Consider the following 107,712-nt stretch of genomic DNA (forward strand, 5'->3'; position numbering starts at 1 on the left):
AGACCTGGGTTCCAAGCCAGCCTAGGCAGGAAAAGCTGTGAAATTCTTGCCTACAATCAACTACCAAAAAGCTGGAAGTGCAGCTGTGGCTTATGAGCATCAGCCTGGAGGGGAAAAAAAAAAGGATCTGAGGGACAACACCCAGACCAGACCAAGTCCAGTGCCCTAGTATCCAAAGCAACAACAAAACAGCTTTACTGAGGATAGTTTTACATGCTCACCCTTTGCTCTTTCAGACTGCATAAACACCCCATATGACTCAAAAGCTCCCCATTAGATAGAAAGCAAATATTGGCCAAATTAATGAATTAATGAAGAAAATATAGTAACAAAAGGACATAAGTAGCATGCAGTACAAGCACAAGGTTGTGTAGCCTTCCTGCGGGATCCCGTTAAGACTGGCCTTCACTCTCCATTCCCCTTGACCTTCAGGCCTTGGCAACCACTAAGCTTCCTCCCGTTGCCATGGCCTCCCAGCAGCTACAGCAGCACACAGCATACAATGGAAACGTCCAGGTTTTAGCTGAAATCTCCAAGGGCCCAGAGTCTAACAGGTGCAAAATACATTTAAATGAAGATCACAGAAAAAGACTGGAAAAAAAAATCCAAAGCTGTTAAAGTTTTAATACGAAAAAGAAGGAAAACAAATATTAGAATCACACCAAAACACTATTTCCTGTTCGTTACATCATCACTTTAGTAAGAAGCCCAAATATTTTTCTTAATTTTGTTTTTTAAAGTTTCACCTGTGATTTCTATTTATTTTTTTAATTTCTTAGTGGCTGCCCTTAAACTTCTCACTACACTATGTAGCCCAGGCCAGGCTACTCTTCAACTCACAATCCTACTTCTGTCTCTCAAGTACGGGGACCACAGGTGTGTTGCTGTCCCACCCAGCATCTATTATACTAACTTTGAAGCGAAAACTCGGCATATCCAACTATCAGGTAATTCCCAATAAATATGGTACCCTTGGAGGCCTCAGTCTGAAACTAGTCAAGGCAAAAAAATAGCCTAGGGGTCAGGAACATAGCCTAGTGGTAAGAATGCTTGGCTAGCATGCACCACGCCCTGGGTTTGATTCCCCAGTACCACATACTAAGAAAAAGCCAGAAGTGTGCTGTGACTCAAGTGGTAGAACACTGACCTTGAGCAAAGAGTGTACAATGACAGTGCCCAGGTCCTGAGTTCAAGCTTCAGGACTGGCAAAAAATAAATAACCTAAGGTGGAGGAATAAACCACCACCTGTTTTAAAGATATTTACTGCATATTAATATTAATGTTATTTAATCCCCTTGTGAATCCTCATTTTACAGATGAGGGAGTTGATAGGTTATTCTGTGAACAGGACCAGCAAAACTCAATTAGGAGGAAAAGCATCCTGTGAATAAGTGTTTTGTTTGTCTCCTATGGGGTAATTCAGGGTGAAATTTTGGTCTGGGTAGCTAGGCTTCTTGTTCTTAGAGCACATGTGAAGCTACATAGTTCCGATTTTCTTTCTAAAGAGTTTACTTTTCCACAGGGACACACTTGGCCCCACAAATTAGAACCTACTTCAAAGCTGTTTCCTGTCTGAACTAAAAATTGTGGCCTAGCTGTACCCTCAGGAGGTATAGGCAAGAGGATTTCGATAACCAGGCCAGGTTTGGGTGTATAGCAAGTTTGAGGTGAGTCTGAGCTACTTAGGGAGATCTTGGTAAAAAAAAAACAAAACGACCCATTGTTTCATGGAACTGATAAGGACCTGGCAGAATTACTTTCTCCTTCTAAAAGTCAATACAGGTTTTTCACTGAAGTTAGGCCTCCATAGAAATTAGGCAAGGTATCTTTTTTACAAGTAGGCAAAAGGCATTGGGGGAAAAATATAAGGTTTTGTTGTCTAAGTTTTTATTTGCTTCTGTCTAAAAACAAGACTGGAGCAGAAAAATGTAGGGGGAAAAGGTTAACATTCGTACAGATCTAGCAGAATGAGCCATGGTGATAAATCCATGAATACATTATCGGAAGGAAGATGGCTTCTCTGTTAGAAGGTATGAGATTGTAAAAATAGAGCTACATTTCATCTAGATCAAAATCCCCTTAGAAATATAAAATTACCATGACTTCAACCAGGGGAACTACCAGGAGATTATGTTGTTGGGTTAAATTAATGGGTTCATTAACGATTGGCAGTTCAAACCTCGCTCTTCATCTACCCAGTGCTGTCTCCTGTGTGGTATAATCTTTGCTGTTTGATATTTTCACCTAATGATAGATACTACAGTTGGTGCTTGGAGTCAGATAGAAATACACATATTTTAAAGTAATATGAGAGTAATGTAAGCATTTTTTATTTAGTTCATAGAAAGACAAATAGAATCATTAAATAGAGCTGTCTGTGGCTCTTTGGCTCCATCTTGCAGTTAGTAAGAGGAGGTGAGCACAGTGGATTCCTCAAAGTTGAAGGCTGCATATGAGAAAAAGGAAGGAAAAAGGCACGAGTCCAGTGCTGGTGGCTAACACCTACAATCTTAGCTATTCAGGAGGCTAAGGTCTGAGAACTGCTGTTTAAAACCACTCCAAGCAGGAAAGTCTGTGAGACTCTAATCTCCCATTAACCAGCAGAAAACTGGAAGTGGAGCTGTGGCTCAAATGGTAAAACACTAGCGTTGATCAAAACCAACATCAACAAAACAAACGAAAACCCAGGGACAGCACTCAGGCCCTGAATTTGAGCCCCAGGACTAGCACTGTTCCCTACCTCCCCCACTAATAAGACAGGCGCCTACCTGGTTTCTAAGAGTGGTAGGTTCTAATCCCAGTTGTCCACTCATTAGCTTTGTGGTCTTCCATGGCTGTTTCAGCCTCTCTGGGCCTTTGCTCCTGCATCTATAGAACGAATTGCTCCAGATCAATGTCTGACAAAGTCTATTTCCTGCACTCACAGTTTCTCATGAACTGTGATGCTCTCATTTAAAAGGTGTGTTGTAGGGGAGTTGAAGGTAATTTTATAAATCCGGTTCACTGGGCCTGAACACCAGTGAGGGATTCTGGTCTCAGGGACGTAGTTGTGGGACATGCAGCAGCTTAGCAAGATCACCGAGGACCGCCTGCTCTGTCCACGTTCTGTGCCATCCCACTGGCAACCACTCAGCTCTCTTGATGGGGCAAAGTGGTGGCACCGGTTATCAGTTGCAGTTTCTCTGTGTGTGCACAGTTTTATGTTCTTCTATGGCATGTCTTTCTGAGTACATGTGAAACTTTTTTTTAAAGCCCATTTATTTTGTAATTTCAATTGCAGTTTTAACATTTTAGGGGAAGGACAGTGTGTATGTGCAAGTGTGTATGCATGCACTTATTCATGTGTGTATGTGTGTGAGCAAACACCACTACAGGCCACAACGCTCACATGACTGCAGTGAGGGACGAGCAAATATGGAGAGTGAACAGTTTTGGAATGCAGTTCAAATGCATAAGATGCGTAAGGAACCTCAAAGCCCGTGGTCAGTAGATTAGGAGGGCCGGCAGAAGGGAAGAGAAAGCAATAGAATTAGTCTGAGAAAATATCTATGTCTGAAATACCATAGTGCAATCCTTGGTGTAACTAGTATGCATATACATTGAAAAACAAGACAGGCAAGTGAAATCAATTTTGTCGTGTGAGGCGGTGGGGGGGACAAACTCCAGGGGAGGGGGTTGGGATAAAGAAGAGGGTAAGGGGCCTGGAGCGTGGTCTAGTGGTAGAGTGCTTGCCTAACAAACACGAAGACCCAGGTTCTATCCCTCAGTGCCACATACCCAGAAAAAGCCAGTGGTGGTGCTCAAGTGGTACAGCAGTAACCTTCAGGAAAACCCAAGGACAGTGCTCAGGCCCTGAGTCCTGACTGGCAAAAAAAGAAGAGGAGGAGGAGGAGGAAGAGGAGGAGGAGGAGGAGGGTAAATGATGAATATGGTTTATTTACATGTGTGAAACCTGTGGAAATGGTTTTAAGGAGGGGGGTGGGATGAGGAGGATGGGGGAAGGGAAGGTGATTGAGACACACATGGACACATGTGGACATGTGTACAGCTAATGTCTGCTGACAAAAATGGATACATATGCTATTTGAGAATTAGTTTGTTCAGATCCAAACAATGAAAGCTTGCTGTAAATAAGGAAACTGATAGAAGAAAATCAAGATGCATCCCAAGTCACTTTCACATGCACAAAACCTGAAGCACAACTGGGGTGACACTCTAGAAATACAGATTTTTATTGTTTTTTTTTTTATTTAAGAACTCAAGAAACCATTCACCAGTTAGTCTTGTGTACATATTTTTGTCATGGAATAAATAGCTGGTATAAAAACGTTCTCCCATAACCCTTGTGCTTTTGAAAGGACACCTCAGACACGGCGACAGTGGCCTCCCTCGATCTCAGTCCTGTGTAGACTGTGGGCCAGGGCCTTCCTCTCCATCCTTCATTGTGGGGTATTCATTTGGTTCCACACCAACACTGGGCATCACCTTTTTTTGTGTGCTGACCCTGGGATTAGAACTCAGAGCCTCTCTCAATCAGATGTTATTTGACCACACCTCCAGTGTGGTGGATTTTGCTGGTTGGTTAAAGATGAAACTCCCAGCAGCATTTTGTTGGTTGGCTGAAGATGAAACACAAACTTTTCTGCCCAGGCCAGGTTCAAATCTCCATCTTCCAAGTCTCCAATTCCTTAGTAGCTGGCTTTACAACAGGCGCCACCAGTACCTGCATTGCTTTCTCAGAGTCCAACTTGGTAGTCATTTCGTAGGATCTGTCTGGAAACTCCTTTTCACCCCAAACTTCTTTCATGACCAGAAGGGAAAAAAATACATTTTTGCCAGTCCTGGGATTTGAACCCAGGGCCTGAGCACTGTCCTTGGGCTTTCTCAAGGCTAGAGCTCTACCACTGGAGCCTCAGTACCACTTCTGGCACTATGTATGTGGTACCAGGGAATGGAACCCAGGTCTTCATGCATGCTAGCTAGACAAGCACTCTACTACTAGGCCACACTCCCAGCCCTTTGTTTTTTCTTTAGTTCCACTCCAGCCACTTATCTAAGACCCTCTGCTGTCTGGGAGATGAAGACAGCTGGTCACTCAGGCTTGGCTTAGGCTGCATGCTCAGGACTGCCAGGGATGTGATCTCTCTCTCTCCCTCTCTCTCTCTCTCTGTTTCCTTCTCTTCCTCCCCCCTCCCATTTTCCTATGAGCTTTCTGTGTATGCTCTGGTCTCCAGGATGCTGCCTTGGCCCCGGTGTCGCCCGCAGGCCTACCTCCACAAGCAGGTGGCTACACCACGCTGGCTGGTCCCCGGGCCGGCTTCCCCTCCAGGCGCAGGAGCCGTGCGGTCCCCTTCCCATCCGTCTTGGCTTTGGAGCACCACCGGGAGAGGTGGCCCAGGCAGCCCCGGGGCCAGGACACTGAAAAGCAAACAGCACCAAGTGTGGAGGGCTCTAAACACCACCGACACGCGTGCCCCGTCCCCACCCCTTCACTGGTCATGGTGCTGGCAGGCCCCTCTCGGAACATGGAGTCTGAAAGTCCTCCACTTGTATGAACAGTCTGTGTCCTTACACCTGAGGCTAAAACAATCTCGGTTACATAAGCAGCATGCAAACGAATCTGAAAATTGGGAGACAGTTCTGCAGAAAACGCCACATTGCCTTCAGCAAAATTAAATGCCACAAAATAACGATGGCTCAAGTGGTAGAACCCTTGCCTAGCAAGTGCAAGGCCCTGAGTTTAAACCCCAGAAAAAGCACAAAAATGTCATAGGGTTTATGGACAGACCACTCAAAAAGACAATGAAGAGACTTTCAAAGGCTAGAAACAGCTGGAGAGAGTATCTATCTACATATCTATCTCATCTGTATTGGACCTTGCATCAGCTGGCCTTGCTTGCTTGGCTGGTGTCTCTGTTCTGGCTTTTTTCTGGTTCATTGCAGATGGAACTTCATTGAGTTGTCTTTCTGGTCTGAACTCACACAAGCCCCTCTAGATCCCAGATTCCAGGGCAGCTAGGGTTACAGCCACCAGCCCAGGTGCCTGACGACAGGGAAACCAGTGGAATCAAGCAGCTAAGTTACTCCAAGCATCGAGAATATTGACATAAAATGGGAGAAAAGAAAACATTTCTACTTAGAGACTTTTCTGCCTCCTGAATGCGAATCACACACACACTGGGAGAGCAGCTCACCCTGGTAGCTGAGATCTGAGGACCAATGTTCAAAGGCAGCCTGAGCAGGAAAATCTGGAAGGCTCTTATCCCTAATTAACCAGCAAAAAGCCAGAAGTGAAGCTGTCGCTAAACCGGTAGAGCGCCAGTCTTGAGTGGAAAAACTCAGTGATAGCTTCCAGGCCCTGAGTTCAAATCCCAGTACCAGCACATGTGTGCTTGAAAAATAACCGTGAAGCAACTCAAAAGACCTGAAATATTTCTACTTGAGTGAAAAGCTTCACATTCATTTACTTCATACAAATTTATCCTTTTTTTTTTGTGCCAAGTCCCATGGCCTTAGGATCTTGGGATACAGTAAAAAAAATCTAATGATTCATTGCTGGAAGAAATACTGTGCTCAGTAAACCAAAATATCTCCGACCACAGGTCTGCAGATGGACTTACGTTGGTCATTTTTCTCTTGAGAAGATGTTTCTTCATTGTGGGACCTGGATCTGTAACTTTCTAGGGTGTGCTCTGAAATTTCATTTTCTGCAAGAAAAGCAAGTGCAACCAGTCATCTCTGGTGCCACAAATGTCATGTATGTACATGAAGCTGGGTTGAAATACCTTGGCTCCCCACTCACCCCTCTTCCAGACCACGTGGGCTTTCCGCAGCTTCAGAATGAAGAGCTGGACGATGACAAAGAGGATGAAGATGAGCAGAGACACAAGGCTAAGGAGCAGGATCCCGCTTTTCCTCCGTATCACCCCTGCAAGCGGTGTGTCTGCCTCTGTAAGGAGAACGAGGGGATTTCAGGAGGTTGCCATTCTTGAGAGTATATGCAGCACACATCCTAGCTCTCCCAGCTAGCTAAAGAGGGCAGGAGGCTGCTCCTCAGAGCTCCTTCTCTGGAAATGAGATAGACACAGAAACAAGTGAATGAAAGATCTTGGCAGAAAAACTTGAAAAGGCTATTTTTCTAATGACAGACAGGAAAGCAGTTATTTTTTCATTGCTAGAGAATACATAAAAGTATATTGAATTATGAGTATTAAATTATAGTCAGGACATCCAAGTTAGCCATGCTTTTTTTTTTTTTTGCAAAGTTTAGTTATAGTAGTAAAATAAATGGTCAAGGAGTTTGGAAAATACCCACATAAAATGAAAAATCAGTGGTCTCGACTTGGTTCAATACTAATGTGAAGGCATTTGAGGATAGACCACATGAGCTTAAACCTATTTTTTGCTGGGTACTGTGGATCAAAGCCAGCTCAGGCAGAAAAGTGTGTGAGATCCCATCTCCAAAGTGACCAGTCAAATGCAGGCAGAAGGCAAGACTCAAGTAGCAGAACACCAGCTGAGGAAACAAGCTGAGGGAGTAGTTTTCTCCATGTGGAAAGAAACACTAATAAAGGCAAACAGAAGCAAGAGACAGGATGTCAAATTCTAGAACCACAGTATCCACACGGGAGGGGGCGGGCGTCTGTCCGCAGCAGGGGAGCAACAGCACTGACAAAGGGGCTTGAGAGAGAGGAACCAGAACTCCGTGGCTCCAGGCGCTTTCAGCACATGTGTGTGTGGATGAAGACAGTCCAGAGACCTGTGGTTCTGCGATGCTTTGTGGGAGCTTTGTGGGGGAAGGAGCTCTTGTTTTGAGCAGTGTTAGGTTGGACAGGTGGCAGAACAGTCTGCTAGTGAGAAGTAGAAAGTGGAATGAGGATGTTCTTATGCTCACAAGAATGTCCTGGGACCCTCAAGGCATTCTGGAATGGCGGCTGGAACCATGTAGGGACAAAAGAAATAGAGAAAGAGTGAAATAGAGAAGGGGAGGGAGGGAAGGAAAAGGAGGGTGAAAGAGAAAGAGGGAAGGAGGGAGGGAGAAAAAAAGGAAGGAAGAGGGGAGGGAAGGAGGGAGGGAGGGGGATAAGGCAGTGAAATCTGAAGTACATTCTCATTTAAAAAGCCAGGGGAGGACGTGTAATTAGCTAATGGATATAGAGAAGCAGTGGTTACAGAAAAATAACAGGGCCGGGCAAAGTAAGTCAAGGGGAGCAGGGGGGGAAAGAAAGCCAAGAAGGGACAAGGGGCAATTAACCAGTCACGCCAGAAAACACAGAAAGACCAAGACAAACCAGGGCTGAGAAAGGCCATTGGTTTTTATGGACTAAGAAGCTATCATGTCAAGTGTTTGATTTAATTTCAGCAGGTGACACTCACCAGCCATCACGCTGGAAGCCTGGGTGTGTTGCTCTTCCTTTTCCTGAGCAGGCTGTGGCGTAGTGGAATTTTCCATCACAGAAACTAAAGTGAAAGGAAATGAGATGTCACATGCAGGTGACTCATGGGTCACCACTGGTCACACCCCAAACTCTGGTGGCCAGACAGTTGCCAGCCGGTGGTGCTGTGAGGTGGGGCTCTTAGGAGTTCAGTCTGAGATGCCTGAGGCTCATGCGTGTGAGGAGGCTGAGATCTGAGGATCATGGTTTGAAGCCAGCCGGGACAGTAAAGTCTGAAAGACTAATCTCCAAACCCATCCCAAAAGCCCGAAGTGGAGCTGCGTCTCAAGTGGTAGAGTCCCAGTCTTGAGTGGGAAAAGCTAAGGGACAATGCCCAGGCCCCAAGTTCAAGCCCTAGTACCAAGCAGGCTTGGTCCTGGGAGTGGAAAGCAGGGCACTGACCGGTATCCGTGGTGAGATGGGGTGCACGCGAGGAGAGGGGGTTGGCCTCCAGGTCGTCTGCTGCTGTCTCTCCATCAGCACCTGGGACAGGGGAAGACAGAATCCTGCCATGGGGAGGGGCAGAAGGCAGGTGCGTGTGGCTGTGCACACAAAGGCTGTGCAGGAAGCTCCTGCTGGATCTGGAATCTGCGTCCCGCTGGCCACCATCTGCCAGCTGGTCTGCCGTACAGGCTCAGCAGGCTGCCCCTTTCCGGATCCATCCACCCTGCCTGTCCACCCATGGATCTGCATACCTGCCTCCCTGTCTGTCCATCAGGTGGCTGTAGAGCCAGCCTCAGGCTGGGCTGAGTCTGAGTGAGTTGGATCAGAGGCCCAACTCACCTGACCTCCAGTTTTAACTCTGTGAGATGGAGGTGCGCATGGCACTGTCTTCTCTGGGTTTGCTTTGGTGAGCATGAATGAGGTGATTCACGTCATGTTTGGCATAATGCACGCTGGGTCACTCAGCACGGTGCTTACCGTGTGTCACATGTCACGGCAGGGGACAGGGGCAGCTGTACTTGCCACACCCCCTTTAATTCAAGGTTTTGCTTAACTAATGAAATAAAGCCTAGTTTACTCATTGAGCAGGCGGATTTTGAAAAGTACAAGAGACTATGTCTGAATTGTGTGCAAGAGCCCTGAGGCAAGGAGGGAGGCTGGCAGACGTTGGCAGAGGCTCACATGGTTCTCCTTGGATGGGCTCGAGGTGCATGCTGTGTGTCGCAGCCCCTCACCGTTCATGAGTGCGCATGTGCAGGGCTCTGCAGGCTAAAGTTACATGTATACATTAGGCACAGTCAGGGAAGAACAGGAAGAGGTGCTGGTAAAATTTTAACAATATAAAAGTCAAAGTTACCTGGGTTCCAGCGGCTCATGCAGGTAACCCTGGCTGTTCAGGAGGCTGAGATCTGAGTGGACTATCCCAGACACTGGGGAGACTTGAAACTGCCCCGCCCCCCAGCAAGAGTCATCAACACTCAGAGGGCCAAGCTAGGAGCCATTTTCATAGCAGCACAGCGGCTGCTCTCAGCCTTCAGTGGGCTGAGCTTTTAGAGGTAAACGCCACACGCAGGTGATCCTAACTACACGCAGGCGGCTGTCACTGAATGATGTCACCTGACGATGTCCACAGTCAATAACCACAAGGATGGAGCCACACGCAGGTGGTGGAGCAGGTTAAGCATTTTTACAAAAACAAATGCAATTTGCTAAGTCTGACAGGTTATTTCACTGAGGATCGTGGTCTGATGCCAGCCCAGGCAGCAACGCCTGTCAGACTCATCGCCAACTAGTCACGGAAAAAGCCAGAAGGGGAGCTATGGCTCAAGTAAGTGGTAGAGTGCTAGCCTCGAGCAAAAGGTACCCAGGGATAGTGCCCAGGCCATGAGTTCAAGGACTGGCCAAAGAAAAAAAAAAGTAAAAGTGGGCTGGGAGGTTGGTCTAGTGGGAGAGTGCTTGCCTAGAATGCACAAAGATCAGGGTTCGATTCCTTGGGACCACATACATAGAAAAGCCAGAAGTGGTGTTGTGGCTCAAATGGTAGAACTCTAGCCTTGAGAAAGCCCAAGGACAGTGCTCAGGCCCTGAGCTCAAGGCCCATGACTGGGAACAAAAAACAAAAAACAAAGCAACAACAACAAAAACGTTGTGTGAATGTGGTCTTCTGTAATAACCTGGCAGGCTTAGCTGCCAAACTGTTCTGTAAAACTGCTTAACCTGCCTGACCACCTGACCTGGGAGTGGTTACGAGCACCTGCGGGTGGTTACGAGCACCTGTGGGCATCGTAAGGCGACGTCACACAGCGCCTTCCATTGTGGGTGGTGGTCTCTTTAAAAGCCCAGCCCCTGAGGGTCAGGGCTGTTCTCTATCAGCCCTGTCACACTGCTGTCACACTGACTCCTAGCTCGGTTCATGGAGTGCTGGTGACTATGCTTCAGGGTCCCCAAAATGGCTGGAACATAACAGTCTCCAGATCTTTGTCTCTGTGTCTGTACTATAGTTGCCTTTCTTCTTGCTGAAACCCCAAAAAGTGAAACCCTGGGTGGAGGAGCCCTCTCTGCAGCCTGTGGGGCTGAATGCAGCGGGGTGGAGATCAGGGCGAAGGGTGTGCTTAGCCAGTGCTCTGTCCTGGGTCTGATCTCAAGTACCAAAATCTAAACGGGGTGAGGGAAACCCCAGATATTATTTTTGAAAATGTAAAGGCTGGTGACCACAGAATGGCCAGAGAAAGATGAAGAAAGAGGAAGGGCTGGTGGTAACGGAAAAAGGGGAAAACCTCAAAAGTAAATCACATAGAAGGGCAGAATGGGGGAATATTGAGAGCACCTGCAAAAATCCTCATCGCTAGATGGTCTTCTAACACCTCGTTCATAGGACTCAGATAATTACACGTTTATGTACAAACCAGTTATATGCATTTAAACTAATTACATATATTTAAAACTAGCTTTTGCACATACTTCCATTTATCTTCCCAACCAGCTGCTAAGCAGTTGTGTGTAGACCGTAGGTTCCTCTGCCTGCACGGATGCCAGCCACCCCGAGACTCATCTCGCTTGGGTCAGAATGGGGCTCATGAGCACACAATCCATGTTAAGTGGTGTGTGTGTGCTAAAATTGGGAGATTTGAGAACTGTTGCTCCATTTTGTAAAAATCCCAGCCGCAGGATGGTAAAAAGGACATAGAAATTTCTCACTTGAGAGTAATTGCGATGACAGCAGATTCCGTGGCTCCTCCCTTCTCTTCCCTGCAAGTGGCAGGCCCCTCCCCTGCTCTTGGCCCCCTACCTTCTGGTTGCCCCACAGAGTGTAGACACAGAGGGGTCAGGGTTTCGACTTGTAAATGTGTGTCATAGCACCCACAGAAAATGAAACATTTACAGCAGGTAATTGAACACAATTTTTTGCACACTAAAAGAAAGGTAATAAACACTGCACAGCCGAGCGGTGGTGATAGAGCAGACAGGTGTCTTAACTTACTACTAGACCTGACAGAGATCTACAGCCACAAAAGAGGCGGGTGTTTGCAACATCGCTACTTCTCAGCACTGTTGAAAAGTAAACAATAACAACAAAACCCCATTTCCTGAATGTTAAGCTGGTTAGGGTGGTGCAGGCCTGTAATTCCAGCACTGAGGTGAGAGGATTGAGAGTTCAAGGACAGCCTAGGTGATGGAATGGGACTTGGTTCCCTCTCACTTTTTTTTTTTTGGAGACAAATCAAATGAAGGAAACGCTCCTACCTAGCTGGGATTACAGGTGTGAGTTTGAACTCGGGGCTTGGGAGCTGTCCCTGAGCTTTCTCATTCTGCCACTTTGAGCCTCAGTGCCACGTCTGGCTTCCTGGTGGTTAACTGGAGATAAGACTTTCTTGCGCAGGCTGGCTTTGAACCATGATCCATGGATATCAGCCTCCTGAGCAGTTAGGGTTACAGGCCTGAGCCACAGGCGGGGGGGGGGGGGGCGTCTGTCTTTAGTATGCATCTGTCTCGTTGCTCTCACCCTCTGTGTGTCCCGCGCTCCTGTCCCTCCAGTGAAGGCAGAGGCCTGGTATGGTAGGGCTTCACCAAGCAGAGAGACATTACAAGGCACACCAGCCTTTGGGGCCTTGCATCTTCTACTAATGGCAGTTTCTTAACAAACTACTTTTGGTTGGTTGAGAAAGGCTCCTATGGAAGGCAGTGCCAGGGCCCTGGCGAGGGTCTCTGTGCCCACTCACCCTTCTCAGGGGTCTCTTCCCACAGGTTATTCCATTTGATAAAGGAAGGCTTGCAGCTAATGTCTGTCATCCATCCTTTCTGCTAAGATAACTAACTCACTGGTAGTCGGGCATCTGCTTTACACCAGAAACTCTTTGGGAAACGATGAAGCTCTCACAACTCTACTTATTAGGCCCATGGTTCACGCAGCTTCTTAAGGGATCCATCTGGACTTGAAGAGTTATTTGTAGCTTTTAAATTCTAGCTTGGGCTTTGGGGGGAATCTTCAAAACAGTCACAACAAAGTAAGTCTAAAGAAGATTCATGTCTAATGTGATTGCATGAGTTCATTTTTTGGGGGATAAGGGCTTAAAATAATATTGACACGTTGAGATTTATTTCAGTTAACATGATTTTCTGGAGGGTGGTATGCTTGGTTTGATATCCTCCAAACTAGAACTGTTTCCAGTCAAGTGATGCTGGTTGGCAGTCTTCACCTGAAAGAAAGCCTGGCACCGGGCTGCGGGCATTCTTCTAGGCCTCACTCCCAACTGGCTGCTTTTGGCCCCTGGCCTCTACCATAGCAGGAATGAGCTATGAAGGAAAACTTGCCTAATGGTAATCACACCCTGAAGGACTTTGCCCACTTCACTTGATTTTATTTGATAGTGCAAGATTAAGGTCCCTTAAACATAGAGAAAATGACTAAGTCTTACCCCAGTCTTCAAACCGGAAGGGTGTGACCAGCTGCCTCCCTCGAAGCCCCTCGTGTCGGACGATGCAGCTTACTTGGGAGCTTTTGTCTGCAGTGTGGATGAGAAGCGTGCTGGTAGTGTTACACTTCCCTCCTGGGCCAAATTCATGGTAGGTTCTACCTATGGAACAATGCACAGAGGGCTGGGAGTTTGGCCTAGTGGTAGAGTGCTTGCCTAGCATGCATGAAGACCCAGGTTTGATTCCTTGGCACCACATACATAGAAAAACTGGTCGTGGTGCTGTGGCTCAAGTGGTAGAGCTCTAGCTTTGAGAAAGCTCAGGGACAGTGCTCAGGCCCTGAGTTCAAGCCCCAGGACTGGGGGGAGCTGGCTCCTATAGTGACCCAGGCCTTCGATGTCCTGGTAGATAATAGTTTTCTAAGCGAGCTTTGACCTCAGTCAGTGGCCTCTCCTATGTTAGATGTGGCCACAGAAGCAAGTGGTTGAAGAAATCCTTTGTTACTGGGACAAAATTCAAAGCTTGTAGTGGACCCACAAGATGAGGGCTTATATTAATATCCATATAACCTAGGCCAGGAGCTTGCTCAGGATAAGTTAAAGGAGTCTTTCGTATTATTTATGTATTTTTAGTGCTAGTATTGGGTTTGAACTCAGAGCCTGGGTACTGTGTCTTAGCTTTTTCACTCAAGACTGTGCTTTGCCACTTGAGCCACAGCTCCATTTCTGGGTTTTTGATGATTAATTGAAGATAAAAGCCTATGGACTTTCCTGCCTCAGCTGGCTTCAAACTGTGATCCTCAGATCCCGGCCTCCCGAGTCGCTAGGTTTACAGGTGTGAGCCACCTGCTTTTGGCGTAGGAGTCTCATTTTTAAAGTAGAATTGGAGCTGGGGTAGAAGTCGGGCATAGATCTTTCTTTCTACAACTCCATTTGGCGTCCATTTTTCAACTCTACATGGCCCCTTGCAGTTCTTAAAGAGTCAGTAGCTATGGAAGGCATGCCCGTTGAAATGGAGGCAAACATGTAAGTTGTTCCAAACAAAAGCTCAGACGGAATCTTCTTCCCACCACATTTGAAATGTGTCCACATGAGTGCGACATATTACTACATCATCCAAGGGCAATCTCACCTGTTCCCTTACAGCCTCTGACTTGCCATGACTCAGTTTACAACGATGTGACAGTGTATTCATACAAATGTCTTTCACATGCAGTACAAAGCTCAATCCATTACATAAAACAGCATGTGTGTGCACACATACACACACACACACACACACTCATCTCATTATAAGGGTTTGCTCAACTGTAGGCTAGTATAAATCTTTGTAGCATATTTAAGGGAAGTGAGGCTGTCTGGATATTTACTACACTAGGTATATAAAATACACGATAAGCAAGATCTTTTCTATTTTTGGTAAGTTCATTGGAATGTCGCACACAGTGTATACAATCATACATTAAATGTGTTTTCAATTTTATCTGAAAAAGCTCCTATCCAGGTGTAGCAACGTTACCACGGTCATTAGCTGCAATTATCCTTTCAATATTAGAAAGAATATTGATGGTTTGTCTGATGATTTCTCTGCAGAAGGCCTATGCCATTTGGTGATGCTTTGGGCATTTGGTCACCAGAGGGCACCAGAAGACTTAAAAAATAATCCCTTGGCACTGTAAGGAAGAGAAACCAAGAACCATTTTCCCGACCTACCGTAGATTTCCAAGCGGTTTCCTAGCAGCCAGGTGATCTGTGGAGGGGGCTTGCTGGCCTTGGTGGAGCACCTGAGCACCAGGTGTGAGTCTCCATTTGACTGTCTGGTAACGGATGCTTCCACGGTTGGCTTCAAGGGAGTTGCTAGAAGAAAAGTATTTATTATTATTATTATTATTATCTGGGCTGGGCTGCACATCTCAGCAAAGCACAGCATACCTAGGCTCTGTGACAGACATCATCCAATGAGTGGGCCAGAATCCTGTGATGCCGATGATTTCTATTCACTTGCAAAGATACTCTGGCTGAAGTCAGAAGGGCTATGACTGGGGTAGGACCAGTCCTTGCAATTCCTGAACAGTCTTCAACAACAGTTTTGAATGTGGCACATATGGCAACTCTGATTGGTACAGGGCTAGAATTAAGGGAGAAACCCGACTATCAGTCCCCTTTTGCTGCCAGCTAGTTGTGAGAACATCGGGAAACCCCGTGTTCTTGGTATACACAGGCCGTCCTCAGCATGGAGGAGTGGGTAAAAGAGTTGCCACTCTCAGATCTAGACTTTTAAGTCTGACTCACCTCAAAGTAACAAAGTCCTTCCCTAATACCAAAGATGTATGAGTGGCCCATTGGTCCTTTCTCCCCCTTCGTCTTGGAAGAATGTCTTCTGTACCATCCCTTTCTTCACACAGCCTGTAACCACACTTCACCCAGCCACGTGCTTCCAAGATACTGGAAACATTTCTACTAGCTTCACAATTGACTAGCTGTATTGCTTTGGCAACACAATAAAAAAGGCAAAGGCCCTTCTCGGAGCCAGTCGTCTGGTGCTATACTCAGTCCCTGAACTACTAAAGATCATATTAGGATTCTGGGTGGAGCTTAGTGTGGGGTCTGTGTTCAGTGGCCTAAGCCCTGGGTTCAATCTTCAGCAACACACAGACACACACACACACATACAGATTATGTGTTGCGGGGCACTGGTGGCTCACGCTTGTAATCCCAGCTATGTGGGAGGCAGAGTTTTGAGGATCACTGTTCAAAGCCAGCCTGGGTGGGAGAATCTGAGATTTTTATCTCCAATTAACTAGCAAATAGCTGGATGTTGAGCTGTGTCTCAAGTGATAGAGAGCCAATCCTGAATGGAAAAAGCCAAGGGACAGTGCCCAGGCCCTCAGTTGAAGCCCCAATACAGGCACAAACAAGCAAACGAGGTCTCGGGTTGAGTGTTGTGGTAGAGACAGGCAATGGAATGTTCAAAGAGCCCAGGAGACAGCCAGCCAGGCCAAGACAGGATGGCAATGACCAAGCAGACAGACGGGACGGGCCCAGGCAAGGTCACCTTGGTTCTCAGAGCCACTCATCTCGGTGACTTTCCCCTCATGGCTTCAGTGGCATTGCAGTGTCAGGCAATTAAAAAACAATCATGCAATTATGTCTTTTAGTGATCAATAAAAAGCCATTTTAATTGATCTATTCTGCCACAAAAAAAGCAAAACAAGACATTAAGATGTAAGCTGGACATGACTGACCGGTTACTGACTGGAACAAGTCCCAGAGGACAGGAGACTGTTGATCTGAGACTGTTACTCAGAGCCTACACCACTTTGTTTCACCTCCCACAGGACATGGGCAGTGTGGGGGCGGTGAGGGTGGGTGGGCGCTGGTCAGAGGTTCCTCTAGCCTAGCGTGTGCGGTCACAGACTTTCATCTCCAATTCAACACCAAAAAGCCAGAAGTAGAGCTGTGGCTCCGGGGCAATGTCAGCCTCAAGTTGAGAAAGCTGAAGGACAGGGCCTAGGGCCTGTATTCCAGCCCTAGCACACACACACACACACACACACACACACACACACACACGCACGCACTTTTTCCCTTATTTTCTTGGGAAGAAAAACTTACCTGCTGCCAAGGCATCAGAGCTCGCCACATAGAATGCTCCGTTCTGTTTGCTTCCCATAAAAGATGGGAGAGAAAACCCCCAGAAATCACCTCACGATAGGTAACATTTTTGAACTCGGTGCTGCTGACCGCAGGGCTCCCGCCCAAGGCCACCTTGCTGGAATACCTACCAAGCACCAGCACCTTCACATTCCGTGTGCTCACGGTGTGGCCGTAGCGCAAGCAGGCGTACACGCCCTCATCCTTCAGGCTGGCATGGGGCACTCGGATGGAGAGCTGCGTGGCCGAGCGATGGAGAAGCTGGTATCTGGAGTTTTTCAAGGCTGTAGGAGAGGGAGGTCAGATGGTGAGGAGGAGAGGTGTCGCGAGTGCAGGCTACACACCCCAGGGCCTCGCTTTGAGTCTCCACACTTGGAAGAAACACATGCCGTGTCTGCAGTCCAGCTGCCTTCCAAATGCAGCCTCCACCGGCTGGGCTCCTTGTGAGGCAGCTTAAGGAAGACCATATCTGCCTCATGGCATCTGTGAAATAAGCACATGGCCTTTGCCTGTCCTTGAAAGAAGCTCAGACGGCTTCACTGGAGACACTGTCAAGTTACAAGAGGAGTTTAGCTTTGTGTTTTCTTTCGGCAAGGTGCCCGGTGAGTAACTCCTGTCGCCTCTGATTCCTATGAGGTCATCTTGTTACAATAAGTGCCAAGAATGCATGGACGAATGCGTCCGTTCAGTGGTTTCGATTTTTTTTTTTTTTGCCAGTCCTGGGCTTGAGCTCAGGGCCTGAGCACTGTCCTTGGACTTTCTCAAGGCTAGAGCTCTACCACTTGAGCCTCAGCACCACTTCCGGCTTTTTTCTATGTATGTGGTACCGAGGAATCGAACCCGGGTCTTCATGCATGCTAGGCAAGCACTTTAACCACTAGGCCAAACTCCCGGTCCCTGGTTTCGATTTTTAATTTTTAAAAATTGTTAGTTGAAGATTCCCAAAGATTATGAGGAAGTCCTTCCAGGTTTTTAGTTAATGACAAGACTGAAAGCAAGATCCACAAAGTTCCAGCCAGTCACGAGAGTTTCTTCCCCACCCCACTGCTTGATGGCGTTTGAAATCGGGCATTGGTTATCTTCTATCTAACCTATCAATATTTAATAATGTTTGCGAAGCATATCAATATTTTAGGGGCTCTGCTTTGTAAACCAGGATAGAATCTGCTGGTTTAGCCTTTTAAGCATTTAACTATTAGGAATATTAACTAGAGCTAGAAAGTAGTTTAATCATGGAGATGCTTTGCAACAATCTTGTCCATCACCCAGAACATGAAGGAAGGAGACACCCGAGCTTCCACCTCGGACATCAGATACTTCCTTCCCATGTGGTTGTGAGGATTGTCCCCTTCCCTAGGGAACAGATGCACCTCGTCATTTCCTTACTGCTTGGAAATTCTGACTTGCTCTGAAGAGCAATGGGGAGAGAATGGATATCAGACGAAGGACCTCTGCCATGGGACTTCAAAGGCTCAAGTGGCCAACTAAGTGACTGTGGATGTGGGAGACATCACTGCCTACATCAGGACAAAGCATGCCCCCCAAATCGGCCTGCTAGCCACCCCACCTTGCTCTAGGCTGGTTCATAGCCACTGAAAGTCCAAAGGCGATGTGGAGGTGGGGTGGGGACACGGAAAGGGCTTTGCATTTTGAGTCCTCTTTAGCAGCTCTCCTGCTGGGGCTTCCATTTCAGACCTTCTGCCCTCCCCGAAACAGCCCCGTATGTCAGCTTCACAAGTCTGACTCACCACTCTCGTGGTGGTAGGTGGGCGGAGCCCTCTTTATGTGACTCACACGGACAGTCCATCTACTACTGCTGGGCTGGAAAGTTCCTAAGGTGAGGACTCTCCTCTCCTCTCCCCTCCCCTCCCCTCTTCTCCCCCATTCCTCTCCCCTATTCCCCTCCTTCCTTCTCTCCCTCCATTCCTCTCCCTTCCTTTTCTTTTCTCCTCTCTCTCTCTCTCTCCCTCTCTCTCTCTCTCTCCCCCCTCTCTCTCTCCTCCCTTGATGCCTTCCCTTTTTCCCTCTCTTTCTTCCCTCTTACCAGGATGTTCATTGAAGAAAATGGTGAACCCTGAGGGGGCGCGCCACTGGAGGGAGGCATTCTCCTGAGGAAAGGCGGAGCACTGGAGAGTGAGTGGCTGGCCTTCCTCCACAGTGACCGTTTCCACGTGGTCAGTCGGCAGGGCCTCTGTGGAGAAAGAGCATGAAGGCCGCTGGGCCCTGGAGGAGGTGGCAGGGATTTTCTCTCAACACAGCCTCACTCAGTCATTCAACCATGCATTCCCTATTTCTTGTAGAAATCGGAAAACCCCCTGGCTGGGCCCTAGTGGTTCATGGCTATGCAGGAGACTGAGATCTGAGGCTTACAGTCCAGATAGGAAGGTCTGTGAATTAACCATTGAAAGGTCAGAAGTGGAGCTGTGGCCCAAGTAGTAGAGTGCTAGCCCTGGGCAGAAAAGCTAGGGAACATTCCAGGCCCTGAGTGCCAGTTCCAGCACGTGTGTGTGTGTGTGTGTGTGTGTGTGTGTGTGTGTGTGTGTGTGGTCGGGGAGGTGATACAAAAAGGAAAGAAAGAAAAACACAAAAGGCCACTAATATTTTGAAAGTACTTTCACTTCTGAGATTTGATCTTTATCATGATCTGGATGTTTGCTTGAGCCAATCATACTTGTTACTCTCTTCATTCTAAGATACAACAACTGATTATTAGGAGAAAAAAATTATTTAGCTGACAACCACATGTAGAGAGCAAAGGAGTCTCAAAATCCCTTGCAGACCTTCTACCTTTTGCCAGGATAATTCCACAGAGACACAGTATTCTCTTCCTGTGCCCTTTAGCAGTCAAACCAGAGGGAGACACAAACGCCATCACCTCCCTTTGATGCATGGTCTGGGCATGGTTTGAAGAGCCGTCTTCAGTTGTCCTTCACAGAAGGTCTCTGTGAACGCTACTGACTGACAGGTATGTTTAGCTGAGTAAGAAAAGCATTCACTCTGAGCACTTACCTTGTAAGGGACACCAAGACAGCAAGCCGAGGACTGCCAGCCACATGCTGTGTGGAGGGGAGGAGACCCAGACAGCTTCCTGTAGACCCTGAAAGAACCACAGGAGCCACCTTTCTTATAAAGGGGGACCAGTTACTCCGTGCTATCACGTGGGGCAACTCCTCCCTCTGCTCTGGAAGCCCCCTCTTACTTAGCTGCCTCCCAAACACCTCCTGCTGGAACATTTTGGGGACCACAAGTGTCCTTTTGATCACTGAGAAGTGTGATCTGTGCGTTGGTGATAGGATTGTTCTACCACAAGTGGGGGTGCGGGTAATTCGCTCAGGGCAAGGCCTGGGGGAGGAAAGGTGAGAGAGTTTCTAATGTCCCCATGTGGTGCCTGCCATTTTTATCTTCTTCTCTAGTATCTAAGTTTCATGGAGGTTTTGTATTTCCAACTCTGGGAATAGTTCCTAATAGTTATCAAGAGAAAAATTCAGTCATTCAAGTATCTTTTCACTTTTGAAATTTGTACAATCATTTATTCATGATAATTATCCATCCATCGTCCATTAGTCATATCCACCCATCTGTCCATCCACCCTTCCTCCATTTTTATTCATCCTTCTTGTATATACATATTTCCCTACGACATGATCAGATATGAAACACATATCCATCCCTTTTTTTTAAAGAAGAATATGTACTGGTGAGAAAGACATATACAAATAAACAATTTATGGTTTAGTCCATTCTTGTAAACTGGGCAAATTGAGACACACTTTATTTCACCATTTCATTTGAAATGGTTGTCAGTGAGTGAGTGAAAGAAGGAATGAACAGACTTTCCATTTGTGATGTCTGTTTCCCATGATCACTCGGGGTTGCGTATAGAAGGTGGGAGTTGAGAAGGGAGACATTTATTTGAAAAGGCTTAGAGGGGGCTGACTTAAGGTCAGAGCAAAATGGGGGTTTTCCATATGAGGAAACCCTGGTTTTTTGCTGTTGCTGTTGCAATTACAGGTAATTAGGCTTGCTTCTAGGCCTCTCTGTTGAGAATCATGACCTTTCTGCAGGCCAGGGGAAGAAGTGGACTGGCCTTTCCCCCAACACAGGTCACTTCTGTCTCACATTTATGATGTGATTCATTGGGTCTTAAGATAGAAATTATTATTGGGTTATTTGGTTCTTTAACAAATGTGTTCTAGAAGCTGTTAAGTGTGGTGTAGACAGGACTGCATGGCCCAGGGGCAGCTAGGGAGTCTGCGGCCTTGGGTCTTAGAATCCATGTCCTCGTCTCTTAAGTGGGGAGAAGATTTGCAGTTGTCTGCTTTTTCAGGAGGATTCTTTTTGGGGTTCTCCATCACCTTTTGAGGGCAGAAGAAGAGCCTGGCTGGGTAAACCAGGGCAAGGCACCGGGTCCCATGGCGGTGCTGTGTCCTTCGCTGTGGCCGTGAGCTGTCCCGGTGCTGGCAGTAAACACTATATCCCCGCCGCCCAGGACCACCTGCACGTGAGCCACCAAGCAGACCCGGGCGGTGTGAGGTGGAGCCAGCACACAGCCGGACAGGCTAAAGGACATGGGGAGAGCTCGCGCAGGCCGTGCGGGGCCTCTGATTGGGTCTGGAGATTTGAGTGGCCCAGGAGTTGTCCAGTAATTTGGAGAGTACCATAGAGACCCCCCTCTCCCCCTCTCGGGGGAGAGGTGTTCCCCGACAGTCCTCCTGTTCAGCGGGAGCTCTGCTGACCTTTCCCTTTAACAAATCCAACAGATTGTTGCTGTTTTATTTCATTCTCTGTGTCCATGGACTCATTCTCCAAGACCACAGAGACGAAGGACCCGATCCTCTTGCTAATTTTCAGCATCAATGACCAAATCCCCCAAATTAAAAAAGAAATCAAACCTACGAAAAAAAATAAACCTGAAAAACAAACCTGCCTTGTGCCAGTTCACACTTCTATCCAACGAACACGGACCGGTTTTCCCTGGCTGTGCGGATGGGAGGGTAGATGTGGATCTGCCAGGTGCTGAGAAGCAGCCAAAAGCTTCTACCAACCTGTTCTTCTGGCAGAGGCAGCGCAGTAACTGCTAGCCCCTTAGGAAGCAGACCCCAAGGCAGTAGAAGGCAGTCTCAGTGAAAAACATCATTCTCAGGTACCAATTTACATTTATTATTACTACTACTATTATTACTATTGTTTAAGTCATTGCACAAAGGGGTTTCAGTTCAACATGTCAGTTTCTGAGCACTTGGATCCATGTCATCTGTCCATCTTTCTCCCCATCGCTCCCTAACCCATACTGGAAAATCTTACCAGCTTCCCCTATACTTTGAGACTGGCCCCTCTGGGATACTGTGGTGCACGTAGAGTGAAGTCTGAGCTGGCTTTTCCTTCTCTCTCTTCCTAAGGCTCTACGTCAGACCTGGCACCAACTACAGGTGGGTCTTGGTGGGCAGAAGACTGGCAGGGCTCAGGACATGCCCTTCCAATGCTGGTGCCTTGCCACAGTGACCACGACAGATCCTCCTGTCACTGCCTGCCCCCCACCTTTCTCTGAGGTGACCTCCTTTGGACAAAAGGGCCACTCATCTCCAAAAACAGGATCCTAAGTGGACTTCAGCGGGCTCCTCTCCCGCCCAGGTAATGACCATCAAGTCACTCTCCCCTCGGTGGCATCCCTCCCTAGCTGTCCACTCTCCGTCACACTTAGCATAAAAATCCCAGGCTTAGCGGGGAACTGGTGGTTCGTGGCTGCAATCCTAGTTACTCAGAAGGCTGAGATCTGAGGATCACGGTTCAAAGCCAGCCCGGGCAGGAAAGTCCACCAGACTCTTCCTTCAATTAACTACCAGAAAATCTGAAATGGCGCTGTGGGTCAAGTGGTAGAGTGTCAGCCTTGAGCAAGAGAGCCCAGGGACAGCCCCCAGAGTTCAAGCCCCAACCAAACCCTCTGAACTTGATCCTTTCATTAGGGAGTTTTCCATAGCCCACAAAACTGCACAGTTAGGCTTTCTCTTGTTAATTTCTAATTGCTTGGGAAGGGTGGGAGGAAAGATACACTGTATCCATTTCAACTGCATTGTATCATGCTATCATGTTTTATCACATTGTAGATAGATTGTATCCATTCAGGTCACTACCGACTCCAAGGCTGAATTTCTGATCAGAAGAGTTGGAGACTGGGGAGTTTCTGCAACATCTTCTGGCTTCAGTTAGCCTCCACTCTGGCTTTCTGTCATCCATTGCAGGTGCTTAATGGATAATGACCAGAGCAGCATCTGGGGAAATAGAACGCAGGAAGAGACAGCACTCAAGAATGGAACAGACCATGGCTCTGGGTGGACTGAGGACAATTTTGCTTTATTAAGTCATTGATGAGTCATTTAAATGGAAGATGCTCCTGGAATGAAATAAACTAATTACAGTGGTGCCATAGCTGCAACGGGAGGGGCCAGCTCTCAGCCAGAAAAGCACAGATGTTATAAGGAATACACAAGGCATTTGGCAATACAGTTAGGTGTGGTTTCTTTTCTTTAAAAAACAAAACAAAACATAAGGATAACCCTTTTGCTCCAAATAAATACACCTTGATCACATAGAAAATGCAGACACAACTGTTTTACAAATGAGAAAGAAAACAGCCTACCACCCCAAACTAGGTTTCAAATAGCTTTTGCTTAACTGACAGGTGGGATGGAATCCCCATACCAAAGACCAAACCAGTACATGTTTGTCTTTATGTACAGTCCAGTCTATGGATAGCTAGTCACTCAGCTGTGAAATTTCCATTTTTAAAATGTAAACAGCAACACTGGGATTTGAGCTGAGGGCTTTGCACTTGCCAGGATACTTTTTAGGCAGGATACTGACTTTCTGGCTTGGTTGGCTTGGACCTGGATCGTTATTTACCCACCTGTGTAGCTAGGATGACGACAGTGTTTTGATCGTTGAGATGTGGGTCCCACAGATGTTTCTGCCCAGGTTGGCCTCCCAATACCTGCCTCCCCAGCGTCCAAGATGACAGGAATGTGCTACTGTGCTCAGCTAAAAGTTTGATTTTTGTGTCATGGCGGAGAAGTGATACTGGGTAAAATATCTGAAAGACCTGATTGTACACAAGGTTGTATTCACCACTATAATTTTAAACCTAGATACCTTAAACACCTAGTGTTGCATGTGTTTAAAAATCAGATTATTTCCACTGATCTTAAAGACCACCTTTTCTCTCCCTTCCCTGGAATTTTCATGATAGGTAACCACTTTTCTAGCAAAATCCAATACGTTGAAGTATGAAACGGAAGTAAATCCAATTATAATTCTATTCTTAAGAGTAAAAAACATCTGCCATCACGAAACTTTCCCCAACACTTGGGCTAAGTAAAGTCTCACCTCAATGGATGTTAAATCACTTCCCTTCCTCTGCTGTGCCTTCCCTCCAGGCAGTCAGCTTGGCCAGACCCAAGGGTCATCTTTTTGTCACTTGTGCAGGATTACAATTTAAATGCAAATCGCCTTGAGCCTTATTTTCTAACATGGTGCAGGTACAGGAGAATGGGCCTTGCCATGGCCTGTGCAAATTAAACAGAGGCTCATCTGTATTCTAACACATCCGTTACTCCAATTTCAAAAGAGCAATTCACTGCTTGGAAACAAAACACTGGTGTTGCCTGGTATCTAAGTTGCAGAGGAATGTCTTAGTTGACCCCACTGGGAGCCCTTTCTACAAAAGCAAGGAGAGCTGGAAGCTTCTCTTTCTGTAGCCATTCAGCAAGTTTCCCAGAAGTACTATGTGACTTCAGTAAGAGACTTCAGTCTGATGTAAATCCAGCAAGGTGGTGGTACAGAACATCTATGGTCACCTGACAACAATGGAGAGACAGTCTACATGGGTCCCCAACAGCACTGACAAGAAGGAAACCAACAGCCACTGGCCAAATGGATGCCAACTAGCATCCACTTTTTATTTTTATTTATTTATTGCAAAATCTATCTTTTAAATATAAGGTTACTTGAAAATAATTCTTTGGTTATAGTAGAATTAAAATAAAAAGTAGAAAGTCCTCCAACCCTTTTGCTGCAGGATGAAAATGAATCTTGCTTGCAGACACAGGATGGCCAGCAAACCAGCCATTCAGATTCAATGAATCTAAATGTAAAAGGAGAACACTGGACCTGAACCCCAGGCAGGACAAAGCAATAACTGGCTCCTGGCTATCAGGCTTGGTGGTGGGGAAAGCCTGACAAAATGTAGGGTCCAGCCAATGTATCAAAACGTGCCAAGATTCCAGTCCTCTGTAGGAGACATGGCACATGGAAAGCACAGAAAACCAAGATCCACTGGGGATAATGCCAGGGCACTGGAGATTAGTGGGGAATATTCAGAAAAGCAGGACATGGGTTCAGACTTGGGATCCCAGATGGAAACTTCACTTCCTCTGGTTTATTTCAGATAGCTTTGGGGGGCCAGGAGGGAGGGAGAGGGGGAGAATCTTTCTGTATAAACCATGAACCTGCCCTCCCTCCCTTCCTTCCTTTCCTCCCCTCCCTCTCTTATCTGTACTTCTAGATATATCATCTGATATAATAAATATTAGACTCTGGTCAGCTTAAACATCAGGTTGTAATGCCATATAGATTTTTTTTGCATGACATGAAATCTGTTATTATAGTCATCTTTTTAAAAATTACATATCAATTCAACATGATTTCCCAGCTGGAGTGCACATTTAATTTTCTAAGTGAGTGAATGTGCACAGAGATTTTAAAGTCAAGTCACACCATTCTGTTGTTCTGATAAGCCATTTGGATAATTCAAGCAGAGGAGCAAATTTTTCCTCCAATTGTATTCAGGGTCTTCCACCTAAATGATTCAGTAACTAATGTCAGATCTTTGCCTCCTTTGGCTCCTGTAATCTAGGTGCCTGTCCATCTTGGACTAAGGCCCATTGTTTATTTACCAGGCCATCTCTGGACTGAACCAACAGGGAGGAAGGGAGAAGTTAGTCTATGCTGAACTTGATTTTGCTGAAGTCTACATACAAGTACACAAGCCCAGGAAGATGCATGGGAATCTAACAAACACTGTAGATCTGCCTGAACAGTAAATTCACACCAATACGAACACCAGAGGAAAGAATCGCAGGGAGCATCTGGTTAGCTGCATCGAGGCATTTCTGTGGACACATTTAACAGGAGGACTTCCAGACAGTTTAAGGTTTCAACACATGAACAGATCAACACAGGGTTACTTTTATAACCAGCAACTGGATCAACCTTTGTGCAATGCTAGAAGTTACAGTTGCTTTCTTAACATGTAAAACCCATGGCATGTTTCTGTAGGTGACTTAAATAGATTACTTTCTGTAGCCAGTGACCTTTAACTTTCTCTTCTTTCCAAAGATCATCACATTATGCACAGGTCTATGTTCTATCCCACAGGTTTGGTACATCTGGGTTTTTAAAAAAATCTTGTGGCTATGACATAGATTTGTTTCACACCAATGGTCCCTTGAAATGGCTGAGATTTCACTTTGCAAATGACATCACACCAGGTCTCTGCCTAGGGCCCACACCGCCAGCTAGCCATATCACGAAATAGACATTGATAACTGATGTTTTTGGTTTGATTGTCATTTATTGTTTCTTTAAATAATCCTCCTTCTAAATTCAGGAAGTGGGGACCATGAGTGAGGATAGGTTGTGGCCCTCCAGCTCTGTCCAAGTGGTCCTACCTCCTATCTACTCTAAATTACCAGAGAAATACAAGACCGAGGAAGACAGCCCAAGTAGCAGTGCAGTCTCACATTAGTCCCCTAACTTGGTCTTGCATCGCTGGTGGCGTTGGTGCACTCACGAGTGCTGTGTGCCTCAGCCTGACCCTTGCTATAGTTTAGAAAAAAAACCAAAAAACATTTGTGTGGCACAGAAGCAGCCTCTGGCTGACTCTAACCCCGTGCTTGCCCTGGCCTTTCAGAGGGCCTGGGCCATGAATCAGATAACACTGTCTGCAGTGGAGGGGCCAAACCCTGGCAAATCGTGGCCCTGCAGAGGTGCTAATGCTCACTGGCTTACAATGTGGAGAACTCTAATTTGCAGATTTTCTGCACCTACCATTGAAGATGACACCTGGTCCTAGCCAGCCTCCTGAGTATCACAAAGTGCTTCGGGAGAGCCAAAGGGCTTTCCCTCTCCATTTCCCAGAGAGAAGCAAGAGGGACCAGGTGCTGTGGCAAAGGTATGATGGTACCAGGGTAAATGCCAAGTCCTCAACAGGTAGCTAGAGCCAGCGTGCTGACTCTGGAACACTGCTGGTGTCTGCTGCAGGTAGGATCAGATGCACAACCCAAAGACAACACTGTGGGGTCTGAGCATCTCTCAGCTTGGCTTGGCCTAATTTGAAGACAAGGGAGATCAGAAGAAAACCCAGTCCCCACAGTGTGAATTCGGTGCCTGGTTATCACTCTCTCATCCTTTGGAGAATGGGGGCAGCTCCCTCGGGGAGGGTTAAGACTCCATAGCCATGTGTGGCTGCAAGGAAGAATGCAGTCTGTGCTGCACCAAGGGTCCCGAGCGAGGAAGACAGTTCCCCAAAGTTTTGTTAGCTAGGTGAGAGTCCAGAGTGTGGATTTCCCCCAGAATCGTGCCTTTCTCACATCTACAGTCTTGTGAGAATCTTAAGCGTGAAAAAGAAAATGCTAAATGATTCAGAGTCCTCGGCGAGGGACCGCAGCAGACATGCTTCTCCACAGGTTTTCGGCTCGTCTGTCCTCGAGTGGCTTTACTCTTGCAGCAGGGTCTCCCTCCAGTTGAACCCCCCAGTCGGTCCATGGGTCAGAGGAAGGATGGGCGGGTCTGTGAGCTGCCATATCCCAGTTTCTCCCAATTCTTCACAGGAACAAAAGCCTAGGTATGGGATCTGCAAGCAGAGCAGTAAGGGGATTAAAAAACTGGAGACAGAAGAATACTTTCCTTTCGTCTAGACACAAAGGTACCTGGGTGGTCCAGAGAGGCCAAGGGAAATGCCACCTTACAGCTCCTCTATCAGGAATGAAGAAGGGTCTCTTAGAAACACACCCCCATCCAAAGCCAATGAACAATGGATAGAACTGATAACTTAGAGGCAAAGCCATTATGTTTATTGGAAGGATTCCTCCAGGAGAGCTCTCTTACTTCAAGTAATTGTCACGGGTTGCTGTTTTTTGAGGTAGGGCAATATCTACACAGTGTTCCCCCCTTATGCATAGGGGGCACTCCCCCCAGAAGATGCACTAAAGCCTCTAGATACTGTCTGCCCTGTCTTTACATACCTATGAGCTGTAATTTCTAAATTAGGCACAATAAGATACTGACAAAGTTACCAAGGTACCTTAGACATTTCTGAAATTATCCTAGACACAATGGGAAAAGATTCATCAATTCATTTTAAAAAAATGGTGTCATCCTTGGACCAGGAGTTTGGCCTAGTGGTAGAGTGCTTGTCTAGCATGCAGAAAGACCCGGGTTCGATTCCTCGGTACCACATACATAGAAAGAAGCTGGAAGTGGTGCTGAGGCTCAAGTGGTAGAGCTCTAGCCTTGAGAAAGTCCAAGGACAGTGCTCAGGCCCTGAGCTCAAGACCCAGGAGTGGCAAAAAAAAATTAAAAAAAAAATGGTGTCACCCTGGCTGGCTGGCCAGGACCACTCTGCATGCTAAGCTTTCAGCCGTGTTTTTGGCTGACCTCTGCTCCTCCATCCCAAAGTTCCTCGCAGCCCATCATTCCTGGTTACTTCCAGAAGTCTGGGTCCCTAGAAGCTGGAATCAGTGCTAACGCATCCCTTTCTCTTACTCCAGGCCTAGCCAAGTGCCTCACACAGGAGGCTCAGCCAAAGATCTTGCTTGAGTCAATCAGTAAATGAAGCCCCGCTCTGCAGAACTAGGTCCGTCAAAGACATTAGCTACCAGCCATTCACTGAACTGTGTGGAACCGCTACGAACCACAGCTCTATAAACAGGAGAATGAATCACCTTTCGGACCATTTGTACGAAGTCCTTGGAGTTCTGAGGTGATAGGCCTTGAAGCTGGCAGGTGCAGGCTTCAAGGGAAGATGCGTGGGCCACAATCAGAATATTATTCCCTGGGGACAAAGGCAGGAATGAGAAGACACAGGCTGTGTAAGTTCATCCAAGCATGTCCAAGCATCATGAATGGAAATGTCCAGATGTTTGAGGAAGGCCTCCAGAATAATGCCACCTACCTTTACTTTTACATTCGCTTATGATCTCTTTCGTAACTTGGAAACTTCTACTAATGTATGTGTCATAGGATTCTGAAACCACTAATTTGCTGACTGGAATATGAGGTCTGCAAGAGAAAAGAAACAAAGGAAATGAAAACACTATAATCCTGAGGTGAAGCAATTGGTATCAGAAGCTTTTATGTTAAGACCTCTCCACAACTACCATATTACCCAGTCACCCATTTCCCTGGAAAGGAGGGGAAGGAGATGGAGAGGCTTCAGGACTTTTCTGCCTGGCTGGATTCAAAGCCTTAATGGGTGCCAGTGGCTCACGTCTATAATCCTAGCTACTCAGGAGGCTGAGATCTGAGGATCTTAGTTCAAAGCCAGCTTGGGTGGAAGCATTTGTGAGCCTCGGACCCCCAATTCATCCAGCAAAAAGCTAGAAGTAGAGGTGTGATCTAAGTGGTAGCACACCAGCCTTGAGTGAAGAGAGTCAAGCAAGCCAGGCTCTGAGTTCAAGTCCCAGTATTAGCACCATTAAAAGAGCGAACGAAAGAAAGAAAGAAAGAAAGAAGGCTAAGCTTGCAGAAAGCAGTTCATAACAATGGTGAACCACCAAACCCAAGAACTAGGCCCTGGCAGGATGCACTCAGCGTCTCCAGATCTCTGCAGGCTGAACACATGGCCTGTGCTGGCCCATGTGCTTCCCTGAGGCCCGCTCTCACACACTCTTCAGTGTGACTGTCACCGGAGTTAGGGCACCCAGGCGTGCTCGTAGTCCAGGTCTGGAGGCAGTGTGCACAAGCGCTCCTTGCTGACCTCACGTAGCCGTTACCTGTAGGTTGTATCAACGCTCAGACTGGCTGCAGCTAGCTCAGAGGGAGGAATCCACGCAGGCAAGCTGTTCCCGGGAACCCACTTGGTCCACTCAAACAGGCCAGGCTCCACCCGGATCTTCAAGTGATTGTCTTGCTGTAAACCTTAGATGTAGAAGAACATGAAGAGAATGGAGACATCTTACATTCTTGGTGGGGACAAAATTATAGAACAAACAACTGAAAAAAAATCCAAGTTGGTTTTTCCTTTTCCCATTAGATTATATTGTGTGTATGTCCACAAGTGGACACATATGGGTTTGGACAAGTTGTGTCACTGCTGTGTTTGCACAGGAGCTTAAGGCTCTGGCCACACCGCCGCAAGGGATGCAGGCTACAAATGGGATCTGATTTAAGGGAAAGAAATCCTGCCAGTCAGCACACATGCACTTCATCCACTCCTGGGACAGCTCTGCATTTTGGGTGCCTGAGATGTTCGTTCTCTGAGCCTTCACTGCTGTCCAAGGGCTGTCACTGAATTTGAATGTCATGTAAATGATTCATTTCATCAGAAATCTTAATGTTGAATATTTCTAAGTTGTTCTTCTCTTCCTCTTCTTCCTTTCTTCTTCATCTTCATCTTCTTCCTTTTGCATAGTGTAGGAACTCAGAGTAGGAACTGGCAATGAAGGGAAGGTTGCTTAAGGCTACAGAGTGGAGTCAAGTGCAGTGTCAAATTATTTACAGGTTTATCTACAACTGGCTTATTTGGTTCAAGTATACAGAGTCTCTCAGTCTCTCTCTCTCTCTCTCTCTCTCTCTCTCTCTCTCTCTCTCTCTCTCTCTCTCTCTCTCTCTCTCTCTCTCTCTCTTTCTCTCCCCCCCCCAAAGTGAACATGGATCCCTGTTATGCAAGCTTGCAGCTTAACGTGGACTATCTTTAGAGCCATGGCACTTTTCAAGTCTTTCCAATTCACTAAAGAAACTGGAATAAGGAAGACTGTAGATTCACAGGAGCCCTGCAACTGTTTTGAGACACCAGCTATCCACAGCTCAGAGCCAGTGAAATGATGGAGATAAGGAACGGGTCCCGGCTCTCTATGCTGTGGGTATTTCACAATCCCACAATTCATCCAAGATGGCTTCAAACCCTCAAGGGGGGAATTATTGTAATACTTCCTTTTATCTATCTTAGGTTGACAGAGTATGATTTTGTGATCTGTGTGAGTTAGGTCATCTTGTAAAAGACAGCTTGCTAGAAATTCCAGATTCAAAGCTTTCCCTGGGTGACTACTCCCTAATTCCGTGAGAATTCAGTGCCCGGAGACAGAGCTGTGCCGCCGGCTTGTCACCTTTCAGGATATTGTAGGCAGTCTGGACACAGCGCAGGGATGGGGAGCAGTAGACGTGATCGATCACAGTGTTGCTTTCTAGCAAAGCTTCACCTGCAAAGAAAAAGCAAAGGGAATGCAGTCAAAGAGGCTTGCATGGCCGCTGTGGACACTGGAGCAGACCCCAGGGACCCTAGGGACCCCGTCAGCGTGAGGCCCATGCAAGCTGGCAGCAGCCACCCTGGGCCAACGACTCCTCATCAGTGTTGCTATGGAAGGGGCTGAGTGATGGACTCTCTCTTGACTTTTGGTTTCTTTCTTGCTGGTGACAACAAGTGAAAACATCTTCCCAGAAGAGACCTGGGGACAGGACATGGCCCTGACGTGACACAGGATAATGCTGTGACCTCTGTCTACCGGTACAGGAGAGACGGGTGAAAGTGCATGGTGGGTTTGACCTGCATTTCACCCTGCTGGATTCTTGTGCATCCCAGAGAAATCCTAATGCTTTCCTCATGGGATTCTTTCTTTTCTCCACCAGGGAAGCCTCAATTGCCTTCATGGGAAGGTCTTCTGGAAACTTCTCTATGTCCATCTCCAACCTTGTCTCTTGCCCCACCTTAGAATTTAAGTTCTAGAGACAAAGTGATAATTCCCTCATGTTTTTCTTTGTCATATTAGTATTTGAACTTAGAACCTTGTGCTTGCTAGACAGATGCTCTACAACTTGAACCATGCTCTCAATGCCCTCCCCCCTTTTTTTGCTTTAGTTACTTTCAGATAAGATTTTGCTTTTGAAGGAGGCTGGCCTTGGGTTGTGATTCTCCTACACAGGACTCCTGAGTAGCTGAGATCTAAGAAGCTGAGATCCATGCTTTGATAACCGAGATGGGAATTCGCTAACTTTTGCTGTGGCTGTCTTTCTGAATAGTGACCCTCCTCACCTTCCCCTCTTGAGTAGCTGGGACAATAGGTATGAGCCACTTTACTCTCCTGCACTCATTCTGAAGACTACTTCTTACTTGGATGACTCTGTTTACACTGTCATTAGACTGAGAATACCTTTGTCTCCTGCTCCTTCTCGACTTCCTCAGGTCCTAGCTCACCTCTCTTCTCTTGTCTCTGATCTTGTATGGTGCTCTCTCTCTGTCTCTCCCTGTGTATGTTTCCAAATTCTGTTTCTAATGGGTGAGGACTTACGCTTCTACTCCTAGAGCCTAATGTAGTAACTTGTACAAAGTAAATGACTGTGTATCTTTCAGCGTTTGAGCAGCAAAATGCCTCATCTCTGCGTGGTGGGCATGGCACAGGTCTGCAAAGAACTGAGACCTCTGGAACAGTGATTAGCTTCTGTGAACTTGGCACTTATAAGGTTCTTCTTCCTCACCATGCCAGATGCTGCTGTCTTGATCCACTAGAAGCTGGCCTGTGCTCCACACCAGAGATGTGAGCTTGCCTGTCACACTCGCCACTGGGTGTCCCTAACTCGTGGTTGGATAGTCCACCTCTGGCTGCTGGAAGACTGATGATAGCCTCCATCTAGGAGAGTTCTAGAGAGCATGGGAAGTATACAGATGCAGCCAGGGCCTGGGCTTCTTCACAAAGGAGTCAGGAACTGCTGGGAGCCCCTCTAGAATGCTTACCCACGAGTCTGGCTTGCATGCATCCAAACACAGTGATGGGGGCGTCTTTCTCATAGTCCCGGAAGCCCCCGCTGCGCTGCGGTAAGCTGAGAGGCATGTTCAGGTTGGTGCGTATGTAGCGACCTGGAAAAGCAAGGTTACACAATGTTCCCATGAGTCCCTTGTTCCTTTAGGACCCTCTTTGTTGGTCCAGACCCCTCCCCGTCCTTCCTGGCCAGAGAGATGGGATGTGAGCTCCCCAGGGCTGATGGCAATGCTGCACAGGATACTGTCTTCAATCAACTGTGGATGGAAGGGTTTAGTGACAGTTTCTACGTGGAAACAGCAGACAGCCGCTCTGAAGGAGATAAAAGCTTCGACAGGCAAGCCTCCTTGGGTTAAGAAGCCACTCCAACGAAAATGGAACCTCTTCTGTCGTGAGTGCATTTGGGTTACAGAACGGGGACAGAAATTTACATCTGTTCCCTAAAACTCGAGACAAACAAGGACTTAGAGGCTACAGGCATCCGCCAGGGGCAGGTGGCTCAGGCCTGTCATCTCAGCTACTCAGGAGATGGAGGAGAATCACAGTTGGAAGCCAGCCCAGGCAGGAAGGCCCCTAAGATGTCTATTCCCAATAAACTCCTCCGAGAAGGCTGGATGTGGCACTGCGGCTCAAATGGTAGAGTACTAGCCTTGAACAAAAGCTCAGAGCCCAGCCCCAGAGTTCAAGCCCCAGGGTTGGCAAAAGAAGAAAGAAAGTGGGTGGGGGAGAGAGGAAGGGGCAGAAAGGAATTACAGGCATTTTTCTAATGATTCTGTGCAGGTGAGTGTAGCTTGACTACGCCCCCTAGGGGCTGTGACGAGCTAAAGGTCTGAGCAGGGCATGGACCATAGTAGCCCTTTCTTATATAAGCAGGGGCTGTGCTCTGTGACCCCTGGGTGGATGATGGAAGCCACACACAGAACCAGCCTGTACACACATGCCTGTTCTCATGTACCTTGTGGTGAAGTTGAACTCAACAGTCAGGCACAGTCAGAGATTAGCAGCAGTAGTAAGAAACTAGCATGGCAACCAAGATGTTCTGTGATGACACACTGTCACGCCGGTGTCTTTTACTAGGTGTCTCCTTTACGCTCCTTGCTGGGATGTGAAATACGACAGAGCCAGCCCGTGCAGTGAGGAAGACCAACGGAGTTGTGGCCGTGGACTCTGGCCAGCCACCATGTCAGGGTTACTTGAATACCACGTACTGGGCCAACCTGGTTTCTGGCGGTGGACAGATAGGCGGGAGGCACGGCCCATGGACACTCCGGGCACAGAAGAGTCCCGCAGGCAGGATGTGGCTGGACAGGGTGGAGTTCCATGACTCAGAAGGGACCCTAAAAGGCCTGAGTGGTTTCTTTCTGCAATTTGTCACCTTCTACGTTTAGGCGGTGGTTGAATGTAGGTAATGGAAGGAACAGAGAGTGGAATCGTGACTGGGGGTGAGGAGGGGTGACCGTGAGCTCTCACCTTTGGCATCAAAGCATTGTGACAGCCAGTACTTTCCAAACACCACGTCCATCCTCTCTCCGTGCCGACACACGAAAAGGCATCGCTTCTGGGGCCCAGGCTGGCTGTTGACTCTCAGGGGCTGTGGAGAAGGAAAAAGAAGGGGCCAGGAAGTAGCTTAGTAAGACACCTCCAGACCAGGAGGGCCGCGTTTGGAGAGGCGAGGTCCTACCAACAAGACCCAAGCCTGTCTTGAATTTGGGCTGTTCCACTTATCAAACGGGAGGAAGACGGCCCATAGCTCTCACAGGTTATTTCAAGGCTAGATGAAGCACATGACAGGTGCTTCGTAAAAGCGGGACTGCGAAAGCTCGTGCTGATGCTCATGGCCGTGGCTGCTGTTTTCTGTGTGCGCAGCCCCTGCTGCCACAGGAGTGAGCAACGGTCACTGAGGACTCCTGGGCCGGGGCGTCGGGGCATGGCATCGTCTACTGTCATTTCTGCTACCTGCCCGCCTTGTTTCTAAAGTGTGCCAGCAGACCACATGGTCTTTTGAAAGAAAAAAGAAGCATCAAAATGCCAAAATGGCTATTTTATATTCTGCACTGCCTGCAACTGCCCTGATTTGCATGTGATATTTGCCATGTGGTCTGGCCTCCCACTCTGTACCCATTGGTTGTTTCTCGAAAGGGTTCAGGGAGGACAGAGATGGCACGGGTATGAAGAGAACAAGTGGAGTCCAAGGATCGTGGTTTCCCCAGCTGCTGGTGGAGCCTGTGGTCGTTTCTACAACCTTCTTTCTGGCAGCATCAGCAGGCGGCAGTGTCTTGGCTGCCAACACTCTCCGCTGGCTGCAAGTTGCTTGGCCATACCTTTTGTGTGGACTGGTGTGGTGCCCTCTCTCCCTACTCCCTCATTCAAACCCTGGGGTCCAGCCTGCATGCTCCTCGCTCTCCATCCTCCACTCGACTCTCTCTGCTCGGCTCAACGCTGCCCTCCTCCTGGTTCCAGCCTTTCCCGGCAAAGCTGCCCCAAGATCCATTCAACTCTTACTACTTCTACTCTCACGGAGCTGCTGCTGTGCCCTTTCATCTTGACAAAAACCGGCACACAAAGCAGAACCGTAGGCATCCGTCCTGCGTGGGCAGGAAAACCGCCTCTTCCCTCCCCACCACAACCTTCCCTCCCAGTCCGGCCTCAACAGTAAGGCTCGCTTGACTCTGGCCTCCACTGGCTATGCCAGCTCTGCGGCGCTGTGTGCCTTCTCCCCCTTGGGATGGCGAGGGCAAGGCCGAGACTCAATACAGAGCCATGCAGAGCATCTTGCTGGTCCCGAGCGAGGCCAGCAGGGCCAGCCTTACCTGCATGGGCTGGCAGATGATGGTAAGAGGCGTGGTGTCCCCCAAACCCTGGTCCTCATACTGCCTCCTGTCTAGGAGTCCATCCCCAAACGTGAGCGAGCTGGAGGATGCCGTGTTTAAGATGGAGTAAGAGCTGCAGGGGAAGAGAGGAGGGTGTTATCTGCTGCTGATGGATGGCGCTCCAGGCCGTGGGAGCATGAGGCTTGTTCTGGAGCCCATCTCTGGTCTAGCAGCGGGGATGGGAAGCTGAGTGGGAGCAGTCGGCCCCTGGGAAGGCCCTTCCTGTTTCATCCTAAGTCTTCTGGTGAATCAAGGAGGAGACAGACCTCTGTGCAGAGAACAGGGGCAAGCACCCCTCTGTGCGGGAATGTGGATGCCCGGGGCATGGCTGGCAACAGTGGCGTGTGAAGGGCTGAGGTACTGCTGCTTCCAGCTGCTTTTAGGGTTCCAGTTAAAGAAACATTTTCTTTGTGGCCTTTAATCTTTTCCATGGCAGTTTACATCTGAAGAGTAAGAGGGAGTTTTACTTTTTTTGTGTTTTAAAATCAAAGGGAGGCTGGCTTCCCGGAGCAGTTACTCTCACAAGCTCTCAGTCCCTCCGCGGGGGAGCCATCCCTGCGCTCCTCTCTCTCCCTGCAGCTCCTCCAATGAGCAGCCAGCCAGCCGCTCCTTTCCTGCCTGTCCCTGGAACCCAAGGTCCTCTTTGGAGGCATGGGGTTATCCACTCAAGAAAAAAAAAAAAGTGAATGCCAGCTGCCAAACGCAGGGTGAGGTGACGGCGCCCACAGCCTCTTCTTGGGGCCCGGCGGGACACAGGCGCCTGCCTGTCTTGGGCCCAGAAGGGTTGGACAAGGATGCACTGGCACCTCATCAAGCCCCCAGGACAGCCAGGCCCACCCTGTGTGCATCTGAGAACAGCTGCCCAGAGCACGGAGCAATGCCAGGCTCAGGCCCGGAGCCATCTCTGCTTGACCCCCTCCATGGCCTCCTCTCCAGCCTGCCAGGACACATGGAGCACTGTCTTGTGCTTCACCCTGCCAGGCCATCTCTGCTTATCCCTGGGAAGCTGGGCTGCTCTGAACAATCAGCAGGACAAGGTGGACAGATGTTAATAGTAGCAGACTCACAGTGAGCCTGACAGCCCCTCCCCTACCCCCACTCCTGGTGTGAGTCTGATCAGTTGTTCAGACAGAGCACTGGACAGGGAGAGAGGGTGGAGAGAGCCAGGCACTTCTCCTGCCTGCCAGGCCTCAGGCCAGCCCATTTCCTGGCAATCTGGAGACAATCCAGCCTGGCCTCCTTCCCCACCGGAGAGCTCTGTGTACTATTACAGCCGCCTCCTGAGCCCCAGCTGGCTGGGCAGGCAGCGTCCACCCACCCGTGGAAGATCCAGGTGCTGCACTCGTCCGCTTTGGTGATGTAGTTCTCGGGCAGGAGGCCGGAGCAGCCGGTGGTCAGGGAGGTGCCGTAGATCCAGCCCTCGCTGGTGCTGGCCTGCTCCATAGGGGACATGAAGATGAAGTCCCCGGGGACCAGCTCGAGCTCATCATCGTTCTGAGGGGTGTAGGGGTAGGTCACCTGTAACGTCTGGAAACGGAGAGGAAAGCGTGAGACCCTGATGTGTCCACTGACGTGAGCCCTGGCTGGGGGGCGGGGGGGCTGTGTGTTCTGGGCGATGAAGAATTGCTCTGGCTATGCACTCGGCTGTGTAGACAGCATGGGTCCCTGCCTTCAACGAGCTTGCTCCGAATCTGCCATTCCCCCAAGGTCTCCACAAGAAAGCCATCCTTCTTAGATCTCCCACTTGTTCTTTCTTAGAGCTTCAGGGACAGCCACAGGCCTTGCCATGGGATTTATTCCACTTTGGGGGATCCTTCTTGTTTAGTTCTATATAAACACCGCAGCCATAGGTCCAAAGATATTTTAGAAAACATCTGTTTTTTATTACCAGGAAAGTATTTCCTATCTTCATTTGTTTTACAAGGGACACCAAAGTTAAGACTTATTTCATCATTTTTCTGTAAAATTCCCAAAAGAACATCATCTGGTTCATTTTCTACTTTTGCCTCTACTTTTTCCTTTTTCTTTTTCTGTCATGGGGCTTGAACACAGGGCCTGGGTGCTGTCCCTGAGCTCTTTTTGCTCAAGTTTAGCACTCTACCATTTTGAGCCACAGCACCACTTCCAGGTTTTGAGTGGTTAATTGGATATAAACATCTTCCAGGGATTTTTCTGCCTGGACTGGCTTTGAACCATGATCCTCAAATCGCAGGCTCCCAAATAGCTTTCTTATTCATTAAGTATCACCCAAACAATAGCAGTTAATTATCTACAAAAGATGGAGGCCTATATACAGAAGGAGCATCATTATCTCTGGTGAAATACCTGGTTTGTAAGACCTTGCAATCTCTGACCCCTCAGGTCTCTGCCGGACAGCACTGAGGGACATTGGTTTAATGGTGATTTACTACATTTTTATAAAGAAAAAAATTCCTTCTGAAGTATCTCTAAGGAAAAGAACTGGCAAAATACTGCATGTGTTTCTACCACTGGGTTTCTGCATATGGGACCTGCTTCCTTTCCTATCTCTCAGGCTGGCACCTTGATCTCTGGATTTTCCCTTTCCTTGTTGCTCTCCTTCCTCCTCCTCCTCCTCCTCCTCCTCCTCCTCCTCCTCCTCCTCCTCCTGCCCCTCCATCTCATGTCTATGCAAGCTATGTCCCCAAATCAGCCAGGGAACATTTTTGCTGAGTTATTGTTTTTTTTTCTTAAAAGGATGCAAAGAAAAATCAACAAGAAATCTTTTAAATGTCAAAGCTGTGCATGTGATGGTCCAAGAAAGGTTACATTGCCTTTCCTGGAGCAGGGTGGCAGAAGGCGAGAGTCACAGAGAAACAAGAGGAAACTCAGACTTCTGGGTTCTCAAGTGAAGCCATCCCTCTGCAATGCTGAGCTCACATCTCCTGCGTGGGGCTACCAGGGGGCTGGGCATTCTATTATTCCATCTCCTCCACTTCCCATGGAGAGGGGGCATCAAGGCACCATAAGGTTGGAGTCAGTATCTACTGTGCACACAATAAGTAGCTTTGATTTATTGAATGGACCACAGAAGAATTAAGGGACTGCAACAAATCCAAAATTACACTGCAAGGGAAGAGGCGAGGGGAGGAACAGTTTGGTGGTAGTATTTGTCTTTTAGCATGCTTTGGACCCTAGGTTACATGTCCAGTACTAAAATATAAAAAACATATATATATATAAATAAAATAGTAAATATAATTAGGACCCAAGTGTCCCCGTCTTTCCTTCCTTCCTTGTCTTTCTTTTTTGATGCCTATAACTGGGACTTTAAGTCAGGGCCTGGGTGCTATCCTTTAGGGTTTCTTTCTCTCTCTCTCTCAAGGCTGACACTCTCACTAGAACCGCAGCTCCACTTCTGGTTTTTTGGTGATTAACTGGAGGTAGACTCATGGATTTTCCTGCCCAAGTTGGCTTTGAATGGAGATCCTCTGATCTCAGCCTCTTGAATAGCTGGGATTACAGGGATTAGTTACTAGCACCTGAATCTCCATGTTCTATTCTGCTTCCCCAAAACGAGCTTAAAAAAACTTCCGCCTGAGATTGAGAGCAATCAGGATACAGGCCTTGTTCCTGCTGCCACACAGGAATTCTTTTGTTTTACATTTAGCATCAACCTTAGGTGTGTTTCCCCTGGATTATGATACAGAGGCCATAGTCAAGTGACAGTGTGTTACTGTGTTCTCTCTAAAGTGGCTGCAGTGCCACTCTGGCAAACAGTGAGGCCCACAGGGCTTCCTTGTTGCCAGGCTCTGCGTGAGGCGTTGTGCGAGGGGCGTTCCTTCTCCCACGTACCACTTATCAAGTCCAGGGAGCGTTTTCGCTGTTTCACAGCGGAGCCAACTGGAGATTACATAAGTTGTTAAACATCAGTCTACCTCCAGCTAAGGTGAGTAAGCCAGGATTTAGAGCTAAGTGTGCTAGACTCCAAAACAAGTGCTTTTTGGAGAACTTGGTCCTTCCTCTAGGTTTTGACGGCTGGGCGTCTAAGGGGCCTGGTCCCACATTGTGGCTAAGGCAGATGGGCCCAGAGAAGTACAATCAGGCACCTGCCAGCTCAACACGCCAGGCTGTCCCTGGATATCACTGTGCCTTGCCTGGTGTTCTGGACTGAAACCCTCTTCTCTGGAACACTGCATCCTGCCTAGCCCATGGGGACAGAGCAGGGAAGGGCGTGGGAAGGCCTCTGGCTGCTAAGGGGCCCAGGTGGGACTGAAAGACCCCAGGGAGAGTCTAACAGGGCCAAGGAGGGCTTCATCAGATGAAGCCATAATGCAAGCCCCTTTCCAAATCAGAGATAAAGAGGGCGGGTTATTTTTAGAAAATAATTTGTGTGGGCACTGGCTGCCTGCTTCCTTCTGTGCCAATTGAGAATGTGGGTCAGGTGGAAAGCAATTACCCTCTGAGTTAACTGGAGGGCGGCATTGATTAGAGGACAAACCAGGTAAAATTCCACAGCCGACGGCGGCGTCTCTCAGGAAGGTGACTTCTGTGCAGCCCTCCGAGGGCAGCCTTACCATGTGGCTTTTCCTTGGCCCTCAGAGAGTCTGGCCAGCCTCACCTCCCTTGTTATCCTGGCTCCAGGAGATGCCAGAGCCTTCAGGAAGATCAGACTCCGTCTGCATCATCTGCCTCTGGAGAACCCCGCCATCAGACGACTGGCCACACCTCTGTTGGCAGGCCCTGCCAGCACGCACGGGCTGCCACCCCTTGACCTAATGCTGGCCCTCCCCAACCCTTTTGGAACAGGGAGCTGCCTGGGTACAGGCTGTGGGCTCCATCTCCCTTTTGAATTCAGAGAGTATAAAAGAGATAAGAAAAGTCTATGCAGCAGAGCTGGAAGGCAAAGGAGTGAAAACGTGCAACCGCGGCATGCCGCGGTTGCACGTTTTCACTGGACGCCCATGAACGCAGACTTCACAATTCACGGGTGGAGATGAGAGGGAGGGGCTGGGAGACAGTGAGGGAACACAAGACCCTGTATGGAAGGAAACAGACTTGTCACCTGACTCATGAAATTGTAATCCCTCTGGAGATCACCTTGATAATCACAATAAAATAAATTAACTTAAAAAACCCAACATTTTAAAAGTTCATGTGACACCAGGTGCTGTGGCTCACACCTGTAATCCTCAATACTCAGGAGGCAGAAATGGGAGGATTAAGGTTCAAAGCCAGCTAGGGCAGGAAAGTCTATGAGACTCTAATCTCTAACTAGCAAAAGACCTGGACATGGAGATGTGGCTCAAGTGGTAAAGCATCGCCCTTGAGTATAAAAAACAAGTGGGAACACAAGGCCCTGAGTTCAAGCCCCAGTATCCACACACACGTGCATGCATGCAGACAAATACACACACACAGGTACACAGAAAGTCCACACAAACAAACACCTCACTCATTGGGGGACAAATTAATCAGTACCTAATCCATGAGGTCAGATTGGAACACAAGTTTTCCATCTAACTAGAGTAGATCTCCATGATCCACCGAGAATCTGGGAATGCCTGACATGCAGATGATACCAAATCCCATATACTAATTCTGTACACTGTTTGTAGACTGGGTTTTTTTTTTTCTGTGATACCTAGGCATGATAAAGCTTCGTTTACAAATTAGGAACCATACCTAATAATAAAACAGAACAATGATAGCAACACATTGTCGTAAAAGTTATCTAAAACATATGAATTATCCCTGGCACTTTCCGTGTAGTATCTTTGGACTATCACTGACCTCTAGTAACCGCAGCCACTACTACTGGAAGGAAAGGGAGGGCACAGTGGACAGAGCATGGGGTCTGTTTCAGATGGAGTGCGTCCATCTTTACCGGTCAAAATACACAGGCTCTGGCTTCAGCCCTGAGACTCACTTTGCTCTACAGCTTGGACCAGACACTTTCTCTCTGTGTTTCAGAACTGCCTTCAGGACAGGCAGGACAGTGCAGCAGTAGGTCATGCTAGCCTGGGCGAGGCTGGGCTCTCAGGAGGATGTGGGCTTGGCCCTTTGTACACCGGTATCTGTGGTCCACTCGTGCTTCCTGCAGCGCCCACAACGACTGCTGGTTTTTTTTTTCATTTTTGTCTGTCCTCTTTCCTCAACTAACCTCATAAGTCTAGAGGGCAGGACTATGTCCTAAACATTCTGGACAGACTCTGGGGCAGGGCCGGCAGTGGGCACCCCTGGCTCTCGTCCTGCCCCTCTGCTCCACGACGGCAGCAGCTGCGGAGCATTTACCTCATGGTTGGCAAATCGGATGTCCCGGGAAAATATGGTGGCCACCCAGTCACAGCCCAGCTTGACGTCGATGTTCTGGGCCAGCTTCTCCAGGGTGGGCAAGTGGCTGGCTTGAAAGTGGTAGGCTAGGGTCACGTGCAGTTGCTTCTTATGGGGTTCCACGTGGACCTCTAGAAAAACAAGGAAGGAAAAGGGTTTGGATGGGGAAATTACAACACCGGTGGAGAGGCAGGGAAGCGCACAGCAAAGTGGGTTGCCTCCCAAATAACAAACATCAACTCTTTCTTTCCCTCACTGGAGTAGAATCAGGGTGTAGGTCCCCACGCCCAAATCTTGCCACCACTCGGGAGGTCAAGAGTCACGCACAGACCTGGGCACTGAGGCTCAAGGCTGAGACCTGAGAACCAGGCTGGTCAGGAGACTCTTACCTCTCTAGGGAACTACTAACACAGCCACTCGGGTGGTAGAGTGCTAGCCTTGAGCAAAAGAAGCTCGGGGACAGCGCTGCTGTCCCAGGACTGGCACAAAGCAAACAAACAGAACCCCACTCATGACTTTTCTGTAGGAGTGTGAGCTTGGCTGGAGTCAATCCCCTTGCTGGCTGTTCTTCTCAACTCCATTCCCAACCCTGCCATCCAGATAAGGATGCTGTGGCCTACGGGGAGGAGATGAGTTCATGGAGAAATAGAGAGCAGGTTTGTAGGTAGATGACGTCCCAAGGGTCCACTGCCTCCATTTGGGAATTCTTTCTCCCTCATTTCTCTAGAGGTTATTTTCAAAGTTGAAAGGTCAGACATTTCCTTCGTAATACCATCTCGGTCTGAATCATTACTCACTGCAGGAAGCTGTCCTGTACATTATAAGGCATGTAGCACACTAGGTGCCCTAAGTTATAACAACCCCGAAGGACTACTACGTGTTTCCACAGGTTCCCTGCAAGACAAAACCAGCCCGGCTGAAGCCACTGACTTAAACAGTCAGCTGCCACTGTAAGACAGCCTAAAAGCAGACCAAAGCTCTCCATGTGCAGAAAGGGCTTCTGCTTCTACTTGTACTACTTTGCTTGTGCTATACACAGGGAAGCGGTCTGTTTCCCAGGCTACAAGTTGCAACTGAAAAAAAAAAATCAGAGAATGCAAGAAATTAGGGAAGTTGTTCAAGTCACTGAGGATTAACGGCTCAAGTGGAATGAAGAGTTAGGGTCTCTTTGTCTTTGGTACTTTTCCTCTCCTCTGCACGGTGCCTCTGTGGGATATTTCTCCATGAGGCAGGATGTTTGTCTCTTGTTCACAAGGTACTGGGGTGTTTTACCTAGGTTTTCAGAACTTGCTGAATGAAAAGGATGCACACTCTTGAGTCTTCCTGGGAGAATGGCATTAAATCTACTTGGTGAAGGAATGTAAGTGTGCCATTAGTTCTAGACTACCAAAGCATAGGTTCGAGGACAAAAGACATAATGATCTGGCTTTCCACGTCAGGCAATAAAGAACTGGCCCAGCCTGATTTGTGGCACTAGCCAGGACCAGCAAGTTCCCCACATCACCACCAGGGGACGACGGCACAGGGCAGAACTGCAAGCCCTGGAATTCTAAGAGCGACTGCAGATTCTTGGAGAGGGCCAGGCTGGCCTCCCTTCCCGTGTGTGCAGAAGGCCCAGGCCTTGTCGGTCTTGTTTCACACACACTCCCAGTCCTGGCTGAGCCAGCTTTTCTGAGCTGAGGATTTGGTTTTGTGATGGCAATGTTAGCGTTGATTCCTATGAGGATCCATGAGTGGGTCTGACAGTTGCTACTTTAGAATTGGTTTTTTTTTTTTTTTTTTTTTTTTTTTAAAGAACAACAATTTCCTTAAGGTCAAAGGATAAGGACAGGAAGTCATCTGCTTCTTGGTTGTGCTGTCTGTGACATATCCAGCTCCTGTGGGGATGTCAGGTTCTGCTGAGTGGAAAACCTCAAGGCTAGTCTCCAGGAGAGGAGGGGTGCCTGACTGGAAGCTTGCCCCCAACATTCATGTCTTTTCATCTCTGGCCCTTCACGGAATGAGGGGTTGGCAAGCTGTGGACCCCAGCATGGCTCTGACCTATGCAGCCTGACACCTGCACGCTCTCCTCTACCACTGGCTCCTGTCATGATGTCCTCCCTTCCCAATGGCTTTGGAGCCTTTGACCATGGACACCTATCTGGGGACTGGAACCATGAGCCACAATCACCCTTTCTCCCTGCTGGGCGCCGGTGACTCATGGCTGTCATCCTAGCTTCTCGGGAGCATGAGATCCGAAGACTATGGTTTGAAGCCAGCCAGGGCAGAAAAGTCCCCAGGAGATTCGAATCTCCAATGAACCACTCAAACACCAGAAGTGGCTCAAAGTGACAGAGTGCTAGCCTTGAGCAGAAGAGCTCAGGGACAGCGCCCAGGCCCTAAGTCCAAGCCCCATGACCGACAAAAAACCCAAAGCCAAACTGAAAACTCCTTTCCCTTAGAAGCTGACGATCTCAGCTTACGTATCGACCCGTTTCTTGTCCCTCCACTCCCCGGTGCGACCGTCCCCACAGCACGCTGTGTGCGCTCACCTGTTTTGGATGCGGCCTCGGCTGCGAAGTCGGCAGCGAATTTCTTGAGGACCTCGGCACTGTCTTCCTTCACAAAGAGGCCGATGAAGTTGGAGGAGGTGTACAGCTCCAGCGGCAGCGGGGCCGAGAACTTGCTCTTCCAGCGACTGACCGTGGCCTGCAGCGCTTCCCCGAGTGCGTCCACCTTGCTGTCCTCACACTGGGGATGGGGTGGGGAGTGGGCTTCATCAGAGGCCTGCGGACAGAGCGGCCTGCCGCCCCTGCGTGGGCACCCCCCTACCCGGGGGGCTCCAGACCAATCACAAAGTGTTTCACCATCACTCCTGTCTGCTTGGCTGCAGAAGAACTTTTGGTTCCCCATCAAACCCACTGTCCTAGCACTGCGGAGCCCTCTGGACCCCAAACAGGAAGCAAGAATGAGAGCTAGGGTGGAAGAGGTGCTGGACAAAGGATGGAAAATTTCCCGTAGGCGGAGTAAATTCAAGAGTGACTGCCATTAAGTAAGGAGGTGGCGGCTGTGTGAGCATGGCTACGAATGCCTATTTCAGTGATGGAGCCTTTGTCCAGCGTGCGTGAGGCTCTTGGATACACAGCCCGGAAATAAAAGACTAAACGAGCAGTGTTCACATGGTAAATGATAAATACGAGAGTTGATGCATGGATTGCTTAGTTTGATTTAACAATGCCACAGTCAACATACATGTCCAGCCACCACACTATACCGCATAAATATATACCATTTTTCTGCCAATTAAAAAATGTAAGTCAGACACTGATGGCTCACATTTAGAACCCTAACTACCCAGGAGTCTGAGATCAGAGGATCGTGCTTGCCTCCAGCCCTGGGAAAACAAATCTGAGACTTATCTCCAATGAACCAAAAAAGCCAGACAGAGAGATGGAGTCCAGCCTCCAAGCAAGAGGGGGAGGATCTGAGTTCAAGTCCCAGAACTGGTACAGGGAAAGAAGTAAAAGTTTTCCTTGCTTATAGAAAGAAAAACGAGAAGGGGAAGAAGGAGGAGGAGGTGGGAGAGGGAGAGGAAGAGGAAGTGGAGGAGAGAACAGGAGGGTGAACATGGCAGGGTAAATTACCGCGCTCTCAGCGGCCCTGCGTCATCTCTGCCTCTCCCGTTCCCTAGATGGTGGGTGTTGTCTCTGCTCCCACCTCTGCCAGCCTGGAGAAGAACCAGCTCTGGAGCTGTGAGCTCACCTCCTACCCTGGGCGAGCTCTCGGGGAGAAGGACTATCTCTAACTGTGGGATGAGTAAGAGGAAGTGAAAATCACTGCAATTTGCCAAGTGAATGGCAGAGGAGAAGGTATTAGGGACATTTTTTTTTTTGGTTTTAACCTGAGAGTATCTGGGGGGAGGAGGGAGCAAAATGTTTTAATGGTTCTAAAATGCTTCTGTTCTACCTGGTTTTGAATCTCAGCAGATATGTCGACTTTTCTCTGTCAGCCTGGATTGTTGCAGTGGGTGGCAGGGGCTTAGGGTATCATAGGGAGGGAGATTGAAGATTTCATGTGGTGGCTGGTGAGAGCCATGGACCAGGAGCTGTGGCAGATGAAAGCTACCTCTGCTGTGTCCAGGAAGATCGAGGACCTTGTAGGCAGCTCAAGCCTGCATGGCCTTCTCCGTCTACAGAACACATTTCTTGTTCTCCCAGCTCCAGCCCTCTCCCTCTGTGTTGTGGAAGTGGGGAGGACAGGCACGAATAACCTGCTAAAGCACTGTGCGGCCCGGGGGCCCTCGTGGTGCCCAGTGTCTGGGAGCAGGGGAGTTGGGGCTCCTCTGACCCCCCAGGAAAACTGCCTAGCAGCAGAAGTCCCTGAATACTGCCGTGGCTGTGAAGCGGCCCCCACTCCCACTCCAGCCCCCGGGGTGGGCCGGGACATGGAGAGCAGGGCGGTGGTGGCCAGGCTTGCAGCTCACCATGAAGAACTGGCACAGGGTGATGTGTGGGAAGATGTTGTGAGCCTTGTTCTTCCCGCAGATCTGCTTCGACTGTTGCCAGAAGTCCGAGAGCTTCTGTGCCAAGGGGCCTGTGGGGCGAAGGTAGAGGACGTACTCCCGCGGCAGAGGGTCGTCCAGAAAGGGGTCCCCAACGTGGGAGAACAGCCTGCAAGACAGACACAGGCCGGGAGTCCACCCTGAGGGCTGTGCAGGAGGAAGGATGGTGACCACAAAGCCACACCTGGAAGCACAGGGCACCCTTTCCAGTCAGCGCTCAGAAGAGCAGCGGCTCTCCTCCTGGTCACCCTGTGCCCTCTTCCCCAGGAAGAATTCTTGGGCTAAGCTGGGCACTGGTGGCTCATGCCTGCCAACCTAGCTACTCAGGAGGCTGAGATCTGAAGATCTCAGGTCAAAGCCAGCCGGGACAGACGAACCCACCAGACTCTTATCTTTAATTAATCGGCAAAAAAGCTAGAAGTGGAGGTGTGGCTCAAGGTTTGGTCCTGGGTCTCTCCAGAAGATACACGGAATTACAAGGTGGTCACATGTGGGGTATTCTCAAGGGATGCCATCCTGGGTGGTGACAGATCAGCATCAGAGGATCTATACTGGGAAGACTTGAAAGGGCTTTCCTTTTTTTTTTTTTTTTTTTGGTCAGTCATGGGGCTTGAACTCAGGGCCTGGGCCCTGTTCCTGAGTTCTTCTGTTCATGGGGCTTGAACTTGGGGCCTGGGCGCTGTTCCTGAGCTCTTCTGTTCAAGGCTATCGCTCTACCACCTGGAGCCACAGAGCCCTATCTGGTGGTTTCTGGAGGTTAAGTGGAGATAAGATGTCTTATGGACTTTCCTGGCCAGGCTGGCTTTGAACCTGGATCCTCAGATCTCAGCCTCTTGATGAGCCACCGGTGCTAGCTCGGAATGTCTGTAAACAGTTCCAGTGAGAAGCACCTGCTGGGGCCCAGGCAGAGGAGGCAGTGGACTTGATAAATGGGCTGTCATCCAGCTGGGGGCTCTCCTCCCCTCTGAAGGGTCTATTAGCAGAGAAGACGCACCAAAGCACGCAGAATAATTACATGCTATTTTCCCCACTTATTTATTTCATACCAACCAGTCACATGCCGCCTGCACACTTCTTCCTCCCGTCGATGCCAAGGCTTTTTGTCTAGAAGGAGAAATCAAATATCTATTGTTAGTATTTTTAGACTCCTCTCAGCTTTCCACACGGCAGCGACAAGGCTGGGGTGTGCAGACAATGTGCTCTGTCGAGGGGCGGGGACGGGGGGCGGGGGCACCTGCAGCGGGCTGGGACTGGGACTGGGGCTGGGGGCCGGGGTCACACCTAGACACAGGCAAGTCAGGACTTGTCAGTAATTCCCATGGAATCAGCAATAGATTTGCCTGCAGCCTCACAGCCCATGAGCTCTATTTTCAGTCGTTTCCACATTACGGTTTTATTTCTGCTTCTCTCAAAGTTATCACATCTCAGTTTTTATTTCCTCCCTTGCCACCCACTAGTTTTCGCTGACCCAGATCCCCTCCAGAGAGGCTCTTGTTGGCAGCATGGGAAGCACTGGTGGGTGGTCCGGAGGGCCATAAAGACACAGGGCCACAGGGCTACAAGGACACCTGGGTTTGGATAGATTCACTGACCGGCCTCTCTTGTCTCTCTCCAACCACGACCACCATAGCACCAGATTGGATCTGTCACCTCTGATCTTCTACGGGCATCTGGGGTGCACGTGGGGCTGCCTTAGAGTGTGGGTGGGGCATGGCAGCCAGACTCACTTGTAGGACCCACTCAAAGCTTGGCCGGTGGGAGAGGTCAGGAGCTGCCAGATGCTGACGGCAGCGTAGTGCAATCGGGGGTGGGGTGGGGTGGCGGGGGTGTCAGCGACTGTGTGCAGCCCTCGGGGAGATTCCAGTCAGTTGGCACAGACCTAGTTTTTCGCTTAATTATTCACATGGCAATTGCAATGGAGGAAGAGCACAGAAAGGCTTTCAGGGTTTTGCTGGCTGGCTGGAGATAAGAGTTTCCCAGATGAATCTATCCAGGGTGGCTTTGAACTGTGATCCTCAGCTCTCAGCCTCGAGTAGCTAACATTGAGTAGTCACTGGCGCCATGCAACCTTATTCTTTTTTGAGGGTGGGTGGGGGGAGAAACGTACCCACAAAAGCCCAGCTGTAGTGACCTGTTAAAGGTTAGACTCTTCAAGGGGTTGAATTCACCAGAAAAAAAAAAGCCATTGTTTCAAAAGGGACAACTCACTGGTGGTCAGACATGTGCTGTGTGCATAAAGCATTGGATTCCTTTTACCTCGCACCCTTCCCCCAGGGCCCATGAAATATATCTGACTCAAATTTAATTTGCTTCTTCTGAGAAGCTATGAGAATGCAAGATCTCATTAAGTTATGGTCTCCATAACTCAAAAGACACCTTTCGGAGAGGGTTTGAAGAAAAAAAAATAATTGAGAAAGAAAGATAATTAAAGATTTGAGTATTATAAGACCGTGATAAAAGGTTAGGGAAAACTAAGTTCTTTCTAAAGAAGATATGTCTGAGAGGGTTTTAATTTTGAGGCTAATTATTGTATTCGACGTGTCTTTTTAGTGAGAGTCACTGAACTGAACTAAGCGTTGGCTATAACAGAAAGGACTCAAGTTAGTTACTAGAAAGAACTTTGTGCAAATGATAGAATACACACACACACACACACACACACACACACACACACACACACACACACACACATCCATATGTAATTTCTAGAAAGTACTTCTGCATCTAAACGAGGGGAGTGAACTTGGCAAGGCTCGAGTTGTCAGGAAGACGAAAGGCTTCCCCCTCCCTGAAGCCCTGGCATGTGTGCCACTCCTCCCCGTCACCCACCACCACACCGGCCACAATTTGGGTTGTGCTTGTTCCCAGAACTCTGCCCACAGAACAGACGGAACATAGCAAATGGTCCTAGGAGTCTCCCCAGCTCCATGCCATGGAAGAGAGATGGCTTGCACGGAGCTCCACTTTGGTGGCACGGCCCATCCCCCTGGGCACCTGTGGCCTCAGGTGTGACCCAGAGCTGGGTCAAGGGCAGAGACCTGGAGCAGTGCCTGCCAGCCTTGGCACCATGACAGGAGGATGCAGCCAGGGATGTGCCTGTTGGCTCAGGACCAGGGTCAAGAGCGAATGGTGGGGAACACATTCCAGCTCTGTTAAGCCGGGGTTCCAGCTGGTGCTGTAAGAAGAACCAAGCAGCCAACTAAATTGAGAGTGGCAGAGGGTTGATGTACACACACACACACACACACACACACACACACACACACACACACACACACCAGTGCTGCTGCTACGTGATGGACACCCGAGCTCATTTCTTGGTGGCCTCATGGCTCATATGCCCAGAATGTTCTTCCACATATCTCACAGTGGCCCTCATACCCAGGCAGCTGGCATCCTTTCCTCGACCTGCTCAGGCTGGCTCCTCTTTCTTCCATCGTAACACAATTCCTTCTATCACTGCCATTCCAGCTAACTGGTCTCACCGAGGCCAGTAAATCAGCCTTGCTAAAAGCCTGGGCGGTGTGGTTGTTATCTCCAAGACCGCAGCCCTCACCACCCTGGGAGGCCATGCAAGGCAGGAGAAAGGTCTGTCAATCCCACTAGAATGGCCCCACTATTTCCTTCTGAGGAAATGAACCTAATGGAGAAAGATATATTGATCCTCAAGGTCTCGTTGCAGAGCCAGGCTCCTGGCGGCCAAGCCTTTCAGTTGGCCAGAGTTAATGGCCTCTGCTTGCAGCCACGTGGCCTGTGTGAGAGCTGTTCATCTAACAGTCGAGTGGGGTGGCAGGCTTGTCTGGCCACACTCCTGTCCCCAACGCCAGTCAGCAGGAAGGAGAATGCACCCTGCTCTTTAACAAAGCTCATCACTAAGAATCCTTTCTAACCCAGACAGGACCTCGTAAGCCACCTCACCCCGTGTGCGGTGGGGATGGGGGTAGTAGGAAATGTACTTTAGGTTTTCTGACAGTTACGTGTCAGGCGCAGTAGTCCTTACAGGGTGCTTTGTTTTGTTCTTGCTGTAACGGGGCTGAAGCTGGCTCTGGTGCAGCAGTTTGCAATTGGGAAATCACCCATGGGCGGCAACGGAAGAGAACACGCCTCTCTAGCATCTGCAATGCCTTTTCTCCCTCCAGACCAATGAATTCCTTTCCTTTTTGTTCCTTCCTTCATTTATGTAGGCACAGGTGGGAGTGTGTGTAATGGAAAAAAAAATAGTTTTTCTACATTGATTCTAGAAGTGCCCGTACTGGGGCTCAAACTCAGAACCTGGGTGCTGTCCCTGAGCGTGGTTTTGCTCTAGGCTAGCTCAGATCATGATCCTGTAGGGCACTGTAAATGGTCAGGAGTCAAGGCCTCAGGTGTCCTTCAGGGCTGGAAGCCCCCCTCCCAAGTGCGTCCCGGGGTGTCAGAGGTGGAGGAGGCTGGGTGGGTGCCAGGGGAGAGCAGGGCACTAAGCAGGCAGAGACTGGCCTCCCGCAGGAAAGGGATGGTGCTTGCTGGAGCGACACCAGCCCTGGGCAAGTACCGACAGTGGACTGTGTGGACACCAACAGACACTGACGGCTGCACAGCGCTCTCATGGGTGTGGAGTGAGAAAGGGAAGAATGAGATATCCGGATTGACACAGCCAGCCGTGCCTCAGTGGAGCAAAGCTGCCCCTCCTTGTACCCAGGTCTGAAGTTTGTCCGGATCAAGAAGTAGAAGGGCTGGGAGGGGCAGCAGTTTAACATTCCCTATAGCAAATGACGAGAAGGAATGACAGCCAAGGGAGAGACCAGCCCCTCCTCCCTCCATGCCACTCACTCCACGAGGGGAGGGGGGACGGGAGGCGATGAATGTGAGGAGTCAGTTGAGGTTGCAGATGACAAAAGACTAATTTCTTTTCCAATCCGTTCCTGCCCCCTCCCTGTCTAAGCCACTAAGTGGAATCAACTATAAATAACTCCAGCAGGGGCCCCTGAAATGACTGTACCCGAGCCCCGGGGGAGCTCTGCCTGCCTCGGCCTCAGTGGAGAGGGAGGAAGGCACCCAGAGCAGAGGAGCCCGCGTGGAGTCTTAGCACATGTCTGGGGCTGACATTCCCAGAGCTGACGAGGTGCTGTGCCAAACGCTCCCCACGTAACCAGTCTCACCACGACCCCCCTTCTGCCCTCGGGAGAAGACGCACATGTTCTCACTGAATGGTGCGGAAAGTGAGGCTTAGGGGCTGCTGTCCTAAGACTGTTGGGGGATCATTCAGACAAATAGGGGGGACACCATGATCAAAGAGCATTCACTGCCACCTGACACTCTGGTGAAGATCTGAAGCACTTTCAGACCAAGCCACCCCCCCACCCCAGCCCTACCAAAGAGAGTGGTGTCACTGAGTAAATCAACCCTGCTCTGCCATTCACTGATTCCAAGAGGCACCAAACCGTGGGCCAAGCAGACCCGTAGGGGGCGCTGTGGTAACTCTGCCTCTGGCATTCACGCCGCGGCAGGTAACTTCACTTCTCTCCTGTAGAATATGGGGGGGAGGGGGTAGATGTCACTTCTGTGATTCCATCGGATCCACATGCAAAAACTCTACAGTTGCTCGCTCCGCCGATGGCCTTCAGGCAGCGGGAGGCTGTGGGGAGCCACATGGAAGACTCGCGGTGCCCTCGAGGATTTCAGAGTGGTTTCTAGCCAACATCCAGTAACTGGCTGAAGGCCTCAGCCAGACTCAAAGCCTGAGCAGTGTGGAAGTGGAACCCTGTACATCTTCCGGGCGCAGGCACGGGAAGGGCTGGTGTTTGGTAACCCACACCGTGTGAGACACCAACAGGGGTTCCCCTAAACCAGAGCCAGGCTCCCGGCCTGCACAAACTCAAATAACAAGTGTGTGTGGCAGGGAGGGAGGGGAGTGCTTGTTGTGAGCCCTGTTTCTAGTGCTAAGTAGTAGAAAATAAACATACCCAACCTTTCAACAAAGGAAGAAAGAGGCCGTAAGAGAATACGGACTTCTTGGTGGGTATGAATGGCCCTCAGGGGAGCTAGGCATTTAATGCGGGGGGTAGAAAGCCCCACACTGGAGAAAGCCCCACACTGGAGAAAGCCCCACACTGGAAGCAACTGGGCAGATTCCTTTACTTTTGTCTCCTTCTCGTCACTTAGGGCATTCTAGGTCAAGAGGTACAGCTTGGTGCTGGAAGAGGAAGGAGTGGAGTGGTGAGGACAGGGACTTCAGACTCTCACAGACCTGTCCTTGCTAGCCTCAGTCCCCCTCTCGGAATGTAGTAGGGTGCCACTGACTCAGACAGGATCCTTCAGCCCCCCCCAACCCATTCCCCCACGGATTGCCTCCTCGAATCCTTTCCACCCACCCACCTACCCACTCACTCACTCACTCACCCACTCAGGTTATTGCTGCTTTCCATCCTCCTGAATGGAATCCTTTGGCAAAATGGTTCTTGGGAAAGCGTCCACTGGACAGCTGAAGTCCCAGGAAATTCCACCCCCAAACCCACTACAACCCAAGGTCAGGGATGGCGGCTTTCCCTTCCATAGGGATACTTGGTATGTACCAAGAGACCATACCACGTAGGAAGTGGACAGGCCTCCAGAGGCTCCTGGCAGCCATGGGTGCCTACGCTCTACCTTGCCCTTTCTTCTGGGCCTCAGCTCCGGGGTCAGGGTCCTGGGGGCCTTGTGCTCTGGGATGTACCCTCCCAGGTTGCAGCCCTCAGAGGGTCCTGAGGAAGAGTGGGTGAGCTCCCTTCTGATGGATTAGAGCCCCCCACATTGCAACTCCTCTCCCAGTACCCTAGGAGGGCAGGAGGGAGGGACTAGGTGGCAATTAGAAACCTTAATTATAGAGAGAGCAAATAGAGCCTGTCTGTCTCATCCCACATAGCCTGGGTTACCTAGATTTAGCAGATAGGAACTGTCTCCATTCAGGCTCCCTTGATAAAGGACCACAGACCAAGGTGGCTTAGTCACAGCAGGAATTTCTCCCTGCAGTTTCAGAGCCTGGGGGAGAGAAGAGGGAGCAGCATGTCAAGGCTGGCGTGGGCCCCTGCCCCGTGGCAGCCTGCTGCGTCTCCTAATGTCTGGACACAGAGGGAAGAGGACAAGACAGTCCTCTTAAGTATCTCTTTACCCTCCTGCTTCCTCCTCACCCCCAGAGCTGGCCGGGGGTCACACCCAGGTCTTTGCACATCCTGGGGGAGTGCTCTACCACCGCTATATGCCCCCAGCTTCCAATGCACTTATTCATTGGGGAGCCTAATAGCTCCCCAAAGGGAAATACTAAGTCCACAGCATCCACAAAAGTCCAGGATAGCATGGAACATGCCGTATGTGTGTGTGTGTGTGTGTGTGTGTGTGTGTGTGTGTGTGTGTGTGTGTGTGTGTACCTGTCTGTGCAGGCAGGGATGTAGGGAAAGACACAGTCTGATTTTAACACCTGATAATGGCATCTATGCTGTGATAAGATACACACAATTTCAGGCCCCAGAGCCCAGATCCCTGAGTCCAATCTCACCCGACCCTGAAGGCCAAAGATATCACAGGGTCCACAGCCGGTTCTCTAACACCTTGGTGCACGTTCTTTGTGCACGAATGTGGTCCCTGCCTGTCTCTGTTGGCCGCTATTGCTTGATGTCCCAGGCTCTATTACAGTGCTGCTCCCTGAGTGCTTCCACCTCTTCTCAGATAACCCTGTCCAGCTGGGCCCTCCCACCCCGGGGCCAACGTCCTCCTCTGACTTCCTCTGCCCCAGCCCCTACCATAGCCTTGGACAGCAGCTAGAGCCACCTGGACTGGAAAGGGACACAGGGCTCTTTCTGTGGGATTTAGGGCAGGACACGGGGAAAGTGTGGGGAGCACAGGGGAGGAGGTAGTTTGAGGTTAAGGAAACAGGACACCTTCCTTGGAGGAGGGGGAAGGAGAGTGAAGGCAGCACCCAGAAAAACACAAGGTGGTCAGGAATGGAGGGGCCTCAAGAGGCATGTGAGCCCCTCTCATTTCCTGCCACCCTGGAGGCAGCCTGGCGGGGCTGTGGGGTGAATGGTAAAGAGGAGGAAGCAGGCAGGGGAGGGGCAGGAGAATGAGAGAGGAGGGGAGTGGGGGAGGCTTCAGTTTACTATGCTCGGGACTCCAGGCTAGCCAGGGCTCTCATTACAGAGAAGAGTGGGCCCATGTTTCTGGAGGACAAGAGGACATGACTCAGCTCGAGGTGGCTCTGCGTGGGCTCAAGGCCAGCCGCTCTGGAGGATTTGCTGCACACTCATTCTTACTGCTGCATTCACGAATGCAGCAGTATGAATGTGCCAGCAGAGTGCCCCGTGCCTCCAACATCACTGCTGGCCCAAACTGCCCAGGATGGCCGGGGCCCGGGGCCCAGAGGAGCGGACAGCTGCAGGGTCTGGTGGTGAGATAGGTCCAAGAAGCAGGAAGCCCATGGTCAGACTACCAGAGGGACTACCAACGGGTGACCCCAACGCCACCGGGTCCTTCCTAAGTCATGAGATTCTTTTTTAGGAGTACATCCTAATTTCCTCCCTCCCTTTCTTCTCTCCCTCCTGTCACTCTCTGCCTAGTCTTAAAAAATGGTGGGTCCCTAAGGCTGCCTTGAGGAAGTGGACTTCTCTCCCCAGTTGGGAGAACAGCCACAAGTCATTTCCTCTCCTTACTTCCTCCTGGCAGCAGGACTTCCGCACAGGGGGGAGGGGGGGAGGGGGATGGGGCGTGGCACACAGGAGCCAGGGCCGGGCCTTCCCCTGCCCGCTGGGGAATGGAGGCTGGGAGCTCCCACTCCTGAGAGCTGTGGGCCACAGACGCAGAAGGGAGAATTCAGAAATCTGACTTCTCCATTGTCCCAGAGCAGGGAATTGAGGCAGCCAGAAGGAAAATGTCATCTTGGGGACAGCAGTGAGTCAGCGCAGTTGGCCTGAGACCCTGCAGGTCTTGCAGAAGGGCCCCTCCCACCACTGGGCCCGGGATCTCTTCCTGGCCCCTCCACCGGCTTCTGGGCAGCCTGGCTGAGTGGTCTTGGTGAGGCTGCCAGTGCCAGGGCATCACCAAGTGGCAGCTGCCTTGGGCGAGCTGCCCAACCTTCCCTAGAAGACACACGAAGGCTCTCACACACTCAGGGCCCCTCTGGTTCCAGCAGCCCACAAGCCTGCATGCATGTCCAAAGCCCATCCTCCTCCCCTTCCATCCACCGGGAGGAGGAAGTGAGGCGGTTGTCTCTTTAGCCTTGGACTGAGATAAACGGCCATGAAGACTGGCCTGCAGGGAGGGAGGAGGGAGGGGTCAGGGAGGACCCCCCCCACACAGTGGGAGCACAGGCCAGGGTCCTATTCCCAGTCGCAGTGCCTGGTAAAGCAGCCACCCCTCAAACTCCATCCCCTCTAGGGAGAGGGGCAGCCTGTAGCCTCAGCCTGTGCCCCAGGTGGAAGGGATAGTCTGCTTTCTTCACACACACAGCCCCGCCCAGCCACAGCCCGGAGCTCCCAGCTGGAATGCAGGCTGCCTGCCATTTCTCAGGACGCTCCGGGGAGCCCCACTAAAATCTACAGAAAGTGACATGGCCCCATACTTCAAATCATCTTTAAATTACGGTTATATGGTATTATTGGGAGCAATATAATTTTTCATGTTTTTTGGGGGGGAGGGGGAATAACAGTAATAGTAATAGTCAATCCTTATGTATTTCCTTGTCTTCTTTTCTCCCTCTCCCTCTTACTTCCTCTCCCCTCCTACCTCCCCTCTCTCCCCTTCTTCAGTGCACGCCAATATGGTATTGGGGCTTGAACGCAGGGTCTGAGTGCTGTGCCTTAGCTTATTCACTCAAGGCTGGTATTTCACTACTTGTCTCCCAGCCCCCCCTTAACTGGAGAAAAGTCTTACAGAGTTTCCTGCCTTGGCTGGCTGTGAACCTTGTTCCCCAGACTTCAGCCCCTTGAGCAGCTACGCTTACAGGCATGAGTCACCAGCACCTGGCTTACATGTATGTTTAATTTAGGAAGGTGGCTCCTGTTGTAGCAATTGGTATCACCCTGGTGGAGACCTCTGAGACTGGGTGAAGCTTCGTGCTTGCCAGCCTGCACAACCCCTGAGTCTGACTCCCCAGACAGCAAAACAAATGACAAAAGAAACCTCTCTGGGACCCTCTATTCCTCCAAAGGCCTCTCCTGCTGGAGAAGGAGGGGCTGCGGTCTAAAATGAGGTGCAGCCATGACGGGTGTGAGAGGGCATCAGTGCCTTGCATTGTGGACCATGGAGGGAGAAGAGCTTCAGCTCCACCCTCAGCAGCAGCCTGGGTGCGCGGCCAGCCTCTATCCTCCTGAATGCCATCTTCCTGGAAGCACCAGTGTGCCAGCTCTGGCCAAGCATAAACAGATCACCCAACCAAAACACCAAATTAGCAGGCAGCGGGTGCCAGGAGGGGGCCCCACGCAGGGCCACAAGCTTCTCCAGACCATCCACAACTGGTCCCAGGCAGCCCCGAGTCCCGTGAGGTCAGATGCTGGTGGCTCAGGAGGGCATGAGAGGCTGGGCACCACCCACTGCTTTGGAGTTCCCGGGTCAGGGGAAAGCGTTGCCCAGTCCGGGGATAGATGGACACCCTCGGTGTGAGACAGATGGATCTCGAGTGGGAGGACCTAGCTGTTGACCTTGAGTGTGATATATCATCTAGCTTATTGGGCTATGAGCAGGTGAGTCCTGCTGGGCTCTGCTCTCTGCTGGGCTCTGCTCTCTGCTGGGCTCTGCTCTCTGCTGGGCTCTGCTCTCTGCTGGGCTCTGCTCTCTGCTGGGCTCTGCTCTCTGCTGGGCTCTGCTCTGGGCCCAGTCCTGATAGGGATGTTGAGCTTTTCTGTCCAGCTAACCAGGGTCAGACAGTGCTGTGAACCCTCGCTTCATCTCACTGGCCAGGCAGTGATGCTAACTCAACTCCAGCTCCATCACCCCACCATCAGTGTTCAGGTACTATCCCCAGTGACCCAGGCAAACATTCGACTTTCACTTCCTCCCCAGCCCCCTAGGAGATGAAAGCAGGATTTACAGCGGTCTGTTTCTCTAACCTTCACAGGGGCATGGGTCATAGAAGGCGAGTTTCTGAGTTGTGCTGGAAGAGCCTGGGGACTGTGTGTTCAAGTGACTTGACCTCAGCTGCCCAGGAATGACAGAGCAAGCGCTTAGATGAGGATCCGGAAATGCAAGCCACTAGGGTCACCTTCCTGAAGCTCTGCTGAGGGAGAACATTCTAGAAATGCAGAAGTAGGCAATGTGCGCCAGTGGCTTTCACCAGCATTGAGATTCTCTCATTTCCAATCCTCTCGCAATACTCCTTGGGGAAGAAGCCTGTAGCTGGATGGGTGAGTTTGGTCCTTACTCATTCATCAAGTTCCCTTAGCGCATGTGGCTGGCCAGGTACAGGCCTGTGCAGCTTCAGGGTTTTAGACTGGAAGCACACCGCCATTCCATGGGCGCAGACAGGGTACATGGTACCTTTGTCAATGACACATACTAGCCTGAGTAATATGCCAGAGGAAAGGAGAAAGGCAGGTACCTTCACTGGCCACCCCACCTCTGGGAAGGGCAGACAACTTCTTTCGTGAAGACAGTCTTAGAGTGACAGGCGTGCACTAACAAATACGCATGCGGTGGGATGGTGGAACAAGCTTGGAGCATGCCCCTGCTGTGTACCATCAGCTGAAGCAGGTCACACAGCAAGAGTGAAGTTAGCCTGGGTTACAGAGTGAAGCCCTGTCCTTTCTCATCTCCCAAAGAATGTAGAATAGTAATGATTAGCTCCTCAGCTATGCGAGTTAAAAGCCAATGGAATGGAGTAGCCAAACCCACAGAAATTGCCAGGTACCAGTGGCTCACACCTTGCCATCCTAGCTATTCAAGAGGCTGGGGGGTCACGAAAGTCTGCCACTTTTATCTCTGACCAGCCAGCAAAAATCTGGAGGTGGAGCTGTGGCTCAAGTGGTAATGTGCCAGCTTTGATGGAAAATGCTAAAGGATAGCCGGGCATCGGTGGCTCACACCGGTAATCCTAGCTACTTAGATCCAAGATCTGAGGATCTTGGTTCAAAGCCAGATTGGGCAAAGCCCAAGAGACTCTTATCTCCAATTAGCTACCAGATAACTGGAAGTGGTGCTGTGGCTCAAAGTGGTAGAGCACTAGCTTTGAGCTGAAGAACTCAGGGACAGTGACCAGACCTTCCCCCCTCAAAATAATAATAACAAAAAGAAAGAAGTAAAAGAAAAAGCTAAAGGATAGGTCCTAGGCCCCAAGTTCAACTCTAGAATTGGCACGTGTGCGCACACATGCATATGCACACACACACACACACACACACACACACACACACTTGCAATCCGTGGATCTGGATTTGAATATCGTTCCACTGTTCAGCTCCCCCTGGTTTCCCACGTGACAGTGACGGTAGAGGGAGGGTAATGTGCAGTGCTATTTGGAGGTTTGACTGACACAGCAACCCGGATCCAGGCACGTGGGCATTCAATTGAGTTGCCCTGATAATGTACTAGATGTACAATGTGCAGCACAATGGTAAATGCAAACAGTTGTGATTTTTCTGGGCTTTGGGCAAATAAGGGTTGCCAATATGCAGAGTATTTTGCATATATCAAATGCATAATAATTATCCGCCACACAGATAATTATGGCATGCATAGAAGCAGTTCCACTGTGGAATTCAGCTCGGAGATTAGTATCATTTGCAATAACTACATTCCAGTCTGCCAGCCCTACAAATTAGACCCCAACTAAAGAGCGACACGCAGGCTGTGATCCAGCTGCGTCTCAGAGGAGGAACTTTGATGACAGCACAAAGCCACCAGGGACTGCAGCTAAGTACTTCCGCATGTTAGCCGACAGCTCTTCCTCTCCCTGTGCCAATAATCTCACTGCCATGTGTGGTCTGGGTGTGCACATATGCCCTGGGTGTGACCTGGGCAGGACACACTGAGGCCAGGAGAACACACAGCCATCCTCCGTCACAGTCACAGAGACATCATGTATGTGAAAGCATCCATCCACACTGGAGGGCCCTCCTTCTCTCTCTCTCCCTCCCTCTGTCCGTCCCTCCCTCCATCCCTCCCTCCTTCCCTCCCTTCCATATCCTTGCTTCCTCTCTGACAGTCAAGGGACTGTGGTTAGCCAGCAATGAACACAACTAGCATTTATGAAGAAGCTAGGGGCCAGGACATGGTGCAGAGGAGGGCGCAGAAATTATAGTCAGGGCCGAGCAGGCCTTAAACTTGGCCTTGTATCACTGTGATCCTTAGACTGATACTTCCCAAGGTTTTGGTTCATTTCCAGGATTCAAAACTTACCACGGGGGGCGGGGGACTCAATTCAGAAAAGACTCAAGGAGAAGATATCATGTAAACCAGTTGCAGAGACTTAGGACTTACAGAAATCTACTGATGGGTGTCAGTGGCTCATGCCCGTGATCCTAGCTACTCGGTAAGGCTGAGGTCTAAGGATCGAAGCCAACCTAAGTAGAAAAGTCCCAGAGACTCTCATCTCCAACTAACCAGCAACAAGCCAGAAGTAAAGTGTGAGAGAAAAAGTAAAGTGAGAGTGTGAGACCTTGAGTTCAAGCCCTAGGTGGTACTACCACCACCACCACCACCACAACCCCCAAAAAGAGCCAACGTGAGCTTCCATGTCACTTTCCAAACCATTGTCCATTTTTGCTCAGAGATGGTCTCCCAGCAGGAGGAGCTGGCGGAGCGGAGTGGTGGGCAGGGCGAGAGGGGTCTGGCCATGTGTTGATTGTTAGGAATGCTGGCTAAAGATCCAGAGGGCTCATTATGCCATCCTCTCCACTTTTGGGCATGTTTGATCATTTCCACAATAAAAACTTAAAACAATGGAAGTAATGGGGCAGCTGCTGCCCAACTCCCGCCCACAGCTGGCATTAGGGGCTGAGCTGCCCACACTGACGCTCGGGAAATGACAGATGCCATAGTGTCAAACCACGGTGTGGGGTCACTCCGGTATTTCCTCGAGCATCACAGGGGTATTCTTGCCCCCAGTTTCACAGGATAAGGGAGCTTACATGTGGGGATTTCCACAGTAACTATTTCCTACATGGTGGTGAAGTGTTTTTATGCCGTTACACTACGCTCTTAACCTGCTCTTAATCCTTGGCAACAGATTAGGTTGCTATGATGCCAGTTAACTGATGCCAGCTTTTTTTGGGGGGAGTAGTGAGGAGGAGTAGTTAAGAGGCTTGAACTTAAGGTCTGGGTACTGTCCCTGAGCGCCTTTGCTCAAGGTCAGTGCTCTACCAATTTAATCTGCAGTGCCAGGTCTGGTTTTCTAGTAGTTAGCTGGAGATAAATCTCTCTGACTTTGTTGTCTGGGTGCTGGCTTTGAACCTTGATCCTCAAATCTCAGCCTCTTGAGTAAGCAGGATCACAGGAGTGGGCTTTAGGTGCCTGGGTCCAGCTTTTTTTTTTTTTTTTTGCCAGTCCTGGGCTTGAGCTCAGGGCCTGAGCACTGTCCTTGGACTTTCTCAAGGCTAGAGCTCTACCACTTGAGCCTCAGCACCACTTCCAGCTTTTTTCTATGTATGTGGTACCGAGGAATCGAACCCGGGTCTTCATGCATGCTAGACAAGCACTTTAACCACTAGGCCAAACTCCCGGTCCCTTTTTTTTTTTTTTTTAATCATCACCATTACTCAGCTTGGAGAGGCTTACTACCCTGTGACTTCCACCTTTAGACCATGGTTTGGGCCCACACACCTCTCCGTGGGACAGTAGCCCCTTGGCATGGTGCTTCTCTGTGCCACCCCACAAGGCAGAGGGGAGGTGGGTTCTCTCTCAAGTTCCTTTTCCAGCTCATTTATAGAAATACACATCCAGCGCCCCACTGCATGTGCTGCCAGTGAAACCCCAGCCACTGTGCCCACCCTGGACAACAGTCCTCTCCACCACCAGCACTGGGTGGACAGTCGTGCATCCCCCAAACCAGCATCTGTCCCTCCCCTCCACCTTCCCACCCTCCCACCCTTTGTGCCTGACATTGGGAGATTTGGCAATCGGTGGAACACAGTCTCGGTTCCCCAGGGGCTCAGCTGAGTCAGCAGACAAAGCACTTGGTGCAAATGACCTTTATGCTGTGTCCTGCTATTTCAGTGATTCCCTTTCCCTTCCACCAATCAGATAAACGTAGGTACAAGACAAAGAGTACAGAACTCTAAAACAGAGAAAGAAAGAGAAAGGAAATAACGACATACCAGGACATAATAAGAACCTCTTTTTTCCAGTTCTTGGAATTCATGTTGATATACTCCATTGTAGATGGTCCTATGCACTTAGCAATTGGGATATTGAAGACTATAATAGAAGACTAGCATAGACATTCTAGTTAGTACAAGTGAGGGAAACCATGTGACCTCTGACTTCTATCAGTGAATGTAACTTTTTTTCCCCAGGTCTTTTCATTTCTTTATGAATGGAGCAGGGTCATTCTTTTTTTTTTTTTTTTCCAGGCAGAAGTGAGTTTATTGGAAGGGGTACCCACCAGGTTACACACTAGATAGAGTAACGTGTAGCCCAGTGTCATTCTTTCTGATGGAAGCATAGAAGGCCATTGTGTATACATACCACATTTTCATGATCCATTCATCTACTGAGGGGCATCTGGACTGGTTCCGTATCGTAGCTATGGTACATAATGCTGCAGTGAGCGTGGTTGTGCTGGTAGCTTTAGTATGGTAGTTTTTGTTTGTGGTAACTTGGGCAAATGCCCAGGAATGGGTTTGCTGGGTTATAGGGGAGCTCTAGGTTTAGTCTTTTGAGGAACCTCCATACTGCTTTCCAGAGTGGCTGAACTGGTCATCCTCACAGCCAGGAGTCTGTAGCTCACCCCTGTAATCCTAGCTACTCAGGAGGCTGAGATCTCAGGACTGCAGTTCAAAGCCAGCCCGGGGAAGTCTACGAGACTTTTATCTTCAATGATCCACCAAAAAACCAGAAGTGGGGCTGTAGTTCAACGGTAGAGAACTAGCTCTGAGCACAAAGCTCTGGGACAGCACCTTGTCCTTTTATTCAAGTTCTAGAACTTGCACACTAATAATGAATAACAATGAGAACTAGCACAGAGAACCCTAAGACATCCAAATTCCTCTAACATGAACAGCACCTAGTACATTTCTATTTGTATGCTTGGACTGTGCCCTCTCCTTTCCCCACACTGTAAATTTTCTTAGGAACCACAGAGCCCCCAAATCCTCACACAGAACCCCCACATCTGCACATAACCTTTGGGATGCAGTAACCCCATGCGCACACACACACACACACACACACGTGCATGAACTCACTATCCCTGGTCCCTGTGGGAATTGTCTTACACCCTGGAGAACAAGAATGGATGAGGTATCCTGTCCCCCTGGCCAGCCAGGAGGCTGAGGCTGGTCTGGTGTCTGACATAGTTCCTCAGGAAGCCATTTTTACAGTGATGTTATCTCTGTTTTAAGGCTGGAAAAACAAAGACCCTACACAAATGGAGAGGCGCGCCTTTGTGCTAGCATGGCCAGGAGGGGCCATCGTGGCTTTCCTGGAAATGCTCTGTGACCAGGCCCCTCCTTGGCACCGGCCATCGACAGCAGGGGGACACATGGTCACAGCCACAGCAGGGTGGTACCAGACATGTGATCACATACACAACACACAGTCACACGTCCAGCCACCCACACTGGATGACACTGAAATCATACCGTAAACTTACACAGATGTGTGTACATCAAAGTCACAATAGGAACTCACACACGGCTTGTTCTATGTGCCTACGTACACAACACAACCCCCGGTCCTGCAATCACACAAAGGAGTCTGTAGAAAGCCACCTAAGAGCTGCCTGTGCTGTGCCTGTGAATGAACTAACCTCTAGGGACCCAGTCGGTCACAGGGCATCTGTGCCCTTTGATCTGAACTGCTTCCTGTTCCAGTCACTTTATAAGCATCTTGGGCTCCAGGAGAAACAGGATTCACTGATACACATCTTGTGACACAAGGCAAGCCACCATCAGACAAGCAATGCCTCCTTATCATCTTGAAGAGAATGGCTAAGGCTACTCAGGCCTCCAGAGTCCAAGACTGAACTAATGGTCTACCCGCTACAACTGGGACCTGGGACTGTGTGGACTCTGCAGACTTTTCCCTAATTCTCTCCACCTGAGGCCATTGTCTAAACCCCTGAAGACAGCTAAGGACGTTCTGAAGTGCTGTGTTTCCGTGTGGGCCATGTGCTAAATCTCTTCTCTGTCCTGGTGTTTGGCACGTGAGTAAGAGTGTCTGCCTTCTGTGGGACTCCTGGACTTTGCTCTGAGGTCTAAAACTGTGGTCACTTTTTTTTTTTCTGGACCTGGGTCTTGAACTCTGGCCCTCTACCACTTGAGCTACAGCACCACTTCCAGCTTTTTCTGTGATTAACTGGAGACAAGAGTCTCAGAGACTTGCCTGTTCAGGCTGGCTTCAAACTGTGCTCCTCAGATCTCAGCCCCCTGAGTAGCTAAGATAACAGGAGTGGGCCACCAAGTGTCTGGCTTACCCGTTTCAATCGCACACACACACAGAGCACAATCTGAAAATGTACACAACTCATACCCAAGTACACTGACAGAATCCCATGCAGGCATGCTCTCCCACCTACAATACACACAATGCACGCTCCCAGTTACCATACTCACACTCACCCTTGCACTCACACATTCATGTTTGCACACGTGCGGCACAAAGTCACACCCTGGCCCAGTCACACGCCAGCCGGAGCCATTAAAGTGGCAGCACTCACATTTTCCATCTATTGGTGGTTTCAAAACAGGAAGTGTGTGTGGGGAGGGGCGGGGCTGCTGAAATGAGAGAAATGGAAGGCCCAGGTGTGGCCAGACAAGTGGAAAGGGAATCTCCTGGCACTGTCCCTTCCAGGCAGGAAAGCAGAGCTGCGGGAGGCCAGGCTTAGCTTGGGTCCACAGCAGGACCATCCTGGAGGGCTGGAAGGCACCGGGAGCTGCCACAGGCTGTCACTCAGATGGCCTGCAGCTCTCCTTCAGTCAGGACTTTTCTGTTTGGGAGACTGTTTGGCCGAGAGCCATCCTGGCAAGGCCGCCCGGCCCTCGGGCCCTTCCTGCTAGGCCGGGAACATTCTGTTTTGTGTCCTAACAGACCAGGACCCTGCTCTCCAAAACTCCAGTCCTTGCAGAATTGGAGGCTTCCCCAGAGTTTGTCATAACCAGCCTGTCCTTCCATCTTCAACACCAGGCTCAGAGGCGGTGTCCAGGCCTCCCTTCTCCCTATCTCCTCCCAGCCTGGCTGCAGGACCAGGGCAACAGGCCTGGTGCAGGCTGTGAAAGCATCCTCTTTCCCCATGGCTTACACGCAGCACTGTACCACACACACACACACACACACACACACACACACACACACACACACACACACACACACGAGGTCCAGCTGGCTGGCTGGTCTAGTGTTCAGAAGGCTTCGTTATTCTCTGCCTGTGTTTTAATTGCTGAAGACTATTGGGTCAGGATTTCCACGACCTACCAGAAAGATTAAGGGGACACCATAGTCCAATAGCAGTTCTGCTGGCAGATGATGCTTGCCTCTTTCCTTTCATGGGGTGCTGGAGCAGGGGTGGGGTGGCACATAGGAGATGGGATCGAAGGATGCTGTATGTGACTAGAAGGAGATGGGGGGCGGGGGCAGAAGAGACCCAGCTAGACACTTCTGCTGGAGCGAGCCGTTCCCTGGTTTGGAATCCCCTCTGGGCAGGTGGCACACACTAACCAGCTGGGGCAGCGAAGCGATGCTATCAGTGAGGAAGAAGGGGGTCGGGCAGATGACTGGGTGATCAGACCTCTACAATGGGGGGTGAGGAGGCATTCCCCCACTGGAAGAGCAGACTCCAGGCTCATGTATGCTGCAGGTGGCCCCGGACTCCTGAAGACGGTGACAAGGTGGAGCAAAGCTGTCCCCAGGAGGCTGGCCTGCGCAGGGCGGGTGAAGCACTGATGGTTGGTTTCCTGGATCAGCCACATGTCCAGGAAGCAGACAGCAAGGGAGGGCGGGGGGCAGAGCTAAACCGCTGCTGCTGACTCCAGCAAAGGCTCAAAACAGCCAGGCCACCCAAGTTCACAGAGTTCAAGTTCACGAGCCTGAGGGAAGGGAAGAAGCAGGGCTTGTTTATGGGTTTGTAAACAAGGGATCCCAGCAGATCCCTTGTTAAAATGTGGAATGAGTTAAAATGAGCAGATGAGTTAAAATGTGGAATGTGCCATGGCTTCTGTGGGTGCTGTGGGGGGAGGAGAGCTGGGCAAGCAGGTGTAAGCTGGCAGACCTGCAATCAGAGCAGCGCCTCTGCTGGGATCTGCACCTCTGTTCATCAGGGTTTGCTTCTGTTGGCTGAAAATAACAATTTGGATGGAGAGTAACACACAGACATAAACACATTCTCTCTCTCTCTCTCTCTCTCTCTCTCTCTCTCTCTCTCTCTCTCACACACACACACACACGCACACGCACACGCACACGCACACGCACACACATGGACATACAGATATGTGCACACAGAGACACACACATAGGACACGCACATATGAACACACCCCACGTGGAAACATGATTATGCACACACATAGACACACACAGGGTAGCACGGGGTATGTGGGGACATGTGCTAAAGCCAAACATCATCCAAACACCATGTTCTATGTCAAATCCTCCAGGATTCTCCACCATTCCCACTACGCTCCCTCATGCCCGAGTCTTCACTGACTGCGTTAGGACATAATATCTGTCCATCCTTCTCCGTAAGTTTATAAGCTTCTCGGTAGAGAAGACCTGCTTCACCCATACACTTTAACTTCTAGCACCACGGAAGGGGTAAAGGAATCAGCCAAGCACAGGTGGTTGGCTCACGACCATAATCCTAGCTATTCAGGAGCCGAGATCCCAGGATTGAGGACCACAGGCCAGTCCTGGCAGGAAATACAGTTCAAAGATAGCCTTGTCAGGGGACTCTGTGGGGCTATTATCTAATTCATCACCAAAAAGCTGGAAGTGGAGCTGTGGTTCAAGAGGCACAGCTCCAGCTTTGAGAAGAGGAAGGCACAAGGTCCTGACTGAGTTCAAGCCCCAGTATAGGAACAAAGAAAGAGTGGGGGGGAAGGAAAAAAAAACAAAAGCATAGAGCTAAGCTACCCAACTATTGTTCGGTTTTGCAATGAATTGTGTTGGAGCCTGAGTCTTGCTGTGTAGCCCAGGGCAGCCTTGAACTTCTGTGTCAGCCTCTTGAGGGCTGCAATTACCAGAAAAGCCCACGGCCATGCAGGCCCATGGTCAGCTCATTGCTTATGCAGGTAACAATTCAAAGGAGGCAGTTCATAGCTAAAAAACAATATTTGAAGTACATTTGAAGGACAAACAAGTGAGAGACCCATGGTACCATGTGGGTGTCTCTGGCTGGTAATATATGCATTTCTCCTTCTCTGAGACACAACCCTCTAAGTGCAAATAATTGCAGGCTGTCAAAACATTTGAAATGGCTGAGCCCAGGGAACAAGAAGGTACAGGAGAGCCACTGTCCTCCAAAGAAGGGGAAAAGTTCAGCTCTGACTGGTGGAGAGAAGATAAATTTATATAAAGCTTGCTAGAAAACAGGAAGTTAGGAAAAAACTGATAAGGAAAGCTGAGAAGAAAAATGGATGTGGGAATGCAGAGGGAAACTTATTTTAAACAAAGATTCTAGACCATTTATGTGAGGTTTCCCCTCCCCCTTTCCCTCTCTCTCTCTCTCTCTCTCTCTCTCTCTCTCTCTCTCTCTCTCTCTCTCTTTCTTCTCTCTTTGTTTCTTGACAGTACTAAAAAATGAGAATTAGACTGATCATAATTCTGTAAGACAAACATGTCTGATGGGGGGCTGGGGAGATTATTCACTCTACCGGAATTGCGTTAATGGAGCCTTCTGGATGAAAGCTGTGCCTTAAAATACTCAGCCAGTGATGAGGAGTTATTTCAAGATGTGAATCAAGGCCATTTGCAGTGGGGTTTGCATGGGAAGTGCTCCTGTCTTCAGGAAGTGAACAGGGCGCTGCCAATAGCCCCCCACTGGCCTTTGATGGACAGCTGATTTCCAGCCAGGGGAATCCTGGAAGCCAGCGGCAGCTAGCAAATCTGTGAACCCCACCCAGGCAACACGCTAGGGTTCGAGCGCAGTGAGAAGGCTCAGGAGCTCTGGGGGCAAGCTGGTAAAGGGGTTCAGGAAAAGGCACCAGTTTGTTGCTTAGGCCTAACAAGGTCTTTGGAATTTCCTCTCCCTCCCTTGAAACCACTGACCAGGCTTCTGCAGATCACCAATTCTTTCTATGCTTCTGACGTGCAAATCTCAAGAGGAGTTATTCCATTTCAACTGCCGAGTCCAGCTGTCTAGTCTCTGGTGACTCTCAGATCTATGACAGATGTCCCCTCGTCTTTAAGTCATCTTATCCCCAAAGCAGGAGATGCCACCTTTTCCAAATCCACACAACCTTATTCTTCCCCCTTCTATCACAGTCTTGTCCTACTGCAATGATCCATTAGCCATTCAACACATGTGGCGAGATGTGGTTCTGAAGTGAGGGTTGTAGTTTTGCCTGTCCACACCCCTCAGGACAAACATCAAATGCTTTGATGGTAGGACTTGCCACTGTAAAATTCCGATCTGGGTTGAGCTGGGGAGCCTGGCAGAATGTGGCTAGAGTTGGTTTCTAGAGACTTCTCCCTGAAGTTGTGGCTGATGTTAAGCCTTCTGTTTGCAAAGTCACTATCTCATCCAGTCTTCCTGCCAGACACCTTTCCCAGAAACACTGATTAAATCCTGGCACCAGGGAGTTCCAGAAAGAATGGAGCTTGAAGAAAGCACTTTGCATTTGTGATGACTTGGATTAAAATTTAATTGGAGGTTGGGCTGGCGTGAGCGGGAAGCTGCTAAGATTAGTCTCCTAGAGCTGAGGAGAAACACATTTTCTGCGGTGTAGGAAGGCACTCCTTGTTCATCTGCCTGCATCCTCTCTTCCAATCCAACTCTTCCTGCTTCTCCTACTTTGTCCAAGGGCTGTGCTCTTTAAGGAGAGGAAGGCCAAATGGCACAACCAATATGAACGGCTGAACTTGGCTCTAATAGCCAAAGCCTCTATCTGGCAGGAGTTGCTGGATCCTGCTTACAATCCTAGCTCCCTAGAAGGCAGAGATTGGAGGATTGAGATTTAAAGTCAGTCCTAGCAGGAAAGCCATGAGATGTTTATCTCTAATTAATCACCAAAGATCAGTAAGTGGAACTGTGGTTCAAGTGGTAGAACCCTAGCCTTGAGAGGGGAAAAAAAAAAACCCAAGGTATTTAATTGGAGATAAGACTTTTCTGCCTGAGCTGGCTTTGAACTATGATCTTCAGATCTCAGACTCCTGAATAGTTAGGCTTACAGGTGTGAACCACTAGTACCCAGCTTACTTTTTCAACTCTTTATTCTGGAAGTTCCCAATAAACTCCTTGAGTCCATCACCCACCATCAATAATTGTAACTAACCTTTTGCTGAGTTGTTCATGTAGTCAATTTTTTTTCCTCTGGAAGTTTTTAAGCAAATTGCAGTCATCATAGAATCTCACTCCAAAAACTTACAACGATTTGTTCCCCTTCTCAACTATTTGAAAACAACATACACATATAAGTATGCATGTCTAGCTGATAAGAACTATTTTCTAACATAATCACTTCCACCACCATATCTAACATCTAACAAGTCCATGTTCATTTCTCCCTGAATGTCAGAGGGAGGAGGAGGAGGAGGAAGAGGAGCAGGAGGAGGAAGAGGAGCAGGAGGAGGAAGAGGAGCAGGAGGAGGAGGAGAACTCGTGGTTGTTGCCTAATACTTGTTTGGTTTGGATCAGGGACATTCAAAACCCTGGCCTGATTTTGCCTGGATGGAAAGTCCTCACCGTAGTTCAAGTGCCAACCTCTCACACATTCCTCACCCTGACAAGAATGGAGCCTCAGGGTGAGAGGAGCTTCAGCTTCAGGGAGCTCTGGCCTCTTGCAATCCAGCAGCTCCCAGTGGGAGGTATCAGCCACCGGCCCTTAGGGCCCGCAAGTAGCTCACTGTGTACTCAAGTCCTGTACTACCGCCCAGAGCTTCCTGGAACTCACAAAATGTAGGTCACTAAGCCGTGGTAGACCAGTAATAAAAGTGGCTTCTGCCCTCTCTGGGACTGCTTCTCCCTTTCATGGTGTGATCTTTCCAGTAGAGGGCCAAACACAAGCTGCAGGGGGTAACAGAAAGCAAAGCAGAGATTGCAGACAGTAGTCCCTGTCTGCCTGGGTAGCCACGAGCAAACCTCTCAGTGCCTCCCTTCCTTCTCTGATGCTGGTACTGGGGCTTGAGCTCAGGGCCTTGCATTCTCTCTTGGCTAGCACTCTTCCACTGAGCCACCGCTCCACTTCTGGCCTTTTGTTCGTTAATTGGAAGCAAGTCTCATGGATTTCCCTCCCGGCTGACTCTGAACTGCAAACCTGAGACCTCAGGCTGTTGAGTGGCCGGGCGTTACACGCGTGACCTCCCAGCACTGGGCTCTGCCTTTTCATTTCAGGAGTAAGCAGAAGGACTCAGTGATCCAAGACCCTCCGGCTCTGACCGTGTTGACACCAAGCTCACTGGCCACTAATTTCTGCCACCATGCTAGGAGCTTCCCAGCTCCCTGGTCTTCCCAGACGACCAGGTGTTTCTAGAGAGGCTATCAATTATTGTGCTATCATTAGATTCTACCACAGTGCAAAACACTCAATAACTGCTGCTGGGTAAAGTTCTAGTTAATAAACAACCCATCTTTTGAGTAGCCACCAGAAGCCAGGCACAGTGCAAGCCTCGAGGCCATAAACATCTCCCTGGAAATGCTAACCCTTACCCGGAAGAAGGAAAGCTCTCTGATGTAGAGAAGCGGTCTCAGGAGTCTGCAGTGCAGGATGAGGATAAAGACATGGCCTGACGGGCCCGGCTCTTCATGTCAAAGCTCATCACTCTACTCAGTCCCAGAGCCCCCGAAATCCTTCAGCCATATACCACACAGAATGGACTTAGCAGAAAGCTGTCGGTGGGTGTCTCCCAGCCAGCGGCCTGTCCTTCCCAGGGTCAGATGACCTTCTCCAAGGAAAGCCCATGGGAAGGGGCATGGACTGGGGAGTCTATACCCCGACACCACCCAGGACAGCCACATCATTCCACCTCAGCCAGAGCTACGGGCAAGGGCCGGGGGTCCCTTCTCCTGGATGTCCCCTCAGTGCCAGCTGAAGGCCTCCAGGATGGTGGCATACCCCGGCCACATTGTATGGTTGCAAAGAGCGGGCGGGGCTGAGGAGTTCTTGAGTTCACAAACCTGAAGCTCTTCATTGCCAAACCCACCTCTAAGAGAACATGGCCTTCTGCTCTCCCTATGCGCCAAGAGAAACACATGCCTCCGGAGAGACGTCCAGGAAGCTCCCCCATCAAACCAACCCCGATCCCTTCCTAACCAGGAACCAGGTTCCGTGCTCCGACATCACAACTACCTGCGTCTGCTCTCCTTTGGACCTGGGGTGTCCGTGGGCCTCTCCTGCTTGTGGTGCAGGGTCAAGGGCAATGTCCCCCGTCCAGATAGGCTGTCCCTGGTCCCTGCAAGAGGGGTCATGAGGGTGCAATTTTAGAATTGAAGGCATCTTGAGAATCCTCAGGTTCAGCCCTCCTGAAAACAGAGGCACCGCGAACTTCCTTCTGCTGAGAGTTCCTTCTGTGAGTTCTGGGGAACACTCTCTCCACCCAAGCAGGGGCGCCATGCTTCATGAATGGGGCTGATTGCTGGGCTAGCTAGTTACAGCCAGCTCTGGCTCACTGCAGCCATGGGAACCTTAACATTTCCACGAAGCTCAACACATGTGGCATGAACATTTTTTTTTTAAAAATAGAAGAACCCTGAAACTGGTTCTGGGAAGCCCTGGCAGCCACACTGGGTGCTCCTCTGGCAGAATGGCACTCAAAATAGATATGTATGACCCTGGCAGAGACCTGGGTGGTCAATTCAAACTCAGAAGTTTTGAAAGGAAGAGCTGAAGGGAGAGGAGAAAAACGTCATCAACTTGTCAACAATTTGCTGTCTAAATTCTTTTTAAAATCCGTCTCGGGGCCAGGAACAGAAGAAATCCTCCAGTGGGTTGCACTCCAGGAATCCCTTCCCTCAGAAGCGTGAGGGAGTCCCTGGATATGAAGTCACTCAGCCCTTCCCCTGTGGACATCAAGGTGTGCAGAGTTGTGACCACTGTAAGAGCAGGGAGTCAAAGCCAGGGCCAAAACTTTGTTTTCCTTTAGTTCATTCTAGATAGTCCAGTTATGGGCTGGGCGTGGTAACACATGCATGGAATCCCAGAGTTTGAGGCCAGTCTGTACTACAAAAAGTAACAAGAGGGAGCAAAAGAAAGAGGAAGAGAAAGAGAAAGAGGTAAAAGAGGAAGAGGAAGAGTCCTAGCTTTACAAATACTGCATGCATGGACAGGGCACATGTCTGTCATCTTACTACTCAGAAGGCTGAGATCTGAGGATCACAGTTCAAAGCCAGCCCAGGTGGGCAGCTCTCTACAGGTGGATGGGAAGCTCCTGCTCTTACCCAGCATCCTCCTGGGGGACATTTCCCATCTCATCCCCAAATTTACAGAAGCAGGAGAGCCATGAGTCAGATGTCAAGTTAGAAACGGACTCCACTGGAGCAGCTGTGCCTTACACTGAAACCTCATCTACCTGGGAAGCTAAGAAGTTCAAGGCCAGCCATGGAGAAGAGCTTATGCAAACCCTTTTAGACCCTTAGCTGCACAGAGGAGGGATACATACCTGTCATCTCAATATTCGTGGGAAGCTGAGATTGGCAGGATGATGGTTCCACGCCAATCCAGGCAGAAAAGACTACGAGGCTCAATTTCCACAGAAGGAAGCTGGATGTGTGTAGTACCAGCTCAGACTGGTGGGCTACGGCTCAGGGGCACACCTGACTGGGAGATTAGACCTTGTCTTCCAAAAAAGTGAATCAGAGACAACTACAGCTGAAAGCATGGCTCAGCAGCAGAACACCTCCCCATCACATGCGGGGCCCTGGGCTTAAACTGAAAGAAGGAGAAAAGGGCAAGCGGGTGTGGTGGCATACGCCTGTAATCCAAGCATTTACAAGGCTCAGGCAGGAGGATGGCAAGTTCAGGCAAACCTGGGCCACAAATTCCAAGTCCCTGACTCAGAAATGAAAATGAAAGAGGAGAGGGGTCGAAGGAGGAAAGAGAAGGGAAGAAAAAAGAAGGAAAGGACAGGACTTCACAGAGACAGGTAGTCACCAAAGGTTTAAGTCCAGGACAGTGCAGAAGCAGAGAAACATCTACAGGAGACAGAAGCCAGAGGCGGATGGCCCATGAGCTGAGGAAGTGAGAGCCGGTGAGGTGGATTCGAGATCTGACTAGGCCACTGGGCAAAAGCAGCTTCCCAGAGAAACTCTCCCAGCTGCCTCTGATCCTTCGCGTAAATGCGGCTGTGACTTTTCTACTACAGGAAGCTCTCCTAGCATCAAACAAAATAGCAGATGCTAAGGGATGCAGCGGAGTGGAGGGCACTGAGCATAGCCACACACATGCACAATGCAGTGCTTTTATTCCTCTAATGAACTGCATCACAGAAAAGAACACGCTTCACAGGATTAAAAGTCTGTGTAACTGGGTCAATACACAGGAGATGCTGTAGAGACCATTCTACCACTCTACCAGGAAGAGAAGACCCTTTTCTCCTCAGAGGAAAAGTGGCACTTTCTACAACTTCACTCAGAGCGGATGAAAAGGTGCCTAGAGCTTCCCTAATGAGCCTTGGCAGTTGGAGAGGTTAACTTAGGTGATTTGGAAAGGAAGGGTTAAAAGTGAGCTAACTCGTTGGGGTAAAGAGGGGAAAAGGAACCTGGAAAGCCTTTGGAAACATTAAATAACAAATGGAGCTCTCATCCTCCTACCCCTGCACCGCTGGGAATGACTTTAAATAAAACAATGAGCATGGGCTGCCCAACAGGCAGTGTGGATGAAGGAATTGTAAAGGTATGGGGTTCCATCCCAGACCCTTTCCTGGAAAGCCCTGAACTCTGAAGCAAGTTCATCCTGACAAATATTCCTAGGCAAGCTTTGAGCACACCAATCCTGCTACAGTAAATGTCCTGTCCCAGAGTAATCTGTGGCAAAAGGAACGGGCTTGTGGCCCCCTGAGCCTCCACACCACCTTCTACCTTTAACCACTTACTCTGGAGTCCATGTCAACACAATTCCATAAAGAGCTCGTCTGCCATTGCCTTTTCTTGTTATGAACTGCTCAGGAGCCATCCATGCTCTTGATCACAAATATGAATTGAACATCTATCATGTGCCAGGTGGCTGAGCGGGAGTTTCAACACAGATCTGAGAATAGTGTGGACTTGCACAAGTCCTCCCAGCAGTAAGCAAGGACACCCCACCTGAATAATCTTAATGCCTGGGGCCTGCCAGGCCAGCATTCTACCATGGAGTTATCTCCAGCCCTTTAGTTGTTTTGTTTTAGTGCCAGTACTGAGGACTGAATTCAGTCCCTGAGCTGAAGGTTGACACTTCTCTTAAGGCTGAAACTCTACCACTTGAGTCACATCTTCACTTCCAGTGTTTTGCTAGTTAATTGGAGATAAAAGTCTCATGGAATTTCCTGCTTGGGCTGGTTTTGAACAGTGATCCCCAGATCTCAGATCTCCTAAGTAGCTAGCATGCCAGGTGTCGGGCAGCCATTCATATTTTGAAGACAGGGTTTCTCTGTGTCTCGTGGGTTGGTGTGTGTGGAACTCAGGGTCTCCATGTGCTGGGATTGTAGGTGTGGAGAGCTAGCCATGGCGCTATGTCTAAATGTTTAAATTCCTTTCCTGGGTGTGCTTAAAGCCTGGTGTGGGAGGCTGGGGGAAGGGACAGGAAGCCATCTGCTGGTAGTTGACCCTCACCCCGCCACCCTAAGCCCTCCCCCACCACAGCAGTTACTGGGGAAATAGCAGCTCTGGTCAGCTAAAAGCACCTGCACTGACATCATGGAAAGCACCCCCTCTCCCCTCGGCTGAACGTCAGTCCCCACCAGGGAGGCTAATTATAGCCGCCCTCCATTTCCCCAGCCCTCTAGTAATCTGTGGCCACAGCCTAATGCTGGTGGTGGAGACCACAGATCGTCCCTCTCTACTCCGCTGCCTACTACCAGGAAATCTCACAGGCTGACCACAGGCCCATTATGCTGACATGGTGGCTGGTGGGACTGTGGGGCAGAGCTCATCCCTGGGGTTGGGGTGAGAAGAGGACCATACCCCTGCACCACCAGGCCGGAAACAATCATCTAGAGGAGCCAAAGACAGAGGAGGCAAAGGAGAGAGCACCCCCTCCTCTTCTTCCTCTGACTCCAGAGAGTCTAGCAATCCTCGAGGAATTTTATTGCCAGAATACATACAGATTTATGGAGTACCATGTGCTATGTCAATATATGTAAACACTGTGTTCAAATCACATTCAGCTCCACAAACATTTATTGGGGGGTGGTAAAAACCTATAGTATCTTTTCTTCTGGCCTAAAATAGCAGAGCTTGTTTCTCCTATGCAACTTTGCTGGCATTGATGAACCTTCTCCTTGCACCCCCAGCCCTAGAGAGCCCCAGCTGTGGCTCTTGGGAAGGCTCTACCTGCTAAGCTCCTGAGAAGCTGACAGTGAGCGACTTCTCCCCTCCCCCCCACAGCTTCCTATGGGCCAACTTCCTCGGAAGGACATGGAGGACAATTTGGCCATCTGGTTTCTGTACAATCTGCATCCTTACAGTGCCCACAAATTCATCTCGCAGGGCCTTCACAATGTACACAGCTGAATCCCACTGCTGACTCTGGCACTTGTTCTTGTCTCTGAGAAGAACAGATTCAATTATAAAAAGAAGGGACAGATGCTACAAATCACTCCCTCGTTTCCAGAAAAGTCGGTCCCTCCTCCCTTCTGCCCACCTCCCCCCAAATATCCTAAATTAGCTGATGATGAACAGCAATGCAAGGAGGGGGGAAAATAAGCTGGCATGACAATTTCCAACTGGGCTTCAGACCAAGGAGAAGTGGTGGGTTGCCCATGCAGGGTCTTTGTGTCCTGGCACGTTTTATGGGGTGGTTTTGGTATAGGTATTGGTGTTTGGAGAACTTGGCTGGAGGTGGCCAATGATGAACCTTGGCATAATGAACCTTGGCATTTGCTTTCACTCCCTGTCCCCACTATAAGCTTGTGAGGGGTGTGTGGTCAGAGGGACATCAGAGACAGCATTAGGGTTCCTATTTCAAAATGGCCAAATAAAGGTGTGAGGAGACCCTGTGGCTTGCCCAAACTTTAGAAAAAGTGTCAGTTCTACTAGAAAACAGGAGTCTCTTTCTTATAATGCTTTCCTACCCAACACGCGCACACACAAGCTCAGAGAGACTGGGAGGCATGAAATAGTTTATCTGAGGAGGAATGCATTAAGCAGAGAGGGAATAGGTCAGAAAAGTCTCACAATTGCCTATTGGGGGAGAATGAAAACACTGGGAAAGCTTGCAGAGAAGGATTGTAAATTCTGTTCTGGAGAGGGGCTGATGGCTCACCAGGAGCTGGTAGACCAGTTGGCCCAGTTATTTGAAAACAGGAGCTAGTGGGGTAAGTTTGGGTCATATGGTTCTGTTCACTTTTTCTCAGTGAGAGAGCAGAATCTCTCCTTCCAATTGCATTCATTAACAATATCTTCATATCCCCCAAATAGGAAGGCTATAATCTCAAAATACAGTAAACTTCTACTCAGTGATCATCTGGTAATGTCTCCCAGTACTCCTCTTTACTAATTTCATTGTAGATTAATAACAACAACTTGGACAGAATTCAGGACAGAAGTCAAGACTGGAGAACACAGCCCATAGCACACCTGGATTTAGAGAAGGCCAAACTGCCCAGTATATGCAAAAAATACTCTAATCTCAAAAGTGAATCTTTGAAGTCTCTGCCTTTTCAGTATGTGAACCACCCCACACTGCAAATTATTATGTTCTGCACATGCACACACATTCCACTTGGTGATATTCCTTTCTAACTAAAAGCTTCTATAAGCATCTATCAACACAGTTCTTTTGAAAGCCTTCCACTCCTTTTTACATTCCACCATCAGGACAGTGACATGCCTCCAACTCATTATTCTAAAGGCTTTCTTTGAGCCCCTTTCCTGTTATATATGCACTCGTGAAGTAGCTCCAAGTGAACCCTGTATCCAGGGTGCTGGCACAAAATGCAGAACGTACACTCTGTGGCTTAACACCACAATGGTCAGCAATAAAGCCACAGCAACTCCAGGTCTCCGGGGTGGGGAGCCTTCCTCATGGACAGCCAGATGTGCAAACAAGCCCTAGGAAGGCCTTTTCACAACTCACATAATAGAAGGTAGAAGTTACATGGCTGAGGATGGAACTCTCAACTCTATTTTCTACAAGTGTGGTAGTGCATGTCTGCAATCGCATTCCTTGGGGAGGCTGAAGCTAGAGCCATGTAGGGAGACCCTGTCTCAAAACAACAAGACACAAACAAACACACACACACACAACACCAACAGGAGATGGGTTTACTTTTTAAAAACCTAAATCCTACTTCTGAATCTATGAATGAAATGAAGAACTCAAGCTTTTAATGGAAGTGTTGCTCAAGTGGCAGAGCAACTGAAAGCACAAGGTCCTCAGCTCAAAGGCCCAGGATTGCCAATCAATCAATCAATCAATCAATTAATAAGCTAAGGAACAATGGCCAAGCCCCGAGTTCAAGCCAATACGAGCATGCATGTGCACACACAGGGTCTCTGAATGCATGCCTCAGTAATCTGGGTCGGTGTAAGGAAGGAATATGTGTCGCTGAGCAGACATTCACATCACCCAGCACCTCAAGGTAGGTGTCAGGAGGGAAGAAAAGCACATTTTAGAAAGCCATATGCACATCAGAAACTGTGAGTATGACCCCCCCTCCCAAAAGGCTGACCAGCAGAAGGTACCCCTAGAGGTGTCTCTCTTCTACAGCACAGCAACTTTATTTCCATGCTGTGTAATTTCTCCCCTTGCCTTATAGCCAGGAACACTTGACATATTGCACTTTATGCTAATTAGTCCAAGGGACCCAAGGCTGCAGCCCACAGTGAAAAAAACCCACACTATACCCACCTGCCTCTCTCCTTGTGACCCCTGCACAAATCAATAACATCCTTGGACTCTCCCAAGAAAAACTACATCTTGCCAATGCCCTGAAACAAAGACACATTGCAATCTGAAGCAGATGGGGCAGAATCAGAAACCATGCAAATTAGCATCGGCCAAAGGCTTGATAGGATTAGAATACTGGGGCCTTGAGAATGTTTCCTATAAAACAGAAACTATCACCCAGAGCACCATTTTCTTCTGTGAGGAGATGTTTGACCTTTCTGTGGAGTTCCTGTAACTCTGAGCATCCTTCCATGCCCTAAGTTCACCCGGGCTGGGTCAGAGGACACTGATGTGGGAATAGCATTCCCGCCCACACTGGCAATCCTGGCTTTCTGCTCAATGTACTCCGGGATGTTCTGGTGTAAACAAGAGAGGTTCTAAAACTCAGATTAAAAAAGGATGTAGTGATATTTAGAAAAGAAATGTTAAGGACCAGGCATGGTGTCACAGGTCTGTAATCGAGACAACAAGGAGGCAGAGGAGAGGTAGGAGGACCGGCATTTGAATCTGGCTATGGCAAAATTAGGAGATTCTATCTAAAAATTAAACAAGCTTGAAGAGCTGGGGGTATGGTTCAAGTGATAGTGTACTGAACCAGCAAGCACAAGCCCCATCAAACAACCAACAGAGAAATAGTTAAATGAACCCACTAACCTCTAATGCTTAATAAAATTCTAGACTTGGCAGCTAGAGATGATGATGATGGTGATGATGGTGATGATGGTGATGATGATGATGATGAATTAATGGTCTTGATTTGATGGTGCTGGGTGTCAAGCCAGGGTCTTCTGCATGTACTCTATCACTACCTTTATTTCCAGCCACCTTTTATGTTTGCATGTTGTTAAGATAGGATCTTGCTCTGTAAACCAGGCTGACCTTGAACTCACAATCCTCCTACCTCGATCTCCTGAGTGTGGGGTAACATGAAGGCGCCCTCACCTCTGGCACCTGGTAAATTTCTGTTCTCAATGAACTTGATTCTATGGCCTAACACACAGGGGGAGCAAAGCATTCACAGTTAAACCACTCACTGGTCCCTGGGTTGAAAGACTTGAACCAAGTCTGCGCAAAGACCCCTCAAGGCTGTGATGTCTTCCTCACCCCAGCAGCTACATGAGCATACTCATCTCCAATGAGCAGCTCCCAGAACACTTGCACCTGACCTCTCTCATTGCACACCTGGCCTCGGAGCACTTCTAGGTGCACAAGGCTGGTGGTCACAGCACTGCCATTTGTTCTGCTGCTGCTCTCTGAATAGCTCTTCTTTGATCGATTTCCAACATTAAATGACATTGGCATACTGCTCAATAGTCTCACATAATGTGGATGGCCTATGCCTTTATCCCCAGAATCTTACAGGAGACCGGAGAAGGAAATACCAGGAACACTGAGACTGCTGTTCAGACTTGGCCCCAGACCCTGCTCCCTTGATTCCTTCTGCCAGGTTTTTCTGTGGTCAGTTCTTGCGAGTCAGGGGTCATACAGTTTTATCCGGAGATGCAGAGGGTGACCCACAATAAAACAGAGCAAGTGTGAACCCTGGGGAGAAAGCCACAGCTGTATCCTGATGTGGCACCATTAGCTGGGAAACATTAAATGAACTAGCTTCTTGCGTTAAGCCTCTCAGTCTTCGCCTCTGTAACAAGGTAGCACGTAACCAATAGATATGTGCCATCCTTCTGTTTCCTACATCCCTGAGGTCTTGTCGGGGACCAAGTGATGTGGAGCTCACCCCTGTGTGTGGTTTTTATGCATGACACATGTTCACAACTGCAGGTGAAATGACACTCCTAGGGTGTCTGGGTGTGGAAGTTCATGGGGGCATCACAGGTTTGGGAAGGAGCTTTAGAACCTGGCCATTGTGGAAATAAAGTACGCCCCTCACCTGGTACCCAGGGTGCCCTAATGTTCCCACAGGTACATATTTCACACCCCATCTTGTGTGTGTGCGTGTGCATGCATGGTTTCCACTACCAAAGCAATCTCTTCTTCCTCTCCCACAGCTTTGCCTCGGCCTATTTTTCTGTGTTCTCATAAGCCACTCCCTCCTACTTGTTGCATGCAGGTGCTGAGACCCAGCCCTGCCCTTGATCAGTGTGGGACAGAACCACCATGCTGCCATGCTGGCTTCCTCGGCAGTAAGATGCAGGGGTCAGTCTGGACTGGCTGCATTCATAACCCTGCTCTACCACTTACTTAACATGCAGTTTCTTCCCCTTTGCTCCTGGGCTGTCATTGCTTAGCTGGAGGTGAGACAAGGTGTCTCCAGAGCTGACCTGAGCATACCCACATGAACCCCTTACAGTGTCTGGTCCATCAAGAAAACCTCATTCTGTCTCTAAGTTGCTGTAAGCGATGCTGGGATATTGAACAACATGACTCCCTTCCTAGTCATTTTACATGCATAGTTCTCATAAGCATTGGCTATCAAGGCCTTTTAAGCCCTCTTTCCTGAAGTTGCTGACGGGCGGTTGAACTTGGATAAGAAGGCAGGAACAAGGGTGAGGGGAGGTAGCTGCAGGAAGGGGCGGGAACCCAGAATTTATCATTCCAGTTCCCTCTGTCTTTAGCCATAAAGCACAGGACTTGGCTTGCAAATTTCTTCATATGTCCCTCTTCCATTTTTCATATGAAAAAAATCATAGGTCAAAAGCCTCTGCAGGGGGAAAAAAGTGCTCTCTGTGCTGGAAAATGTAAGTTGATTGTAAGTGACCAATCTCCTGCCACCATCTTTTTAGTGCGTGGTTGGAAAAGTCCAATTGTCTGGTTTGAGACTATGATTTAAATGGTTGGGGGGCCACCTCATGCTCTCGCTCAAACACAATTCAAATTTCCCCCTCAGTTCTTACTCAAGATCAAATGGCCATGCCAGGGATCAGTAACGAATTCCTAAAAGAGCTGTATTGGGTTTTCTTTGCTAGGAACAAATTATGGACTCCATGAGAGCCATTGGCTCCTGGTGGCCTGATCTTTACTGAAAAAACAATGCAATAAACCACCCTGTTATTCTAACAGCCAGCTCAGAGCTGGGCAGGAGGAGCCCCCACCCACACTTGCTCTGAACCAGAAATCATGCTGTTACCGATGTGAAAACAAGATAAGGAGATGTGTCAATCAACAGTCTTGTGCCTCCTCCACCAGTGGGCTGTCTGCATGCTTGCCTACCTCCTTTCCTTTCCTTTCCTTTCCTTTCCTTTCCTTTCCTTCCTTCCTTTTCCTCCCTCCTTCCATTTTTTTTGTTGGTTGTGGGGCTTGAACTCTGGGCCTGGGCATTGTCCCTGAGCTCTTCAGCTCAAGGCTACCACCTTACCCCTGGAGCCACAGTGCCACTTCCAGCTGCTTGCTGTGTCTTCTGGACAGACAGGAAACCAAAGGCCATGAAGTTTACCCAGGGTACTGCTCTGGTGTCACTATGGTATCAAATATGACCCAGGCAGCAGCTCAGAAATATATCACACATACACACACAGTGGCTTGATACCCTTTGGAAAACCTCATTAAGGCTAACCTTCTTCCTGATCAGAAATGAGAGAGTAAAAACTATTCAAGTTGGATGGAACCAGAAGCTCAAATGTGTCTGTTTAGTAAGTTGCCAAAAGCAGTTTGTACTATAAGTAGTCTTAAGTGAAAGCTTCGTATTCAATTCCTTCTGGCATGGCTGAGATCAGGACCACTGGAAAAGTGCTGCAAGCGGGGCTGTCCTCTGTCTTCTCTGAGCATCTGTGGACCTGCACAGAGTCATGTTCGTGTACTAAGGGTGTAAACACTATGCCCAAGGCACTCAAGATGACCATGATGCGTAAAACATGGCGTGTGAGTAGGGAGTAGTCCAGAAAACAAGAGCGAGGAGAAATCATAGTCTTTTGTGTGCGTGTGTACGGGTGCCAGTCATGGTGCTTTATGAAGAATCTCCTTTAGTCACCCAAACCTCTGTCCAGCAGGTACTTCTGACACCATTCTACAGGTGAGGGGCTTGGCTGGGGAGGTGACGTCTGACATATCCAAGGCTATGTTGTGGGAAACAGGTGCAGGCCTGAAAAGCTCCAGTGTTCGTATCCACCTTCTGGATGCATCCCTGACCTTCCTCCGCCTGGCCCATGCCCTCCTCTGATCCCATCATGAAGATGGCCTTTGGATAGCTTTGCTTATGCAACCCCAGGGAGCCATGAAGTCACCAAACAAACGCCTGGGTATTCTTGGTATTCCACACCCCCCCCTCCCCCCGCAAACTGCCTTGGCGGATATCCTCCTGTATGGACATAGCAAAATCACCAGCCCTGTGCTCACCAAGGCAAATCATGGCAGGCTTTTTTGCTGATTCCAGACAACCATTAAAAAAAAAAAAAAAAGAAAGAAAAAGAAAATTCATTTGGAAAATATCCACAAGTTGATGTTCTGAGATTTTCCTGTGAGTGGTGGTGGCTACAGCAGTAACAGATGAACTGTTGTCTTTGAAATACAAACATTTTTTTTCACAAAGAAACTGGAGCTGCGGAAGGGTCCAGCCACACACTGCTGAGACGGTGGCCACTGCTCAAAGCCTGGGTGTGACAAAAGCCGGCTTCCTCTAGTTTGCGCCTAGGGAAGGAGACAAATGCTGCTTGCTCAGCTGCAGAAATCCTTGTGCAGAACAGTGGTGTGGCTGGGCTGACGGCCAGATGTGGGCGGAGCTCAGCCACGATGGAAAAAAGGGCTGCCAGGACCACCTCTGGCAGCAGGGAGGGTGGGCTCTCGGAGGCATGCTTCCTTCAGTACTGCCTTCCCACCATTCCCTCCACATCTGCTTTCTCTCTGGAGCTCACTGATGTCGGGAACTGCTAGGGGAACTGTGCTGTGTCTCCTTAAAGTTCAAAGACTAAACCCTGACCCACAGTCCAAAAGATGGGAAATGGGGGGAGGGGAAAGGAGAGAGGGAAGATAAAGGTATTTCTCTCCATCTCTCCTCTCTGGCCCCCTGATTAGTGAGAAGGTGACCTGTGAACGCTGAGGACAGAAACAGAATTATTTCTTTTTATCAGCTGAAACTGACAGAGACCACCTGCCTTCATGGGTAAGCGGACGGATTTCAGTTTCCTGCAAGGGAACGTTTTAAAGCTCTCCGAGACAGAGGTGCGTTGTCTCTGCCACATTGTCAGGGAGCACAGAGCCCTTGAGTAGTCAAGACTGACAAGCCACCAGCCAACTGTGGCAGTGTGATCTGAAAGGTGGCACACATGGGGTGCAGACAATCTGCTGGCCCGGCATACCCACGTGTGTGGACAGACACACGCGCACACACACGCACACGCACACGCACACACACACACGTTCTGAATTCCCTGCTGGTCAAGAGCAGTCCTTTGAAAATTGGAGAAAACAAGCACCCCTCATTTCAGCATGTGCCCCCTTGCTTTGTGACTGCTGTTCTGAATAGTAGGATATTTCCTAATGCTGCAATTTTCCTGGTCTGTTTTCCCCCCAGGGCCCATGAACCTAAACTATGTTTGGCTCGTTCCTGCAACTTAGAATTCCATTGCATGGATGAGCAAGACAGAAATAAACCACCCTCTGAGCCCTAGGATGGATCAGAGGGCCCATGCCACAACGTCCACCTCACAGCCCACTAAGTTCTCAGACCCTGCGGTCTCCACAAACAGAACAGAGACTCTGACCTCACCCTGTGACATCTGAGTTTCTCTTCAGGTCTCAGTTGATGGGAGCTGGGACCTGAACCCTGGGACTCGGCAGGTTCGCGCCTCACGGTGAGCACAGAGGAACAGACTAAACACTCAGCACCGCGCTGCAAGCATTTCCCTGCACTGTGCTCGCTGAACACAGGGAACAGCAGCCGGGCTGCCTTGCCAGGAACATTTATTTGCCAGTTAGGGTGCTAGAGCGCCACGCGTGAGTTTAAAGCTGTGATCCAGGAAGGAAAATAAACCAGCACAGAGAAAAACCCAGGCACCCAAATCCCAGGACTAATGAAAAGACTTCGGGGCTGGGGAGGGGGGGACTGGAGTTAGGAAACAGCTCTGCCCTTGTTCCCAGTGCTCCTGGCATGAACGCTTCCAGTGGCCAGTTCCTCACTACCAGGGCCACCTCGGTTTGCAGCTGGGAAGGACAGGGTTTGGAAGGTGCTGGTACATTGGGTGGTACATAGAAGATGACGAAATGGGTGGGGAATGTAGCTCAGTAGTACAGCATGTGCTTATTTAGCACGCGTAAGAAACAAGGCTGGGCTCAATTCTCAACACTATGTATGCACACAGCTGCACCCACATGTATAAGGGAAGTAAGAGGCATATATCTCCCGTGTGTGTGCGTGTGTGTGTGTGTGTGTGTGCGTGCGCGCACGCGTGCCTCACTACTGGGTCCTGAACTCAGAACCTGGGTGCCGTCCCTTAGCCTTTTCACTCAATGCTAGCATTCTTTCACGTAAGCCACAGCTCCACCTCTGGATTTTTGGTGGATAACTGGAAATAAGAGTCTCACCAACGTTCCTACCCATTGTCTCTGCACCATGATCCTCAGATCTCAGTCTCCTGAATAGGTCCTATACACCTGAGGACCTAAGCTGGATTCATTTACAAGCCTTTAACTGCATGGGTCATTCCAGAATGGCATATGGAAAATCTTGGGTAGGAAAGTCATACTCAGAGAGGGTAGGTACCATCAGGGCAAAAACGCAGACCCTGTTCAGGCACCGTGGCTCACGCCTGTCATCCAGCTACTCAGGAGGCTGAGATCTGAGGATCACAGTTCAAAGCCAGCTTGGCCAGGCAAGTCTCTCATCTCCAATCGACTTCTTAGAAAAAGCTGGAAGTGGCCCTGGGCCTTAAGTGGAATAAGCTCAGGGACAGAGACCTAGTCCCGAGTTCAAGCCCCGTCATCTCCAGCTCCCCTTCTCACCCCCCCCCGCCAAAAAAGTAGGCCCCAACCTGAACAATAACTAGAGCAAAAGAGAGCTAAGGAGGTGGCTCAACTGGTAGAGTGCTTGCTAGGCAAAATGTGAGGCCCTGAGTTCCAACATTTTCCTTTCTTGTTTCCCTCACCAAAAACAAAAACAAAACCAAAAACAAGTCAATTCAGGCCCAGTAGCTCACACCTATAAATCTTAGAGAGGCTAAGTGGAAACATTCTAGTTTGAGGCCAACCTGGGCAGAGGTTTGTAAGACACCTTCTCATCCGAAGACTGGGCCCAGTGGCAGGTGCAGGATATCCCAGCTACCTCAAGAAACTCAACTCAGGTAGATGTTGCCTTCCTGGGGAGGAAGCAGAGAAGAAGGCCTTCTTATGGTGACTTCACACTGGCCTGTCGCACTGAGTAGAGGTACCTGACCTCTGAATTACAAGAGAATAAACTGCGTTGGCTTACAGCAATGCATTTGGGGTACTTTGTCATAGCAGCAAATGAAACTCCTCCACATCCCTGTGACATCTGCACTGCATTTCACAAGTGTGCTCACATTTCACAAAGGCCAAGGGTGAAAGCTGGATGACTCACGCCGCACTTCCTAAGAGAGACCCAGTGAGCACTGAGATGTCCAGACAGAAGTCTCCATTTTGATGGACCTCACTTCAGGGCGCAGGGTGGGGGGAGTCCTACATCTGGGCCTTCCTATGACCAGGTGAGCCTCTGTAACAATGGGAGACAGCACCACCCCGGAGTAACAGCTCACAGAGTCTGGGGGAGATCCCTCAGTTCCTGGGACCCAGCAATGGCTAACATTCTCATTCTGATTCACCCAACCTTTAGAAATAACTCAGCCAAAACCACATCCTCAGCCAGGTACCCGTGGCACATGCTTGTAAGTCTTAGCTGCTCTGGAGTCTGAGAGCTGAAGATGGAGGCTCTAAGTCACCTCAGCAGAAAAGTCTGAGAGATACTCATCTCTCATTAGCCGGCAAAAACGCAGGGCCAGAGACATGGTAAGTGCTGGCAGTGAGTGAGTGAAAAATAATAATAATGGAGAGAAAAGCTCTGAATGCAACCTCTGGTATCGGTACATGTACACACACACACACACACACACACACACACACACACACCCTCAGAATGACAGAGGCAAGACCTGAACTCAGTCTTTGAGTGAGTGATTGAAACGACTGTAGACGAATCTCACCCAACATCTTCTTGCACGTTCGCTGGAGCAGAGAGCCTCTTCCCCACCCAGCCTCCTTAGGGGCAACCACTGAAGCTGGTCTGTGGCTAGAGCTGAGGTACAAACAAATATCCAGCATGGGAAGGGAAGCAAAAGGAGAAGACAAGCTAGAGAAACATCACGAAGGGGGAAGGGCTAATGCAGACAGCTCATCAGCTCCTATTTCCAGAAAACACAGCCAAACCTTGGTAGAAATTTATTTCTTTGAGCCTGGAATTCCCAGAAGTAGTATGATGTGGGATAAAAGAAATGGTGGTCTAGATTAGTGAGGGGGCAATTACAGGCTCTGGTTCAACCTCACATAAGCTATTGGATCTTTAAAAACTCATTCCATTTGCTGGGCTTATTAAATTATTTTTTAAAGAGTGTTTGATCATCTAGGCTATAGTCACAATTGTAGCCATTTTCCTTTCCTTTTCTTCTTTTTTCAGAACTGGGGTTTGAACTCAGGGACACCTTCATTCCAGTTTCTCCTTGGTTATTTTGGAGATGAGGTCTAGCTAACTTTTCTTCCAAGGCTGACCGCAGCCTCCTGTGTAGCTAGGATTACAGGAATAAACCACCAGCACCCAGCCACAGCTAAGTTCTTCTGAGCTTCTTATTGCTGAAGGTTGTTTTAGTCACTTACTTTCCCAACTTATTTACTTAGACTTGTGTGTGCAGTTCCAGGATTCCCTCGTCCATAATGCTTGGAACCAGAAGTGTCTCAGATTTGAAATTTCTTTATATGTTATAATATTTGCAAAATCACATTGCAGTACCCTGGAGGTGAGTTCATTCATGTTTCATATACACCTTATATGCAGAGCAGAAGAGTTATTTTTTATGGTTTTTAATGCTTCTGCAATTTGACTATGGCCTGTGTTATAGGGTCGATTCACGGGGGGCGAGGGGGAGGAAGGAGGAGGGAGCCCTTGGTAGCGTTCAAGGTTGTAGAATTCTTGAACGGGGCACAGTGATCGCTGAGGGAGGATTCTCAACAATTGCTACCCGGTCTAGGGACGAAATTTCCTCCAGCCAAACATCAATCCAGAGGAAACATGGGGCTGTCTCTGGCTGGCTGTGCTGCCAGCTCCCCCTGGACACACGGCAAGCTACAGTGACCTCCGAGGCTGTCATCTCTCAGTTTCCCGCTTGGTGTGGGAACGGCCTAGGGCCAGGCAGAAGAATGTTTATGCTTCCAGAAGGACAGTAAGTGTCGCACACACAGCAAGTGAGTATACAAGGCCAAGGCCAGAGAGTGGCTTCCTCCAAGAGGTGATGGGAGGAAAACGTGTACCCAGAGCTCAGGGGTCCTCCCTCCCTCTCCCTCTCCCTCCCCCCCTCTCTGTTTGAACTCACTTGTATTTTGCATGAAAGCACATTAGGCACCAATTTGGGAATTATTCTAATGCATGCTTACTCATGGACACCCATCGCCATAATTGCTGCCTATCTTTCTCCCTTTTCATTTGGTTTTCTCTCTCGCATTTCAACAATCCTGAAGGGCTCTCCTGAAAGGCAGCAGAACCGGAGCCGACAATAACACGCCATAGAAAACCAAACCAAGGCAAACAAGGCAGGTGTTCCGGAAGTGAAAAGGCACAGGCATGGAAGCAAACACCCCATCATGTCGTGAGAGCCTGGCTCAGGATCACCTCAGAGAAGTAGCAAGGTTCTCCCAGAAGACTCAAGGGAATCTTCCTGTGAAAAAGGCGCTTTCTGTTCCCAGGAAGACCACAGACATGGTTTCTGGCATTGACCCTGCTTGATGCTATGTCCACCACAGGGCAGAGAGGCTTCTCTCTGTCTGTCTGTCTGTCACACTGTCACTCACACACACACACACACACACACACACACACACATACACACACACCAGGACTCAAGTGTGATATTATTTTTCTATCTGAGAGTCATCAGAAGTCAGGCAGATGGTACCCCCTTTGACTCCACAGACTCAGCCATCCATGACAGCTAGCTAGGCCAGCACTGGTTCTGCTCCTGTCTTGTCCTCCCTGCCCTGGCACCAAATGCACAGGAGATGCTCTTCCATCACCTTGGTGTGGAATCTTCAGAACCTCCTTCTCTCATCTCATGTTTAGTGCCTGGGACTTGAGAGTGAATCTGCTTTACCACCTTTAAAAGTGGTCTAAATACCTAAGGTATTATTAGAAATTAGGGCATAACAGGGAATTTCCTGGAAGCTGTGCACAGGGGGTCATATGCCCCTGGCACATTCAGATAGCCTAAGGTCAACTGAAGGAGACAGAAGGCTGAAATACACAGAATCAAAAGTGCTATGCTGAAGGAAAGAACCCAGTATTACCAGAGTGCAGCCTGCACGATGCTGCATCGATGCAAGCCTAGAAGATGCCAACCAGTCCGTAGTGACAAAGAGTGGAGAGGGGGTGGGTGGCAAAGGGACACAGGAAAATTCCCGGGGACAATGGGTATGTTGTTCACACAGGCACACATCTGTCTTTAGGCAGGTTTAAGTGTAAGAGAGCATGCTAAGGCTCCTCTCCCTCCCCTCCCCTCCTTCTTTTACATGCTTTTCCAGTTTGAAATCACAGCCTCAAGCTTGTTCAGTTGGCATCCTACCACTTGAGCCACAGCTACATCTCTGCTTTTTTTTTTTTTTTTTCAAGTCTCTTGGACTTTTCTGCCTGGGCTGGCTTTGAATTGAGAGACTCTGGCTTTCAGCCTTCTGAGTAGCTAGGATTATAGGTGTCTTTCCTTTCCAACTGGGAGCTCTAATGTAACTAGATCATTCATTTCACTTGCAGTTTTAGCCTGAAGATCTTACGGCAATAAGCCCCCCTACACACACACACACACACACACACACACACACACACACACACACGCACATACACACTCCACACACTGACAGCAACTATGTGATCACGGCCAAGTTCTGGCACCCTTTAGAGCCTCGGGTCTCCTCCGTTCATAACGAGGCATGCATGCTGTGCACAGAGACATTCAGTGCTTATGACAGCCACTTTCAGACTTCAGGACAGCATTCCATGCACATAAGTGTTGCACAGAAGAGACACAGTTCCAGCTCATGGAATACAGGCTTCCTTGCCCTGCCCACCTATGTGGGCTGGCTTTGTAGTTCCCATCTCCAGGGATCCTCAGAAACCTGGCTTATGCCACCATCAGGACTTGGGTGCTTTCAGGGGCTCCAGTGTCCACCAACAGGTAAGCTAGAGAAAGCCAGAGAAACCAGATACCCTCATCCATGGCTCTGCAGGTGGCTTCTGGGCTGCTCTGGGCAGAGCCAGCTTTGAGCTGCCTTTCTCTTTGGGCAGTGAGGCATGGATAATAGCTGTGTCCAAAGCCAAGTCACGGGCACTCATTCCAGCAATTTCCCTCTGCCACCACCTTGTTTCTTAACTAGACATGGCTCAAACACTGCCAGCCGAAACAAACACCGTCCACTTCACACCACCGCCCCCCCCGTCTCCTGTGCTCCGTCCAGTGAAGGATAATAACACCAAAATAGTATCCAGTCTCCAGCTTCCAGGTTTAATTTCTCCAAGTCTTTCCTTATCCATTTCCCTCTGTTTTCTTTGCAGAGCCTCTTAGGTGAACAGGACTGGTTCTGTCATGCACCTGAACTTACCAACACACTGCAGAAAAGGGGTTCAGTGGAAGACCTAAAAGCTTTGAGCATCAGGAATCCCAGGAGGCCGAGATCGGGAAGATCAAGATTCAAGGCTGTGGCAGGTAAGCCACAACGGCCGTGAGTGCCTATGTCACAATATATGTGACAATGTATGTCAGGTACCACGGGCATGCAGGACATGTAGACAGGAGAGTCAGTCCAGTCTTATACTAGGCGAGACCCTATTTGGAAGGATGAGGAGAATAAAAGCATGAAGGGCTCTGGAGTGGCTCGAATGATAGAGCCCCTTGCCTGGCCAGTACAAGGCCCCAGGCTCAAACCCTAGTATCTCTTTCAATAAAAGCTTCAAGCACCAACTGACCCCCGACACTTTCCTTCTTGTGGTTATTGTAATTATCGTTTGATGATGATGAGAATGATGGTGGTGGGATGATGAAGAGGAAAGACAGTGTGCTAGAGTTGAACCCTGGGCCTCATGCACGCCAGGCAAGTGCTCTACCACTGAGCTACACCCCCACAGCCTCCAAGATTATTCTAATGGCTTTTCTCAAACATTAAGAATCCCAGGAAAGCCATCTGCAGGAGCTAAAGGAAGTTCGGGCCACAGTGGCCTTAAAACAAAATAAAAAGCAAGTCAAGGTTGGGCCAGCGAGGGCCCCTCGATAGATCCAGTGATGTGTGCCAGGGCCCCAGTTGGCCCCCAGCTAGAGAAATGTGAGCGTCTGTTCCCCCAAAGCTGCAGGGGGCAGCAGGGGATGCTGGTACCCACATGGCATGGGCAGCACCTGTCAAGAGTTCCTGTGTGGCCTGCCCAGGCCTCAGGCAGGTGCGAGGCCTCTGAGGCTGCTTCTTCCTGGGGCCTGGCCACAGGCTCCTTGCACCTTTCTCTTTTTTTCTCCAGCTTCTGGGGCCTAGAGGGAAGCTACACTTCTATTCCGAGCGATTTTTGGCTCACAACCATGTTAATGAGCACCGCAGTCGAGGGGAAGGGAAAGGCTGTTCGAACCCCTTGACAGTTTCCTTTCTGCTGGATCTGTGGCACACATCATTCATTCATTCATTTCATTCATCCATCCATCCATCCATCTTCCCGCCTACCTGTCTGTCTCTTCGCTTTTCCATCCTCTTCTTCATGCAAATTGGGGTGCAGCAGTTTTGAAGTTTGACCCAAGTTCTCTCAGGGATCAAAAAGCGAGGGGTCAGCTCCCAGCTCCAGAGAAGTGAGGAGCTGGAGAGGCCAGACCCTAGGGGTCCTGCTTGTGATCTTCCCTGGACTGGAGAGTTAGAGGAGGGCTCAGGTTTGCCAGGCACTTGACAAGCATGCACTTACTATGCCTGCTACCCTGAGAGGCCTCCGGAGAGGAGGCCCTACGGGGGCTTCAAGGGCTTTGTCAAGATGGCTAGGCTGGATGGCACAGGTTGGAACCAGAGCTGAGCCTTATCCTGGGCTGTCCTCTTCCCAGCTACCCAGATCCTGTGCTGATTCCTGAGGCTTGAACTTGGGGCCTAGGTGCTGTCCCTGAGCTTCTTTGCTCAAGAGCTCTATCGCTTGAGCTACAGCTCCACTTCCAGCCTTTTGCTGCCTGGGCTGGCTTCAAACTGCAATCCTCAGAGCTCACCAGTACCTGGCACCAGTACCAGTATCTGGCAATGTCTCTTCTTGCATCCCCATGGGAAATCCAGAGCCAGGGGCTGCTGCCTCATTATGAAGGCCAAGTTCCAAACATCGGTCCATCCCTTCCTGTAGCAGTGCCACCTTGTCCTCCACTCTGGACATAGGCTCCATCCTGTTCTGCATCCTGACCTTGTTTTGACCTCCAGGCTCACACCCCCAGGTGTAAGAAAGGAATATTCTTCTCCTCCCTGCCTGATGCCCTTCTCAAGTCTTTAAAAGGAAGCTGGAAGCCCTCTCCTTACTGAGTGCAGGGATGAAGAAGTAGAGGACCACAAAAGGCCTCTTGCATGGAAAAATGAAGCTAAGAAGAGTGGAAGAAAGATTCAGCCCACTCAGGGGGCTGAACTAGATCACAAGAGCCTCATCACCTTCCAGGCAAGATGAAAAGAAGACAGAGGAGGCCAGGGGTGCCAGAATGCTCGTCTAGCATGTGCAGGTCTTGAGTTCGAGCCCCAGCACCAGGAAAATAAACAAATAAAAGAAAGGGAAAAATCCAATCTCCACCCCACTAAACCTTCTCTTTGGTAAGAAGGGCCAGTATCTAGAGTCTAAACAGTCCCCCAACACTAGCCACGCCCTTGTCCCTGTAATCTATGAAAGTGATTCACATGGTGAAGAGAGACCTTTGCAGGTGTGACTAAGCATTCTGAGATGGGACCACTACTCTCCATCACCCAAGCAGGCCCTAAGCGCAGGCATAGGAACATTTAACAGGGTAGAATACAAGTCAGTTCTAAGAAAAAATTAACAAAGCTTGTCACCTGTGAACACAGACGAAACGAAAGGAGCGAGATCGATGGTTGTGTTAAGTGAAACAAGCCAGCACAGACAGACGAGGATTGCATGACCTCACACAGGAGGCATCTGCAAACAGCTGATCTCACAGAAGCTGGGCGTCGAAAGGAGCTTATCGGAGTCGGGGAGGCTAGGGAGAAGGGAGGGCAGAAGGAAGGCTGATCAAAGTGTCCCAGTTACAGTGAGATAGGAGCACCCGCTTCTGCTGAGCCTCTGAGGAGCGGGGCCACTGCAGATAACCACGGGCTCTACACACTTCAGAAAGCTGCAAGGAAAGATTTTTACTTTTTTGTTTTGTTTTTAAGTAAAACCAGATGTGGAGGGAACATGCTACCAATCCTAGCAGTGCAGACACTGAGATAGGAGGCGCATGAGTTCAAGGCTGGCCTACACCAGATAGTGAGAACCTATCAGAATGAAAACAACAACAACTCCCACCACCACCATCAACAAAAAGCAAAAACAAAAAAGGGAGCAGGAGAAAAGAAATGAATATAATGATGCAGGCTGGTAATCCCAGCACTGGGAAAGATGAAGCAATTAAATAATAGCTCAAATCTAGCCTGGGCTTTAGTGGGATTCTAGCTCAAGAAAAAAAGAGAGAAACAAGAACAAAACTACCTAGCAAATATCAGGCTCTGTGATTTATAATATATATGTACTACATAGGTATATGTACTGTACATAATACATATATAACATATAGTAATATATACATATAATATAATTTATAATATACAATATATTACATATTCATACTTTATATATAGACTACACTGGGATTTGAACTCAGAGTCTAGTGCTAGTGCTCTAGCAGCTGAGCCACCTCCTAGACTTTCTTTGCTTCAGTTATTTTCTAATGCAGCCATCCTTTTTGCCCAGACCTGCGGGACTATGACCACTTAGTTAGGCTTCCTGCCACAGCTGAGATGACAGGAGCCATGCCACCACACCAGCTTGGTTGTCGGTTGGGATGAGAGGGAGGCTGACTCAGGGGCTTTTTACCTGGCCGGCCTTGGACGTCTTGACCCTTCCATCCTCAGTAGTTAGGACTACAGCCAAGAGCCACCACGCCGGGCTAGACACCTTGATTTCAGCCCAGAGACACTGATCTTGAATGTCTGGGCTCTAGGGTTATGAGATCATGAGCCACTCAGAGTGTCATCGTTTGTTACAGTAGTGGATGCGTACACGCGGCCCACTGTGTGCTAGGAACAGCCCTGAGCATTTCTCTCCATAGTGACTCAGACACATCTTGGTTCTAAATGTGCGGCGCCCATAGTCTGGGTTTAAATCCCAACTTCACGAGTTACTAAGCGACCTTAAGTGAGTTATGTAAGTTCTCCACCACAAACATCAAGCTTTCCTACTCACAAAAGAGGCACACTGTGTGCTATGTGGATTGCAGAGGTGAAATCAACGCCTGGACTAAGAAGTAGTAAGAACTCGGTAAGCACTACCAAGAGGTCTCAGGAAAAGAACGATGCAAAGTGAGACCCTTACACTCAGCGGTGAGGACCTGGACTCCATAGCCCACAGGAGGACAAGACCCCGCCAGGCCCACTGCATAGGAAGACAGCAGCCTCTCCAGTCCAGAGAAGTTATTTCTTCCTGGAATTAAGCAATTTAAGTTCTTAAACTTGACCTCATTTCAGAAAAGACAGAGGCCTGGGACTATGCGAGCTGCCTATCCTCCCTTCCTGAAGTGCTCAGGAGCTCTGCCCAGGGCCATCTTCAGCCCACCTCACCTGCTCCCTGCGCTTCTGGGCATCCAGAATGGACGCCCCCTTTCTGGGAAGTCACACAGCACTCCAGCCCTGCAGCCTGGGCGAAATACCAAATGAGCGTGCTAATTCAAGGCAGAAGCGAGGGCCGGGCACCGGTGGTTTGTGCCTGTCATTCTAGCGAGGGACTCGGGAGGCTGAGGTTCCAGGCCGGAAAAGTCCATTAACCACCCAGACGCCAGACGTGCAGCCAGGGCTGCAGTGGAAACCACGGGGGAGCGCAAGGCCCGTAGCTGCATTTCTACAAACAGCAAGGCTGTGACCAGGTCGTGAAGGATCGAGGGGGCTGGTCAGGGCGGAGGGCAGAGGCCGTCCACGACCCCGGCGGGGAGGTGATGTCACTGGCAGGAGGCTGGGCCTGGCGCGGGCCGCCAGCGCGCGGGTCCCGGGGCGGGGGCGACCCGGCCTAGCCACGGCGGGCTGCGCAGACACCTGCGCCCCCCGCTCCGCCCTTCCCTCGCCCGGCCTCGGAGAGGGAGAAGACAGACGGCTCGCGCCCCCTCTCCACGCTGCGCACCCGCACCCTGCCGGGGACCCTGGTCCCCAAGAGCTCGCTCGCTCTCCTCCTCGCCGCCCCGGAGCGCGGCGACACTCGCGGCCCGAGGCCGGACCGAGCACCGCCTCCGGAGCTGGCCCCGCTCGCCTTCGCCCTTCCTCGGACCTCCCGGTGGCTTCCCCGGCGGCCCCGATCTCGGGTGGCACCGACGCCCGAGTCCTCCGGGGACCCCGCCTCCCCCGGACGCCGCTCCAGAGACCCCGGCGCGCGCCGGAGAGCCGCTTCGCTCCACCCGCCCGCGGGGCGCCGGGCGCCCACCTGGGCTCCCGTCCGGTGCGCCCGGCCTCCCCCACCCCGGGCCCCAACCCCGCGCCCCCGCGGACGCGTCCCCCCCGGGTGGAGGGCGGGCGGCCGGCGCGGGGAGGCGGGCGAGCCGGCGCGGAGCCGCGCGCGGGGCGGGGGGGGGGGGGTGTCCGGCGTCCACTTACGCGCGGGCCCGGGGAAAGCCCATGGAGAGCAGCACGTCCAGGGCGGAGCCGTGCTTGACGGTGCCGGGGCGCTGGCGGCTCCTCCGCGGCGCGACTCTGCTGTACAGCTCCTCGCGCGCGGCCATGCCGGCCGGGCGCTGGGGCGGCCGCGCGGAGCGGGGCTCAGCGGCGGGCCATGGCCGCGGGGGCCGCGCCCCGAGCTGCCCGGGGGGCGGAGGCGGCGGCGCTTCCCGAGGGGCCCCCGAGCCCGACGCGTGCGGGCTGCTGCTGCGGCCCCGCCGTCCGCCAGCCGGGCCCCGGCCCCGCGCCCTCCGCCGCCGCCGCGCGCGCGCCGAGCCTCCCGGAATCCGCGATGAGTAATTTTTGAATGGATCAAAAAGGAAAAGGCGCCCGGGGGCGGGGCCTGCGCGCCGGGCCCCGCCCCCCTCTTAAAGGGGCCGCACCCCTCCACCCCTCCACCCGTCCACCCGCCCCGGGGTGCCCACCGGCCGGCGCGGCAGCACTCCGGGGCCACGCGGTCCCTGGTGAGCCTCACGGGCTCATGGCGGGGTTGCGGGGGGGGGTCTTACCCGTTGACCTCTGGAGGTCACTGCGGCCAGGGACTGGGCAGCACTGCGGGAAAAGGGGGGCCTCTCACCTTTGGGGGGAAGCCGGGTGTGGCGGGGAGAAGGAAGGAGGGGAGGGGAGAGAAGGAGGAGGGAGGAAGAGCTGAGGGCCAGTGGAGGAGGAAGAGAGGTCCGAGCTCAGGTCAGCAGAAGGAAAGGAAGCAGGAGGCTGAGCAGCCCGGGAAGGCTGGCATGGAAGGCTGGCACGGCTGCACCAACCCGCAGGGTCGGGTCGAGCGGCTCCCACCGGGGCCAGGCTCCCGGCTCTCACACCTGCCGTCCTAGCTAATCCAGGAGGCAGAGATCTGAGGACTCAGGTTCAAAGCCAGCCTCGGCAGGAAAGTCCACCAGACTCCGTCTCCATTTAACCACCCGGGGGTGGAAGGGGAAGTGTGTCTCTCTCCCTCGGTAGAAGCGAAGGGACAGGCCAGACCGCTTATCCACTGATAACAGCAAGGACGAGAGGAGCCCCTTCACCCCCCAGTCCTGGGGCCTGGCGCTGCACTTGAGCTTCTTTTGCTCGAACCACAGCACCAACCACAGCACCACTTTTGGCTTTTTTTGTGTGTGTATGTGGTACCGAGGAATCGAACCCAGGATTTCCTGCATGCGCACTCTACCACCAGGCGGCACGCCTGGCCCTGAACTCTTTCTTTTATGTACCAGTCATTGTGTTCAGCAAAACAGACAACCTGACTCATTGACTGTTACAGTCCCTCACAGAGTGTATATTGTAAGTGAGAAAACAGCTGAGTGGGGCCGGGGCTGGCCACAGAGCTCGCCAGTGAACAACTGGAGCTTTACTGCCGTGCTCTACACTAGCAAATTGCTTCTCCTCCCACAGCCTCCGTCTCTGTACAGATCCGTGGTTTCCTAGCGTTGCTCACCTTCCCTGGTACCCAAAACCACAGCCCCTGCCTCTCCCCTGAGACAGTCAGAGCAGGGATGGTAACCGGTACATGAGGGTACTGATAACTTCTAAGGCATCCACTGTTGTGACCAGAGGAAATGATTCTAATTAATTTTCTGATATCTCTCTGGCCCTTTGGGTTCCTTCAGAAATATTCTTGGGTATTTGGAACTGGGGAGATAAAGGCTGGAGCAGAAACAGCCACTGAGCATTTCTGCAGAGGGCGGTGCAAGGAAGGAGCAACTGTTCCTTCAACTTCCAGAACCTACAGGATGGCCTAGAGACGGAGCTGAATACATTTCTAAGACTTGGAGCAAAGTTTTACAAGACCAGATTCAGGAAACCATACCTGGTAGACTGAGTCCTGGGAGTGTATTCAGAAAAGCATGCTGGACATTACCCAATATTCTAATTTTTTCTCCAGATGTCTGGGCTTAGAGCCAAATCATTCGAGTCCCAAGGAAGAGAAAATGATGTCTGTGGAAGCACTTTGTGACTCACAAAACTCTGTACAAATAATGACCCAAATTTATTGAACATCTAGTATATGTCAGTACTAGTTTTAATTTTTTTCTGTCGTTGTTTGTGTTTTGTGCATTGTTTTTATTTTTGTTTTTGCTGGTACTGGGGCTTTAAGTGCAGGACTTGTTCTCTCCCTTGGCTTTCTCATATAAGACTGCTGTTCTGCCGTTTGAGTCACACCTCCAGTCTGGCATTTTGCTAGTTGTTTTAAAAATGAAGTCTTCCCCCCACCCACCTTGGATGTTAATTTTTTTTAATCCTTCATCGTTCTTTCCCCATATTGTCTTTGCAACAGGAGTTGTTTCTGTAGAAGGTTTGAGTTTATTCTCTCTCTGTCTCTGTCTCTGTCTCTCTCTGTCTCTCTCTCTCTGTCTCTCTCTCTCTCTCTCTCTCTCCACACACACACACCCCTTTAGGCAACCTGTGGGACAGAGAAAACGGTGAGTATCTAAGTATTTTTAGATGACCTGGAAAAGCAGACAGTGCTCTGTAGACTATTTTGTCTGGGAAACTTCGGGGAAGTGCCATCATGGTCCCCTTTGCCCAGTGCCACTACTTAACGGCCTTTGCAACAGCTTCCATTTCTTCTGCCCAGGGCAGCAAGTTCGACAATTAAGATGCATTGTGCTTTTCATTGTATTGAGTTTGTAGAGCCAAGGGGAGCTTTTATAAGCATCTATATTATTGTGTTACAGAGACAGCTGCCAGGGTACCTTCTAGCAGTGGGGAGGAAGGGAGGGAGGGAGGGAGGGAGGGAAGGAGGAAGGGAGGAGGCTCTGCAGGAATTGGTGCCTTGGCCTTCACCTGTCCCCTGGGAAGACAGGCTGGCCTCAGTCTGGTCACATCTGAATGGGCCTGGTTGATAAGGATAGGCGACAGGATTGGGAAGAAGAAGGGGTGTGTGTGTGGAGGGTCTGACTGTCTCCCCCCACCCCAGGTCTTGCCCCCCCATGGAGGAGACCCACCATGGCCTCACTCCTCTGGTCTCTGTCCTTGGATTCTGCTCAAAACAACGAGCTATGAAATAAACTTCACAAGCTAAAATGGAGAGGGGACTTTTTTTGTAACTTCTTTCTCCTATACAAAAGGACATGCATGAGCAACCTAAGGGGAAGCTTATTTGCTTTCTTTCCTCCTCCTCCTCCTCCTCCTCCTCCTCCTCCTCCTCCTCCTCCTCCTCCTCCTCCTTCTCATTCTTCCTCTTCTTCCTCTTCTTCCTCTTCTTCCCAGTCCTGGAGACTGAACTCAGGGCCTGAGCACTGTTCTTGGACTTTCTCAAGGCTATAGCTCTACCACTTGAGCCACAGCACCACTTCCAGCTTTTCTATGTATGTGGTACTGAAGAATTGAACCCGGGTCTTCATACACGCTAGGCAGGCACTCTACCACGAGGCCACACTCCCAGCCTCTGGTGTTTTTTTTATGCCCATACTGGGCCTTGAACCAGGGCCTCGCACTCTTACTTAGCTTTTTCTGCTCAGGCCAGTGCTCTGCCACTTGGGACCCAGATCCACTATCCACTTCTGGCTTTTGGATGATTCATTGGTGATAAGATTCTTGCAGATATTTTTGCCCTGGCTAGCTTGGAACTGACATCCTGAGACCCCCTTGAGTAGCTACAAATTCAGGCAAGAGCCACCAGTGTTTTGCCTGATTTCGACTTCTATGTGTAAAGCTGTGCAGCCATACGACCTTCCATCTTGCTATAGCAGAATTGAGGACAGGTGCTCTGGCCTGGCCAGTTTGTTCTAAATTCTGAAGAGTGGGGATTTTATACATTCTCAGAACCCCTAGTTATCTGTCATGATGGAGGTAGTACCGCCAACTCCCAGCTCACAGGGAACAGGGAGTCTTCCTGAGGAAGGCATGACAATGCAGCCTTTTTGCTCTGAGAGGCAATTTCCCCAATATGATATCCGAAGTCTAGGGTGGATCTTGCCCCCCTGTGGCTCTTTAGAATGGGAACCACCTGTGCCAGCCAACTTCCTCTCCTCTGAGGATGAGGGGGCAACACTATTGATTTTTATATCTTTTTATTTTGTGCCAGTCCTAGGGCTTGAACTCAGGGCCTGAGAACTGTCCTTGGGCTTTTTCCTCAAGGCTAGCATTCTGCCACTTGAGCCACAGCACCATTTCTGGCTTTTTCCCATGTATGTGGTGCGGAGGAATCGAATCCGGGTCTTCATGCATGCTAGGCAAGCACTCTACCACTAGGCCAAACTCTCGGCCCCATAGGGGCAACACTGTTGAAAACAAGGAAGCAAAATGAATAAAGCAAGAAACAAATGGCCTTTCTCTCTTCTCTTCTCCCTTTCAAAAGACCCAGAGGCAAAAGGATGCTTGGCTCCAGAGAAATGGGATTGCAGTAGCTTCCTGCAGCTGCAGTACCAAGTGACCACAAACTGAGAAATGTAAATGACAAGTATGGTTTTTTTTTTTTTTTTTGTCCTGGTTCTGCAGGCCAGAGCCCTCGTCAGAGAATACCAAACTCAAGGTAAATCTGTCCCTCGCCTCTTCCACCTTCTGGTGGTATCTGGCCTGTCTTGACTTGTGGCCACTTCCCTCCTCCTCCCTTACCTTGGAATGACTTTCTGTTCTGCCTTCCCTCGGTGCTGTCTGTCTGAAAACTCTTGTAATGCTACTTGTGACTGCATTAAAGATTTAAATCCAAGATGTTTCCCCATCTAGGGGTCCTTCATTTCATCCCATCTTTTAAAATCTGTTTTTCTCCCCAAGCAATATGTACAGATGCCAGACATTGGCGCCTGTCACCTGGGGAAAAGAGACACATTATTCAGCCCACTCCATTAGAATTCCCCAGTTCATCTGAGGCTGGGTGGATTTGAAGATTCAACAGAAGTCAGATGGCAGGGCAGGGCAGGGCAGGGCAGGGCAGGGGTAAGTAAGGAGTTCTGCTGCCTGGAGCCCTTCCTTCTGGCTCATTTAAAGCCCAGGCCTGGCTCCATCACTGTCCTTGCTCAGGAAACGGGAGTGGAAGACCACCCAGTCCTCTGCGTCCTGGAAGGCTAGCTCCGCACGGGCTTCAAAGCCGCCTCGAGCCTCACTGTAGCTGGGTCCTCAGGAGTGCTGTTTTTAATAGCACAAGGAAAGTTAGATTCTTCTCCGGTGTTCTTGGCTGTTTCCCCCACCCCGACCCCCCAACCGCAGCCTGCTGAGTAGCTAGGCGTGTAGACGTGCGCCACCAGTGCCTGGCTTTCCCATCCCTGTCCCCATCCTGGCTAATTGGCTCAGAGCCATGGTCAGAACCTCTTTTTCTCCACCTCTGTTTCCTTGGAGAGTGGACAGGCTTCCATCCCAGCCGAGCTCCAGCCTCTGATGGTTCAAGTCTAAAGCGATGGACTCTCCCTGAAGCGAGTCCTGCCAGGTCTGCCTGAGGGATGTGCACTGAAAGTGGAGCAAAAGTGCTGGAGGCTGACTGGGTCGGGGGGAGGGAGACTTAAACCAGGAGAAGAGATGGGGTGTGGTGTGTGTGTGTGTGTGTGTGTGTGTGTGTGTGTGTGCGCGTGTGTGTGTGTGTGTGTGTGTGTGTGTGTGTGCGCGCGCGCGCACGCTGGCATTCTGCAGGTTGGATTTGTCTGCCCAGGCTGGCTTCAAACCTCCATCCTCAGATCTCAGCTTCTTAAGTAGCTAGGTTTGCAAGTCTGAGGCAGCAGACTTGCCCCCTGTTCTGGTTCTCATGCAGAAGAGACCCAGGGGCTGGACAGGCAGCGTGTCAGCCCTCAGTCACAAAGGACAGCCTGGGAAGCGAGCGTGTCCTTTCCCAGGTAAGGACACTGAGCCCCTCCTGTGATAAGGTACCCCATCAAGTGCCAGTAAGAGCCCACCTGGAGGGCAGGGCTGTCTTTTGTACTGGCCGAGGCTCCTGCGAACCCTGCAGTGCCCTTTGGTGAAGTCACCATGGGGCTACACAGCCCCCAAGACCAGAAGGGGGCACAGGTGTCCTCAGAAGAAGCAGCTGGGGTGACTCAGGCCTTGCCAGGCCCCTGGGGACAGTGATGGTCTGTACCAATCAGGTGACATCAGCCACCTCTGCTTTGGGACAGTACCACAGCATGTCAAAGTCAGCCTCACTGGGTCCTGGGATCAGCCATCTCCCTGCCTCCAGATCCAGAGGCCACTGGGATGAGGTGGGAGGGGAGACAGGAAGCAGAAACGGAGCAGGCACAGGTAAGGGCTGGGCCAGCTTCCTGCGCTCCACCCCAGTGCCTGATCGATAGGAGGCTGCTGGGTTCTAACCCAGCTTGGCAACCATGGAATGACAGCTGGAGGTGCAGGCGTGCACCTAAGGGGCGGAGGGACGTAGCTGTCCTCACCTCCTGGGCCCATCGCAGAGGATGGGCAGGCTCCAAGCTCTCCACAGCGTCCCCCACTTTGTTCTGGAGGGGTTGTGAGGGCTCTCAGTCTCCAGATGGCTGGGGTAGGGCAGGGGTCTGGAGGGAGAGGGGGAGACACAAAGATGAGGGTCGGGCGGGAGGGAGGGGCAGGAGGGAGGGAGGCCTCCATAACTGCTTCCTCCCCTGCAGTGACTCGGAAGTGTGTGTGGCAGGAGATGAAGCAGGAGGAGAGGAAGAGCTGGCAGGCCCTAAGAAGAGCTGCAGGGGTGGGGTAGCCTGGGACTCAGGATGCTGGGGGGACAGCAGAGGTGAGAGGGGGGTGAATGAGAGCGGTGGTCCCCCCTCCCTCCCCAGCCCCCATTCCCCATTCACACTGTGCTGTTGGCAGGGGCTTGGATCTGTGTGGCAGGCAGAGTGACAGTGGGCGCCACCCCACCAGTGGCCCCAGAACCTTCACCTAGGGAGCAGATAAAAGAAATAAATGTAATGTGACCTTACATAATGAGGCATTGCGTAAGGGTCCAGAAGGCATGGGGGCCTCCAGAGGACCCTACTCCATTCTGTGCACCCCACCTAGAAAACTCCCACTATTCCCACCCATTCCTCCCGGACATCCCTCCCTCCCTCCCTCCCTCCCTCCCTCCCTCCCTCCCTCCCTCCCTCCCTCCCTTCCTTCCTTCCTTCCTTCCTTCCTTCCTTCCTTCCTTCCTTCCTTCCTTCCTTCCTTCCTTCCTTCCTTCCTCTGTCTCTCTCTTCCTTTTCTTCTCTCTTGATCTCCCTCTCCCACTTGTACTGGGGTTTGAACTGAGAGCCTCACCAATGCTAAGGCAGGTTCTGTACCATGTGAGCCACGCCCCAGTCTTCTTCCATAGATTCTTCATTTGAGTGGGCACAAAAACCCACCAGCTAGTGGAGTGCCCACCACCCTTCTCCCCCAGCAAGCTAGCTGCACAGACCCTCAATATTTACTAAGTTTTTGACACTTTTCTTCAGGTGAGGATAGATGGGAGGGAGGAGGGAGGCTGGAGGCTGGATTTTTTCCCCCCTTTACCCTAGATTCAGCCTTTTTCTCCAGCATACTACAGAAGAGGGGGAGGAGGAGGAGGAGGAGGAGGAGGAGGAGGAGGATTGTTCTGTGTTCTTTCATTGAGCTGTTGGGCATTCTTCTAAACACTGCGCTTTCTATAGTAGTAGATAAACAAAAGTCCTCTACCAATTTAAATACTGAGGAATGACGATTAATTTTAGGAAGTTATGATCTTGTAAGGCCTGGCAATGGTATTGTGGTTTTGATTTAGGGATTTAGTGTTTTTTAGAACTACATGTTGAAAGATTTATATAGGAGCTGCCAGAATCACTTGATCCAGTGAAGCAAGGCATTGGTGGCTCATGCCTGAAATCCTAGCTACTCAGGAGGTTTAAGTCTATGAACAGTGTTCAAAGCCAGCCCAGGCAGGAAATGTTTTTGAGGCTCTTACGTCTAATTAACTACCAGAAAGCCAGAAGTGGTAGAGCGCTAGCCTTGAGTGGACAAAGCTCAGGGACCTCAGCCAGGTCCTCAGTTCAAGCCTCAGTACAGCACGCGCACACACACACACACACACACACACACACACACACACACACACACACACACACACACACACACACACACACTGTGGCATTGGAACTTGGAGCATGTGGATCTGGCCTTCAGAACTTGAATACCCAGCAGGCTACAGTCCCCATCAGTAGACTCTGCACTCAGCCCCACAGCTGGGGGAGAGGGGGTCTGGCTTGGAAGGTCCCACACAGATTGCCAGCCATGGCTGGGTCTCCAGGCCCAGAGGCTCACACAGCCAGAACCAAGCTGTTAACCGGAAGCACTGCTGGTCAGCACCAGGGCCAAGTGGAATGGACCAGGGCCAGTGCTCCCCACGCTCTGCCCGGGCCTGCGGGGGTCCCTGCGCGGGCGTCCAGTCCGGGATTTGGAGCAGTGGCTTATTTGTTGTCCTCTGCCCCCTGTTTCCCTGTCAGATTCCATCCAGTAAACAACCAACCCCTAAGGTGGAAAACAAGTGTTTCCGGTTTAGAACTCGGAGCCCATCTGTTTCTCATTGGGCTCCCCTTGTCCGGGAAGCCTGATCCCACTGTCCTCCCACACAAGACCTCCGGCAGGGCTGGGAACACGGTGACCGTGTGACCACCTTGACGCCAGGGAGTGGCCGAGCTGAGGTTGCCAGAAGCTGCTCGCAGTGGGTGTCCTGGATGGCTTGATTTTTTTTTTCTTCCATGAAAATTGTCTGTACTTAATCTAAAAAAACCAAGTCTAAATAAAATCTAAGGTCATGGCTGATTAAACCAGCATTGTTTTCTTGAGGACGACACACATCTGTGTCTTAATTCCCTACTAACAGATGCATAGACACGTGAGCAGCCGCTAGCAGGGGGCTTTGCGAGCACTTGGTTAAAAGGCCCTGGCGGTGCCACAGACCTGCTTCTCCCCTGGGATCCAGGAGTGGGTGGTCCTTCCGAAATCGTGGCTTTGTTCCTCTAGTCTGGTGTTACAGGTCCCTCTTGTGTTGGTTGTGAACATTGTCTTGTTTCTGCTCCCAGAACCAGGAGGACTGAATTCAGTAACTGAATTCCTAGGTAGTGCCATCCATGTCTTCCTCTTCCTCCTCAATCCACCTCACCATTGTCACCACCACCACCACCACCATCACCAATCCAGCACCACCAGCACCATCACCAATCCGTCACCACCAGCACCATCACCAATCTGTCACCACCACCACCATCACCAATCCAGCACCTAATGTAGTGCAAACCATGTCCTCCTCTTCCTCCCCATCCTCCCCACCATTGTCATCACCACCACTGCCACCATGGCTACAGCTCTTACAGTCCTTGCCATGGCACCTGTGGTTAGACTGAGGGGCCAGCAGGGTGGATAGAGCTCGCCTTGACATCCTCCTCCTCCACTGTGCTCCCTGAGTCATGTTGCTTACAGCTTTGCAGGTCAGTTTAAGGAATACTTAATTAAATTGAGTTGTCCATCCAGTTTTTCCCTTTGGAGAGTGGAAATGCTTCAGAGAGAGGAAAATCATTTTCTTTGTGACCTCTGGTTTGTTTTTCTTCCCTTTCCCCATTGTGGTATTCGAGCTCAGATCAATACCTGGGTGGGTAATGTTCACAGTGAAGACAGCAGCCTCACACTGGACGCTGCAATAAACCTGTAGAAGCATCTAGATGGAAGGCACCTCCTTCTCTCTCCCTTTGGGGAGGATTCTGCTCATCTATGTAGCCATCGCAGAGCAGTTCTCCTTAGATTACAGGTGGACTGCCTTCCTGTCACCATTTCAGATACACCCATTGGAGAAATACAAAATAGTGTGTGTGTGTGTGTGTGTGTGTGTGTGTGTGTGTGTGTGTGTGTGTACCTGGGGCTTGAACTCAGGGCCCAGCGCTGTCCCTTAGCTTTTTCACTCAGAGCTGGGTGCTCGACTATTTGACCAAAGCTCCAGTTCTGGATTTATTGGAAGGTTTGTTGTAAATAAGAGTCTCACAAATGTTTCTGCTTAGGCTGGCTTTGAACTTTGATTTTCAGATCTCCTGAGTAGCTAGGATGCCAGGCACGAACGACTGGCACTTGGTAACAGCACTTTGAAATTCATCTCCTGCATGATAGCTTACCTACTTATTCCAAGGGAACGCTTGCATTTGTTTGCTTTCAAGGTATGGTATGTATGATTTTAGAGTCTTTCCCCTCCTCTGTGTGGATGCGACACTTGGAGTTAATGACGAGTGATGCTATTTTCTTTAGTGGAGGGGTCACCTGCGGGCTTGGCACGGTCATTTTCTTGAGTGTGTGTTAGGGGCCCATCTCAGCACACTGAGGCTTGATGAGGATGAACAGTTCTGGCGGCGGTAGGGGAAGGGGCTGGACTCCCGACACACCCCATTTCCAGGCCATGTTTATTTCATTGCCTGTGGCAGGTACGCCGTCTCCCTGGATGAATCAGAACTGTGCATTCCCCTCTGGCTTTGTTTGTGATCTGGACTGGATTCCTATTGCCCGTCTCTTTGGAACTCCATTTCCTCTGGTAGTCTGGGTGGCTGAAGGACTCTGCTTGCCCCCGTGTGGATTCCCTGGTGCTATTACACATGCTTCTGGCTGCTTCTGGAGGAGCTCTGAGCTCTCGGGTGGGATGGCATCACCTCGCCCTCGTGCGGCATCATCTCTCAACCTTCCCCTGCCTCTGGTTGCTCTCAGTGTCACAGCAGCACACGGCAGCATGTCGACCTCTGCCTGAACTGGCTTATAGGCAGCGTGTAGCTGTATCTGCCATGGCTTAGGATGGGGCTCTGGTTACCATGGCAATAGGGAGATCAAACTGTTCTCAGAAATCCTCTCCTCAGACTCCCCTGAAGACTCCCTCATCATCACCCCCCAACACCACCCCCACTTTCAATGTGTTGGTGACAAACTTGTTGAATATTAACTCTAAGACCAGTTTTCTTCTGTTTCTGGCAATCACGTACCTTGAAGTTTCAGGAAGTTAAAAACATCCTCGTTTCAAATACTTGGGCAGGCCAAGTGCCCGTGGCTCACGCCTACAACCCTAGCTCCGCAGGAATCGGTGACCTGGGGTTCTGGGTTCAGTACCAGCCCAGGTAGAAAAACGTCCATGTGACTTAACTCTGGCAAAAGAAAAGCAGGGGGGCTAAAGTGGGGCTCAAGTGGTAGAGCGCCAGCCTTGAGCAAAACAGCTAAGCTGAGAGTGTGAAGCTCTGAGTTCAAGCCCTAGTATTGGCACATGTGTGCACACACACATACCCCAAAACAAAACACCAACAGTCCCCCTTCTCCTCCCCACTTGGACAGGAAGCGGTGTCTATTGTGTCATTGCTCCTACTGGCCAGAAGATGTCCACTCCGTCGACTTAGGAACAGAAAGAAGCAGGAGCTGCTCAAGGAATGAAAAGTTTGCTTTTTGTCATGATTTATTTATCGTCTGCAGACAACGCTGGCTCTTCCCTTGTCAGTGAAGACTCTCCAATCTCTCCAAGGGCTTTCGGACCTGACTGAAGCTGTAGGCTGATGGATTTGGCCTGGCTTGCATTTAGATGTTTGGCCCTGATGCCATCTGGATTCCAAACGCTGATTATCCTTGTGGGAAGTTGGGTTGGTTCTCTGAGTCTTGAAGCTCTCCTCATAGCCAGGGTGGCCTTGACATTCACAGGGTTCAAAGAGAATAGTGTGGAAGTCTAGGGCTGGGGTTACTGGTGATGGTGTTGTTCTAGAACTTTCTACTTGTCACAGCAGGACACAAGACCAAACTTGAGTCAACATTAGAACTATATTGTGACTTGTGTGCTGGTACTGAGGCTTGAACTCGGCTGAACCTGAGGCTTGAACCTGAGCTCTTTCCCTGGAGGCCAGTGCGCTGCCATGTGAGCCACAGCGCCTCTTCTGGTTTCTTGGCAGTTCCTTGGGAAATAAGTCTCATGGACTTTTCTGCCCAGGGTTGGCTTTGAACTGTGATCCTCAGAACTTAGTCTCTAGTTTCCTGAGTTGCTAGGATTACAAGTGTGAGCCACTGGCTCCTGGTAGTTCTTTAACATATTTTTTATGTGTATTTGTTTTGAGATTATTTTCATTTTAATCTGGTAGCAAGGTCAAGGAAGGGCAGCGGGTCCCGTGGCTTTTCAAGCTTCCACCCAGGCAGGTTCTTAACCTATCAAACCCATCTCACCAGTGCTTACCTGTGCCCCCTGCTGGTCAACTGTGCATCCTGCTCTCCTGGGCTGACGAGTCATAAGCCTTGGATTTCAGCTCCTGGAAAGAATGAGGCTTCTCTTTTTCTGCACAGGATTCCACCCATGTGCGAGAGGCACACATGAAAAAGAACAGTCTGCTTGCCAAAGGCACGTGTCTGTACAGGAAAGTACAGCTCAACACAACTGCTGCACAGAGAGGAAGAGGCAGCATCTGCTCGCTCTAGGCTCCCTCCCTCCCAGCCTCCCCTGCATCTGAGCCTCCAACAGCAGTCCCAGCTTGAGTTTTGTTTTTGTTTTTGTTTTTGAAAAGAAGAGCCAGGGCCTGCAGCAGCCATCTGATGTGAAAGCTACTTTATACTCCAGCAGAAGATGGAAAAATACTGGCACCACCAACCTTAGAAAGCTGACTCTTTAGTGATGTTTCTCCAGGACTTTAAACCAAGGATTTCTGCTGTCATGATGAAATCAGCCCATTAATGCCCATTGGCAGTGGAAGCTACGGAACAGAAGGCCTCACCAAATCTATTTCACCTATTTGTTATATTCGAATGACT

At 50.0% G+C, this 107,712-nt stretch overlaps 2 protein-coding genes across 2 annotated transcripts; both read right to left on the reverse strand.

The window, feature by feature from the left end:
- Positions 1–4,222: 4,222 nt before the first annotated feature.
- Crtam (cytotoxic and regulatory T cell molecule) lies at positions 4,223–21,800 on the reverse strand. Its single transcript, XM_090319313.1, has 11 exons — positions 21,683–21,800; positions 18,991–19,137; positions 17,078–17,230; positions 15,002–15,149; positions 13,296–13,450; positions 8,839–8,919; positions 8,378–8,461; positions 6,804–6,950; positions 6,622–6,708; positions 5,273–5,419; positions 4,223–4,801 (listed from the first exon to the last, which is right to left on the reverse strand). Exons 1-10 carry the CDS (start codon positions 21,798–21,800, stop codon positions 5,289–5,291), a joined length of 1,251 nt encoding a protein of 416 aa, XP_090175439.1. The 3' UTR covers positions 4,223–4,801; positions 5,273–5,288.
- Positions 21,801–26,355: 4,555 nt separating this feature from the next.
- On the reverse strand, positions 26,356–95,129 carry Ubash3b (ubiquitin associated and SH3 domain containing B). The gene is made up of 14 exons (XM_090319296.1): positions 95,005–95,129; positions 47,723–47,776; positions 46,595–46,781; positions 44,664–44,862; positions 42,094–42,263; positions 37,160–37,368; positions 35,782–35,914; positions 34,442–34,562; positions 32,947–33,069; positions 31,325–31,417; positions 29,993–30,137; positions 29,173–29,279; positions 28,943–29,052; positions 26,356–27,852 (listed from the first exon to the last, which is right to left on the reverse strand). Exons 1-14 carry the CDS (start codon positions 95,127–95,129, stop codon positions 27,715–27,717), a joined length of 1,914 nt encoding a protein of 637 aa, XP_090175422.1. The 3' UTR covers positions 26,356–27,714.
- Between the last annotated feature and the right edge of the window lie 12,583 nt (positions 95,130–107,712).

This window comes from Megascapheus bottae, chromosome 27 (assembly GCF_031878675.1).
Source record: "Megascapheus bottae isolate mThoBot1 chromosome 27, mThoBot2.hap1, whole genome shotgun sequence".
NCBI lineage: Eukaryota > Metazoa > Chordata > Mammalia > Rodentia > Geomyidae > Megascapheus > Megascapheus bottae.

Bases quoted from the DNA above. Each gene is read 5' to 3' on its own strand.
- Crtam (XM_090319313.1), bottom strand. From the start codon at position 21,800: ATGCTGAAAATTAGCAAGAGGATCGGGTCCTTCGTCTCTGTGGTCTTG. The intron at 8,920-13,295 runs GTAAGACTTAGT...CCCCTGTCCCAG, and splicing joins CTTCCGGTTTGAAGACTGGG to GTGCTGATGGAGAGACAGCA. The intron at 5,420-6,621 runs GTAAGTCCATCT...TTTGCTTTTCAG, and splicing joins TCAAGAGAAAAATGACCAAC to TGTCCTGGCCCCGGGGCTGC.
- Ubash3b (XM_090319296.1), bottom strand. From the start codon at position 95,129: ATGGCCGCGCGCGAGGAGCTGTACAGCAGAGTCGCGCCGCGGAGGAGC. The intron at 35,915-37,159 runs GTGGGTGGACGC...CTTCCCCTGCAG, and splicing joins AGCACCTGGATCTTCCACGG to CTCTTACTCCATCTTAAACA. The intron at 29,280-29,992 runs GTAACGGCTACG...TTTCTCTTGCAG, and splicing joins AGCGTTGATACAACCTACAG to ACCTCATATTCCAGTCAGCA.